This window comes from Leopardus geoffroyi, chromosome A2 (genome assembly GCF_018350155.1).
Source record: "Leopardus geoffroyi isolate Oge1 chromosome A2, O.geoffroyi_Oge1_pat1.0, whole genome shotgun sequence".
Taxonomy (NCBI): domain Eukaryota; kingdom Metazoa; phylum Chordata; class Mammalia; order Carnivora; family Felidae; genus Leopardus; species Leopardus geoffroyi.
Genome location: NC_059331.1, coordinates 162387135 through 162527780, shown reverse-complemented (window position 1 = coordinate 162527780; position 140646 = coordinate 162387135). Strand labels below are relative to the sequence as shown.

General features: G+C 49.4%; 4 protein-coding genes, 1 long non-coding RNA gene and 3 other non-coding genes across 13 annotated transcripts; 2 read left to right on the top strand and 6 right to left on the bottom strand.

The window, feature by feature from the left end:
• Positions 1-664: 664 nt before the first annotated feature.
• Positions 665-736, top strand: TRNAC-GCA. The gene has a single exon. It is a non-coding gene; the product is annotated as a tRNA-Cys (tRNA).
• A 7479-nt stretch (positions 737-8215) lies between these two features.
• On the bottom strand, positions 8216-8287 carry TRNAC-GCA. The gene has a single exon. It is a non-coding gene; the product is annotated as a tRNA-Cys (tRNA).
• Positions 8288-9816: 1529 nt separating this feature from the next.
• TRNAC-GCA lies at positions 9817-9888 on the bottom strand. The gene has a single exon. It is a non-coding gene; the product is annotated as a tRNA-Cys (tRNA).
• An 11858-nt stretch (positions 9889-21746) lies between these two features.
• Positions 21747-43989, bottom strand: ZNF783 (zinc finger protein 783). Of its 3 annotated transcripts, XM_045496061.1 has the most exons (8): positions 43496-43989; positions 42851-43036; positions 36109-36510; positions 35895-36021; positions 35602-35730; positions 27799-27927; positions 26680-26772; positions 21747-24877 (listed from the first exon to the last, which is right to left on the bottom strand). In XM_045496061.1, the coding sequence occupies exons 2-8, from the start codon at positions 42854-42856 to the stop codon at positions 24039-24041; spliced, it is 1725 nt and encodes a 574-aa protein (XP_045352017.1). In that variant the 5' UTR covers positions 42857-43036; positions 43496-43989; the 3' UTR covers positions 21747-24038. The 3 variants fall into 3 exon arrangements, with proteins under 3 accessions (XP_045352017.1, XP_045352015.1, XP_045352014.1); XM_045496059.1 differs by having other exon boundaries at positions 42851-43989; XM_045496058.1 differs by lacking the exons at positions 42851-43036; positions 43496-43989 and adding an exon at positions 40036-40233.
• Positions 43990-48225: 4236 nt separating this feature from the next.
• Positions 48226-64214, bottom strand: ZNF212 (zinc finger protein 212). Its single transcript, XM_045496062.1, has 5 exons — positions 64044-64214; positions 52599-52988; positions 52340-52466; positions 50414-50503; positions 48226-49650 (listed from the first exon to the last, which is right to left on the bottom strand). Exons 1-5 carry the CDS (start codon positions 64065-64067, stop codon positions 48794-48796), a joined length of 1488 nt encoding a protein of 495 aa, XP_045352018.1. The 5' UTR covers positions 64068-64214; the 3' UTR covers positions 48226-48793.
• Positions 64215-70890: 6676 nt separating this feature from the next.
• ZNF282 (zinc finger protein 282) lies at positions 70891-97035 on the bottom strand. 2 transcript variants are annotated; one of them, XM_045496053.1, is made up of 8 exons: positions 96726-97035; positions 94011-94430; positions 85065-85191; positions 84406-84525; positions 82439-82558; positions 81075-81188; positions 79482-79595; positions 70891-73320 (listed from the first exon to the last, which is right to left on the bottom strand). In XM_045496053.1, exons 1-8 carry the CDS (start codon positions 96888-96890, stop codon positions 72560-72562), a joined length of 1941 nt encoding a protein of 646 aa, XP_045352009.1. In that variant the 5' UTR covers positions 96891-97035; the 3' UTR covers positions 70891-72559. The 2 variants fall into 2 exon arrangements, with proteins under 2 accessions (XP_045352009.1, XP_045352010.1); XM_045496054.1 differs by lacking the exon at positions 79482-79595 and having other exon boundaries at positions 96726-97003.
• Positions 97036-97134: 99 nt separating this feature from the next.
• LOC123607073 lies at positions 97135-99507 on the top strand. The gene is made up of 3 exons (XR_006716635.1): positions 97135-97479; positions 97947-98088; positions 99335-99507. It is a non-coding gene; the product is annotated as an uncharacterized LOC123607073 (long non-coding RNA).
• Positions 99508-100071: 564 nt separating this feature from the next.
• Positions 100072-134813, bottom strand: ZNF398 (zinc finger protein 398). 3 transcript variants are annotated; one of them, XM_045496057.1, is made up of 6 exons: positions 134750-134813; positions 128591-128986; positions 120131-120257; positions 119469-119582; positions 109558-109671; positions 100072-108489 (listed from the first exon to the last, which is right to left on the bottom strand). In XM_045496057.1, the coding sequence occupies exons 3-6, from the start codon at positions 120162-120164 to the stop codon at positions 107336-107338; spliced, it is 1416 nt and encodes a 471-aa protein (XP_045352013.1). In that variant the 5' UTR covers positions 120165-120257; positions 128591-128986; positions 134750-134813; the 3' UTR covers positions 100072-107335. The 3 variants fall into 3 exon arrangements, with proteins under 3 accessions (XP_045352013.1, XP_045352011.1, XP_045352012.1); XM_045496055.1 differs by lacking the exon at positions 134750-134813 and adding an exon at positions 134003-134366; XM_045496056.1 differs by lacking the exon at positions 134750-134813 and adding an exon at positions 133386-133500.
• Positions 134814-140646: the final 5833 nt, after the last annotated feature.

The window sequence follows — 140646 nt, the reverse complement described above, 5'->3', positions numbered from 1 at the left end:
CGGACGCTCCTGGGACGGACTGTCGCTGCCCGGTGACACCGACAGGAGCCCCAGCGGGCAGAACACGGGCTTCTTCCTTCTCCCACCCTCCGGGGTCCCCCGAAGAGCCCTTCAGGGGAACAACCAGGAAGCCCCCTGGCAAAGGATAAGCGTGGTTTACAGAGTCCCGGAGGCCAGCATCGCAGAGCGGGGCCCAGAAAGGGGGACTTGGAACTGAGGGGCCATCATTTCCCCAATCATTTCTTCAGGCGGTTAAAAGGGTTGAATACGTGGAGATCCGAGGCCAGCAGAGGGGCCTGAGCCTGCGTCCGAGGGTAGAGCTCTGACCCCTTCTCCAGTCAGCGCGTCTTCTCCCTTTTTCAGGGTGTTCATGCTTGGCCAGCCACTGGGCATTTTGATTCTCGGTTTGCAGGTGCTCAGCACAAAACCCACAAGACGGATGTTCCGAGAGATCCTCCCGGCTGTCGGGGAATGCTGCCCAAGTTGCTGCCTTCGCCCGGGACGGAGTTGTGAGTGAAAGCTGCTGCTTCGCAGGCAGGGAGAGGAGTGAGCAATAAAGCAGGTCTGGCCACTCAGCCAACGTGCTGAGGAGGCACCCAGAGCCTAAGCCCTGGGTGTGGCTGTGGAGGCAAAGGGTGTTAATTGGGCCTCACTGGTATAGTGGGGGGGTATAGCTCAGGGGTAGAGCATTTGACTGCAGATCAAGAGGTCCCCAGTTCAAATCTGGGTGCCCCCTAGCGTTTTGGTCACCAGGGGTGGTAAAGAAGTTCCAATTTCCTCTCCTCTTGCCGAAGCTGGCTTCTGAGTTTTCCTGCAAAGGGTGCAGAAGCAGAGATCACACACACCCAAGCGGGCAGCTCTGCTCAGGTGATGTGTTTGTCCCCTCCTCCCATCTTCCCACACGCCCCTCAGCTGGTCCCCGCACTCTCCAGGGTGCACTTGGTCTCCTGGCTGAGGGCGAGGACTCTGTCCTTTGCAGGTAGCCAGAGGGAAATGTGAGATCACCCCTAAAAGGACAATATTTTGGCTGTTGTGTGATTTCTCAGCAGTTGCAGAGGAAGCCAGAAGACAGCACAATAACACATTCCGTATGTTGAGAGGGAATCACAGTCAGCTTTGAATTCTATTCCCAGCCAAACTATTCTTCAAGAACATACAAAAGCTGAGAGAGTTTCCTGCCAACAGACCCTCGCTAAGGCAAATTTTAAGTATCTACTTTAGAGAAAAGAAAAATGATCCCAGAATGGGAGGTCTAAGATATAAGAAGGAATGTTAAACAAAGAAATGATAAGATATGTAAATAAGTCTAAAAATCATTGACCATTTAAAGCAATACTAAGATCAGGGGCGCCTGGGTGGCTCAGTCGGTTAAGCGTCCGACTTCAGCTCAGGTCATGATCTCGCAGTTTGTGGGTTTGAGGCCCACCTCGGGCTCTGTGCTGACGGCCTGGAGTCTGCTTCGGATTCTGCGTTTCCCTCTCTCTCTGCCCCTCCCCCGCTTGTGCTCTGTCCCTCTGTCTCTCAGAAATGAATACATGTTAAAAAAAAAATTGTTCTTAAGAGTGATTTTGCCAAGCAAAAGGGGATAAAGAATGGAGGGTACATGCTACTCGTGTTGCTAACCATGCATTAATTCTAATAATTCATTTGTTGATTCTTTTAATTTCCTATGTATATACTCGTGTCATCTAAGTAGTTTGGAAGTTTTATTTCCCTTGTTCCAATCCTTACTTTTTGTTTTTCTACCTTTTCATGCTGACTAGGACCTCCAGTATAATGTCGAATAGGATGTTGATAGCAGATATCTTGACTCATTCTGATTTCAAATGAAAAGTTCTCAACATTTCACCATTAAGTACCTATTGCGAACTATACTTTTAATAAATGGTCTTTATCAAATTAAGGAATTTTCTATTTCTAGTTTAAAAGAATTCTTTTTATCATGGATTGATGTGAAATTTTATCAACCCTCCCCTTTGATCCATTGAGATAATCATACGATTTTCCTCTTTTAGTCTATTTACATAGTGAATTTCACTTATTGCTTTTTCTAAAATTAAACATACTTTGCATTTCCGATATAAATCCAACTTGGTCATGAAGTCCTACCCTTTTTATATATTTGTGAATTGGGTTAGATAATAATTTATTTAATTTCTTATACCTATATTTTATGAGATTGGTCTATGAATTTTTTACCATCCTCGTTGGGTTTTGGTATTAAGATTGTGCTAGTCTCACAAAAGGAGTTGTAGAATGTATCTACCTTTTCTAATCTCAGATTTTTATGTAAAAATAGTTATTGCTTATTTAAGTATAAAACTCGCCAGTAAAACCATCTCGTCTGAATTTTTTTACCAAAAGATTTCAAATAACAGTTTGAATAAAAGAACTATTTAAAAACTTAGATGACTGACTATTCAGTTTTTCTATTTTTTCTTGTGTCAGCTTTGTTAAGTTGTAGTATTTTTAAGTCCTTGATCAATTTCAACAAAGTCCTTGGACTTTGCAAAGTCCTTGGACTCTTAAGACATAATGCATGGGTTCAAATTCTGGCTTCTAACAAGAGGGGCCTTGGCGAAATTGATAAACTCTCTCAGCCTCAGTTTTGCCATATATAAAATGGGCATGATAATAGAAATGAGTACAATGATAGTGCCTAGTTTGTGGAGAGGTTACAAAAATTAGATAAATTAATAATCTTTAAAGTACATAAAATCATGCCTGCCTCACAGTAAGTTCTTTGTTTATGCTTATTAGATTTAAAAATTTTGTATATATTAATTTTTCATAGCGCTCATTAAAGTCTGCAGTTTTTCTTTTTTGATTTATAATATTGCTTTATCTTTTTCTGCTTTCTTCTTTTTCTTAACAGTTTCACCAGAGGTTAATCCATCTTTCCTTTTCAAAACCAACTTTAGCCTTGTTAATCCTGTCCACTGTGTGTTCGCTTTCTATTTCATTAATTTCTGTTCTTTTATTTCTTTCTCCTCTCATAGTGCTCTTTCATCCAGTTTTTTTTTGAACTTCTTGAGATGGATTCTTAGTGTATTTTTAATCTTCTTTTCCAGCATGTTGCTCAAAGCTATACGTATTTCTCTAAATGCCTATATAGCGTCCATCAATGGATGAATCAAGAAAATGTTACACATACACAGTGGAATATTATTCAGCCATTAGAAAGAAGGAAATCCTGCCATCTGGTGAAACTGGAGGGAATCGTACTAAGCAAAATAAGCCAGCCAAAAAAAAAAAAAAAAAAAAAAGGTAAGTACCGTATGGTATCACTTATATGTGGAATTTTTTAAAAAGTCAAACTCATAGAAACAGAGAGTAGATTGGTGGTTGCCAGGGGCTGAGGGATGGAGGAAATGGGGTGATGTTGGTCAAAGGGTAGAAACTCTCAGTTATAAGATAAATACGTTTCAGAGATCTAATGTACAGCATGGTGAATATAGTTAATAATACTGTACTGTATTCTTGAAAGTTGCTGAGAGTAGATCTTAAGCATCCTCTCTCTCTCTCTCTCTCTCTCTCACACACACAAACACACACACACACAAAGGTAACTATCTGAGGTGATGGGTGTGTTAATTCACTTGATTGTGGTAACCATTTCACAATCTATACGTAAATCGTATCATTACATTGTACACTTTAAATATATTACGATTCTGTTTGTCAATTATACCTCAATAAAGCTATGGGGGAAAGAAACTAAACAAAATTTTTAATTATTCATGATGTTTCTGCTCCCTTCTGTTCATTAATGAGAAAGGTATGTAAAAATTTTCCACTCAAATTCTAAATTTGTTTATTTCTCTTTGTTATTCTGTCAAGTTTTTGCCTTACATGTTTTGAAGCTGTGTTACTAGCAGCATAAAGATTAGGAATTCTTACATCTTCCTGTTAAATTCAGCCTTTGATTATTAATAACTGATCTTGTTGTCTCTAGTAACATTTCGTGCCTTTTTTTTTTTTTTTGTGTGTGTGTGCAAAAAGGTGATTTTATTAAAGCACGAAGACAGGACCTGTGGGCCAGAAAAGCTGCACTGGGGTTGTGCAGAGTGACTGCTTAGACACTATGGAGTTGGGGGAGGTAAAGTCAAGAGAAAGTTTCTAAAAGGGATTTCCATATGCTAAAGAGGATTTACAGATTACTGGAGGCCTAGCTATTGCCAAGCTAAGGTTGTTTTTCCCTCTAGCAAAGCATTATCATTAAGATAGTAGGGGGTTCCTGGAAATTGGGCTACTGATGAGATATTTGTAACCTGATGGAGACTATAAGTTTAACCACTTGTTTTCTGTCCTTTCCTTTGTCCTTGGGCAGCCAGGAGTGCCTGAGGAATATCACATATATCCCACCTGAGTGTGGGGGGGGGGGGGTCGTGCTAGCTTGTGATTGGCCCTCAGCTTCCCTTACGGTTCCTCATTATATTCCCCCTGAAAAATTTTGACCCTTAAATCTTTAAGGTTGTTGAAGGTGAAAGGTCCCATCTTCTGTCGCTTCTTCCTGCTGAGTAGGGGCATAGAGATGTCCCTACCTATGGATCCACATTGGTCAGTCAGGAAATGTACAGGGGAGTTACAAAAGGCAGAGGAAGCTGAATCCAACATGGACAGTAAAGTGGTACCTCTATGGAGAAAGGTCATCTGTCACTGAGAAGTCACTGTAGTGATGGAGTCGGGGACACCGTTGGGGAAATCTGAAGTGGGTGGTCCAAGCGGGTGCTCTTTGATCCTTGAAATCCAGGGTGGGAGCAATATTTCGTGTCTTAAAGTCTATTTTGTCTGCTTTCTTTTTGTTAATATTCTGCAGTCATGTATTTTTCATCCTGTTAGGTTTTAATCTTTCTGTAACCTTAGGTTGTAGTTGGTATCTTTTGTAAATAGAATATAGTTCGTCGGTTGCTTTAACCCCAATATGATAATCTTTGTCTTTTAACCTGGGGCACTAAACTTATTTACTTTTAATGTAATTGCTGATGTATTTGTATTCAAATCTACCTCCTTATTTTATGCTTTCAATTTATAGTGTTTATGTTTTTCTCCCTTCCTTTCTTTCTTTGTTTGACTGAGATTTTTATAATGCTATTATTTCCCCCTGGTAGTTTGAAAAATATAAATGATGTTTCTTCTCCATATGCATAGCTATTTCTCAAAGTATATGGCTAACCAATGGCTTTACCCTCTACACAGGTAATGCAAGCATCTTACAATACTTTTGACTCCATTTACTTTCCTCCCAACCTATATGCAGCTTTTGCCTTTTTCATTATTCCGTAAGTTGTGTCAACCTCATTATTGTTTTTTTTAATACAGTCAACGCTCACTTAGATGTATTCAGATATTTACTGTTTCTCTGCCTCTGTCTTCCTTCCTACATCCGTCCTTCCGTCCAAATCATCTCCCTGCTGCTTAGAATATACCGTTTAGAATTTCCTTTAGCACATGCAGACTGTGGATGAGTTCTTTCCGTTTTTATTTGTCTGAAATTGTCTTACCTTCGACTCATGAAGGATATTTTACCTGAGTACAGAATTTTATGTTAACAGTTATGGTATTTCAGTAGATGCAATTCCACTGCCTTCTGGTTTCCATCGTTGCTCTTGAAAACTCACTGTTGTCAGTCTCATTGGAACTCATTGAAAGTAATGGGTCTTCTTTTCATGATGTTTGTGAGTTTCTTGTCTCTGATTTTCTGCAATTTTACTGCAGTAACTCCTAAGCTGCAAAACTGTCTTAGCCTCTGTCTCCTCAAATATTCCATCTACTTCATTTTCTCTTCCAGGAGTCCATTTCAATGTACATGAGACTTTCTCATTGTATCCTCTAAATTTGTTACTCTCTATTCTGTGTTTGCTATGCTTTTCTCTCTGCATGCTTTCTAATGGACAGTTTTTCATTCCAATGTTCTAATTCATGATTTTCTCTTTGGCTGAAACTATTCACTGACAGTAACATGGACGTATTCATTGAGGTTTTTTGTTTTTAAGTTTATTTATTTATTTTGAGAGACAGAGAGAACCAGTGGGGAAGGGGCAGAGAGAGAGGGGGGACAGAGGATCCAAAGCCAGCTCTGTGCTGACAGCAGAAAGCCCACTTAAGGGCTCGAACTCACGAACCATGAGATCATGACCCGAGCTGAAGTCTAACACTTAAGCGACTGAGCCACCTAGGCACCCCCATTGAGATTTTAATTTTAGTTATTGATTTGTAGGTATAAAATTTCTATGTTCTCATTTCATATCCTCTTAGTTATTGCTTATGCTTTCCAGCTTCCTACTGAAATTTTCAACCTTGTCTCTTACCTTCTTGAAAACAGTAAGCATTATCTTTGTATAGTGTGTTTCTGGATGTTCTAATACAAAAGTTCCTGTGTTTAGTTCTGCGGCCTGTTCTTTCTATTGATTTTTATTGGTGGTTTTTGCCTCCTTGTGTACATAGTTATTCTTGACTGCCTACTGAACAATGTATTCAAAAATGTATTTGTAGGACTGATTTGAAGCCAGGTGGAGATGATAATATCCTTCCTTTGTTTTTTCAAGGTATTTGAGGGGGTCTAGCAGTCAGGATACCTTAAGATAATTTCAAGGCTTGAGTTTTCTGGGCCATTCGAATGACACAAAGACCAGCTACAAATTCTTGCAGGAGCTATTTTCATTCAGTTTACCTTCTAGGTGGGCCCAGACTTCTAGCCCCTGGTCCTGAGAGACTTCCAGAAGTTCACTTAGGCTCTCCCCTGCCTCTTCTGGACTGAGGCCCAAAGCAGCTTCTCACGTAGAGCTTCTCTTTCTGTTTCCCATTTGTTCTTTAAATTTTTTTTTAACATCTATTTATTTTTGACAGACAGAGCGAGACAGAGCAGGAGTGGGAGAGGGGCAGAGAGAGAGGAGGGACACAGACTCCAAAGCAGGCTCCAGGCTCTGAGCTGTCAGCACAGAGCCCGACGCAGGGCTCGAACTCACGAACGGCAAGACCGCGACCTGAGACGAAGTCCCACGCTTAATCAACCGAGCCACCCAGCTGCCCCATGTTTCGCATTTGTTCTGAATCTCCACCCATCTAACTGGTTAGCTATCTAACTAGTTAGTTCCTATCTAACCAGTGAGCTCTTTGAGGCTTTTTAAGTTTTTTAATTTATTTTGACAGAGAGAGAGAGAGAGAGCATACACGCATGTGTAGGGGAGGGGCAGGGAGGGAGAGAGAGAATCCCAAGCAGGCTCTGCACTGTCAGCACAGAGCCCGATGTGGGGCTCGGGCTCACAGACTGCACGATCATGACCTGAGCCGAAACCAAGAGTCAGACACTTAACCAGTTGAGCCACCCTGGCGTCCCAAAGCCCTTTGAGGCTTTTAATGAGCTGTTTTGCAATATTTCCCAGCTTCTTTATTTGTCCTCCTAGGAAAGATCACTTAAAATTACCTTTCCCTTTAAGGAACATGGAGATTGCTCTGCAAGACTCTTTTTTTAATTAATGTTTTTATTTTTTTATTTTTGAGACAGAGAGAGAGAGAGAGAGAGACAGAGTGTGAGCTGGGGGAGGGGCAGAGAGTGTGGGAGACACAGAATCCCAAGCAGACTCCAGGCTCCGAGCTGTCAGCCCAGAGCCCGACGTGGCGCTCGAACTCACGAACGGCGAGATCATGACCTGAGCCGAAGTCAGAGGCCTAACCGACAGAGCCACCAGGCGCCCCTCTGCAGGATTCTTCATGCCCATCCTGCGTTTTAAGGAGGGAGCAGGGAGGATGCAGTGGGTCTAAGGCTGTGGTGGAGACAGCACCTCTGAGAAATCCCCAGGGAGAGAACAGAGGCTCTGCTTTTGATATGTTCTCTCATTCGCACAGTCCCTCCCGGGGAGTAGGAAGATGTATGTCCATACTGAACACGTGGAGGCAGTAAGAACAAAGAGATCGCCTTCTCTCTGGAGATTATAACAAGGTCGAGAAAAATGAGACGTTAAGAGAAGGAAAGTGATGTCCCCCCGCAGGCCATGAAGGTCAAGAGTCCCCAGGTAGGTGGGAGCGGACGGGGCCAATTTCGTCAGCCTCTTCAGTCAAATGTGATCCCAGGAGGTATTGTCCGGATGATGCTCAGGGACGGATTCTTGGGGCTGGTCTTGGTGCAGATCCTAAATTCTCATCCCAAGACAGAGCATTAACTTAATGGAGGCAGAAATTCCAATACCTGCTTCAGTAATTTAAAAGGGAGGAGAGGGGGCACCCAGATTTGAACCGGGGACCTCTTGATCTGCAGTCAAATGCTCTACCCCTGAGCTATGCCCCCACCTGCCTATGGCTTCCCATCATCGCCTTTCCACCCAGGCACCGCACTCAGGATCTCTGCACGCCTGTGTTTTGCTCTCATCAGGATGAGTGTGGTTGTTTCTGGAAGCCTCACACTCATCCCAGGGAGAGCCTCCTACCGACTCCAAGCCTCGGGGAAGGTGCTCACTGTGTCACTCACTCATTCATTCACGGACAAAGAACTTTCTGGAGAACATGGACAAGGAGGAGCCCGCTACATGAAGTAGAGGAGGCCAAGGAGGAATAAGGCCAAGGGAGGAGTACGAACAAAGATTTTTGTTTTGTTTTTTAATTTTTTTTTTTAATGTTCATTCATTTTTTTTGAGAGAGAGACAGAGCCTGAGCAGGGGAGGGGCGGAGAGAGGGAGACAGCAGAATCGGAGGCAGGCTCCAGGCTCCGAGTTGTAAGTAGGTATAGAGCCCGACGCGGGGCTCGAACTCACGAACTGTGAGATCATGACCCGAGGCAAAGTTGGACGCTTCACTGACTGAGCCACCCAGGTGCCCCAAGAACAAAGAATTTTTTTAATAATTTTTTGTTTTTAGAAAGAGAGTGGGGGAGGGGCAGAGAGAGAGAGAGAGAGACAGACAGACAGACAGACAATCTTAGGCTCCATGCGGAGTGCAGAGCCTGATGCAGGGGTCCATCCCACAACCATGGGATCATGACCTGAGCCAAAATCAACAGTCGGACACTTAGGGCACGTAGGTGGCTCAGTCGGTTAAGAATCAGACTCCCGTGGGGCGCCTGGGTGGCTCAGTTGGTTGGGCGGCTGACTTCGGCTCAGGTCACGATCTCGTGGTCCGTGAGTTCGAGCCCCGCGTCGGGCTCTGGGCTGATGGCTCGGAGCCTGGAGTCTGCTTCCAATTCTGTGTCTCCCTCTCTCTCTGCCCCTCCCCCGTTCATGCTCTGTCTCTGTCTCAAAAATGAATAAAACGTTAAAAAAAAAAGAAATTAAAAAAAAAAAAAAGAATCAGACTCCCGATATCGCCTCAGGTCATGATCTCACAGTTCGTGGGTTCGAGCCCTGCATCGGGCTCTGTGCTGACAGCACGGAGCCTGCTTGGGATTCTCTCCCTCTCTCTCTCTCTCTCTCTCTCTGCCCTTCCCCCACTTGCTGTCCGTCTCTCCCTCTTTCCCTCTCTCTCAAAATAAATAAACATTAAAAAGAAAAAAGAGTGGGACACTCCACTGAGCCACCCAGCACCCCCAAAAATGTTTTTAAAGATTGGGTCAGGTGTATCTGCACATCAGTGAGGCTGGAGAACGAGGTCACAAGGAAGGTGTGCCGGGAAACGTTCTGGAAGTCTAGATTCCTGCTAATGCAGTGAGGGTGCTCCCGGACACCGTCTGTGGGGGACAGCCTGTGGCACAGCATGACCAGCCGTGCCCTCATGGAACCCTCACCGCCACCCTAGAGATGAGCACAGAACAGGACCCAGACACCAGGCGGCATGAGAACTGCTGGCCTCTTCTTTGAGGCTTCACGGCCAAAAGCGACCTCGGCAAGGGGGCACCCGGATTCGAACCGGGGACCTCTTGATCTGCAGTCAAATGCTCTGCCCCTGAGCTATACCCCCAGGCCTGCCTCGGAGCCTTAACTACACCTCTTGGACTGTGCAGTGGACTTGTCCCTGGACTGTGACAGCCAAGTTCCTGGCGGCGGGCAGCCTGCCCATGACAGCCCGGCTCTCCCTCTCGTCGCTCACTCCTGCGTTCACGTCTCCACACCGACTAACCAGCTCCCGCGTGCCAGGCTGGTCCTCCCTTCGCCTCCCCACTTCCTCTTCCTCCCTGAGCTGGGGCGCTGAGGCGAGGGGTCTCTGTCCGGGTAGAAAAGCAGGTCCGGGACAAGAAGCTGGTCCCGACGCCACCCCCCCGAGACGCAGAGGACCCCTTTCTCCCTTTCCACCATACGCTCACCCGCTCAGCCCCCGAAATACCGTGCGGGAATCTGGGGAACCAGCTCCCGCTTCCCGCTCAAGGAGGGGTGTCCTCTGGGATCGCTTGTGAGCCCCCGGGGCATGGAAAGCCACGGGTCCCAAGACCGGAGCAAAGGCAGGTCGCTCCGTGTGGGCAGCGAGAACGGGGAGGCGGCCAGGGGAGGGGGGGGACGGTCCTCTGATCTGAAAGGCTGGGCACTGGCGGGGGGACCCAGCCAAAGAAGGCTCTTCCCACCCTGCCCCCACCCACCCGAGTCCCTAGCAACCCCTCCCGGTGCCTTTCCCAAGGAGGAGTCGTCTTCCATAGTCTATGCCCCTCGCAGGGCTTTGGGGAAGTAGCCCTTTGGGGCAGAAATACTGAGGCAGGCCCCAGAGCCCCCGGGCTGCTGTGCGAAGTGACCGAGCACCCAAAGTGAGTCCACACGTTTGGTGCTCTCCCCCTGAGGCCGCCGGGACACGCCAAAATTGACCGCAGACCCCTTCCATCGGGGCCCCCGGCCCGTTGACCCAAGGGGGTGATATTTTTAGTTCCAACTGACTGTAGGGGAAGGAGGTGGCAACCTGAGGCGGACCAAGGGGGACCTGGTCCCTGGCTAGGCGTCCTGGGGCCTGCCCCCCGCCTCGACAGGGGGATGGGGCCCTAACCTGGATGGGCACCTTCCCAGGCCAGATGGCCAGCAGTGAGGCTGCTGGCTGGCTCCCGCTCCGCATGGGTCTCCCGCCCCTCGGACTCCCTTCCCACCCCTGTGACATCGGGTGCCACGCCAGCACCCTCTGGGAAGAAGGCTTGTTCGGACAGTTGCCCCAGAAGTGGCTCCAAGGGCAGAAAGAGCCAACGGTGTGCGCCCTGGGGCTGGCAGGACAGGGAGGCGGAAGGAGCTGGCGTGGGTGCAGGGGAGAGAGGCCTCTGGTTAGGCCTGGCCCCTCGGGAGGTGGCCAGAAAGACAGGCGCTATGAGGACAGTCGCGGCGGGGGCGCTGGGGAGAGGGAAGGGGCGGTTCTTTGACACTGTTTGAGTTAACTGTGCTTACTGAGAAGAAACCCCACGTAAACATGGCCAAAATGTCCAATTATTCAGGAGAGCAGGGCAGGTGGGTTCTAAGCAGGGCAGGGCCGTGCCGTTTTCAACCCGGTGACGCGAATTCTAACAGAACGGGGTCACGACAGCCGCGGGGAGAGATGACAGGACGGGGAGGCTCCCCGACCGGTTTGTGACACAAAACGTGCAAAAGGTGGTGCTCCTGCTGCATCGTGTTGAGGAAGAAACGGGCACTTTTTACACCGTCATCCCATGAAACAGAAATATTCGGGTTCTTACGTGGAAAATTTCATAAAGCGTTTCCTGATATGTGGTATTTCCAACCATTAAAGAAAACTGGCTTCTCTCTGAGATTGAGAGCCGGGGGTGTGGCTCTGAATTAGGCAAAACCTTTCTTTCTTTCTTTCTTTCTTTCTTTCTTTTTCTTATTTCTTTCTTTTTCTTTTAAAGATTTTATTTTTAAGGAATCTCTCCACCCAATATGGGGCTCGAACTCACAGCCCCGAGATCAAGAGTCGCACCCTCCACCGACTGAGCAAGTCAGGCGCCCCAAGTTAGGCAAAGTTTTCTTAGACATGACACCAAAAGCTCACTTGATAAACTGGAATTCATCAAAATCAAGCACTTTCGGTCTTTGAAAGACACTGTTAAGAGAGTGAAACGGCAAGTCACAGACCGGGAGGAAGTGTCTGGAAGCCGCGTATCTGACACAGAACTTGGGCCATTAAATACAGAGAACTTTCAAAACGGAGCCAGAAGTAAACAACCCAAATGAAAAAAACGGACAAAAGACCTGCACAGACACCTCACCAAAGAAGACGTACGATGGCAACGAGCACAGAAAAGTATCTTCCACATCATTGGTAATGAGGGAAATAAAAAAACCACAATGAGAGCAGGACGCGTGGGCGGCTCGGTCGGTGAAGCGGCCAACTCTCGATTTCGGCGCCGGTTATGATCTCACGGTTGGGAGACGGAGCCTCAAGTGAGGCTCTGCGCGGGGCGTGGGATTCTCTCTCTCCCTCCCCCTGCGCCCCCACCCCCACCCCCACGCCAGCTTGTGCTAAGAAACGACACCGACGACCACACAAGCCACAGTGAGATACGACTGCGTCACATTAGAACGCACATCAGGAAGACTGAAGACTGGCCATACCGAGTGTGGGTAGAGCCTGGGCCAGCCACCAACAGCAGTGGCTGAGTCGGTTGAGGGTCCGACTCTTGACTGGGCTTGGGTCACGATCCCAGGGTGGCCCGATCGAGCCCCGCCTCAGGCTCTGTGGCGAGCGTGGGGTCTGGGTGGGATCTTGCCTGCGCGGCCTCCGGGATGCTTCCTCACCGGCCCGGATGGCCCCGGCCTCGGCTCCTCTGCTCTCTGGTTGTGCATCCGTGGTGATGAGCCTCCCCCATCCCTGGTCCCTCAGTGCCTTGACCTCGGCTCCCCCGCGGCCGGAGGACACACAGCTGGGACCCACACGCAGAAGTTGGAACTCTGGAGGTCCCGTCCTCACTCACCTTCATCTCTAACCCTCCCCTGCACGGCGTCCGCCCTCCTCCCTGCGCCCTTCTCCTTCCCTCTCCCCCCACTGTTCAGCTCTTCCCAACTCCCTCCGGCCTCCTACCCAACACAGAGTCCATGCTTCGCCACCAGTCGGCTTCCCTGGTCTGCTGGGGTCCCAGGGAGGGTGGGACCGTGGGGACCAAGGCCGCTGTGAGCTCCAGGTTCTGGGGAGCCTGTACCAGCCGTGCTTTTTATTCTCCGTACAGGCCGATCTCATTTTCTTGCGCTCTGCTTTCTTGTGCTTCACAGATCCTGTCTTTTACAAATGGAAGGTTCAGGACCTCCGCGGAGGACGTCACTGCGGACGCGGTGGAAACGGCAAGAGAACTGGGATCAGAAGTGGAGCCTGAAGAGGGGACGGGGTCGCCGCCATCTCAGGATGATACCTGGACGGACGAGGAGGAGCAAAGAAAGCGGCTTCCTGAGGTGGCATCTCCTCCCGGTGGAGATGTGGCACGTGGCCACCTAAAGACCCTGTTTCCGGGCCTCCCCTGCAAGCAGATGCAGTGTGTGGCTGGTCATCAGTGCGATGTGACAGGCTCTGCGTCCACAGCTACGTGACACGGGACAATGGACTGCCCTGCGCCTTGGTCTCTTTATCTATAATGTGAGTAAACAAAAGGTTGTAATGAGGCTTCACCTGGTCGGTACCGATAAAATACATTGTAAGTACTAAATATGTGCTTATTATCTAAGAAGTAAATAGGGGCGCCCGGCTGGCTCAGTCGGTTGAGCGTCTGACTTCGGCTCAGGTCATGATCTCACGGTTCATGGGTTCGAGCCCCGCGTCTGGCTCTGTGCTGACAGCTCGGAGCCTGGAGCCTGCTTCCGATTCTGTGTCTCCCTCTCTCTCTGTCCCTCTCCCCCTCACGCTCTCTTTCTCTCAAAAATAAATAAACGTTAAAAAAAAATTAAAAAAAAAAAAAAAAAGAACTACCCTACAACCCAACTACCCTACGACCCAGCAATTGCACTACTAGGCATTTATCCACGAGATACAGGTGTGCTGTTTCTTTTTTTCAACGTTTATTTATTTTTGGGACAGAGAGAGACAGAGCATGAACGGGGGAAGGGCAGAGAGAGAGGGAGACACAGAATCGGAAACAGGCTCCAGGCTCCGAGCCATCAGCCCAGAGCCTGACGCGGGGCTCGAACTCACGGACCGCGAGATCGTGACCTGGCTGAAGTCGGACGCTTAACTGACTGCGCCACCCAGGCGCCCCAGGTGTGCTGTTTCGAAGGGACACAGGCACCCCCATGTTTCTAGCAGCACTATCGACAAGAGCCAAAGGGTGGAAAGAGCCCAAATGGCCATCGGTGGATGGATGGATAAAGGAGGTGTGGTCTATACATACGATGGAGTATTACTCGGCAATCAAAAAGAATGAAATCTTGCCATGTGCAACTACGAGGATGGCACTGGAGGGTCTTACGCTAAGTGAAATTAGTCAGAGAAAGACAAAAATCGTACGACTTCAGTCATATGCGGACCTTAAGAGACAAAACAGACGAGCGTAAGGGAAGGGAAACAAAAATAATAGAAAAACAGGGAGGGGGGCAAAACAGAAGAGACTCTTACATACGGAGAACAAGCAGGGTTAGTGGAGGGGTTGTGGGAGGGGGGATGGGCTAAACGGGGAAGGGGCTTTAAGGAATCTAGTCCTGAAATCATTGTTTCACTGTCGGCTAACTTGGATGTAAATTTTTCTCAAAAGTAAAACTAAAAGAAATTTTTTTTTTTCAGGCAATAAATCAACGTTGACCTTAAAGGGCAAGAACACCGCCCGCCTTCTTGCTTCCTTCTTACTGGCTACAGACACGGGAGTGAGCCGTCTTGAACCACGGCAACAAGCCACATCTGAGGAAGGATAGAGCAACGAACTGGAAGCAGCCTGGGCCTGTGACACCAAGAGCCTGTCCGGGGACAGCACCAGTCACCACTATCTTGTCTAAGTTGCTGTTTCATTACTTCGTTTTGTGTATTCAGCCCGTCACACAGCCTGCATGCCACAGTGGTGGGGAGCAAATGTCCCCGGAGGGCTAAGTGACCTCACCAAGGGCACCAGTCTCTGAGATCTCTAAGACCCAAGGTGGGCACAGCGAGTCATTCCTGCCCCTCCTTCCTGCCTCAGGCATCAGGGGAGGCTCACTTTTTGTCACATAAATGAGCGACTGGAGAACATTCCAGGCCACCGGTATCTAATGGCTATCCACGCCATGCAAGGCTGAGCCAGATTCTGTCCCTAGGACGACGAGGGCTCAGTGTGTCCCCTTCTGCGGTGCCACAGTCATGCTGGGGAGACGGCCAGCGGGGCCACCAGGCTGGCTACACGACGGACCGGGCCCCGGACACCAAGTTCCCACCGTGCGGCCAGCCCAGGCTCCCAGAGAGTGACGTGGATCAAAACGCGCCCCACCTTTTCCTGAAGGTTCTTAGGACATTTTGTTAAGTGAAAAGCTGCAGGTCGGTACCCACGGCACGGCCTCCCTGTCGTTTCAACTCTGGGTCTTTCCCCCGTTCCCACGCGTATGAAACTGCGTGAGAGAGGAGCCCGAAATGCCACACAGCAGAGTGACGGTGTGGGGGCCCTCGGGAGGGGTGCGGTGGGGAGGGCGGCCACCACAGAGAGCCTGTCAGCTTCACCTGCACCCTTTGCGTTTCTCCGTGAGAATGTTCTCTTGTGAGAAAACATCTGCCGAGTCAAAATGCAAACGCGTGCAAAGGGTAGAGGCTGGTAGTCTCCGTTCGAGATGGCCGACCCTGGTTCTCAAATGTGGACCTGCCCGGGGTTCCCTGAGGAACTTGTTGGAACCCTGACCCCACCCAGACGTACTGAACGAGAACCACATCTGCACTTTTCCTAGGACTCCAGAGGAAGAACCTGCCTGTGGAAGCGTCCAGTAAATAAAGAGGTCTCCGGCGCCCCCGTGTTCACAGCAGAGGGTACAAAAACAGCCCCAGAGGGCAAAGCCTGTCCTGGGGGCCAGGGAGGAAACAGAGCTCTCTCCTGTGGAGTCTGGAAAAGCTTACAGAGAGGGTGGAATGCAAGAAAGTAACTGTCAAAACGGCAGGGACTTCTCAGGCCGCAGGACCCAAGTGCCCCCGAGGACCTCATTCCCCCACCTCCCCAGTGCTCACTTGAGCCCAACTCAGGAGCAAACCCCAGCGCCCTGGCAGAGCTGGGGCCGGGGCCTCTGGCACAGGGGTACCTCCCTGCGAGCTGCCGCCGCCTGGAACCATGGCTCTCGCGGCCTAGGAACAGCCCAGTCCTCCCGCAACGGCACAGAGGCCCAGCCTGGCGGCCGCGGGAGCCCCACACCACCTCCCCAGGCTCCTGGGGTGGGAGCACTCACAGAGGCCAACGGAAAGCACGGCCTACCCGCTCTCCCACTCCCTGCTTCGTCCCGCTGCAGAGGGCCCAGGTACTAGGCTCCCCTTTCTCATCTTACAGGAGACTCAGCATCCTGCTCAGTCTCCGCCTTCTTCCAGCTCTGAGGTCAATGTGACTTCATTCGCCTCCTCAAAGAACCTGCTTCCAAAGTCAGCCTTTCTCCCCAGTAAAATATCTGAGTCTAGAAAGCAGGGAACAGGTGTCTTGGCATGCATGACCTTGGGGTTCAGAGAGAAGGGGCCTCCAGGGTACTATGCCCTGCTTCAACCAGAGCGCCCCGCCTTGCCCTGGGTTATATGTTCCCAGCTGTCATTCAAATCAAGGGTTCCTCACCCCACCCCTCCCAAAAAAAGGCTTTGAAAACTGCACATTGATCAGAGGAACTGTGGTCATCTGAGAGAGAAAGAAAACCGAGCTACTATTGGCTCATCATTCATTTAACTGCCCAAAGGGCCGTGCAGGGTCCCGGGGAGGGGGGCCAGGACACCTGGATGTGGCCCCACCAGTCGGCAGCTCACTGCACCCTCCTCTGTCTCTGTTTTTCCACATGGGGGGGGGGGCGTGGAGAGGGGACTCCCGATACCAGAATGCCCATACAGGTGAGGGTGGGGGCTGGGCCTGCACTCGTCTTGAGGGGACAGGCTGTGGGGGCTCTCACGCTGCTCTGCCTCCCCCTCCCCTGGGGTCCAGAGGCTTGGTGGTGGCACAGTCTAGGAGGGAGGAAAGGGGGCCTAGGCCGCATGAAGGCGGTGATGGGGCTCGCCTCCGCAGGCCCTGCAGGGAAAGGGTGCCCGCCGGAGGTTCGGAGTAGGGTCCACCCCCGTCAAGATGTGTGGAGGACAGCCCTGAGCTTGGGGCGCAGCAGAGCGCCGGTGCTCCCCAGGCAGGCAGTGCTCCTGACCAGGCCGGGAAGAAGGCTCTGGTCCCGCTGCTCCCACAGGGGACAAAGTGGAATCCAAGAAAGGCAGGGAGAACCCAAAGTCATCTGGTCCAGCCACCCAACTTGCCGGATGGGGAGACAGAGGCCCGGGACGGGGAGCGAGTCCCACGTGGAGGTCAGCTCTCGGTGCGTGTACCCTGCGGCACAGGCCTACTGAGGCCCTCCCTTCCACGCGCTCCCCTCAGCCGGAGGCCTCGCGGCACCCCGGGTCCACCTTCTGGAAGAGGAAAACCTGTGGCCAGGCAAAGGGAAGGAAGGCTCTGGGCCCCAGCCTCCCAAGGAGGAGAGGGGACAGAAAGCTAACTGCTGAGCCGCTCAAAGCAGTGGGAGGATTCAGGTGTGCAAGCTGAGACGGAAGGGGAGCGTGGAAGAGACAAAACCGGCCCAGCCGTGTCTCACACCGACGCGCGAGCGCCCGCGCACTGGCTCTTCGCCCACAGCCCGAAGAACTTCGCGTTCCAGGACTGAACCTCATTTTCTGGACTTGGGGCACCCCTGGAGAGCAGGTCCACAATAAACCCTTCGTGCAGCAGCTTCCTGAGAACTCACAGTGTGCAGCGAGGTGCACGTACAAATCAGGGGCGGCCTCCGCCCCCCAGAAACGAACAGGCTGGCAAGTCAATGTGTGGGCACGAGCTGCCCCTGGGGCCACGGGAAGGGCGGTGTGGCCAAGAGCAGTTGCCAACTCACGTTTAGTCTCCGTGAGACCTCGGGCAAGTCTTTGAACCTCCCTGCATCGCACTGCATTCTATTAAACCGAAAAAAAGGGGAATGAAGAATACCTGCTTCCTGCTTGAAGACAGCTGATCAGATGATCTCAAAGTGCTCTGGGTTCTCAAATCCAAGGGGCCCAATGGATTCAATAAAGGAATAAAGCCAAGGACTTTGGGCTTGGAAGCGCCCAGGCGCCAGCCTCTTCCCCAGGGAGCCCAGTGTCCCCTGGCTCCTTTCCGTGTGCTCGCAGGGCCCCTTCTGCTGTCTTCCAGGCTGCCTCACTCCTGCCCTGAGAGACACGCGGCCACATCTTCAGTAGTCAGGGACACCTGAAGTACAGGTCGCCCACGCCAACATGGGTTAGTGCCATTTTGGAGAACGGTTCAAACCAGCTCCAGGCTCCTCTCCCTACCCCCAGGCCAGAGGGCATCGCTGGCCAAACCACTGGGCAAATACCGTCTCGTCTCCATCGCATCTGCTTCAGGTAAGAGCAGGGCCCAGCGGCTGAAAGGATCCGGGACCCGCGCTCCTGGGTGCTCGTCCCCTCTCCTAGGGTCACACGGATCTTCTGTGATTCCCCTACCCGAGCCAGCCCTCGCCCTCAGAGACAAGCACAACCGTACCCCTCCCAACAAACCCTGCGCCGTCTGCCACGGCTGAGACGTCTCAGCTGTGTCACTTATCTTCTGAGGTTTTTCGAGCCCTTTCAAGTCAATTCGTGGCTGGCATTAAGAGCCAGGAGGTCAAGCATTGGCAGACATGGGGTTCCCCCCACTACGAGTCTGAGGACCCTGCTGAAGGCAAGCAAGCCCTCTCCACCGGCACCAAGTTCCTTGTCGCCCAGGGGGGCAGCCTCGGCACCCGGAAGTTCCCGTTTCTCAGCAGGTTCTCCGTGTTCTCCGGCCGCCTCTGCAGCAGCCCGTACTCCTGCGGCAGGGTCCCCAGCACGGCCCACTTGCCCTCCAGCTGGTTCCCGAACTCCGCGGCCGTCCTCTCGCAGTCCGCCAGCTTCTTCCCCGCCGTCTCTGTCTGCCTCTCCAAGCTTTGAAGCTGGCAGCCGTGGGACTCCATCCTCTCCACAATCTGAACGGCAGTCAAGACGGCCAGAAGGAAGATCTCTGCAGACTGGATCTGGGCCTCCGGTTGGAGGCCAGTCCCCATACGCCATTCCGGCAACTAGACACAAGGAGGTGGGTCAGCCACCACGAGAGAGGTACCAGAGCCATTCCCAGCTCCAGGAATGCCAGGGTCCTTTGGAACGGGGTTAACTTGTTCTGGGCGCCAGGAGACCTCACCGGTCAGACCCCCAAACAGCCCCGAGCTGGCCGACTTTCAGAGACAACAGACACCGGGCACTACAGAGCCCTCATGGGAAGAATCTTGAACCAAGACCCAGGGGCAATGGAAAATGAAATAACAAAGCACTACCATCATAAATGGACAGAGTGTAATGGATTCGAATCACGGCTCTGCCACATTAACAGTGACGTTAGCTTAGGTAATTACTTAACCAAACTTTTTTTCTTCATCTGGGAACACAGCCCAGCAGAAGCCAGGAAGTGAGTGAGACAGTCAGATCCAGAAAACTTCCCAGGGGACCAATGCACACTCAGAATGCTATTTCAGCCATCGAGTGTTCTAGAGCACACCACCCCATACTCAGAGGTAAGACTCTGTTGTTCTGGCTTTGGTATCTTTAAGGCCCTCCCACTCTGACATTCAGTGGCTTGTGACTTACTGACCTGTCTGGGACATTAGGTCCCTGTGACCCAGGTGCCTTGTTGACCAGCCCCAGAGCACCCTCCACTAGGAGACCAGGTCCTGGCTGCCAGGAAATAGAGCTAGAAAATGTTGAAAGCCAGCCCTTAAGAGTAGTTAGAACAAAGACATATTTCAAAAACACATCCTGCATGGGCATGGAATATTTATCATGTATTACGAGAAGGAATAAAATAAGAAATTCAGGAATGGCTCAGTAGAGATGGCCAAGGTATAACAGAAACATTCTTGGGGCTCCTGGTGGCTCAGTCGGTTAAGTATCCAACAACGGTTCAGGTCATGCTCTCACGGTTCGTGCGTTGGAGCCCCACGTCCAGCTGTATGCTGACCGCTCAGAGCCTGGAGCCCGCTTCAGATTCTGTGTCTCCCTCTCTCTCTGCCCCTTCCTGACTCATGCTCTGTCTCCCTCTCTCTCTCTTTCAAAAATGAATAAACATCTAAAAAATTTAAAAAAAAATTAAAAAAAAATTTTTTTAATGGAACTCTACAAACTTGACTCAGTACCTCTCCTGCCATCTGAATCCTGCAAGTTTTGGGGCAGTTGTGAGGATTCAGTGCACTAAAGGTGCAGAAAATCACTCAGCGCGCGTGACTTGCCTTGGCCCCTGTTCTATTACTGAAATAGACATAAAAGGCTGTGGGCCAACAATCAGAATGCGTTAGGAACCAAAGGCTGATTGGTCCAATTCTATGTGACTGAGGTTCCCCCACGACCTCCTCCAAAAAGCACTTAGCAAAATGTCCAACACGCACTAGGTACGGTCATCAGACATCAGTACTTCCTTTTCTCTTTCACAGCGTAATTGTTCTGTCTCTGAGTCTGGCCTCTGATCAGTACAAGGTGTAGCCTGGCGGGGGAAGATCCGGCCTTCGCACACTAAGGATGCACATTTTATATTCCTGTAATGCCCTGTCACAAACGTGACACCCAGGAATGTATCTAAAATCACTTCCAAGCTATTTCTGCCAGGGGAGGACACCCTACCGTCAGAGACAGAGAGAAATCTCATCTTGACACCTCTTGTCACACAGGCCAGGGACAGACTAAGAGGAATCCGAGCTGAAACACACAGAACCAAAATTCCTCTATAATGCAGACCCCCTCCCAGTAGCAGTAGGAAGGACTTCTCGCAGCATTTTGGAAAAGAGGGAGGAGGCACTCAAATGCATCCTCACTGAAGTCAGAGTTCAGGCCTGGCGTTTTATGGGATCCCGAGAATCAGGTGCAAGACTGTGCCACAGGAAAAAAGCGAGGGCCTAGACTGGCGTGAAAATAACCTCCCAAGACAACAGCAACTGGTCTCAGCATGGAAAAGGGGGTGACGATGGGGTGATGGTCTCTCTAAGGTGTCAGTGTTGGGGACGGGGTGGGTGGGCTGAAGGACAGGTCCAAAAGGAAAGCCCTGGAGGGTGTCTCCTGTGAGGACGTTCACGGTCCAACCGCCCAACACCCTGACCCACAGAGCTGGTCCACCAAACACCGGGGCTGGCTGGAACCTCGGAAATCTTGTGGCTACGTCCGTAGACTAGTAAACTGGGGCCAAGAAAGGAGAGGGTACTTCATCCTCGATCTCAGACAGCTCCCCTTGGCCGCTGCGGCCTCAAGCGTCCCGGTCGTCATCCCTCCCCTCGGGCTGAGTCTCCCCAATTCCAGGACATCCTCCGAGAGAGCCGTCCTTACCGGCCCCGGCCCCCCTGCCACGGGGAGGCGTGGAGATCTTGCGGCCCAGGACGGCGGCGTCGCGGCGGCCCTGGCCGTCGGCGCCACTAGCCCCGTACGGGACCCGCCCCGCGGCCCAGAGCCCGCTCTTCATTGGCCAGCCCAGAAAGCTCCGCCCCCGGCCTGCGCGGGCGGCCAGTCCCCGCGGGCTGGGAGCCCGTCCCCCACTGGCTGGCCCAGGAGGCCCCGCCCCCCGCGGCGGAAGCCCCGTCTACGCGGGTACCGCGGTCTCGTGCGCGAATGGAGGCCCAGGCTCGGCCCTTCGGGAACTGCTCGCCAGCCGGGCGGACAGACTGCGCCGTAGGGCCGACTCCCGGAAAGCAGGAAGCAGGTCATGCGCACGCACTCACTGAGTCCAACATATTTATTGAGCACCGATGAAGGCAAAGGGCCGCCACCGTCACAGTTCTGAAGGGCCTTTAAGCGCCAGGACCCCACCCTTCTTTGTTTACAAAGGAGGAAGCCGAGACCCAGAGCTAGGAGTGAGTCTAAGAGCCAAACCAAGTGCTAGTCTCCAGGACTCTGGAGCACCCCTCTGCTTCTGCACCACGCAGCATCCGTTGATTCATTTGGTGTAAAGAATGCTCCTTGAACACCGATTGAGTGCCAGGCAAACTCCCAAGGCCTTAGCTTTGGAAGAAGGGGGAGCCTGTGCCCTGCGATCACCCCGATCACCCGGGGTTCGCGCGACCACTGGAGTCCCAGTATTTACACAGGGCGTTTAGCATTAGAAAGGCCTAGGAACTCGGAGCCTTGAGGCATCCCCAGGAAACACCGGAGACCAGCTCTGAGCGCTAAGGGGCAGGCTCAGAGCAGCTACCTTTACACCATATCCTGTCAGAGCCCAGTCCTGACTGGTGAGGCCCCTGGAGAGGGTTGGGAGTGTCAGAGCAGAGAAGCAAGAATGCACAGTAGGGAAGGGTGGCACCCCTTCTTCCAAAGCCTAGGGGAGTGTGGCTGAGCTCGCACAGACTTGTTTACCCGTTCTTGCCCCAAAGGTTATGGCAATGTTCCCATCTGCCCCCAGCTCCGTTCATGATTTTGGGAGAGGCGTGAGGGCAGAGGGGGCCACAAGAAGTGGCCCAGCCAGGGACCCAGGCACCGGGAAGCAGGCCTGAATGCCGGCCATTTCACACAGTGCCAGAAAAATAAGACAACAGTCAAAACAGCTAAGGACCCATTACTCCAGTTTGAAAACCACCCAAACCAAGAGCTAGTCTCTAGGTAGCACCCACGGTGGTGTTACTTAAGAGGCACAAGATGCTAGCTGCCCTCGATGTTTCCAGGAGGCCTGACGCTGTTCCAACTTCCACGGCTTGAACCTCCTTGCTGTCGTTCCGCTGAAATACAAAGGGCTCCTAGGGGATGTAGCCGATGGGAATGTCTCACCTCACTCTGCACCCAAAGGACCTTCCACTCACTCCAGAAAATAAAGGTCCTTTCTGAGGGATTCTGGCTGGGGGGGGGGGGGGGGGGAAGGGCTGGAATGGGACAGAGAGGGGGCCCTGAACTTGCAGGATCAAACCACACTTCCCGTTTGCCCCACTGCCTCTAAATCTCTTATGACTCTGAAAACCCTAAGGTGAGGTAGGATGCGCTGGGGTCATTACCCCCTTTGACAAGTGAGGAACCTGAAATGGAAGTGGTTAAGAAAAATTCACCCGGATCTGGCCTTTCTCTGCTACCGGCCCCAAGTTCTTGGAAACAGACCCCTCTTTTAAGGTGGCAAGTCAGGCCCAGCAGCCCAGAAGTCCAGGCTGACTGGCCAGCCTCACCCACACCAGGATCTTCCTGGTGGGGAAGAGCCTCCTATGGCTGGGTCTGCATCCCTCCCCTCAAAGCAGCCACCCCCCTCCCAGCAAGGAGCGTGCATACCCATTAACACTGAGAGACTTGTTTCCCGCTCTCAACTAATAACCAAAATCAATCATGGATGTTGGAATACGGGGACTCACATACCTGGGAAGGCACCTGGTCTCTAGGGCAGCAGCCAAGGAATCCCTGTCAACACCCTGGCTGATGTGGAGAGCCCCCCTGCTGTCCCCACACGCAAGGTGGCAGGAGAATTCCTGCCCCTGGGGTTCCTGGTCCCCTTTGCAACCACACACAATACTTACAAAAGCATCAGAAAAGCTCCATAAGGAGGGGGGTTGGGGAAGATTTCAAATAACAAAAGTAGGAAATTCAAATTTCCAGTGCCCACCCTTCAAACTGTCCACTCTGCTGTGACCTCTGTGTACAATAACAAAACTGCAGGCCCTCGGTGTCTCCGTCGCTCCCTACCTGCAAGGGCCAGTCTCCAGTCCCCCCGCCCGCCTCCCGTACCTGCCAAAGGCTCTCACCGAAACTGGGCATCCTCTAAACCTTCGAGGATCCTTTCTAAGTCAGGAATGTAGAAAAGGCAGCAAAGAATGACAAACTTAGGAAATTCAGGCATCTGGCCACACACAGTCACCCAAAAGGCCACCGCTTCCCATCTGAATGAAAAACGAAAACAAACAAAAAACCTCTCCAAAGCTTCCCAGAATGAGGAACCGGCGTCAGGCACCAGGGGAAAGGCCTGAAGGCGGACAGCAGTCCCACTGGGGGTGCCCAGGAGAGCAGAGGGCCCCCCCCACCCCCACCCCAGGGCTCCTGCCGGGTCAGCCCTCCTCAGTGTGGCTGGGCCTGGGCCGGGGTGGACTCCCCGCGACGGCAGAGAGAGCGGGAAAGTGCGGGCCCGCCTGGCCCCGGGCGTGAGTCTGCATGTGGACAGACAGGTGGTGGTTGCGGTTGAAGGCCCGGCCACACTGAGGGCACTGGTAGGGCCGCTCGCCGGTGTGGATGCGCTGGTGGCGGAAGAGGTCGGACGGCCGGCGGAAGGCCTTGCCGCAGTAGGGGCAGGTGGGCCAGCCCTGACTGTCGCCCGTGTGCAGCCGCTGGTGCAGCAGCAGGCTCTTCCGCTGCTGGAAGAAGCGCAGGCACTCGCTGCAGTGATACACCTTGGTGGCCGCCGGCCTCCGTCCCATGAACGGACGGCCTGCCAGCGGGCGGCGCGCCCCGGGGTCGTCGGGGAGCCAGCGGATGACGGGGCCCGGCACCACCACCTCCCCCGGCTCCAGGGTGGAGTGGTCCTCCCCCCAGCCGGTGGGCGAGCTCCCCGGGGCCTCCCGGTGCTCCTCCTCCACGTGGCTCCGCTGGTGAATGGTCAGGTTGATCTTCAGGCGGAAACTCTGCCCGCAGTCGGGGCAGGGGAAGGTCCGCTCGCGGCGTCGAGGGAGGATGCGGGGTGGCTCCCCGGCGGCCCCTCCGGGCCGCGGGTCCCCCGCCCGCACCCGTGGCACCCCGGAGGCATGAAGCCGCCCAGGGCCCCCAGTCCTGCTCCTGGGCCTTTTGGGCATTCGACACACGGTCTGGCTCCGGGACTCCCCCAGGAAGAGCTGCTCAGGCGTCATCTCGTCCTCAGACTGTGCTTCTGTCTTGATGACCACGCCACCACCACCTGGACAGAGGAATCTCCACTGATTTCCAGTGAGCCACACTGGCCCCCACCCAGGCCACTCGACCCGGTGCTGCCTCCAGGCACATCTCTGGCCACATGTGCACCCATCCTGCACCTACTTGCACAGAGTCCTTTCTCCTCCACGAGCTCACAGCACAGATCGGGGACTCTGTTCGCTTGGCCCTAGCAAGCAGGCATTGCCTCCTAACATCATCCAGTCTGTTTACTGTCACGTAGCCCAGAGGCTCCGATGGCCCATCCTGGGAGGCCAAGCTAAAGGACATCAGGAGAGAGGAGACAGAGCCGCAAAACCAGGACCCGGGAGGTCAGACGGAATGGAAGACAATAGGTAGGCGGGGGCAGGGGAGACTGTGGACCCTGAGACACATTGGCCATGCAGGGTCCCCAAGAGTTCTGACAACTTTAGTTCCCATCTACGAAGGACAGTGAACCCTGGGGCAGCCAGACTAAGTAAGAAGCCTCAGGCCTGAAAGTGGTGGATGTCGTAGCCACACCCTGAGCTACTCATCGACGCAACAAATCTACACTGAGCAACCGCCACCTGCCTGCCGCCATGCTCTCTAGTGACAGGCAGGAGGCGCGAGGACCTGGGCTTCCTGGCTGGGCCTCAGTGTGGGTCACCCTGGACTCTGAGGCGGGACTGAGGCATAGGAACTGCCAGAACGGAGGAGAGAAGGGAGACCTGAAGCAGCACAGCGGTCGCAGCAACAGCCCTCAGGGGTCCCTGATGCTGGGAAGGAAGGTTCCGGCCACAAGCCCTGCTGGAACGCTGCATTCTTCGAAAGCCTTTACCTGCCGCTCCCTTCTGAGCTTCTCTGGAATCAGCCCCAACTACTGGCTTCTCTGACCTCCCCCAGCACCCAGGAGCTCAGCTGAGGCTCCAAAGCGGACAGCGAACCTTACCCTGGGCCCTTTAAGACGAAACCTTTAGCCCTTTCCGAGAAACGTCCGAGGTCTAGGACAAGAGGGATTTCTATTCTTGCTGAAGCATGAACTGAAACCACACCCCGGCAGACTGCAGTGAACCCTTAACTGCGGAACCTCCTGATGTCAGGACCTTGCAGCTCCCTGCCTGATGCAGCTTCCTGGTGACCCGCACAGATAATTCCTGACAGGACTTTATTTCTGTACTAGAAATGGCCCAACTGGGGGTCTCAGGCCCTATTCCCTGTGAAGGCCAAGGGTCCCAGATCTCTTGGTTTGAAGCCCATCCCCAGCTTGGACTCCCACCATGCCACCACCCCGAGGTGGGCCCAAATCTCACCTCTGCTCCCACCAAAGCAGGTACCAGGGTGGAACCAGGTGAGAACCGGATCCCTTTCTATTAGGGCAGAAAACCACCCCAAAGCCAGAAGGGGCAACAATTGCTCTCTTTTTTCCTGCTCATCAGGTTGTAAGCCTGGTTTTACGGACTCGAGGCCAGGGAACAAAATTTAAGTCACAGGCCACCACATACAAACTGGGAGACATTGGAAGCTGTGAGCCTGGACCACTTCCCAGGGCTGCTGGGAGGCCTTTCTGTCGCCAGACCGCAGACCGGGTGCACACAGCTTGTTTTCAAGCAGCACCTTCCACCAGGTCACATGTGATGGGGGGAAACCAGGACCTACGTGGTCTGGGTCGCCAGAGCCCCAGGGCACCAGTACCCGGGGATGAGGAAGGGACCCCTCAGGAGGAAGCCCCTCACCAGGTCCCACTTCGCCACCTCCCACCCCACTCCCAAGGGCCCCCAAGATCCTCCGAGGCTCTGCTGTGGCCACGGGGCCTCTCCCTTCACTCACCTGGCCCCCTGCTGGGCAGGCTGTCCCTGGGAGGGGAGGCTGGAGATTCCCCACCTGAAGATTCTTCCTCCTGTTTAACCGAGGCTGGTGGACCTGTGAGAGAGACTCCGTGAGGGCCTTTCCCAACAGCGGGCCCTTGATGGACAGCACAGGTATCTCTAAGCAGCCCCCAGACATGTTCGAACGCCTGCCAGGAAGAGGGGGCTCCAGGGCTCTGTCCGGAGGACTGCCCACGGCACGGCCTCTGCGTCAGAGGTGAGAGGAGGGCCGAGAAGGCCAAGGCCCCGGTTCCCGTCTGGGTCAATGCTGACAACTCCCTGTCACCCAGAGGGTGTGGGGAGGCCCCCGGAGCACAGTGCCAGGTCTGCAGGGGAACAAGGACAGTGAGAAGGTCCTCCCTCTCCTTACACACTGGCCGGGAAGGAGGGACTCGGGAGAGGGAGGGAGGGTCACCTCCAACCTCAGCGAGCTCATATTCACTGGGGGAGGGTCACAGAAATGACTGGAGAGAAGGTGACCCAGCCCGAAGAGTCAGGCCCCTGGAGGAGGAGGAGGAATGGGGGCGGGAGCTGGCGAAGCACGGTCTGGAGGCAGAGAACAAGGCTCTGGTATGCCACACGTTATGCTACATGCCTTCTGCGTGATACTCCATTTCTGGGAATGGATGGACAGAAATGTCCTTCAAACATAAGCAGGCAGAGATCACTGGAAGCGGGGACAGAAGGCACAGAGCCCCTCACGGGCTCCAGAAAGAGGACATCTACGGAGGAATGCCCATGCCAGGGCTGTTCCAGGCATATGACACAGGTTGCCCAGTTCGTGTGCCCCGCGTGCGAAGCCTGAGGAGGCCCAGCGCCTGCCCCCGTGTGCCCTTCCCCTCAGCCCAGCCAGGCCTTAGGGACGCACGCCTTTGCTCAGACCATCCTCTGCTGAAAATGCCCTCGGTTCCCAGCCAAAATCTACTCTTCCTCTAAGGCCTGCCTCAGGGGTCCCCTTTCCAGGCAGCCCGGTCCCCACCACCCCTCCCAGCCTCCAGCTTTAGCCCCCGTTCTCAGCACCGCCTGTCTGGGGCCGCCGTTGAGGTGGCGTCCGCACCGCTGCCCGGCGGCCCTCTCTCACCGGCGATGGTTCCGTCCAGGCTTCCCCTTGCTTCTGGGTCTTGCTCGTGCCTGGGGGCCCGCCCTTCTGTTGGCTCATCCTGGGCAGGGCCGACGGGGCTGAGGATGTGCTCTGGATGTGGAGGGAGGCCTGGAGAATGCAAATCAGGGATGCTAAGGACAACACAGGGATCCCCCAGGTGGCAGGAGCCTCTGAGGAACGGCTACCCGCAGTCACTGGGACCGGGGAGCGTCGGGTCAAACCCAGGTTATGATCATGCAGTGGGCTCCACTGACCATTAGTGGCTAAAAGAGAAGGAAAAGGGACAGCACAGTAACTCGTGCAATAGTCCCAGACAGGTCACGACACAGCAGGGCCAACGATCTGGCTTTTGGAGACTCCCAGCTCAGAAGGGTACTACAGTGGCTCCCAATCACAAGTCCTACACCAGGCTGATGTATAAGGATCCCCTTGGAAGCACCCCAAGATTCTCATCACCGTGACTTCTGGGTAGGCCTAGAAAGTATGCATTTTTAAATTTTTTTTTTTTAACGTTTTATTTATTTTTGAGACAGAGAGAGACAGAGCATGAATGGGGGAGGGTCAGAGAGAGGGAGACACAGAATCTGAAACAGGCTCCAGGCTCTGAGCTGTCAGCACAGAGCCCGACACGGGGCTCGAACTCACAGACCGTGAGATCATGACCTGAGCTGAAGCCGGCCGCCCAACCGACTGAGCCACCCAGGCGCCCCAAGTATGCATTTTTAAAAAAAGCTTCCGAGGGCAAAAGAGATGAACAAAGAATTTATGGAATAAGAAATTTAAATGGCCCACGAAAACATAAAAAGATATTCGACCACACTCATAATGAGAGAGGTACCATTAAAAACACACTGTTGTATGGGGCGCCTGGGTGGCTCAGTCGGTTGAGCTTCCAACCTTGGCTCAAGTCACGATCTCATGGTTTGTGAGTTCCAGCCCCGCTGGAACTGTGCTGACAGCTCAGAGCCTGGAGGCTGCTTCAGATTCTGTGTCTCCCTCTCCCCCCACTCACGCTGCAGAAAGAGGGGCACTTGGGTGGCTTAGTCAGGTGAGCATATGACTCTGGAATTCGGCTCAAGTCATGATCTCACAGTTCGTGAGTTCAGGCTCCATGTGGGGATCTGCACTGACACCATGGAGCCTGCTTGGGATTCTCTCTTTCCCTCTCTCTGCCCCTCCCAGGCTCACTTGTGCTCTCTCAAAATACATACATACATACATACAATAAACATTAAAAAAACCACTGCGTTAAGAAATTAAAGGCATACATAAATGTAAACATTTCATGTTCCTGGACGGGAAGACTTAATATTATGGCGTCAATACTACCAAACCGATCTATAGATTCAGCACAATCTCTATTAAAGCCTCCATGATATTTTTTACAGAAATAGAAAACCCCATCACTTCTCAGCCTTTTGGCTAAGATCAAGTGTAGAGAGAGAAAAACCCACCCTAAAATTCATATGGAGTCTCAAGGGACCCCCAAATAGCAACAATAATATTGAGAAGGAAGAACAAAGTTGAAAGACTTCTTGATTTCAAAACTTACTATGCAGCCTAAAGAAACAGAGAACCAAGACATAAACCTTCACATATCTGGTCAAAAGATATTTGAGAAGGGTCCCAAGACCACTCAACAGGGAAAGGACTTTTCAACAAATAGTGCTGGGAAAATCGCACATCCACACGCAAAAGAATAAAGTTGGATCCTTACCTAACTCCATATACAAAAATTAACTAAAAATGGATCAAAGACCTAAATATGAGACCTAAAACACAAAAGTCTTAGAAGAAAACATAGGACAAAAGCTTCAGGACATTGGATTTGGCAATGATTTCTTGGACAGGACACCAAACGCACAGGTAACAGAAGAAAAAAAGAGACAAACAAGACTTCCTGAAAACTTTTTAAATATGTGCATCAAAACATACTATCGAGTTAAGAGGCAATCCCCAGAACAGGAGAAAGTATTTGCAAATCACATATCTGACAAGATATGAATATCCAGAATACGTAGAGAGGTCCTAAAACTCAAAACAGATGGGGCACCTGGGTGGCTCAGTTGGCTGGGCATCCGACTTCAGCTCAGGTCATGATCTCACAGCTCATGAGTTCAAGCCCCACATCAGGCTCTCTGCCGTCAGCATAGAGCCCGCTTGGGATCCTCTGTCCCCTCTCTCTGTGCCCCTCACCAACTGATGTTCTCTCTCTCTCTCTCTCAAAATAAATGAATAAACTTAAAAAAAAACTTTAAAAAAATCTCAGTAACAGAAAAACAAACAACCTGACTCAAAAATGGGCAAAGGACTTGAATAGGCATTTCCCCAAAGAAGATATACGAATGGCCAACAGGCACATGAAAAGATGCCTGGAATCACCCATCATCAGGGAAATGATGGCCACTATCGAAAAGAAACAACAGAAAATAGTAACTTGGTAGGAACATGGAAAAACTGGAACCTTGGCACACTGTAGGTGAGTGTATGGTACAGTCACTATGGAAAACAGTGTGAGAGTCCTCAAAAAATTACAAATAGAATTACCATATGATCCAGCAATTCCATTTAGAAGTATACACCGAGGGGCGCCTGGGTGGCTCCGTCGGTTAAGTGTCCAGCTTCGGCTCAGGTCTGATCTCACGGTTTGTGGGTTCGAGACCCACGTCGCACTCTGTGCGGACAGCTCAGAGCCTGGAGCCTGCTTTGGATTCTGTGTCTCCCTCTCTCTCTGACCCTTTCCCGCTCACATTTTGTGTGTCTCTCTCAAAAATAGACATTAAAAAAAATTTCTTTTAGAAGTATACACCGCAAAGAACTGAAGGCAGAGTCTCTAAGAGGTATTTGTACGTGCACGATCGTAGCAGTGTTATTCGCAATAGCTAGAATATGGAAACAACCCAAGTGTCCATCGACGGGATGAATGGCTGAGCAAAATGTGGTACACACATACAACAGAATATTATTTAGACTTATAAAGGCAAGAAATTCTGACACAGGCTAAAACATGGGTGAACCTTAAGGACACCATGCTAAGTGAGATAAGCCAGTCACAAGAAGACAAATGCGGTATGATTCCACTGATACGAGCGACTCGGAGTAGACAAAATCATAGAGACAGAAAGTAGAACGGTGGCTGCCAGGGGCTAGGGGAGGGGGACAGAAGGAGGGAGTACTGTTTAACGGGTATAGTGTTTCAGTTTTACAGTTTACAGTTTTATAAGGTGAAGAGAGTTCTGGAGATGGGTGGAGGTGACGACTGCGTGCCATTATGAATGTATTTAATACCATCGAACAGCACACCCAAAAAAGGCAAAGATGGTAAATTTTATGTTATATGTATTTGACCACAATAAGAAAAAGAGAAAAGAAAACAGAAATGAAATACTGATACACAGTACAACACGGATGAACCCTGAAAACATTATGCTAAGGGGAATAAGCCAGAGTCAAAAGACCGCAGATTCTAAGATTCCTTTTATATGAAATGTCCAGGCAGGGCAAGTGTATCGTCAGAAACATGTGTCGTTGCTCAGAGCTGGGGGAGCTGGGAAAGCGTGGGGGGTGATAGCTGCAGGGTACAGGGTTTGTGTCTGAGGTGATGAAAGTTTTATAAAATTGACTGCCGTGTTTGCTGGTTGCGCGTCTCTATGAACATTCTAGAAACCAATGGACTGGACACTTTAAATGAGTGAGTTGCATGGGGAGTTCATTATATCTAATAAAGCTGTTATTTCAAAAAACAAAAAAAAAAAACTATACTGACATACTTCTTACCTATTAGGTAGACAAAAATTCTACAAGGTTGACCACATTCTCTGCTAGCGGGCCAGTGGGGAAGGAGGCTCTCTTCCACAACACTGAGGGAGATGCAAATGGTAAAGCCCCACGGAGGGGTATTTGGTGGTAACTTCTGGCAAATTTACATATGCCTTTACTTCCCCTGCAGCGCAGTTCCTAGGAATCTATCCCAAAGATACATTGGCAAAAATACGAACTGCCTTAGGCACAACATAGTCCCTTCGGCACGATTTCTATCAGTAAAACACTGGAAATACCCAGAGGTCCGCCAATGGGGACTGGGTAGACGGACTATGGTATATCACGCCACAGAACATTCCACATCCACAAAAGAAAGGAGAAAGATCTCTACCTACACGTGTGAAGCGATCTCCAAGGCAGACTGTGTAAGACAGGGATGTATCTCTGTGTTACTGATCTTTTCAAAAGGAAACACCAGAAGTACCAACAAGAAACTAATACAAATGGTTATCTGTAGGGACAAGGAGGGGACAACGATGGAAATAAGACTTCCCTGAATGTATCCTGTTAAACCAATTTGACTTTGCAAACATAACATGCCTTACATACTCAAATGGCTAAATCAAAAAGTAAAAAGAGCCATTTCTAAAAATCTAAAAATAAATAGAAGCAAATGAACTTAACTGTATATCAAGTTGATGACATAACCACATAGAGAAAATAATTATTGGGTCGCCTGGGTGGCTCAGTCGGTTAAGCGGCCGACTTGGCTCAGGTCATGATCTCGTGGTCCATGAGTTCGAGCCCCGCGTCGGGTTCTGTGCTGACAGCTCAGAGCCTGGAGCCTGTTTCGGATTCTGTGTCTCCCTCTCTCTCTGACCTTCCCCCATTCATGCTCTGTCTCTCTCTGTCTCAAAAATGAATAAACATTAAAAAAAAAAAAAAAAAGAAACAGAGAAAATAATTATTTCAAGGGACCTTAAAAGGCATTATTTTGTCTGTAGGTCCCGAATGGAATGCATTCAGAAGACCAAAAGAGCTATACAAAAATAAATAAATAAATAAATAAATAAATAAATAAATAAATCTCAGGCTTTAATCAAAAGTGTAATTGTTTAACATTCCCATGTAAAAGAAAAGTGACACACAAGTATAAGATCATAGAACATTAAATTTGAGTTAGAAATATCATTATGAACTCATGATTGTTTTTCTTTACAAAAATAGCCGTTTTCTCAAAAAAAAAAAACAAAACCACATATTTTCTGAAAAGGTTTAGAAGTAATACCAAAAATTAGCCACTACCAGCACTGATACTGTGGTCTCCAAATATCATTCATCACTGAAAGGGATTAAAACTCCATGGAGAAATTTGTATTCCAGGTCTGGGGTAGGAAATGATTCTAGAACATCTTGAATCTGAAAAGCCACTGAAGTCACACCAAAATGACCTACAGGCCAACGTAAGGGGGCTGCCGTGAGCTGAAGATGGGACAATTTAAGCACAAAAAATAATGACTGCGAAGGATTGGCACATATAACATATTCAACAGTCTATGAAGTCACAGTAACAAGAGCAACAACGACAATGATGATAATAACGTAAAAAGCTCAAGTATTGGTCACCTTTGCAGGTTTCTAAGGCAATAGCCCTTCATTCTGAAAAATGACGAAGGAAAAGAATTCAGCATCTCTCCTGCCTGTTCTGTACAGACTGCATTTCCGGGGAACTAAAAGAGTTGATTCAGGAAATTACTCTTTACAAAAGAATTTCAGCTATTCGGTGCATAAGGAGGACAGGATTTCACCATTTTGCAACCCCTAATGGAATAACAAATCCGGGCAATCATGTTCAGTGACTACTGATGTCATCAGGTGAGCTGGTGACGGGGAGCTTTGGAAGAGCAGGGGAAGGAAAGCACTGGAAAGCCAGGCGAGCGGAGCCTCTGTGCCTCCTGACGGGCAGCACCACCTCTGAAGTGATCCTGCCCGTAAGAGTCTGCCGGAATCCAAACAGGCCTCCCGATCTACCAGTTTATAGGAAATGCAAAAAAACGGAAGAACAATAAATGACACCAAATCCAGAATATGGGAAATAGTGGCATTTAAAAAGGTAAATGACGTGGCGCACCTGGGTGGCTCAGTCGGTTATGTGTTAAGTGCTCGACTCTTTTTTTTTTTTTTTTTAATGTTTATTTCTTTATGAGAAGAGAGCGCAGGAGCAGGGGGGAGGCTCGAACTCACAAACTGCAAGATCATGACCTGAGCCGGAGGTGGAAGCTTAACCGACTGTGCCACCCAGGTGGCCCAGTGAAGCGCCCCCGACTCTTGATTTCGGCTCAGGTCATGATTTCACGGTTCGGGAGGTCGAGCCCCGCGTCGGGCGCTGTGCTGACAGAGCCTGCTTGGGATTCCCTCTCCTCTCTCTGCCCCTTCCAGGCTCTCGTGCATGCGCGCTCTCACTCTTGAAATAAATAACTTTAAAAAAAACACAAAACTATTCAAAAGAGGGGCGCCTGGGTGGCGCAGTCGGTTAAGCGTCCGACTTCAGCCAGGTCACGATCTCGCGGTCCGGGAGTTCGAGTCCCGTGTCGGGCTCTGGGCTGATGGCTCAGAGCCTGGAGCCTGTTTCCGATTCTGTGTCTCCCTCTCTCTCTGCCCCTCCCCCGTTCATGCTCTGTCTCTCTCTGTCCCAAAAATAAATAAACGTTGAAAAAAAAATTAAAAAAAAAAAAAAAAAACTATTCAAAAGATAAACGACGTTAGAAGGTCAAACAAATAAATGACGTTAAAGAGGGAGAGGTGGGGCCGGTCCATCAACTGAAGAGCGGGAAGGAACAGAATGTGTAATATACACCCGCCCAGCTGGGCCCGGGGACAGTGCAGAGGTGGGTGAGCCTGGAAAACAAGCTCAGTGTAAGCAGGCCGACACAGAAGGTCACACCCAGCAGGATTCCACTGACAAGAAACGTCTAGAAGAGGCAAATGTACAGAGATGGAAAGCAGGTCAGCAGCCTGGCCTCGGGCTGGGGAGCAAGCAGAGGGAACCGCTAACAACTACAGGTTCGGCTTTGGCGGACAAGAAAGTTCTAAAAACAGACGGCGGTGATGGTCACAACCGTGAATGCAGTAGAAACACGGACTGCGTCGTCTACGAATGGTTTGGCAAGTTAGCTGTATCTCAGTAAAGCTGCTAAATGGCGGAGGAGGAGGTGTTCCCAGGCTGTTTTCCGGATTTTTTTATAAACCGAATACAACACGTGGACTTTGGTGGACTAGAAATAGAACCCGATGCCTATAGGAAATATTTTGGAGACAATCGGGGAAATCAGAACACGGACTTGGGAGGAGATCCTAATGTGCTGGGTGTGAGACAGTGGTATTTTGGTGTTTGTGTTCAGAGAAAGGAAAGAAAGAGACGGATGGAGCCAAGGTGGCAAACTCCCGATCGTTGCTGAATGTGCGTGACCGTCATTCGGGGGGTGCGCTTGCCCCTCTCTCGACTTTACTTTCTTCATTTTATTAAAAACAAAAACAAACAAACAAAAACAACCCTCCCAGAAGATTCTGACCTGCTAGAACCACGGTCCTACAGCGCGCCCGCTGGCCAGCTAGGGTCCCGCCCTGGCCGCCCCTCCGAGACGGCCGTCGCCACAAAGGGAAGCCGGTGCACCACAGGCCTCGCGGCCACCGCTTAGGTCGGGGAGCAGAGGTGGGAGGCCCGTGATGCACCGGTGCCAGGAGGGTCGCTGTCAGGAATAAGGCCCCACTGACACGATGCGCAGCACACGTGCGCTTTACTTTACGTCTGCCACGCAGTCCTCACAATAACCAACCACTGCCGGCCCCTGTGGCTCTAAGGCGAAAGCCCTCCCCACCCCCCGGCCTAGGACAGAGTGGGCCCCGCTTTGGGTAAAGGGGCCTGTGCTCCCTTCCTGGCCTCACAGCACATCTGGAAAGCCCGTCCGGAGAGCAGGGCTCCAATTCGGTGTGCCCACCCCCCACCCCGCCCCCACTCACCAGGGCTTGGCCTCCTGGGACGTGCTGCCTCTCTCTTACTCCCCTCCTCATGACCCCACAGGCTTTCAGGACAAGGCTCCTCTCCCCTCTCCATCTGGGTTAGGATGTCCGGTTTGGAGATAGCATAATCTGTGCACAGAATGGAAGGAGAGCTGGGTCAAGACTGGACACCCGCCACCCGGCTGCCCACAGAGATGGAGAGACACGGGGCAGAACAGAAGTCAAAGCGAAGACAGAGACTGCCCTGCCGGAGGCCAGTCTGTGAACACAGATCCCCACCTACGCAGCCTTACCCAGGGACACCAGCATCTCGTAGTTGCCCCGCATCACGTGCTTGTAGAGCTCCTTCTGCCACTCGTCCAGCTTGCCCCACTCCGGCTCGGAAAAATACACGGCCACGTCATCAAAGGTCACGGGCACCTGGAACCACAAGCACCACGTGCGCTCACCCGCACGCTTACGGGCACGGCCCCGTGCGCTGTCCCACCCCCAGTGCCCGAGGGATACCTTGGGGACCTCCCCCTTGCTGCCCGGGGGCAGCCGCAGGATCCAGAAGTTTCTGTTTCTCAGCAGGTTCTCCATGTTCTCCAGCCGCCTCTGCAGCAGCCCGTACTCCTGCAGCAGGGTCCCCAGCATGGCCCACTTGCCCTCCAGCTGGTTCCCGAACTCCACGGCCGTCTTCTCGCAGTCCGCCAGCTTCTTCTCGGCCGTCCCTGCCCGCCCCTCCAAGGTCAGCAAGCGGGCCAAGCAGGCATCCACTTTCTTCTCCAAGGCCTGGATGGCGGCCACCACCGTCCACAGTGTGATCTCCGTGGAGTACAGGTATGAGTTCTTCTCAGCAGCTGGCTGGGGTGACAGAGAAGGTGTCGAAGGGCTTTCGTCCCCTGTTTGCTTGTCCCTCTCTGGAGCCTGTCCACACGAGAAAGGGGAGATGGTATCACAACGACACGATCAGGGGCGCCTGGGTGGTTCAGTTGGTTGAGTGTCTAACTCTTGATTTCAGCTCAGGTCATGATCTCACAGTTCAGGGGATCCAGCCCCACATAGGGCTCTGCACTGACAGTGAGGCCCCTGCTTAGGATTCTCTCTCCCTCTCTCTCCCTCTGCCCTTCGCTCTGCACCTACAGGGGCACACATTTTCTCCCGCAAAATATATAAACATTAAAAAAATATATACAATCCAATGCCTCACAATAACACTTGCCCTGATAAGGCCCCGTCTGGGATCCTGAGGGCCAGCCAGGCATCCCAGTGTGGGATGGGAGGCAGGGACATCAGTTAGGACATCAGTTAGTGTAGCCTCAGGGACAGGAAACACCAGCTGGACCAAGGTGGTAGCAAGTGGGAAACCGGAGAAAAAACATGGCCAAAGGCATGGGTCTCAGGTGACTTCCGCCTTGGGTCTTAGTCTCCTCTACAAATGAAGGCACAGGCTTTAAAGCACAGAGGACACGAGGTTTGCAGTGAGAGAGCCTGGGTGCAACTGGCAACTCCGCCCACTGACTTTGGGCAAGGTTTTGACACATCTTTCAACTTCACTTCCGCATCTAGACAATGGAACAATAATAGTGCTCAGGTGGTAGGGTGCTGAGAATTAATGACACAATCTTTGTTGAAAGCACTTAGCACCGCATCATATACACAATACGCGCATGCGCCCTATGTTGATTCAGCTAAGATGATAATGATCAGGATGCTGACAATGATAATGGTTCTGGGCTCAGGGACACAGCATGAAACAGTTCTCATGGACTTTTTTCTCCCCCTCTTTCATTTCATCATCTTTCGACACCCTGGGGAAGAGCTTCTTTTTTATTTATTTATTTAGAAATTTGTTTTTATTTTATTTTTTTTTTATTTTTTTTTTTTTTAATTTTTTTTTTTTTCAACGTTTATTTATTTTTGGGACAGAGAGAGACAGAGCATGAACGGGGGAGGGGCAGAGAGAGAGGGAGACACAGAATCGGAAACAGGCTCCAGGCTCTGAGCCATCAGCCCAGAGCCCGACGCGGGGCTCGAACTCACGGACCGCGAGATCGTGACCTGGCTGAAGTCGGACGCTTAACCGACTGCGCCACCCAGGCGCCCCATAGAAATTTGTTTTTAATGTTTCTTTATTCTTGAGAGACAGAGACAGGGCACGAGTGGGGGAGGGGCAGAGAGAGGGAGACGCAGAATCCGAAGCAGGCTCCAGGCTCCGAACTGTCAGCACAGAGCCCGACGCGGGGCTCGAACTCACAGACCACGAGATCATGACCCGCACCGAAGCTGGACGCTCAGCCACCCAGGCGCCCCGGTGTGGAATCTGCTTCCGTTCTGTGCGCAGATTAGGTTATCTCTAAACCGGACATCCTAACCCAGATGGAGAGGGGACAGGAGCCTTGTCCTGAAAGCCCGTGGCGCCTTAGCTCAGCGCCTGGTGCACAAGCCTTTCTGGAGCACGTGCAATGGTCTGGTCCCGGTACATGGTGCTGAAAGCCTTGTTGGAAGGATGAACTGACCTCTTACTCCTCCAGTTCACTCCTCCTTCACGGCCAAACCACCGTCAAGTCCTATCCGTTTGACTTCCAAACTTAAACCCATCCTCTTTGCTCCCTCTCTCTCCCCTGCCATCACCCGGTCCACCCAGACAGCTGCTGCAATGCCAATTTCCCCTTCTCCTCCATACACTTTCCACAGAGTAGTCAGTAAGCATTAAAAAAACAGGCTAGACCATTTTAGCCCCCTGCTCAAAACTCTCCAACAGCTTCCCAGTGTACTTAGAACAGAATCTATGCTTCTCAGACCTCAGCCTGCCCCCCGACCTCACTTATTTACTACACTCCGGCCACCCCGGCCTCCTTGGATTCCTGGGACACATAACCCTCCTCCATGTCAGCTTTGGCTCTCCCTGCACCTCTCCGCGTCTGGCTTCCTCTCATCTTTAAGGCTCCAGCTCAAAGCCCCATGGAGACCTTCGCCGATTAACGCATCTAAAATACGCCGCGGTGGGTTCCTTCTTTCACAGCACTAATAACCCGTGATGATTCTACCCATCTATCTGTGTTATGGTTTGTTTCCCCCAGAACATGAGTTCCCGAGAGTGTGTTTGTGATTCCCAGTTGTATTTCCGGCTTCTAAAAGAGCGCCTCTCTCACCTCGGATGCTCAATTAATACCTAGTGAATGAATGAAGGACTACACAATGAAGCAACATTAATTAACAGTTACTGAACACCTGTCGTTGCAAAGGTGCAAGGTGGGAATGCAGAAAAAATGATGTGTGATGTGGCTCTTCCTTCGCCGGGTGAAAAATTCCGTACAGAAACCATCATGATAAACAACAGTGTATGATGGGCTAACAAGTGTTGGGGGCAACTCTGTCCTGTTTGGGCAATTTCTGGGGAATCTCAGGTACTGTATGATGGCAGAGGGAAAGGAGGGAGTGGGTAGGAATGGCCAGAAAAAGTTCTGAGGCAGTGGCCCTGGGCTGGGTGGGAGCTGGTGCTGTCACCAGTGTAGTCACAAAAATGCTTTGGGGGGGGGGCGCGGGTGAGGGGGGGTTGGTAACCACAGTACTGGCACCCTCATTCTCTCTCCCCTGCACTCAGGGAACCCTAAGGGAAGCACACACCAAACTCGTTAAAGAAGAGGGAGAGGAAGTTTCTCCTGTAAAAGGATCCACAAAAATCAAAGTTTCAAAAAGTTCACTGAGATGCGTTAATAGAAGCTATTTATTGAGCTCTGTTTGCAAGTGGTTTTCTGGTGCGTCAAAAATAGCCACAGGATTCTTTTCTCCGAATTGGGCATACTGCACATTATCGGCCAATATTCTAAAAGAATACAAGTAATCTAATCCAACAGGCTAATCGTAGAAAAAAAAAAAAAATCTACCTACAATTCCTCTCCTGAGCAGCATTCAATACCTGTCTCTCAGGTAAAAGTAGAACACTGGGTTCCTTCGAGGGGGCGTAATTCCAAAGTCCTGGCCGCGGCCTCGACTAGGTGAGTGACCTTGGGCGGGTCCCTTCCCTCAGACTCTGCGGCTGTCAGAACCACATGGTGCTGGGGGCTGGCGACCCTGTCCTCCGTGCGCGCCTCCGGGAAGACAATGGAGGGGGGGGGTGGAAACAGCCACTCGGTTCTAATGTGAGGCCTGTCATCTGAGGTGTTACTGGGTAGCCCGGCCTGTCCCCCGCCGTCGGGCCTCCCGGCCGGCGCCCGCCGCCCCGCCTGCCCGTTTGGGCCGCCCTGCCGGTCGGCCCGAAAGCCCGGCCCGGACGCCAGACGGGGTCGGGGGGGCGGACCGAGCGGGCGCGGGCGCAGGCCCGGGCGGAGGCGGCGGGCCAGGAGGCCGCGCCGCGGGGCCGCCCCACGCCGGCCGGGCCGAGACCCTCGCGGGCCCTCGCGGCGGCGGCCCCGGCCCGTCTGGGCGTCTGCGCGCCTGGGCGCTTACCCGGGCGGGCGCCGCTTCGGCCATGGCTGCTCGCGTCCCTCTCTCGGCGGCTCTCCTCGGCCTGGCCTGTCGGGCCTGGCGCAGCGCGCAGGCGGCGGCGGAGGCGGAGCGGAGCCGCCCAGCCTCGGAGCTCCTGCCGGGCGGCCGCGAGCTGCGTCCGAGCCACGTGCCCCGCCGGCCCTTTAAACAAGAGCTGTGCTCGCGGCCGGGCCCGAGGGTGCGCACAGCGCCCCCTGCAGCCCGAAGGACCGCACGCCCGCGGCCCGCGGCCTTCCGCGCGCCCACCCGGGGGAGGGCGGCCGCCCGCCCTGGCCTGGGCCGCGGGAGTGGACGCGGGCGGCGGACCTGCCGCGGACCCCTCCAGCCCGGCTTCGGCGGGAGGGGGAGCGACCCGCGGACCCCGTGCAGGAGCAGCTTGGTGGACCCAGCCCTGGCCCCTAACCCCTCTAGGACGCTGGGGCCCCAGCGTCCCTCTTGGGAGAATCGGATCAGGTTACTAACGAAACAAGCTTTCAGGACACTAAGAAAATGTGGGAGTTTCCCTTTGTGTGGGGGAGGAAGGGCCGTCCTCAGCGGGGAATCTGAAGTGTATGCAGATTTACCATTTTAACACTTCTAATGGACCCAAAGTGACTATTAGTTTGGGTATACACATTTTGCCCAGCGGTGGGGTAGGGTGGGACAGATAACTACTTGTTTAGTTTTCCAGAGCAAATAGAAGGCCCTCAGGAAAAAATTATTTCATTTAAAGAAAGAAAAGAAAAGAAAAGAAAAGAAAAGAAAAGAAAAGAAAAGAAAAGAAAGAAAAGAAAGGCAAAAAGCTCTCCCTCCCTTACCCAACACCCCCCCCCCCCCCCCCCCCCCCCCCGGAATCCTGGGTCTCCTCCTCCTTCCCTGGGGCCTGCTTCCCCAGCAGACACTCCGTCAGTTCAGGCACGCTTTGCAGAGCTCTCTGGAGCCTTCTGTGCCACACCCAGTCTTCACTTGCCCATCAGCCACCAACTGGGGATCTTCCGTAGCTTTGGCTCCCGACTGGGTGTGCAGCAAGAGTAAATCGAACGCGAATTCAGGCCCTGACACATCTTGAGTAAACCACTCAATCCGGGACCCATTTTCCTCATCTAGTTAACCACTGAATATAAAGTAAAATGTGCTTATGCAGTTAAAGTTTTATTTTCTATCTTTTCTGCATTTCCCATTCATCCTAGTTTTTGTTCAAGTCAGAAAACAGTTCCCACTAGAAATTACTCTGCAGTTTTCTTTCTTTTTTTAGTATTTCCTGTTTTTGGAGGGAGGAAAGAAAATTATTTGCCCATATATTTGATCCAAGCAAAAGTGTGGTCAACTGACCTACAATAAAGAAACTGACTTTCTCCAAGTAAGGTGCACCCCTAGAATTTGGGGCAAGGTTAGGAAGCATTATTTTATTTTTATTTTTTTAGGAAGTGTTTTTTTTTTTTTTTTTTAATGTTTCTTTATTTTGAGAGAGCACAAGCAGCGGAGGGACAGAGAGAGAGAGAGAGAGAGAGAGAGAATCTGAAGCAGGCTCCAGGCTCCCATCTGTCAGTACAGAACCCAATGGGGGGCTCAAACCGCTAAACTGTGAGATCCTGACCTGAGCCGAAATCAAGAGTCGGACGCTTAACCGACTGAGCAACGCAGGTGCTACAGGAAGTGTCATTTTAATAAAAAAAATCAAGTCAATATATGGCCTCATTCATTGTGGAGATCCTTGTTGAGATAACCCAGCCTAAGAATTTGCAAATGTGTGCTGAAAAACATTAAGAGCATCCTTAGCATCTCATCAGGGGTTGGTCGGACAAATGTATTAAGGATTATAAGATCCTGGTAAGCTGTGGTCTTATAAAATAAGAATTAATGTCCAATGCAAACAGAAAGAGTCTGGAAGATGAGTTGGAGAAGAAGAAAACATTAGTATTTAACAAGCTCTGTTCAGGGAAGAATGCTCTAATTTTTGACAGCCGTCTTAGATTCTTAGAAAGTTTCTGGAAGTCCGTGGTAGCCAGCCTTCAGTGTGCATCATGTTCCCCTGGTGCGCTTGTTAAGACACAGACTGCTGGGCACCTGTCTCGGAGTGTCCAAGTCTGAGGCTGGTGGGGGTGGGGGTGACCAGAATCTGTTTTTTTTTTTTTTTTTTTTTTTTAGCATTTATTTTTGAGACAGAGAGAGACAGAGCATGAACGGGGGAGGGTGAGAGAGAGAGGGAGACACAGAATCTGAAACAGGCTCCAGGCTCTGAGCGGTCTACACAGAGCCCGATGCGGGGCTCGAACTCACAGACCGCGAGATCATGACCTGAGCCGAAGTCGGCCGTTCAACTGACTGAGCCACCCGGGCGCCCCCAGAATCTGTTTTTCTAACTAGCTCCCCGGTGATGGTGATTCTACTGATGTGGTGATCATACTGTGAGAACCACTGCCCTGTTTATCAGGTTCCCACAGCTGCCTCCCATTCCCATGCTCGGATTTTATAAATACATTAAACAAAAAACACAAAAACTTTACACCACGATGTGGTTTATTGGGCAGACCAGCCTGGTGTAGCTTTTTTGTATGTATGTATGTATGTATGTATGTATGTATGTATGTATTTACTTACTTACTTATTTATTTAGGGAAAGGAAGAGAGAGAATCCCAAGCAGGCTCCGTGCTGTCAGCATAGAGCCCAATGTGGGGCTCAAACCCATGAACCAGGAGATCATGACCTGAGCTGAAATCAAGAGTCTGACTCTTGATTAACCAACTGAGCCACCCAGGAACCCCTTTGTGCAGCTCTAATAGAAGTTACAATTACCTGCATCCTTAATTATTCATGTTTCTGGTGAGTTTGCTCTTTTTTGGATCAGATCTCCTGGGCCTGAATACCTCTCGGTGAGCTGACAACATCGGATTTCCAAAATGGCGGCGCAGACCCTGGAGGAACAGGGGTGACTCTGCCAAGGTGTAGGTCACTCTGAATCAGTGTATCCTCAGGCCTCTCCTGCAGAAGGTGGTATCGTCAGAGATTGAGGCCCACCACACCACCACCTAGGGTCACTCAGCTTGGGGTCAAGATACTCAAGTGCGAGTGCCCTATCGGCACATTATGAGCCAAGGGATAGGCACAGCTCAGAAAAAGAATTCCTGTGCCCCCCTCCACACACACCCTATTTCCAAGCTTGTAACTTAGATTAGGAAATGGGCCCATGCAGAATTATAAAGCATTAGGAAGGGAAGTATTAGCAGAGGGAGACCAGAAGTATAACCACGCCTCTCCCCCCCCCCCCCACCCTTCTCCTGGGAGCCTAGTGTAGACAATACTGAGCTCCCTATCCCGGGAATACCCATTATACAGAATCGTTCAACAACCGTGGTGAGCATGTAAGTGCAAAGCCCTGGTACTCAGAGCTGTAGAGTCTGGTCCCTGTCTTCAAAACGCATCACATCTTGTTGACTCTACCTTAGCGATCTCGTCCAATATCCTTGTCCGTCACTCTCTTCCCATCGCGGCTGTACCGTCAGGTCTTCATTGGCTCTTGTTGGCCTCAGAAACCTTCTAACATATCCCCTTACCCCAACCAAAAAAAGAAAGAATACAAAAAAACCCACCCCACCCCACATGATGTAACTCTCATTACATTAATATTCCCAAATCACAGCTAGAATCAGTTCACCATTTTGCTCAAACTCTGAGCTCTCCATTACTAACTCAAAATCCAAACCCCTGAGGCTGACTGCAACCTATCTTTCCAACCACATCCCCGACTATTCCTCTTCTCACATCCCACCCTCCAGCCAAATCTTATGAATTGGTGTTTCTTTGTACATGCCCTATAATGTCTCTTTTGCTTATGTTGCTTCACCGAGAATGTCCTTCTTCCCATCCTTTTTTTTTAAGTTTACTTACTTATTTTGATAGAGCGAGTGGGGAAGGGCACAGAGAGAGAGAGAGAGAGAGAGAGAGAGAATTCCAAGCAGGCTCCACACTGTCAGCGCAGAGCCGGACACGGGGCTTGAACTCATGAACTGTGAGAGATCATGACCTGAGCTGAAACCAAGAGTTGGATGCTCAACCAACTAAGCCACCCAGGCACCCCATCCTTCTTCCCATCCTTAAAGGTCCAGTCCAAAAGTCCTGTCTTATGGCGCCTGGGTGGCTCAGTCGGCTAAGTGTCTGACTTTGGCTCAGGTCATGATCTTGTGGTTCGTGAGTTCGAGTCCCACGCTGGGTTCTGTGCTGACAGTGTGGAGCCTGGAGCCTCCTTCAGATTGTCTCCCTCTCTCTCTGCCCCTTCTCCGCTTGCACTCTTGTCTCTCTCTCTCTCTCAAAAATAAACACACATTGGGGCGCCTGGGTGGCGCAGTCGGTTAAGCGTCCGACTTCAGCCAGGTCACGATCCCGCGGTCCGTGAGTTCGAGCCCCGCGTCAGGCTCTGGGCTGATGGCTCAGAGCCTGGAGCCTGTTTCCGATTCTGTGTCTCCTTCTCTCTCTGCCCCTCCCCGGTCATGCTCTGTCTCTCTCTGTCCCCCCCAAAAAAAAAATAAAAATAAACGTTGAAAAAAAAATAAACACACACTAAAAAAAAAATTCACCTCTCATAGAGCCTTCCCCAACCCCCACAACTAAATGTAATTGTTCTCTGAATTCTTTAAGTAGGCTTCGCACCCAGTGCAGGGCCCAATTCAGGACCTGAACTCACAACCCGAAGATCAAGCCCTGAGCCAAGACCAAGAATCGGGTGCTTAACCGACTTAAGAATTCTCTGAATTCTAACAGACCTTCAGCCTCACTTGGGACATTTAATTTTACCTTGTATTAGATTCCCTTAACAGCCTGTAAACCCCAAGAGCAAGATCTCTGTCTGATTTAACCGTCCACATCCTCTGCAGACCTTGCACCCGGAGGCTACTCAGATACTTGTGAGCGGACACACTCGCAGGTGGAATGGAATCTTGCACCAGTCTGGGAAAGGGTTATGCAAACACGCAGCACAAGGAGGAGACAGATTTCGATAGAATATAAACTCGACTAGGGCAAAGATCTGTTTTGTACACTTAAATATCCCAAGTATTTAAAAGTGCCTCGGGGCGCCTGGGTGGCTCAGTGGGTTGAGCGTCTGACTTCCAGCTGTTCGTCGGGCACTGTGCTGACAGCTCGGAGCCTGGAGCCTGCTTCGGATTCTCTGCCTCCCTCTCTCTCTGCCCCTTGTCCACTCACATCATCTCTCTCTCTGTCTCAAAGATAAACATCAAAAAAAAGTAATAAATTTAAAAAAATAAATAAAAATAAAGGTGCCTAGATGACAGGTGTGATATACATTTGTTGAATAAAAGAAACACATGAGGGAAGCGTTCACACAAGGGGGCTTATAAACTGAGCAGCGAGGGACGCCTGGGTGGCTCAGTCGGTGGAGCGTCCGACTTCGGCTCAGGTCATGTTCTCCCGGTTCGTGGTTCCAGCCCCACGTCGGGCTCTGTGCTGACAGCCCGGGGCCTGGAGCCTGCTTTGGATTCTGTGTCTCCCTCTCGCGCTGTCTCACTCTTTCTCAAAAATAAACATTAAAAAAAAAAAATTTTTAACTGAGCAGCGAAAAATAAATAGTATTTGGTTCACAAAGAAGGGAATTCCTGGAAAATGGAAGGCACAGCTTATTCACTAAGTGGCAGGCAGCCCAATGTGGCAGCAGCAAGGATACTTTAGAGAGTGAAAGGGGAAGAAACTCGGAGCAGGTTAGGTTTTAGGCGGTCAAAGTGTAAGTTCTATACTAAAAAGCCGGCTCTTTGTCTTGGAGGAAAGCCCTTCTCCAATTCGTGTGCCAGGACAATGACTCTGGTAGCATAAAGGATGTGGTGAAGGGCAGGAGAGCAGTTAGGCTACCGGACAGTTTAGGTGGGCAACAACCGGGACCCTCATCTGTAGGAAAGGAAGGAGAGAAGACAGGACAGATGAGAGTCACTAATGTTCGCAATTTAGTTCCTTCTTGTCGATTTAAAATTTTCTAACTTGATCATCCTTGTCCTTCCGACAGCTCCATTTCCCGTTTCCCTCCCGGCACCTAGCAGAGCCGGCAAAAGGTTGGTATTTTGTATCACACTCAAGAAGGCACCGCAGACACAGATGCAGACACAGACCTGGAGATCTTGTTAAAACCTGCAGACTCGGCTTCGGTGGGTCTGAGTCTGCATTTCTACAAAGCTCCCCTGCCATGCCGATGCCGCTGGTGCAGAACCCACGCTTTGGGTAACAAAGACTCAGAACCCAGCCTGGACCCGAGGTGCTTGGTTACGGTCAACCAGAAGCACCCATGGTCAAGTGTATGGGCTCTGAGGCAAGATGGCCCGGGTTGCCAGCAACCTCCGCCGGTCACTTCATCTCGCAGAATGCGAGATGTGAAACGGGGTATAATCGTACCCCCCAAGAGGCTGGTGTGAGGGCTGAGTTCACTTTTAAAAGAGTGCCTCACACATGAGGGCTCAGCAATTATCAGCCATTATTACAGTAGTCCAAAGGCCTGATAAATTGTTCTCCTGCCTCAGGGAAAACTTAAACACTGCCAGAGAACCAGAATCCTATCCTGTCCTTTGTTTTTCTCCCCACAATGCCAAAGACTGGTCACATTAAGACACTCCATTGGCAGGTAAGGATATTCAAGGATGGGATTTAGGGGAATCCAGGATGCAAAAAAGCTTGGGGGCAGGAGCCTATAGAAGGAACCTGGAGTAGCTCCAGAGGTTTTCCTACATATAACGAAGCCCGACACCTCAGCTGAACACGGCGCCTGCGTTCCCTTCATGTTCAATTTCTACACCAAGCCAGTCCCATACCTTACAGCGACCTGCGTTTATTTTTATCTATTTCTTTATTCCTTTTTATCCCCACGTCCCTCTCACCGCTCCCATAGGCAACTGTAATGCCTTTAAGGTGTCACTTTTGGTTTCCAGGTGTTCTTACAAAATGTTTTGTGTACGTGCATTTCATATAAATGGTATTGTCATAGATCTCGTCCAGTTCCTTACATTTTCCCACTCGGCACTGCATGTTTAAGATCAACCACCAGTGTGGCCACATGCATATCCAAGCTGACATTCCTGCTACCCAGTACCCCCTGAGATCACACCCTACCTGCCCTCTCTTCCTTCCATCTCCCAACAACCAACACCCAGACTGTGTGCGGCCCTCGATCACAAACAAGGTCCCACGAACATCCTCGTACATGCCCTCTTCTCGTCTGTCCTAAACTGAAGTAAAAATGCAGGTCAGGCTGTGACTTTATGCCTCTGTCACTGCTCCAGGTCAGCCACCTCTTCCATATTATGTTTGTCTGGAGAGAGGGAGGAAGAGAGAGAGAGACAGAGACAGAGACACAGAGAGAGCAGGGGAAGGGCAGAGAGAAGAGAGAGGGAGGCAGAATCTCAAGCGAGGCTTGAACTCACGATCCATGAGACCACGGCCTGAGATGAAGAGTCGGACGCTTGGCTGAGCCACCCAGGCGCCCCTCCATCTCGGTATTCTTGACAAAGGGAGAAAAATATCCAACGCGAGCATTTTTTTTTTTTTTTTTTTTTGCTAGTAGCAAGTTTTATTCTAGGCAACTGCAAATCATCAAAGGGGACACTCACATAGGACCCAGAAGCCCACTCCCATCTCCCCAGACAACAGTGAGGCAAGCATTCAACACTCCTGAGAAGCATTTCTGCGCTTTTTCTCCGCCGTCTCTGGAACAGTCAATCCCAGAACTAATTTGGAACATGTGTAATCTGCACAATCTCAACAACTGGTGTAGTAAGAACAAACTCCAACACCCACCGGAACAAGTCAGACAACCATAAGGAACGAAGGAGTCTTCTACCCTGGGCGGCTGCAGAACCCAGTGAGGACCAGGTGGGAAGAGGAAGACTACGGTGAGAGACCGGGGTTCCCGAGCAGTGAGCGCCTGGCTCCATGAGGGACTCTGTTCTCAGCAGGGGCTTTGGGGGGTCTACTCCTACCGCTCTCCTCCTCTGGCTGCTCTGGCTTCAGGTAGCCCCTTGTGAGACTGCCAAGGACCCCCACGACAGGGAGCCCAGCACTCTGCCCCCTGATCTCTGGCCTAACTAAGTGTGGGTGGGCTAGAAGAGCCCCATAAACAAATCCCTCCTAGAGGGTAGGCCCAGTCCCCATGTTAGGAACAACCTCTACAATGCTGGAAATTTAGAAAACAAGGTCAGACTGCATTTTTTTTTAAATCAACTAAAATCTAATTCCAAAAAAGTTTCTTCAGAACAGAGTAAGCAGTCATTTAAATTATGTCCTCTACTTGTTATTAACAAAGAGACTACAAAAGAAGAAGAAAGAGAGGGTTATATGCTTCCCAGAACACTTTCGCCCACCTGCTCGCTCCACTGACCTGACCCAACCTCCCGGGAAGACCTGAGATGCTGGGACAGGCCCTAGAAGCAGCCACCGGTCCCTGCAGGGTCAGAGGGCCAACCCCAGCCCACGAGTATCCGCCCGGATGAGAAAACCAGAGACGTGAAGGTGCCCGAGACAGCAAGCTCCACAGCAGGGTAGAGACGGCAGGGAGAGGCGCGGCCCCCGACTCCTCCTCCTCCACAGTTTTCAGCACAGTGTCTGGGCTCGGCCTGGTGCTTGGCCAAGGGAAGGCAAATCAACGCGACTCCCCTCAGGAAGAAGTCAGTCCCTGACTCTGCACGGTGTCTCTTCAGGGGGACCGATGCCAGCCCCTTCGCCCCCCAGACAGACGAGGGGCCGGCACCCTTAAAGCAGGCCGTTGGGCCTTCCCGGCTGCAGGGTCAGCCCGCCCCGCTCCCGCTGGTGGATCTTCTGGTGCTGCAGAAGGTGCTGCTTCTGGACAAAGCTCTTCTCACACTCTGAGCAGCTGTAGGGCCGCTCGCCCGTGTGGATGCGCTGGTGCCGCACCAGATCAGACGGGTGGCTGAAGCTCTTGCCACAGTAACCACAGAGGAGGGAACTCCGGCTTTTCCTCCAAGGGATGTGGCCGGGCAGGGCAACCAGGCTGTTGGGCGAGAACCTCTCCTGGACAGAGTGGCCAGCACTGGGCCCGTCCTGCAGGTGGCAGCGCTGGTGGATTACCAGGCTCACCCTGCAGCTGAAGCTCCGCATGCACACGTCACACTGATGCAGCTTTGCCCTCTTGGACTGGGGCTTAAGTCGTGGCCTGGGTCTCAGGCTCTCCTCTGGCTCCGAGGCCACGCCCGACTCAGAGTGGGTGTGCAGATGCGCGGCTAGCTGCTGCTTATAGCGGAAGCTGACCTCGCACTCGGAGCATTCATAAGGGCCAGAAGCATCCCTTTTCAGCTTTGCGCCCTGGCCACACTGCTGTTCCAGCTGTACCTGCCTACTAGGCTCCTGCTTCGGGGGGCAGCCCAGAGTGCCGCCACTGCCAGAGTCTCTACTGCCCTCGATGGGATCCTCCAGATTAGTGTCTCCAGGGCCTGGATCCAAGAAGACAGAACTACCCTGACCACCCCAGAGTTCAGTATGTTCTGGGCTCAGGAAAGCGTGCTCTTCTGCAATGCCTGAGAATTCTCCAGGAAGATCCGCAGAGCCTTCCTGAGTATACTGTATCTCCTGCTTGATCATAACCCCTTCTGCTGCCAAGAGAAAGAAGATCAACAAAAAAGATCACATTCTAGCACGTTCGGTTTCTTCAAAACTAAACAAACATCCGTGAATTTCAAAAGGGCTCAAATCAAAGCATCCCAGGATCAAGGGAATTAGGATAATTTGGAGGAGAAGGAGACTGGGTTCTAAGACCTGAAAAACTAAACCTATATTCATGAAGAAAAATCTGAATACTGTTTTTCTAGAACAGTGTTATAAATGATAGTTCTCTAAGGTTGTCCACAAATTTGTATTCAATTTCTATGAAAAATGACAAAATACACTATAAAAACTGTACTAATTCAAGAGTGTTAAAATAATGTGAATGATTAAAAAAACAACCCTTAAACCTAAAGCTTCAATATTCACGTATCCAGCACCAATCTTCCTGCACATTCCCCCCAAATTACCTGGCTTATAAATGCTCTGCCTGCCTCTCACCCAGATCTGACCAACTCCTAAGATCTGACCAACCCTATCTTCAATCTTCAGTGGCTTTTAACTAGAACTATTATGTACACTACTCTTACAGTAGAGCGGGCATGAGGTAGGATATGGTCACGAAACGCAAGACCTTCACAGCGGTAAGGAGTTAAGACTCCTTAGCAGGTGAACTAATGAAAATCATCAAGGAATCTAAAAGAAGTAATACCAGATGAGGTTGCTGACAATGTTTGGCAGTTTAGCAGTAGGAAAGCTCATTACAGGCTGCAGGGAGTAGGGAGAGGGATGGAATATTCTGGTTCCACTCACCTGGGTGGACATCACCAGGGCCTTCCTCCTCCAAGTCACCCAGCATCCCTGTACCCAACTCCGCTTCTTCTTCTGGCGGGCCAAGAACCTCTGGGTTGGAATAGGCACAGTGTGAGCCCAGGAGAGAGCAAAAGCTCACTGGGCACTGGTCAGTTGCCAACGAACAAGGTGACCACTGCCAGAGGGTTGATATTAAAGGCTGAAAAGATTAAAGGGCTACCGTTCTTGCCACTTTCCCCTGGCAGTTGGGGACAACTGGAAAATTAGAGACGATTAGAAAGATCTATTCAGTTTGCTGCTGCCTTCCACGCTCCTTCATGCGTTACCATGGCTCAAGTATTCAGCCTCTGGAGCCCGCTCCCCTTCCCCCAGCACCACCCTGCCCTCACTTGTACAGGGTTTCAAGTGCTGCCTCCTTTCAGGGTATCTAATTTCAACCATGCTGACATACTGCAAGGTAAGGCAGGCACCATTATCCCCAGCTAGGACAGCCGAGGAACCTACCACTAGAACACATAACAGCCGAGGTCAAGCAGTCCCTTCTCTGGCCCATTTGCTACTTCCCTCTCTGCTCCAGTCATGCTGGCTTTTTTTTTTTTTAATGTTTATTTTTGAGAGAGAGAGAGAGTGCAAGTGGGGGAGGGATAGAGACGGAGAAAGACAGCATCTGAAGCGGGCCCTGGGAGAAAAGCAGAGAGTCCGATGCAAGGCTAAAACTCACGAACCATGAGATCATGACTCGAGCCGAAGTTGGATACTTACAGACTAAGCCACCAAGGCGCCCCACACACTGGTCTTTCTGACATTCCTCCATGGAACTCAGTTGTTTTTTTTTTTTTAATGTTTATTTATTTTTGAGAGAGAGAGAGAGAGAGAGAGAGAGAAAGAGCCCTAGTGGGGGAGGGGCAGAGAAAGAGGGAGACACTCATACAACATTCTTTTCTTTTTTTTTTTTAAATGTTTATTTTTGAGAGAGAGAGCTGGGGGTGGGGGCGGGTAGAGCAGAGAGAGGGAGGAAGACAGAGGATCCAAAGCGGGCTCTGGGCTGACAGCAGAGAGCCGGATGTGGGGTTCCAACTCCCCAGCTGTGAGATCATGACCTGAGGCGAAGTTGGACGCGTAACAGACTGAGCCACCCAGGGGCCCCCATGGACTTCAGTTTTAAAAGATTTTGTTTACCAAAATCTACTTACTAAGTAAAAGCTAGTCTTTTATATATAAAAATATACATCTATTAAGCAGCACTTATAATTAACACAAAATAGACATTGAGCTCACAGTGATTGGATGTAAGTCCAGCCAAATGCCAAGAAAATGTTTTGGTTAGCCTGTGCTGCCTGCCTCATCTTAGGTAACAAAGGATTTCTTGTCAAACAGTTTAAGTTTTTTTTTTTTTTTTTTCAACGTTTTTTTATTTATTTTTGGGACAGAGAGAGACAGAGCATGAACGGGGGAGGGGCAGAGAGAGAAGAAGACACAGAATCGGAAACAGGCTCCAGGCTCTGAGCCATCAGCCCAGAGCCTGACGCGGGGCTCGAACTCCCGGACCGCGAGATCGTGACCTGGCTGAAGTCGGACGCTTAACCAACTGCGCCACCCAGGCGCCCCAAAACAGTTTAAGTTTTAAAAACAGCATAAGGAGCCCTGGCCACACTACACTATAATGCATATGACATCTTATCTACTAGTAAATATTGTCAGGAACGGACTACGTGACCGCAGAGAAGAAATACACAATATGCAACACCAAGACCTTTCTAAAAGTCTTCGAGAACTGAGGACCTGGAGATTCCCATTTCTCGACCTGGCCCAGATCGACAGAGGAGCCAAAGCCGACTAGAATCACAGGTGTGGTCTGAGTCACAAGCTACTTGGCCAGGGATGTAAGACGCTGAAAGAGAATTCCAGGGAGAAACTGCTACTTACTCAGAGAGACCAGGGCCTCGTAGTTGCTCTTCATCACATTTCTGTAAAGCTCCTTCTGCCAGTCCTCCAGATTCTCCCACTCCTGCTCCGAAAAGCACCCTCCATCGTTTTCAAGTGACCTGGGCACCTGAAATCACAAACACTGCGCAGTGAGCGCCTCCAGCCACGGCTACGAAGGAAAAGCCAGCAAGTCAGAATCTTAAAGAATAAAAGGCAGGACTCCCCATCTAGCCTAATTCTTAATCCCCAAGGGGACTACCTTGGGGGCCTCCCCCTTGCTGTCCGGAGGCAGCCTCAGCACCCAGAAGTTCCTGTTTCTCAGCAGGTTCTCCATGTTCTCCAGCCGCCTCTGCAGCAGCCCGTACTCCTGCAGCAGGGTCCCCAGCACGGCCCACTTGCCCTCCAGCTGGTTCCCGAACTCCGCGGCCGTCTTCTCGCAGTCCGCCAGCTTCTTCTCGGCGGTGCCCGTCCGCCCCTCCAGGCTCTGTATCCGGGCGGCCTGGGCATCCACCTTCTTCTCCACGGCCTGAAGGGCGGCCACCACGGTCCACAGTGAGATCTCTGTGGTTTGCAAATAGGAGCTTTTCTCTGTCTCTTGTGGGGGCAACATGGAAGGAGTCAAAGGTGTGGAGCGGCGTTTCCTCCTGTGCTGAAGAATCAGACACAGGGTCAGTGTCGTTTCCAAACATCACGTAAAGGAAACAATGGGTCCAGTGGGTCCAAGAGTGTTTAGAGCTACCTAGTTTCTACTTTTGTTTTTTTATTTTTTTATTTTTTTTTTTTTCAACGTTTATTTATTTTTGGGACAGAGACAGACAGAGCATGAACGGGGGAGGGGCAGAGAGAGAGGGAGACACAGAATCGGAAACAGGCTCCAGGCTCCGAGCCATCAGCCCAGAGCCGACGCGGGGCTCGAACTCACGGACCGCGAGATCGTGACCTGGCTGAAGTCGGACGCTTAACCGACTGCGCCACCCAGGCGCCCCTCTACTTTTGTTTTTTTAAAGCATGCTCTTTTACATTCTGATACTGCAAATGATACATGTACGTTGTAATAAGGAAATACTGAAAAGTAGAAGGAAAAAAATTATGTAAAATACCACCATCCAGAAGTAAGCTGTTAGAATTTTGGTGTATTTCTGTAAGGTTTTTTTTTTTTAATGTTTGTTTATTTATTTTTGGGAGAGAGAGAGAAGAGAGAGAGAGAGAGAGTGAGCATGAGCAGGGGAGGGTAGAGAGGAAGACACAGAATCCGAAGCAGGGGGGTGAGATCATGACCTGAGCCAAAGTCAGATGCTCAACCGACTGAGCCACCCAGGTGCCCCTGTAAGGTTTTTGTTAATCTTTTAACTTATCTATTTTTCCACAAAGTTGAAATTATATTGTACATAATATTTTGTTACCTGTTTTTCACTCTTAGCATATTCTCTAAGACCAACAAAGACACAAATCCCCAGTAGGACCTACAGGACTCAACTCCTTTATCTTCGTGCCCAAGCGGTTAGCACAGTAACACCTCCTAAATCCTTCATATATGTTCACTGACGTGACGTGATGAAGTCTACTGACATTTGCCTTACGCTTCTCGTTTTTATGATCTGTCCCCAACAGGAGGAAAATCACTACAGCTGAAGCTCGACATGACTGAAACCAACATCTGGGAAGTCTTCCCACCACTCCCTCTTATCCCCCCTCCCCCCCCCCCATTGGACCACTGCAAGTGATCTCAGTCCGAAACCCCCAGAGGCTCATGTTCTTTTATATGGCATACACTTTGTTCAAGGCTGCTTCTCCATCCACTGAGACCAAGACACTGAGAGGAAGTATCTTTGGAAGAACAGCTGGGGCCAGGACTTAGGGTCTGGAGAAACAGGGGCCAAAATGCAACCGACGGGCCCCAAACTCAAAACATACGCTTGGCAGTGACCTACTCCAGTTACTCAACTCAGTTCATTATGGAACATGTGGGTTAAAAGCTGAACTATCGCCCCTAAAAAAGATTTAAATGAAAGTTTAACCTAAAAGATCGATACAAATGAAACAAAACAAAATCCTAGGCTTTTGGACAGACTCATTTCATCACATGTTCTGCTTTTCACTTTCACTCGCTCCTCTCCAGCTTCGTGGAGCCCCCTCTTGCCTTTCTGCCGCCAGCTTTCTGCAGCTTGCTGAGCACTTCAGGCAGACGGGCAGGTGGGTCAGGATCTGAGCAAAGGAGTAATTCCTCTCCTCTTGTACATAACAAAAGGCTGAAAAGAGTGGTTAAATCAAGCTGCTACTTCTGTTTGCAACGATCTATTGAGATGGAAACAATTCAAATGTCTCCGGACCAGGTGAATCAATAAACAAACTAGGGTCCATACTTATGTTACGGGTTGAATTTTGTTTCCCCAAACAGATATGTAGAAGTCCCAACCACCCGTATCTCAGAATGTGATCTTATCTGTGTAACTATTTTTTTTTTTAAAGATTTTATTATTTTAAGTAATCTCTACACCTAACATGGGGCTCGAACTCAAACAGCGAGATCAAGAGTCTCATGCTCCATCAACCGAGCCATCCAGGTGCCCTGGAATGTGATCTTATCTTGGGATAAGAATATTTACAGAGATAATCAAGTTACATGAGGTCATTAGGTGGGCTCTAATCAAATATGATTTGGCGTCCTTATGAAAGGGGAAATTTGGGCAGAGACAGACGTGCACTTAGGGGAGACGATGTGAAGACACACACAGGGAGAAGACAACCACAAGACGGTGGAGGCAGAGGTCAGAGTTCTATTGCCACAAGCCAAGAAAATGCCTGGGGCACCAGAAGCAATGAGAGAAGCCTGGAATATCCGATTCTCCAATTCGGTGGACGCCCTGATTTCAGACTTCCAGCCCCCAGAACTGTGAAGACGATACACCTCTGGTGTTTAAGCCCCCCAACTTGCAGTACTTTGTTACAGCAGCCCTAGGGAACTAATATACCATACGATAGAATACTAATACATTATTACTATATTAATAATTAACGTATTAATCATACATTAGCAATAAAAAGGAACAAACTACTGACATATGTAACAACATGGATGGATCTCAAAATCATTATGCTAAGTGAAAAAGGCCAGACACAAAATGCCACCCACTCTATTCCATTTACATGACATTCAGGAAAGGCAAAATGACAGAGACAGAAAACAGATGAGTGGTAGCCAGGGGCTGGGGCGGGGGTGGGGGGTAAGGGGGTTGGAGGGAAGAAGGAGAGTGAATGCAAAGGAACACTTTCTGGGATGATGGAAATATTCTATATTTTGGTAACATGATGATAGCTACACATTTGTCAAAACTCACTGAACTGTATGCCTGAAGAGCGAATTTTACCAGATGTAAATTGTATCTCAGTAAGCACGACTTAGAACGCCAAGAGAGAAGATGTTAGCTGCCATGAAAGACGCCATAAACAAAGTCTAAAAAAACAGACAGGGAGAGAATATATGTAAACAGGGTATGAACTGGAAGGAAAAGATAACAACCCCAAAATAAAACTGCAAAGTAAGCAATTGTGAGCGCAGAAACGCAAGTGGTCAAGAAGCAGTCAGGAGTGCAAATATAACCAAGTAAAACTGCATTTCACCCACCAGGCTGACAAACTTGAAAGAGAGGGATAAGGAGCTACATTCAGAGCTGACTAGGATATAAAACTGGCACTTTCATAACACTCCCAGAAGGAATGAAAACTACTACAAACTTCAGGGAAGAATATCTCATGAAAGTCATTAAAAACCCTCTCACCTAGCAATCCCATTTACCAGAATCCATCTTACAAAAATAAATGGCATTATTTACTGACATCCACACAGAGATTACTGGTAACATCCTTTGGAATAGTCAAAGCCTGGAAATAATCCAGATGTCTGTTCATGGTTAAATAAATTATGGCACAGCCAAACAGGACCTTTAAAAATAATGAGTTAGGGGCGCCTGGGTGGCTCAGTCGGTTGAGCTTCCAACTCCGGCTCAGGTCATAATCTCGCAGTTGACAGGTTCAAGCCCCAAGTCAGGCTCTGTTCAACAGCTCGGAGCCTGAAGCCTGCTTCAGATTCTGTCTCCCTCTCTCTCTCTGCCCCTCCCCCACTCATGCTCTGTACCAAAAATAAACATTGAAAAAAAATTTTTTTAAATAATGAGTTAGATCTATGAGTATGGTTCAGTAGAGTTTTCACCATACACTGCTGGTTAAAAATCCAACTTTTAGGGAAAGAGACTTATTTTAATGTTTATTTTTGAAAGAGAGTGCAAGCAGGGGAGGGGCAGAGAGAGGAGGGACAGAGGATCTGAAGTGGGCTCTGTGCTGAGAGCTGAGAGTTCAATGCAGGGCTCAAACCCAGGAACCACAAGATCATGACCTGAACCTGAGTCAGAAGCTCAACCCACTGAGCCACACAGGCTCCCCGGGAAATATATTTATTATGATCCCACTTTCCTAAAGAAGAGAAAATATACAAGTATATGTTTGCTTCAGCACACAGGGAGGTCTGAAAGATACTCAATAAACTGTTAACACCACTTACCTTCAAGGAGATGAGTGGGAGGGATTTTAACCTTTCCTTGTCAACTATCGTTTGACTTCGACAATAAACATGTATTTTTTTGTAATTTATTTTTTACAGAACTTCCATATTTAAGAGTATTCCTGATGGCAGTGAAAAATACAGTAAGTACACTTATTGGGGCGCCTGGGTGGCTGTCAGTTAGGCATCTGACTTCGGCTCAGGTCATGATCTTGTGGTTCATGAGTTCCAGCCCCATGTCAGGCTGTGCTGACAGCTCAGACCCTGGAACCACTTCGGATTCTGTGTCTCCCTCTCTGTCCGTCTCTTCCCCCTCTCACACTCTCTCTCTCTCTCTCTCTCGAAAATATGCATTAAAAACAAACCAACCAACCAACCAACCAGTACTCGTATGTTGCCCATACTTCTGGATATTCCAGGGCAGTCCTGCTCGAGTGTTCTATTATACTGAGATCAAGTCTCATACAATGGGACTGCAGCTATGGGCTGAAACCCGTCACCATTAAGCATAAGACACAGTCCTTGCTAAGGAACATGCAATCTGCTTGACTGAAGTACAAAATAATGAAATAACATCCTAAAGTGGTATTTGATTAAGGTGGACTAAATAGTATTTAAGGTCACTTCCAACGCTGAGATACCATGATTTTTAAATACTGAATAGTTTAAATAAACTACTTAATGCATAAGATCTTATACATCTTATGTAGTGGCAACAAATCACGTAACTACCACTCAGTTACAGATATATAGCCTCTGAAGTCCTCGGTATGACTCTCTCAAGTACTATCCTGATTTTGATTTTTCACTATTTTCTGTTCCATGTTTTCACCAAATGTTTGTTTCCAAAACAATGTATGCTCTTTAGTTTTACATATTTTAGGACTTTACACAAATAGAATCCTTATTTCACAACTCCTAAGAATATCCTGTTGTTGCAGATGGCTGTAATTAATTCATTTTCACTTCTATATAACAATGTGCCGATACCACGATTTACTTTTCCGTCCCATTACTGACGTGTCCTCCACCTTTGTCATCACAAACAGTGCTGCAATGAACCAGACTGTGCATGGCTCCTAACAGACACAGCCCAGTTTCCTGAGGGTATAGTCCTAGGAAGGGAATTGTCGGCTAATAGGGTAAACATCTTGAACTTCAGTAAATATGCCAAATGTTTTATACAGTGGTTGTCTCAATTGCACTCCTATCAATAGTATGTGCATACTCTAGATGTTCCCCAATTATGTGTTACTGTCAGACTAGTATTTTGTCCTAATAGGTCTGAATTGACATGTCCTCATGGTTTCCATCTCCATTCTCCTTGATTACTAAGGGTAAGCATATTTTAAATGTTTAATGGCCATTCAAATTTCTTCAGTGAACTACTCGCTCAGTCTTTTATCCATTTATCTTTTGGGTTATCTGACTTCCTTACCATCTCAGAATTTCTCTGAAAATTCTGGAAACTAATCTTTATCCATGCTATATGTGTTGCAAATATTGTCTCCTTATTTGTGCATGTAAAAAGTTTCCTTTACTGGGGCGCCTGGGTGGCTCAGTTGGTTAAGCGTCCAACTTTGGCTCAGGTCGTGATCTCACGGTTCATGAGTTTGAGCCCCACATCAGGCTCACTGCTGTCGGCACAGAGCCTGCTTCGAATCCTGTGTCCTCATCTCTCTGCCCCTCTCTTGCTTGCGCTCTCTCAAAAATAATATTAAAAAAAAAAATACCGTATTGCAAAAAACAATGCTAACCATCACCTGAACTTTTAGCAAGTCATAATTACCAGGCACAGAACTTCACAACAAACATAATAATAATGAAAAACTTCAAAATATTGTGAGAATTACCAAATTGTGACCCAGAGACACGAAGTCAGGAAATGGTATTGGAAAAATGGCACTGAGAGACTTGACATAGGGTTGCCACAAACCTTCAATTCGTAAAAAAACAAAGTATCTGCAAAGTGCAACAAAGCAAAGCTCAATTAATTGAGGTATGCCTGTTAATTGATATTATATATTGACAGATATATGGCTAAAAAAATCTCTATCTGTGCTGTCCGACAGCCACTAGAAGCACATAGCTATCTAAATCTAAATTAACAGAAACTCAATTAAAAATTCAGTTCCTCAGCCATACTAGTTACATTTCAAGTGCTTAATAGCCATATATATGTGTATGACTATATGAACAGTGACTATATTTAACAGTGCAAAACAGAGTATTTCCATAATCTCAGAAAGTTCTATTGGATGTGCCACGCCTTACTAATTTTTTCTCTGCTTGATAAAAATTAAAGTTTTGTTAGTCTTCTACTATGCTAGTGAATTTTCCTTGTAGTTCTGTCAGCTTTTGTTTTACATATTTTGAGGCTATGTAATTAGATACAAAATATTAGAAATGTCATATCAAGCTGGTAAATTGAGTCTTAACCATTATAAAAGTAGTAGTACCCCTGTAGCTCTAGGAATATTAATATAGTTGAGCTAATTTTCTTTTGATTAATATTAGCTTGGTATGTTTTCTTTTTTTTTTTTTTTTTATGTTTATTTACTCTTTTTTTTTTTTAATTTTTTTTTTTCAACGTTTATTTATTTTTGGGACAGAGAGAGACACAGCATGAACGGGGGAGGGGCAGAGAGAGAGGGAGACACAGAATTGGAAACAGGCTCCAGGCTCTGAGCCATCAGCCCAGAGCCCGACGCAGGGCTCGAACTCACGGACCGCGAGATCGTGACCTGGCTGAAGTCGGACGCTTAACCGACTGCGCCACCCAGGCGCCCCATGTTTATTTACTCTTGAGAGAGAGAGAGACAGAGCATGAGTGAGGTAGGGGCAGAGGGAGAGGGAGACACAGAATCTGAAGCAGGCTCCAGGCTCTGAGCTGAAGATCCGTGAGATCATGACCCGAGCCAAAGTCAGATGCATAACTGACTAAGCCACCCAGGCATCCCTCAAATTCTTTTATGTTCAACCATTCCTGTAATTTTATCTTTTAGTTGTATCTCTTATAAACTATATAGTGGGATTTTTTTTTCTCATCCTGACAAATATTGCCTTTTAACTAGAACATTTTGTCCATTTACATTTATTGTAACTGTTGATCTATTTTTATTGATTTTTACCTTGTACTGTTTCTCTTCTCTTTTCATTGTCTTTGTTTTCTTGTAGATGATTTTTTTTCCTTATCCTATTATTCTCCCTTCTAACTTGCAGGTTTTACAGGCACGTTCTAGTCTTTTAGCAAATATCTTAGATATTACAGGAAGCATACTTATAAAGGCTTTTGAATAACTGAATTCTGATCTCTAAGTTTACATCAATGCTTCCATGTATTTTAATTTGCCTTTGTTTTTAACCTCACAAAAGATTGTTTTATTTAGTCAATATTTGTTTAGATTTACCCATTTACATGGATCATCATACTTTCTTACATTTTCAGACTTTGCATTTGGGAAGATTTTCCTTTTACCTGAAGTATACCCTTTATAATTTCCTTTACTGAGAATGTATTGGTAGTAACATGGCAGTTTTGTCTGAAAATACTTTTCTATTTTAATTTTAAGAGAGAGAGAGAGAGAGAGAGAGAGAGAATTCCAAGCAGGCTCCATGCTCAGTGTGAAGTCCAATGCATGGCTCAATCCCACCTTGAGATCATGACCTGAGGCAAAATCAAGAGTTGGACGCTCAACTGACTGAGCCACCCAGTCGCCCCCATCGGAAAATTTTTTTTTTTTTTTTTAATTTTTTTTTTCAACGTTTTATTTATTTTTGGGACAGAGAGAGACACAGCATGAACGGGGGAGGGGCAGAGAGAGAGGGAGACACAGAATCGGAAACAGGCTCCAGGCTCCAGGCTCCGAGCCATCAGCCCAGAGCCTGACGCGGGGCTCGAACTCACAGACCGCGAGATCGTGACCTGGCTGAAGTCGGACGCTTAACCGACTGCGCCACCCAGGCGCCCCCGGAAAATATTTTTTTTACCCTTGTCTTTAAAAGATTTTTACGGAGTATAAAAATCTGGGATCACAGCTATTTTCTTCCAGTTTACTAACATCATTCTAGTTTGTCTGGCTTCCATTGTTGCTGTTGAGAAGCCGGACCCCATGACTCTAGTGACACTTCATTTGAAGGTAATCTCTTTTCTCTAGCTGCTTTTAAGAATTCTGTCTAGTATTCTCTACTTTCACTATTATGTGTCTAGGTAGAGATTTTTTTGTTTATCCTGATTGGGATCCACTGGGTTTCTAACGTATTTATTAATGTTTGCATTGGTCCTAAATAGCCTCAGTCATTAGCTATTTATCAAATATAGCTTCCAGTGCAGAGTGTTAAGTGTGCATGCGCCTTCCTTCTGGAATTTCAGTTTTTTTTTTTTTTTTTTTTTTAACGTACTTTGAGAGAGAAAGCACAAAAGATATAAAAGATGTGCAAGAGGGGCGCCTGGGTGGCTCAGTCGGTTAAGCGTCCAACTTCAGCTCAGGTCATGATCTCACAGTCCGAGAGTTCAGACCCCGCGTTGGGCTCTGTGCTGACAGCTCAGAGCCTGGAGCTTGCTTCAGATTCTGTATCTCCCTCTCTCTCTGCCCCTCCCCTGCTCATGCTCTGTCTCTCTCTGTCTCAAAAATAAATAAAAAGTTTAAAAAAAAAAAAAAAAGATGTGCAAGAGAGTGGAGGAGGGGCAGAGAGAGGGGAGGGACATAGAATCCTAAGCTGGCTCTGAGCTGATGGCAGAGAGCCTGATGTGGGGCTAGAACTCACAAACCCTGAGATCATGACCTGAAGTCAGACGCTTAACTGACTAAGCCACCCAGGCACCCCTTAATATGTTTTTCTTATGTAATTTCAATATCCAGAATCTTTGAAGGTCTACTTTTGTCCATTATTTTTACTGCCTTTTCCTTGTAGTTTTCATTGCTTGTTTGGTAGTGGGGTGTTTTTTCTTTAACTCAATTTTCCTATAATTTTATATAGGGGAATTATTTGAAGTCTGAGTCAAATGCAGATTCCTCCAGAGAAGATCTGTGTTTTATTTCTGATACACAGCAGTACTTTAAACTACATTCTTGGGAGGTGGGGTGGGGTGGAATGCCTGGTTGGCTCAGTCAGTAGAGCATGCAACTCCTGATCTCAGGGTAGTTGAGTTCAAGCCCCACACTGGGCATGGAGTCTACTTAAAATAATAACTAAGTAAATATAAACTACATTTTTGGCTTGAGGTTTCTTAGACCATCCAGGTAGCATGAATTCAGGCAATAAACCCATATCAGAGTCACCGTAAATTCTCAAGGGACATCTTGCATCTATCTCCCAGCACCAAGGTTTCACACAATTTTCTGTGTAATACTGGGAGTTAAGAGCTTACGTTCAGTTCATGCTGAATGCTGCCCTTTGAAGTCTCCACTTTAAGGATTTGGGGCAGGAAGCTTCTTAGACACACACACACACCCGCCCCTTAAGTTTTGTCTCCTGGTTTTCAGGTCCTTTGGGACCATAAACACCAAAGATGAATGTTTAGCAAATGCCCTCCAAGTTGGCCTCAGAACTCATCTTTGGGCTTCAAGTATTCTTTATTAACTTACATTTCAGATATATTTAAGTGGTGTCCCCCCACACACACACACCACCCCCCCATTGTTTCTAGCTGTCTTCATCAGGGTGCCTACTTGGTCAGTGTCAAAGGAAATGTCCGGAATCCTCATCTGAAGCGGTAATATCTAAGAACAGACGAAACGATTTAAATACATTCTACAATGACAGATCTTTAAGTTATTTAAAGGGCGGTATGGGATTTTGGTGGATCTTTTAAGGCTCTTTTGACAAGGTCTGTTGGTGACACGCACGGAACGGTGCCCTGACACTGACGAGTCAGAAAGAAGTACTCTGGAGGTTAGTAACTTGTCGTCCTGCCCCACTTTAGTACCAATTTGGTCTTGAGGAAAAGCCAAGTCTTTGACTACAACAGCTGAGATGAAAAGGGTCAGAGGAAGCAAATATTATAAACATTTGTGTCTCTGCAATTCAACTGTAACTTCTTGAAAGCAAACACTGCCTTCTCCGAGTCTTCCAGTCCTTTCCCTCTTCCAATCCTTTCCCTCCTAGTTCTTACCCACCTTCTACAAGAATCAAAAAGGAGCAAGTTTAACCTGCTCATGGTAAACTTTTCACCACAGGCTCTCCTTAGCTCCCAATTCTCACAAAGATCTCACATCATCCCGAAAGTGTTTCTAGACCCAGAAATGCTTCGTCAAAAACTAATTTAATTCCCTCTGTCCTTTCCAGAGCAAACCTCCTTGTGTTACCAAATTAACCACTAGTAAGAAAATGTCAGAGCTAGAAGGCTCCTCTGAGATCATCTAGGAAACCAGTCCTAAACTCTCCATCTCTAGCCAAAGAAAGGGAGGCCCAGGGTGTAAACACAGTTGCCTAAAATCAGTCAAATGGGTATTTGAGAGCTGAGTTCCCCAGTTTCCCGACTCCGTAACCGGGATTTTCTTCACCCCCAAGCTCCGTGTCTTGACATCCCCTGAATGGGGACGAATGGGGGCGAATGGGGACCGGGGAAAGGGAGAGAGATCCGAGAGCTTCACAGGCAAAAGCAGCAACTACACTGTGGGGTAATACCTGTCCCCAAAGGGAGGAAGCCCGGCCTGATTTCACCCTGTGGCTGCGACCCAAGTACAGAAGTCTGCAGCAGGAGAGAGTGACAGAAAGAACGAGCAAAACACACCAAGCTGAGAACATGCGGGGAGGCCGTGAGTCCTGGGGTCCCGGGGCACCACGCGCGCTCGCTGGCAGAGATGGCGACCCGGGGTTTCCAAAGCGCGCCACCTCTCCAGCCTGGAAGCGCATGACGAAAAAGTGTGGGGACGGTCGCAAATCCAAGAACACGAAACAAGCCTCGGAGAAGTTTCTCGGCGACGGTGCGTGGCGCTGGGGCTCCGGCCCGACGCGGAAGGAGCCGGAGAGGGGGGAGGGCAGAGCCCGGGGGTCGCGGGAGGAGGTCGGCGTTCGCCAGCAGCAGCCCGGGAGCCCCCCGGACCCCCAGCCCCACCGGAGTCCGGACCTCGAAGCCCCGCCCCGGCCAGCAGCTCCGCCATCCCGAACGCGCCCGCCAGTCGGTGCCAGGAGGACCCTTACCCGAGTAGGCTCCGACTCCGCCATGGCTGCCAGTCGCCCCTCAACACCCGGGCCCCGCCTGATAACCCTCGGGCTGCGTGCCGGTCCCCTGGGCGCTCCCTGCCCCTCCTCGAAGCCGCCACCAGTGCCGTGTTGATACAAGGTGCATTGTGGGAGTTCGGCCCTCCGGCGCCAAGAGCTGCTCCCGCCGCTCGTCCTCACCGCGCGGGGTTTCTAGGGCGCCTCCGTGCGGCCGGAGGGTGAACAGCAGCTCGGCCCTTGGGCCCAGACTGTGCGACCTTAGAAGGGCTCTGTCCCTCCAAGTCAAGGGTAGGTTCAGAATTTAAGGCGAACGCGGGCCTCTTCTACGTGCCGAGCGCTGGGCCAGGTGCTTTGAGGGATATAAAAATGTATACAAATCAGACTTTGCTCTGAGGGAAGAGTATGTAATTTCGTCGGGGAAAAGAGATACGGTCCCAAATGGCAAGTGGTTTTATTCCATTAGTTCATCTGTCATTTGATTTTCTAGAAACTAGAAATACACTTTCCACATCAACAGTGTGGGGTCAAGGTGCCCAGGCCAACTCACTGTATCCTATTAACTATGGTAATCACATGCCATGGAAAATCCAAGATGGCCCTGATTTCAAGTGTTTAATCCAGTCCACATGTTACTGTTAGTTGAGGTCTTTGGAATTTTGATTTGGAAAGCACGACTGCATTTCCATTTGATCACCCGATACAAAACACTAGTGCAACCATACTGGCCTAATTTGTACCACATTGTCTCTATAGAGACAGGCAATGGACTTCCACTTTGAATTATAGGCCTGAGGCTCTTCCCCAGAAAACTAAACTCTTAAGATCAACAGAAAATTATGTTCACACGTAACTGGCTCCTTCTTAGCATGCAGGGCTCAGTTCAGACTTTACCTCCTTAGAGAGACATTCTCGGTCCACCCTGCCCATAGCCCATCCCAACACACAATCTTGATACTCTGATCAAATTTTTTCGCAGCATTATCACTACCTGAAGTAACTTCATCTTGTCATTGGTTTACATGGTAATTATGTCTCTCACTAAAATGTCCCTCCACAGTACATGCCATTTCTTGCACACCGATGTGCTCATAAAGATCTCTGGGTTACTGAATGGTGAATCAGAGAATAGAAATAGATAAACTCACCTCCAAGACAAGGTAGGATATCCATGCTAACCAGATCAACAGGGTGGTCAAGCCGAGGAAACTAGTCAGCCGTTGACATACGTCTGGGCTCTGACCTCCTTTCTCAGACCAACAAAAACTTAGACCCAGAAAAAAAATGGATCATGGTTGTGGAGACAGACATGTCAGGACATAGGATACTGGGGTCACCAAGCGGTTCAGTTCTAGAACTCTCTATTTTGCTGCTGTGTTCACCGGGCAGTCTGATGAGGCAGGTTCCCATGTAGCCACTGGGCAACCACATGCAGGGAAGGCTGACACAAATTAGTATCTTTCCACTGGGAATACAAACACCACACCTGAGGGTTGTTCACGGCATTAAAAGGAATAACGTGTGTAAGTAAAGTGTTGATATAGCTGAATGCCTGGTCTATAGCAAGCATTCAGTAACAGGTGATTTCTCACCTGTTTGGTACATTTGTGCTTTGGCGGGGTCCAAGCTTAGAGCTGCAATGAATTCACCAAGGTTAATGGTACCTTCTCTGGTCTCCTAGAAGCTTCCTATTTGTCCTTTCCCAATGACACTCACATCTTGACACAGGCCTTTAAATAAACGTTTAAATAAGGCTCATAATTGTTCTCATTGGTGGCAGTGGTACCAAAGGAACCAAGAAAATATACTTAGTATATTCACCTCTATGTCTGAAAATATACTTAGTATATTCATCTCTCTTAGTATACTCATCTCTACGTCTGTAAAATATGAATGTAATATGCAGAGCTGAAGGTGACCTTAGACATTATCTCACCCACCCCCTCATTTCTAGTGACAGAAAAAAGTATCCTTTGAATCACCTATAATACAAATTGAGATAATGTTTCAGAAATGTCTTGTTCTTTAAATTTTCTATCATGCTTATGATTTATAGCCTACATATTAACATATATATGTGCGTATATGCCCTTTTTTTTTTTTTTTTTTTTTTACTCAAGAAAGGTTATAGACCGTGGCTTTATTCCACTTAGTTGAGACCCTTTCTATTCTGCTCCCCTTACTATCCTACAAGTCTCTAGATGGCAGAGACAATGTCTTGTGTGCCCCTTCTCGCTCATAAACACCCTCCTGGGGAGCACGCTAGGCTTCCAGGTCAGGGAGAATTCTAGAATGAATACATCTTGGTTCCAACTGCATGCCACCCTCTGGCCCCCATATATGTGTGTACGGACACAGCGGACAGTTAACACACACACATGTGCACACACACACACACACACACACACACAGTGTGTCCACATGTAGTGGACATCTGTTAACTTTGTCAGTCTAGCACTTTTCCCTTCTTCTTCTGGGCATAGACGCACCTTCTTCTCTTTGGGGACGGCTCCTCCCTAGGCTCCAGCCATGTGTACTTGGAAATGGTAGTGCCATCCTGTTGCAGGACAATCCCAGGCTGCTGACAGTGATTGCTGAAGCACCTGACTCAAGTCCAATCATAGCACCCTAGCCTCCTGGCCACAGTGATTGAGCCAAGGGTGGCCATATGACCTAAGCTGGAGCAGTCAGAGTTCTTCCCTGGGGTCTTTCTAACTGGAGCTGAGAGGACAGGTTATTTTCCTCTCTGGTGAAGTTATAAATATATGAGTCAGGAACAGTCTTGTCCCCCATTTTGGGGGGTAAGTGGTTTGAAAGAATGATCCCAACACATAGAAAAGATTAGAGACGAGAGATACATTTTTGTCTACGTGCAGGATTCGTTGTTCAACTGTACCTTTGAGTGTGTGAATGATTCCAGCTTCCTTCCAGAAATGTCCCCTTTCTCCATAGTCGACTAGTCTGCTTCAGGTAGAGGAACTGAATGACTGGGTGACAAGGAGTTGTGTTTTGTCTGTTTTTTTTTTTTTTTAAAGCATATCCTTTTACCCATTTTGAATTTATTAATGTAAAATCTATTCAAAACCCCATAAATGGATTAAAACCTGGTGCCGAATCCCTCTTAGGGAGCAAACAGCATTTTGTTTTGCAAAAGAGTTTTACTGGTCATTTTAATTGTGGGAAAATAGGCCTCAGGAAATGGCTTGGAAGGCAGAAGGTAAGGAAAGGTAGAACTAAATTGCTATCTCTTGGGGCGCCTAAGAGGCTCAGTCGGTTGGGCCACTGACTCTTGATTTCGGCTCAGGTCATGATCTCACGGTTCATGGGGTTGAGGTCCGAGTGGGGCTCTGTGCTGATGGTGTAGAGCCTACTTGGGATTCTCTCCTCTGTCTCTGTCCCTCCCCCACTCGCTCACACGCTCTCTCAAAATAAGTAAACATTAAAAAACCAAAAAACTAAATTGCTCTCAAAGGGGGGAGGGGGTGCGGTGCCCAGGTGGCTCTGTCGGCTAAGCATCTGACTCTTGATTTTGGCTCAGGTCATGATCGAGCCCCGTGTCGGGCTCCATGCTGTCAACAGGGAGCCTGCTTAGGATTCTTTCTCTCTCTCTCTCTCAAAATAAATACATAAAATTAAAAATAAAAACCTAAATTGCTCTCCTTAATCAATTAGGATTTGGGGAATTCCTTGGATACTCCGGGAAGGGGTGAGGGGCCTCACAAAGGAGGAGGAGAGCTACTTCTCCGAGAGGCAGGTGACACAAGACCAAGAGTGGGAGATATTGAATTCCGAGAAATTGCTGATGGTGAAAATTGTTCAAGGTCTTTTAAGAACAGAGATAGTGGATATTTTAGGTCTAAATTTTGGGCCATATGCTGTGCTAGGCTGAGATGAGACCCTCTCTGTAACCACCAAAGTATAAAAGTCTACTAAACATAAGATCTTATCTGGGGAAGGAGCTGCCTGGGCTAACGCAGAACTGAGAGGAGACAGCAGCATGAAGGCAGACATACTTGAACTTGAGAATCCAGGAAGCGTGGGCTAATGAAGAAAAAGGAAATTTTCCTCAGTCCCACATCCTTGAGATGTGGGGCAGGGGCTGCTGGTTTTGACATCGTTTGTAGGATGGGGACTTAAGCTATTTTATAGTTAGAGGATATTGACCCCCTAGGGATGGAAGTTGGGGGGATGCTCGGGTAACCAACACTGGCTCTCACTTCCATTCTTGGAATGGAAGTGAGCTCCCTTGAAGCTTGAATGGGATACTAATCAAAGATAGTTTTCTTTTATAACAGGAGAGAATAAACCTAGAGAAATCACTACAGTCAGGGATGAGGTGGGTTTAAAACACACCCAGGGGTAGCGGGGTGGTTTGGTTGGTTGAGTGTCCGACTTTGGCTTAGGTCATGATCTCACGGTTTCTGAGTTTGAGCCCCACATTGGACTCGGTGCCCTCAGCACAGAGCCTGCTTTGGATCCTTTGTCCCCCTCTCTCACATTCTCTCTCAAAAGTAAATATGAAAATAATAAAATACACCTAAAGAAGTTTGAGTAGAGCCTCTTGACCTTTAGGACAGTCATCACACTAGAAGATTCTTATAGAAGGCGGCTTATGGAAGCCTCACAGGGTGGAGTGGGCAGGGAGATGGAGATCCTCACACCCAAGATCCCTCTTCCCAAGAATTACTTTTAGAGGGGCACCCGGCTGGCTCAGTCGGTTAGGTGTTAGACTTCAGGACTTCCGCTCAGGTCATGCTCTCATGAGCTTGAGCCCCGTGTTGGGTTTGTGCTGACAGCTCAGAGCCTGGAGCTGCTTCAGATTCTGTGTCTCCCCCTCTGCTCCTCCCCTGCTCGCTCTCAAAAATAAACATATTTTTTTTTTTTTTTTTACTTTTAGAGATATCCCTCCACAGTGGCTCCCTAAGTTGGTGGCAGATGGAGAGCCAGTCACGGCCTCCCCCAAATGGTGCCGTCAGGGCCCCAGGCTGATAAGATGCTTTTATTACACGTTTTCCTGACGATAACCACCAGAGATCAATACCCTAAAATACAAGCATAGGCTGGTTCATCTTGACCCTGGGGTGAAGTTTCCTCTTTCACCTTACTTTCCAACAACACCCAATATCCTGATATCAGAGTCAGTTATGGTGCCCAGATCGTTGCTGGTAAGAGAACCGTCCCCTTGTGTGTTTTCTCATTTTCAGTGGGGTCTAGCTTAAACTTGCTATCTCAAGAGTCCCATTTCCACCCTCTCTGACCTCTCAGAGCTATACACTCTGGGCTTCTAAAGAGTTCTAAAGATTTTGGGGGCGCCTGAGTGGCTCGGTTGAGTGTCTGGCTTTGGCTCAGGTCATGATCTCACAGCTCGTGGGTTCGAGCCCCGCGTCAGCACAGAGCCTGGAGCCTGCTTCTGCGTCTCCCTCCCTCTCTCTCTGCCCTCTCCCGCTCATGCTGTCTCTGTCTCTCAAAAATAAACATTAAAAAAATAGGTATTTTTTTCAAAGTAGTCCCTACACCCAACGTGGGGCTCAAACTCATGACTCGGAGGTCAAGAGTCACGTGCTCTGCTGACTGAACCAGCCCGGCACCCCTGGGCTTCCCAAGAATTCTAACGGTCCTATGAACAATCTGTGGCCCAGTAGACCCCAGGCTAATTGACAGCCTGTCTACGGAATAGTCTTGGCATTCAAGGTCCTCCCATGGCCTGGCCTTGACTCACCTTGAAACTGCATCACTGACCAGCTCTTCATCTCCCAGGTATGGCCAGGCCAGACTGCTGTTTTGTGATCCCAATTCATGCCTCCCTGCCGCCTTTCATCCTTCCCCCACATGGCCTCCCACCTCGCCTCCCCCTGCCCCATCCAACTCATCCTGCAAGCGGTGACTTCTCCAGTTCTGGAAGGAGACAGAAGCTCTTAGCCGTGGATTATCTCTTAACAGGGAGTCTGGTAGGAAAGAGTTTTACTCTTGTGTCTTTTTTCTTTTTTTAACCATTTAAAGTTTTACTGCATGCATTAATTTTTAAATTAAAATAGTTAATTTTAATTAACACATTGTCAGAAGGAAAATAAAAATCCACCTTCAAAGCAGGACCCCTGACCTTTGTCCTGCTTCAGTAAGTGGACTCCAGGGTCCACACTGAGGTCCCCTGCTGCCTGGGAGAGGTCCACACTGAGTGTCACCACCTTTGATCAGCTCCTGGGGTGGAGCTCACTCTAGGACATGCCCGAGGCCGGTGCCAGATGCTGGGGTGTCTCGTGGTGTAGCCGAGGGGCACTTGATGCAGTGGCGTCCACCAGACCAGGACGCAGGAACCAGACAGCCCTGGTCCCCCCCTCACTGGCTCAGTCACTAAACCTCTTTGGGAATCAGCTCCTTGAGGTTAAAATAAAGGGAGGGACTCCGGCTATGCGTTCAGGTGTTTCAAACCCATGTCTCAACAGTGACTTCTCCCCCTTCTTCACACTCTCAACAGCCAAAAAAAAAAAAAAAAGAAAGAAAAAAAAAGAAAAGAAAAGAAAAAAGAAAAAGAAAAAGTTGGTCTTATTCTCCATGATTTAGATTCTGAAAATATTGATTTCCTGCATATACTCTTACAAGCAGAATACTGCCTCCTCCCAAAAGGAAAACACTGGACTAGAAGGTTCCCTTCTGCTCTACCAAAACTCCATGGAATCTGTTTAACTTCTCATTTCAACTCCTCTTCTTAAGATTTGCCTTCTTCAGAAAGCAGAAGGAAAAAAGAAAATCGCAGTCGGGCTCCGGTTCCTCGAGGCTTTACCGTAGGAAGCCATGCTGCAGAGCCCTCTGGCCTTGTGAAAATGCAGTCTGCAATCTGGACACCTTTTATTTAATTTCAAGAACTCCCCTTGCCTGGCGGAAAGGGGTCTGAGCAAAGCAGCGCAGCGCAGATGAGGGGAGGGTGGAAGCGGGACACTCGCAAACTGGTGCCGGCTGGGCTGCCCCGACTGGGACAGAAGCAGGAGCGACGGGAGGGGCAGAACAAGTCATTCTTGACGCAAACAAGGGTCTTGGGGCGCGCCACCCCATCCCAGTGCCTGGTCATGCAAGATGCAGAAATGGAGACCGTGGCCCCTCAGGACCACGGAGCAGATGCACCAACCGAAGGGAGTCCTTTGGGCGCCTCCCGAGGCGCCTGCAGGGTCTGGGGCAGAGTAGGGTATGCTGTCCACGAGCATGGTCAGATAACAGATAGCACCGGTTGGGAGGCTCAGGGCAGGAGACCGAGGCTCTCAGACTCTAGCACCCGCTTGCCCGGCCCTCCCGGGAAGAGACTCACTTCCTTGATCGCTGCTCCTGCGGCCACAGCCTCTCCCTCACCCCTTCGCCCTGGGAATAAATCAACTGGAATAAATCAACAAAGTGAGGTCTGACCCAGGGCACCGGCTGCCTCTGGAGGGCCGGGTCACTACTGTGCAGTAAAAAGACGCACCGGATTGAAGGACCGGGGGTGGGAAGAACGGGCTGGGGGCAGGGGACCTACTGCCCAGGAGCGCCTACACAGGAAGAGCCTTTCTGGGAGGCACCAGCCAGGGCATCGCGGAGCTGCTTGGTTCCCCGCCTCGGGGTAACCCGGGGAGTTGGCCCCCCGCTGCTTCTGATTTCTGGTGGGTCAGGGGAAGGAGGCAGGAGAGAGACTGAGAGAGGCCAGGCCAGAATAGTCTCTCAGACGCGGGAGGTAGGCAGTGTGTGTGGTGGGGGACACTGCTCTGGGGCCCAGGAGCCCTGCCACTCTTCTTGCGGGGTCCTGGGTAAGCCATCCATCTGGGGTCTCTCTTCTCTCAGTTGCCAAGTGGGGACGATCCTACCCCATCCACCTCAGAGGGACAGGCTAAGGGTAAAAACGGCTGACGGATAGAAAACACGTTTAAAAAAGTACAAAGCGCTATTGGAACGCGAGGCAGTGCTGTCAAAAGACACGTTACCCCTTAGCCCATCCCTCATTTCACCGACACACTTTGGCTAACCTACTCGGCATCTCTTAACCTTAGGACCTCATTTCTTTCGCTCAGAAGGCTTCTGAGACTCTCTAGTTGCTTCCCCTGATCACAGTCTGTGACCCCCGTGGCCAATGGGGCGCGCCAGGTGTCTGAGGGGAGTGCCCGAAGACTGTCGCCTCCTCACTGTCCCTCTGGCACCTTCCCTTGGGGAAGACGCTCAGCTGGCCCCTTGGTCCACCCTATGAGATGAGCTGGCCGTCCGTTCAGGCCGGACAGGTCTAGGGGCCCCCTGCCCAACCCCCCCTTCCCCCCCCCTCCCCCGAGGACCCTGGCTGGAGTGCAATTCCTCTTCCCAATTTCCAGCGGGCGGCAGGTGGAGGGAGGGAAGGCGCGCCGAGAACCACGAACCACGGGCAGGATCGGGTTGGGGCGGGGGGGGGGGGGTGGTTAGTGTTCCGGACGCACCCCCAGCCCGGGGCCGCTCCCCCGCCCTTGCTCCTGCCGCCGGGCCCTCCCCTCCCCCAGCCCAGCCCAGCCCTAGTCGTGCTCTGGTGGCGCCTGGAGAGGCCGAGGGGCGCCGAGCCCCGGGCCGCCACTGTGCACGCGCAGGTGGTCCTTGAGCGACTCCTTGTAGCGGAAGCTCTTGCCGCACTCGCCGCACGTGTAGGGCCGCTCGCCCGTGTGGATGCGCTGGTGCTTGAGCAGGTTCTGCTTGCGGATGAAGCTCTTGCCGCAGAGCGCGCACTGGAACGGCCGCTCGCCCGTGTGCAGCCGCTGGTGGTTCTGCAGGTGCTCCTTGCGGCTGTAGGTCTTCTCGCACTCGGAGCACTTGTAGGGCCGCTCGCCGCGGTGCGTCATCTGGTGGCGGATGAGGCCCGAGTGGCAGTTGAAGCTCTTCTCGCACTCGGCGCACTCGTACGGCCGCTCCTTGGTGTGGCTGCGGTGGTGGATGATGAGGCTCTTGCGCACCCCGAAACTCTTGCCGCACTCGGGGCACGAGTAGGGCTTGCTGCGCGCGCCGTGCAGGAGCAGGCTCCGCCGCAGCCCGCCCGGGCAGCAGCTGCCGCAGCCGCCGCCGCCGCCCCCGGACCCCCCGCCCGCGCCCCCGCCGCCCCCCTGCGCCCCGCCCGCGCCCCGCTCCCCGGCCAGCGCGGGGAAGCCGTCGTCCGGCGGCCCGCCGCCCGCCCCCGTCTCGGCCGCCGGGAGCACCGCCAGGCTCGGCGGAGCCGGCTGCGGCTGCGGCTGCTGCGGCTGCTGCGGGGCGGGGGGCGGGTTCTTCACCAGCAGCAGGCTGTCACCTGCAGAGGAGGACACACGGAGAAGTGACATGCTGATGGCGCTCTGTCCGGGGATCCCCCTCCCGCCCCCCCGCACACCCTCCCTGAGAGGGGCCCAGGCCCTTAACGGATTTCCTCTGCGGCTATCTGGGCCTCAGCTTCTCCGAAAAAATGAGGGGACTGAGCAAGGGCAGGGGACATGTTCCCTATGGTTCCGGGGCTCCTTGATCCTCTGACATGCCCAAAGCCACCCGCTGGCTGGAGAGCACCAGAAGCAGGTCCAGCAGGTGGCACTCAGTTAGGAGAGGAAACACCTGCAGAAAGCAGGGGCAGGGATGGGGGGTGGGGGTGGGGGGCTGGGCTATGCGGAAGTCACGTTGGAAGGCCGAATTGCCAGGAAATAAGAAAACAACCGCATTCTGATGTTTGATGCTAATTTATCTAAGGAGAATCTCTGGACCAGAGGGAAAGAATTTACCAGAACTTATCCAAGGCGAAAGCCTGTCTGGGGGCCTACAGAAATGGAATGCAGGGAGTGGGGACCAGAACCACACGGCGATTTTCAGTCGTGTTTCTTTCAAGCCACTGGCCTACAGACTTGAACAGCAGCACAGTGCCCGGACCACTGGGCCCAGCCTGCCGTCTCTATCCCCATCAAAACTGACCAGACAACGGGGGGGGGGGGGGGGGGGGGGGGGCGGCGTGTAGGGAGGGGGTTCAGTCAGTTAAGCCTCCAACTCTCGATTTTGGCTCAGGTCATGATCTCGTGGTTTGTGAGTTCAAGCCCCGCATCCGGCTCTACGCTGATAGTGTGGAGCCTGCTTGGGATTCTCTGTCTCCCTCTCTCTCTGCCCCTCCTCCAAGCATTCTCTCTCTCTCTCAAAAATAAATAAATAAACTTAAAAACAAAAAACAAAAAACAAAAAACTGACGAGGTAGAGAGCCAACTCCATAGGACACTGGCCAGGGGCCAAAGCCTCAGTAACTCTCCCGGTCTCGATCCAGGGTGCCAGGCCTTCAATCCTGTAGGACTGATCGTGGGCTGTGGCCTCCATCGCAGCTGCACCACGGGCCTTGTTTCTCCCTCCACCCAACCTGCTTCTCTCACCCCTTCATTCCCAAGGGGACCCCAAGGAACCACACGCACATAAGCCTCCATTTCAGGGCCTGTTTCCCAGGAAACCCAATTTGAAACAGTCCTAATTTCTACTCTGATAATTCTTCCAACTCGGTGTGCGCATCAATCCACTGCTCTCACCTTCCCATCATGCACCCGCTCCCCTCTGCCCTCCCTTGCTGACCCAGCTTAGTTCCCGTGGTCAGCACCGGGGTCACTGGGCCACGAAACACCCTTTATGCCTCTGCTCTGCTTGCCTGGGGAACCCCAACACAGGAACCATGCTTGAGCAGCTGAAGACGGCTGGCAAAAACTGCACAGATCTCAAAAGGGGCCCCCACCCAGCCTGTCACCCTACTCTACTTCTCAGCGTGCCCTGATTTATGGGGCATACATCCCACCTCTTCCAGCCGCCAGCCTGAGCCTGAGAACTGTTGTTCCCGCCCTCACTGGCCAGTAATGAATTCAGACTTAGGCACGTGACCTCGTTCTGGCCGATGACACGTGAGGAGGAGGCTTCTGGGTGCTTCCTCACTCCTTCGAGTGTAGGAAAAGAGATGGCCTTTCCTTTCCCTCTGGTCTGGATGTGACTGCTTTGGAAGAGCTGTGCCCATCTTGCTCCAGCCATTCCAAGGAGGCTGAACAAAGAGCTGGAAAGGACCCGGGTCCCGGATAACGTAGCTTCATCCTTGAATCAACCTGAGGCTGAACCTCAACTGCCTCTTAGTTACGTAGTGGCATAAATGTCTTCATTGTTGAGGGCAGTTTCAATCAGGGGTCTAAAGCAGTGGAGAACAGCCTACTAGGCACGGTGGTCCAGTATCTCCCAATTTAAGAGAACATTCTCCCCGGACCCCATGTGCTCCCAGGCTCCGCTACCCCATCTCACCTCATCTTTGGTCCTTTTCATACCAATGTTCTTGAAGAGTTATCTACCCTTGCTTTTACTGATCTCTTTCAAACTCTCCCCGCTGAAACAACTTTTTCAAGGTCATCAACAACCTCCAAGTTGCCCAGTCCAATGGCCTCTTCGCAGTCCTGCATATTCAGGCCCTCGTTGTGTTTGTGGTTAACCCTCCCTCCCTTGACAGTCTCTTCTCTTAGCCTCTGGATTTCCTCCAGGCTCACACCTCGTGCCTCTTTAATTCTTTGTCTACGCTCTCCCTAGATCTCTTAGAGTCCCCAGCCTTAAAATAACCTATGTATAATAATTTAGCAGGCCTTTGTCCCTGGTCCCTAGGAGGTAGCCTCTAAATCCTTGGAATTTCCAGGGTGAAAGGAGCGTCTTTCTTATTCAAGGTAGGCTCTGGTGTTATGCTAATGAGGCAATTTGTGGTGAGTGCCTAGATAGTGGAAGCCAAAAAATGATGACTCAGGATCTGGGCTGCCTATGCCAGTAAGACCGTCCCCACGCCTGGAGAGAGGGGACAGGCTGGAGAACGACCTCAACCTCACCTCCAGTGGTTCAGTCAATCAGAAGTATGCAAAGAAACTCCAGTAAAAATTCTAGACGCAGAAGCTTCAGTGAGCTTCTCTAATAGGCAATACATACTGTGTATTGTCACACATCACTGTGCTGGGACGGTGACACTCCTGATCCCACAGGGAGTAGACAACATAAGCTTCCATAAGCTTCAATGTTTAGGACCCTTCCAGAACTGGTCCTGTGGATCTCTCCTTTTGCTCTAATAAAACTAACTATGAGTATAGATGCCTTCCTGAGTTCTGTGAGTTGTTCTAGTGAACTGAACCCCAGGGGCTGATGGGAAGCCCTGGATTTGTACCCAGATGGTCACAAGTGAGTGGGTTGGGGACCCTCAAATTTGCAGCTGGTGTCTGAAGTCAGAGCAGTCTCGTGGAGGAGGGCACTTCACCTGGGAAGTCTGGTCTAATTCCAGGGAGCTGCTGTCAGAAGTCATTGCCACCTACAACCCCGGGGGAATCTAACCCCGAGTTCTCCCTTGAACTTCAGACTCCTGTGTTCATCTGCCTACTTGGAGGCCATCTCAGATCTTACAGGCCCAAAGTAGAGCACTTGATTTACACAGTGAACCGGCTCTGTCCCAGGACTCACCATTCCAGGAAACAGAATTTTGGTTCAGGTCCTGATTTCACGGTTTGTGAGTTCGAGCCCCGCATCGGGTTCTACGCTGACCCCATGGAGCCTGCCTGATTCTCTCTGTCCCCCCCTCAACCCCCATCCCTCCCCTTCTCTCTCTCTCAAAAATAAATAAAAATAAATGAACATTAAAAAAAAAAAAAAAAAAAAAAGGAAACCAGATCATGTCACTAACCTGTTTCTTCCCCAGGGAGGCCTTTCCTGACTTAACCCCCCCGGCCCCCACCCCACCTGCCTGCTTTCCCCCTGAGTCATCACCTCAGAGCCCAGACTGCCCCTGACTTTATCTGGTGTGCTCATGAACTTGCTTGTCCCCCATCACCTTCCCACATAAGGAGCGACCCAGGCTCTTTTTCCCTGCTGTTCCTAAGTACTTGTAATACTGCATACCACAGAGTAGGCACTGAGGAAATCTTTCTTAAATAACAGAAACTGAAAAAGGCGGGGACCAGTGCTTTAACCCAAGGCAGCGAACAACGTGGGAATTTCAGGAGCGGGCCTTCAAATCGCATTTTGTAGGTGTTGGCATCTGCGTAGGGGAGTCTGGCTCTAGGCTCCTGACCCCACTCGCTCCAGAAGCATCTGGTAGCCACGGGACTCCAAAGTCCTCCTCAGACTTCCTGCTTCGATGGAGCCTCACGCACATTCCCTTCCCTTTGGCTGAATTAGATTTTTCTTCCTGTCTTACACTAGCTATCATATATAATTGAGAAATCCCTTTTACTACAATGTAGTGTCCAATCAGGCCGAAGTCTGACTTTGGGTCAAAGAGGACACCAGGTCTTTCTTGCACACCCCGGGGCAGGGGGAAGGAGGCTGGCAGAGACGGGCATCCTAGGGTTCTGTGTTTTACTCTAATTCCACTACCCTCTCCAGTCCCAAACCCTCTCCAGAAGACGTGATCCCACGTCCCACCAAAAGGCCATCCTGTTGTCCTTGAGAAAGGACGTGTACTCTTTAAACCTCAGCGATACCACAGGTGAGATACTAATTTCAAGACGAACAGGTGGAAGGCGGGCTCCCCCTTCGGGAGAAAGTCAGGAAGCTCTGATAAGAGGCTCTGGTGACTGGGCCGGTGGGAGCATTTCCCGACACTCCTGTCTCCCAAACGCCGGGCATTGCCTCCCAAATGCCAAGGTTCGAAGGCCTCCCAGAGAGAAAACAGCACGAGGCAAATCGTTCTGTGACTCAGCATATCCAAACCGAGTAGGTAAAATGGTCTGCTCACTTGCAAAGCTTTGCAGTCTCTGTATAGACTCCCCTCGATCATTCCCACGGCCACATAAGGTCTCCAGGAAAAGGCTCCTCCAGGCCCACGCACCCCCAGGCAACTTGGAGAAATCAAGTGGTCGTGCTGAGGGACAAAGGTTTGGGCAGAATTCTTGACATGGGATTTGATGAACTAGCACCTACGCCTTCGAGGCCAGAAACGGCCTGAGCACCGTCAAGAAGGAAGTGGAAAACTGCGGTCACTTCTTCGTGGCCTCAGTCAGTCCCCTGGCTTGCCCGGTCTCACCCCAGCCCAGCAGCAGGTCGGAAGAGGACCACTTTAAATTCTATTTTCAACAAGGGCACACGCGGCTCCTCTCCGGCTCCCTGACCAGTCCTCCAGCCCCAGCCAACTCTTCCATACTGGACTCAACTGGTCTCACGGAGAGCGGGATCCACTTGCCTGGGTTTTAAAGGGCCTTCCCGATCAGAAATAATCTATGTGCTCGGCTCTTCCCCCGATTCTAGGCTCTTGGAGGGTTTCTGGAGTATGGACAGGGAGCATACTGACTGGAAGACACTAAGTCAGCCATCTCGAGGGCAAGGACATAGTGCTAAGTCTGGCAAGGAACGCCAGCCAGACGCTAAGGGTGTTAAGTGATCCGCGAACATATGCCTAAGGTCACTGGCCAATAAGTGAAACTTCAAAAAAGACCCAGGAGACCCAAGTCATGTGAGACGTTTGGTCCCTTACCTACTGGGGGGAAAAAAAAAATCCCCTCTGCCTGTTGGAGCTTTAGTATCTTTACCAGCTACTTTGGGAGGTCAGCTCAGGGCTGGCTTGGGACTACGGCCAGCGTCTTCTAATTACGTGAGCCACCTGGTGTCATCCACTCCTGCTCAGGCGCCAGTGGCTCGGCTCTCTCCCAGCCCCCTCTCCTTTCCCTGCTGTTACGAGCTGAACTACAGCCCCCCAAAAAGATGTGGAAATCCAAACCCCAGGCACTGCAGAAAGTGACCTTATTTGGAAACAGGCTCCTTCCAGACGTAATTAGTTAAGATGAGGTCATACTGGAGTAGCGTGGGCCCTGACGCCGTCTGACTTATGTCTTTAAAGGAAGACGGCCAGGAGAGGACACCGACACGCAGGGAGAACACCACGCGAGGGTAAAGGCAGAGGTGGAGCCATGCATCTGCAAGCCCAAGGAATGCTAAACGCTGCCACAAACACCAGAAGCTAGGAGGTTTTCAGAAAGGGCATGACCCTGCCGACCCCTTGATTTCACACTTCTGGCCTCCAGAACGGAGAGACAATACCTTTCTGTTGTTCTAAGCCACCCCGTTTGTGGTGACTCGTTAAGACAGCACTAGGAGGGGCGCTCAGTGGGTTGAGCGGCCGGCTTCGGCTCAGGTCATGATCTCACAGTTTGTGGGTTCGAGCCCCACGCTGGGCTCTGTGCTGACACTTCAGAGCCTGGAGCCTGCTGTGGATTCTGTCTGCCTCTCTCTGCTCCTCCCCCACTCGTGCTCTGTGTGTGTCTCTCTCTCTCTCAAAAATAAACACACGTTAAAAAAAAAGAAGACGACAGCACGAGGACACAAACATGCCTGCCGTCTTCCAAGAGGAAAGGAGACAGCGCTTTGATACAGAACATCACCCTGTCAGGGGGTAGGCCGAGGCAAGCAACCAGCCCTGTGGACGACATACCCAGGGGCCCCAGGGGACGCGTTACTCACTGGGGCCGGAGTCTAATCCGAGCTCTCCTTCCATGGAGTCACGTGGGCCCCACGGGTATGGCTGCTCCTCCTGTTTGATCCACGACAGAATGTCATGTGCTGAGATCAGAGACTCTGTTCGTGGAAAGAAGGCAGCCTGAGATTCTGTTCATTCCCACTGAGCAGCCCATCAAGGGTTAGAAAACCCTCACATGCAAGGCCCGCTGCCCCGGCTCACAGGGCACGTGGCAGGGGGGCATCTTTGTCTCATTTCCTGGCCTCCTCACCCTCCCAAGCGCCCTCACGGATGGGATCTCGCTTGTGCTCGAGACATTGAGCGGGCCACGGAGGAGGAGGCTTCGCCCAAAGTCTGTGCAGCTGCAGAACCCAGAGGAGAACCTGCATCTTCCAATCTGGCCACTGAGCCCCAGAGCAGCCTGCGGGTCCACAAGAGGCCAGAGGGAGGTCTGGTGTCTGACGGCCCATGGGACCGGGGTACGAGTAATAGGACTTAAGAACCAGCAATGGCAGGGGCGCATGGGTGGCTCAGCTGGTTAAGCGTCGGACTTCAGCTCAGGTCATGATCTCGCGGTTCCCGGGTTTGAGACCCACATTGGGCTCTCTGCTATCGGCATGGAGCCTGCTTTGGATCCTCTGTGCTCCCTCTCTCTGTCTCTGTCTCTCTCTCTCAAAAATAAATAAACATTAAACAAAAAAAATTTTTTAAGTTCTAAAGTTGAAACAAGGAATGCTAGCTTTTTTTTTTTTTTAATTTTTCTAATGTTTATTGTATTTTTGAGAGAGAGGGAGAGAGAGAGAACAAGCAGGGGAGGGGCAGAGAGAAGGAGACACAAAATCCAAAGCAGGCTCCAGGCTCCGAGCTATCAGCACAGAGCCTGATGCGGGGCTTGAACTCACGAACCGTAAGATCATGACCTGAGCCGAAGTCAGATGCTCAACTGAGCCACCCAGGCGCCCCAGGAATGCTAGCTTTTATGTCTGATCTTGTCTTCCTGGTGTGTGGGGTCAGTTGAGACCCTGGGGTCATCGCTACCAAATATGAGGGCACGGGACTTCTCCAGCTCTACAAGCACACGTGAAAACACATACACGCATGCGCGCACGCGCGCACACACACACACACACACACACACACACACACACACACGCAGGTCCCAGACAGGTGCAACTTCACTGTTATGTATGCGTGGACCGTACCCAGAAGTTTCTCAGAAGAGATTTAACTAGCATCCACTCATAAAAAATTCCAAAAAACGTAAATTACTTTCATTCTGTCACAGAAATATACACCAGTTCTAAAAGTCTTTCTGGTTATATTTATTGCTCAAAAATTGTCATTGCTGAAATAACTGTCACGTCAGTTACGTTGATGCAATAAACTGTCAATGTAATGATTCTTTTAGAAAAGCCCTCTGTACTTTACGAATGGTTAGATTCCAAAATCTGTACGAAGTTGCTAGCTGAGGGACACGCTGTATTCTATCCCCTGAGCCTTTCACTGGCCTTTAACCAAAAGTGATCAGACTGACTTCCCAGCAGTTACAAAACTCAGAGTCTCCGTGTCCTTGACATTCATCCTGGTATCTTGCTCACCTGAATTGGGGTCCGTTGGAATATCTCTCTCTGCCAGATCCTGCTGATCCCATACGCACGGGTGCTCCTCCTGTTTAATCCGGGACAAGAGGTCCTGGGCGGAGGCTGGTGAGTCTGTGGGGATACAGCAACAAAGGCCTCAGGGGACACGAGGGGGCCTGCAAGTCTGTGCTCTGAGTAAATCTCTCATTTCCTGCAACGATCTCTTTTCCCTAAAATTCAGGCATAATTGAATCACACTAATTAATTAAAGGTTTAAGTCAGCTTGTCCCCGTTTAATGGAGCTTTTGTGGCAGATGAGTGGATACTGTGGGGGGAGCATCATTACCGGTGACTTCGAGAGAGAGTCTTTCTGTGTTTCGGGAACTTCAGTCGTTAGAGTAAGAGTCACATTTGAGCCCAAAGCTCCACCGTGGCCAGAGGTATTCCTCGCGAGGGGATTTTCCAGGAAAATGAGGCCTTCCATGAGCCTTTTAGATTCACCATTTTATTGGGATTTTTCTAAGATGTATGCTCTCTCTTCTGCAGTCTGCTCAACCTCATTTACTCTTTCTTGCCTTCTTACCTCTCAAAGCTCTCTTTGAAGATACTAATACTGTGATGCCGTCTGGGAGCATGCCTGATGGAAAGGGAACAGGCTTTCCCCCACTCAGATGATGTGATCCCTTACCTGTGGGCGTGAGGCTCTGACTAAGTGGGGGCTGAGGTTTGTGGAACTCTAACCTCTGGATAAGTAATGAGCTATAGTATGTTACGAGATCCTGTGATGGGTAATTTTGTGACAGCTAGGCCATGGAACCCACATAGCTGGCCAGACGTCATTCTAGATGTTTCTGTAAATGTATTTTTTTTTCAGAGATTGGTATTTAAATCAGGAACCCTTGAGTCAAATGGACTGCCTTCCACAACGTGGGTGGGCCTCATGCCAACAGCTGAAGGCTTTCATAGAAAAAGACCGAGCACCCCCAAAGGAAGAGGGGATCCGGCCAGCAGACTGGACACGGCAGCCTCCACAATCATTGAAGCCAAGTCCTTAAAATCAATCAGTCTGTCTCTCTCTCTCCACACCCGGACACACACCCACACTCACCTTGTGGGTTCTCGGGAATAGTTAAAACAGTTGAAAACTGATACAAAAAAGACAAGAAACAGGACAAGCTAAGCCCGGATGTGCGGCAGATTGCCAGAGCCATGTTCGTGCCCCTTCAGGAAACCCTGTCTCTCTGCCCGCCCGAGGTCCAACTTCTCCATTGCCAGCTCTGGCCTCTGGCCTGGCACACACAATGGACAATGCTGGGGGCCGTCAGACCATGCCGGGCCCTTCCTCTCCCTCCCTGGCTCGGGCAGCTCCTGGACTCACTCACCAGTAATGGACTCCGTGGGGATGGCTCTTTCCTCCAGGCCCCGCTGGCCCCGGACACATAGGGCTTCCTCCCGCTTTACCTGAGAGGACGAATCCTGTGCAGGCACCAGGGGCTCCGCTCCTGAGGAGAGGGAATCATGTCATTTTGGTGTCCTTTCTGAACAACATCACCCGGATGTTCTTGGGGTCAGGAGCACGGCTGACGGCACTCGTGAGGGAAGGACACGGGGGCTTCGGGTTCCTGGTGGGCAACTGCAGGGGACCCCGAGAAGCAGAAGGGCCTGGGAGCAGAGAAACAGTCAGTATTCAGGACAAAGGGGTAGGCCTGGCCACAAGATGAGGTGTAATAAGGCCGGGAGAGAGTTCCAGAAACAGCCCAGGCTGGGTTCGGTGCTAATCAGGACCAGGTCAGAAGTTTGACCTCCGTGTAGGAGTTACTGATTTTCACTTTTCACCCCAGTCAGAAAGAGGCGGCCAGATACACACACACACACACACACACACACACACACACACACACACACACACCAGGTCCTTCTGATGTTCCATGGCGTGATGTACCAGCCCCGGCAGCAGGCGGCTTGAGTGGAGGGGGACAGATTAGATGAGGGACTGGGTTCAACACTGCCCGCAGCCCAGCAGGCGAGTCACCCAACCTCTCTCTCGGCCTGCTCGTTCCCCCCACAATGTGGGCATAGCAATCACGGCTTTAGCTCCCGCACAGGGATGGATGAGAACTCGGGGAGACTGCTGATGTACCGGACTGAAACGTGAACGGCTGCAGTGCCGGACGGCAGGGAAAGGGCCGCTCGGATGAACTGTCCAGAGACAGAGACTTGATCAGTGGTGGCCGGTGGCTGGGGGCCGGGGACTTGGCGGGGGAAGTAGGAGTGACTGCTCATGGGTCCGGGGTCTCCCGTGAGGAAAATGTTCTGGAACTTGACAGTGGTGACGGTCACACAGCTGTGTGAACCACTGAATTACACACTTTATAAGAGTGACTTTAGGGGCGCCTGGGCGGCTCAGTCGGTTGAGCGTCTGACTTCGGCTCAGGTCATGATCTCGCAGTTAGTGAGTTCGAGCCCTGCGTCGGGCTCTGTGCTGCCAGCTCAGAGCCTGGAGCCTCATTTGGATTCTGTGTCTCTGTCTCTCTCTGTCCCTCCCCTGCTCACACTCTGTCTCTCTCTCTCTGTCTCTCTCTCTCTCTCAAAAATAAATAAACTTAAAAAAAAATTAAATAAATACATACATAAAAGAGTGACTTTATGGCACATGAATTACATCTCAATGAAGAGAACAGACTGGCAAGGAGGGGTCGCTACCTTCTAAGGGAGCTTCCTTCAAAAGGACAGAGTTCAGGGGCGCCTGGGCGGCTTAGTCAGTTAAGCGTCCGACTTCGGCTCAGGTCACGGTCTCATGGCTGAGTTCGAGTCCCGAGTTGGGCTCTGTGCTATCAGTGTTGAGCCTGCTTCAGATCCTCTGTCCCTACGCCCCCTCCCCTACTCATAATGTCAGGAACTAGATCTCCTGGGGACCACACATCCCCTCTTGAGTAAGGAAGGCAGTGAGGAAGGCGTGAAGTGTGAATCTGCCTGTGGTGAGGCCCCAGCAAAACCCTGTATCCGTGCGGGCTCCCCATCTGCCCCAGGGCTAGGCCCGGCTGCTCCCAGGTCTCCAGCCTCTCCCTGCAGGCGGAGGTCAGGCCTGGGAGGCTGCGAGCCTGCTCCTCTCTTCTCTCTGCCCAGCTCACCTGGGCCTCCACAGCTGCCTGGCTCTGACCCAACAGACAAGCTCGGTGCTCCTTGGGCCCAGAAGCCTCTTCCTGTAAGTGACTGCCATTATTTCGGTGGTGGCAGAACCGGCCCCAAGAACGACTCAAGGGAAGCCCGTCTTGAACTCAAGCAAGGATGGTGAGGCTTCTCTCCTGCCCTGACCTTGGCCCGGGGCGTTTTTTTCAGCTGCCATCACCTGTGTCTGGATCCATTAGGATTTCTCGCTCTTCTGGGTCACGCTGCTCCCACACGCAAGGCTCTTCCCTGGGCTCCGCCTGGGATGGCGCATCCGGCTTGGGCACTGCGCCCTCCGCGTCTAGAATGAGTTGGAAGGGAAGGAAGGACACAGCGAAGTTGACCAATGGATCCTGATCAAGGGCGCTGGCAGAAGTCTCCCTCACCCCAGATGCCCTCCCCACCAGAGGGCCCCTCGAGGCGGTGGCCATCACATATACGAGCTAATCTCTTATGAGGAACCTTGAGAACCAGTGAACGGATTCCCAGGTTCTGGTGTAGAAACAGCTGGACTCTGAAAGCCAGCAGCAGACAGACCGTGGCTCGTCCAAGGCTATTGGGATGAGGCGTGTAGTCAGGTGCCAGTGATGCGGTTTGGCTACATTCCAGAACAAAGCAGCCCCGAGCTGAGTGCTATAGTGGCAGTTCCTGTAACTGGGCTTTCAACCATCGTGTTGTTAGAATCATTCTATCTTTAGGGCATTATAAGCACAGAGTTTCTTGCATTTCCCTGAGGGATAAACACGAACACCTTGCCCGGGTGGAGTGAACGCGGGTTGGGAAGCGTTTCACTGCCCTCTCCACACGCTGCCTGCCCCAGAGGAGGGAGGGCGCTCTTACCCAGGGACACCAGGGTTTTGTAGTTCTCCTTGACAAGGTTGTTGTAAAGCTCCTTCTGCCACTCGTCCAAGTTCTTCCACTCATCCTCAGAGAAGTAGACAGCGATGTCGACAAATGTCACCGGAACCTGGGCCGACAAGAGTCACAGTCTGGCACCTGCTTGCTTGTCCCCACAGACTCCCCTCCAGGGGCCACAGGGACCCTTTCACCCCAGAGCCTGGCCTTCAATCTCCACGGCTCCTTGTCCCCCAGATCCCAGCCCAGTCCACCTCAGTGGGGACAGTCCACTCCACTCCCGATCTTCTTATGCTTCCAGAACAGGATGGTCAACATGCCATCGCCCCGCCCCCTTTTTTTAACGCACTTAACCATATCCTTTGTAAGTTCGCTTTCAGGTAAACTGGGGACCTGAAGGCAGAGCTGAAATCCACATGCTGCTTTTGGCATTCCAGGTGTCAGAGGTGTGGAAGGTTCTCAGAGGGGGGGGTCCCTGTCCCCAAACCTGTATTTCCAGTCAGGTTCGCTCGAGGTACACACTTATGTTTTTGTCACCAAAACACGTAAATCTAAGGGCGTGTGCTAAAGCTGCAAGACCTTGACCTCGATGGTTCAACGCTAGATCCCAAGCATCTGGAGGCACCTGCTTTGGAGCCAGTAACTGTGTGTTGAATATGTCGAACGGCTGTTGCCAGTACCGGGCAGCTAAGTCCACTGCAGCCTGGCTCCCCCATCGCCGGTGTGGCTCCCTAGTGATTCCACCCAGTCTAGTCTGTTCTCCAGGACTCCTATTTCGGTATGACAAGGGTCCTTGTCTCTACTCCCCTCAGACACTCACCGGCATGGCCCAGCCTCGCACCGAATCTTTCAAAATGATTTCGCCTCATGACTTTATTATCTGAGCTTCCCCTCCGGGACACACGGCCTTGTCGCCATCGCTCGCACCCTGGCCTCCCACCCTCCATTCTCCCTGGCCCTAACTGGAGCGGGTCAGGCTTCGAACCTGCACACACGTGTGGCCAAGGCAAGCCCCTGCGGCACCTCTGGACACATTAGATAAGGACAGCCCTCGGGGCGCCTGGCCCACTGGCGTCCAGCTCGGTGAGTGGGCAGTACCTTTACATGAATTAGAAATGTCTAGGGGCACCTGGGTGGCTCAGTCTTTGGCTCAGGTCATGATCTCACAGCTCGTGAGTTCAAGCCCTGCATCGGGCTCTGTGCTGACAGCTCAGAGCCCAGAGCCTGCTTCGGATTCTGTGTCTCCCTCTCTCTCTGCCCCTTCCCTGCTCATGCTGTCTCTGTCTCTCTCTCTCAAAAATAAATAAACAGTAAAAAAAATTAAAAAAAAGAAGAGGAAGAAGAAGAAGAAATATCTAGGGGCCCCTGGGTGGCTCAGTCAGTTAAGCATCCGACTCTTGGTTTCAGCTCAGGTCACAATTTCACGGTTCGTGGGATCAACCCTCACATCAGGCTCTGCAGCAACAGTACAGAGCCTGCTTGGGATTCTCTCTCTCTGCCTCTCCCCCACTGGTGCACGCTCTCTCTCTCTATCTCTCTCTGTCTCAAATAAATAAACTTAAAAAAAAAAAACTTTCATTAAAAAAAAAAGAAAAAAAGAGGGTACCTAGGTGGCTCAGTCGGTTAAGCGTCCAACTTCGGCTCACGTCATGATCTTGTGGTTCATGAGTTCAAGCCTTGAGTCAGGTTCTGTGCTGACAGCTCAGAGCCCAGAACCTGCTTCAGATTCTGTGTCTCCCTCTCTCTCTGCCCCTTCCCTGCTCATGCTCTGTCTCTCTCTCTCAAAAATAAATAAACACTAAAAAACTAAAAAAAAATAAAAAAAAAGAAGAAGAAGAAGAAACGTCTAGGGGCCCCTGGGTGGCTCAGTCAGTTAAGCATCTGACTCTTGGTTTTGGCTCAGGTCACAATTTCACAGTTCGTGGGATGAAGTCCCCACATAATGCTCTGCAGCGACAGTACAGAGCCTGCTTAGGATTCTCTCTCTCTGCCTCTCCCCCGTTGGTGCTGTCTCTCTCTCTCTCTCTCAAATAAATAAACTTAAAAAAAAAAAAAAAAAACTTTCATTAAAAAAAAAGAAAAAAAGAGAGGACTTAGGTGGCTCAGTCGGTTAAGAGTCCAACTTCGGCTCCGGTCATGATCTTGCAGTTCACAAGTTCAAGCCTCATGTCGGGTTCTGTGCCTACAGCTCAGATCCTGGACCCTGCTTCAGATTCTGTGTCTCCCTCTCTCTGTGCCCCTTCCCCACTCATGCACTCTCTCTCTCTCTCTCAAAAAAACAAAAACAAAAACAAAAACACCAGACCCGCTGGTGCCCAGCTCAGTGAGTGGGCAGAGGCTTTATATAAATTAAAAATGTCTTGGGGGTACCTGGGTGCCTCAGCTGGTGAAGTGTTTGTCTTCTGCTCCACTCATAATCTCACGGTTCATGGGTTCACGCCCCTTGTTGGGCTCCATGCTGACAGTGCAGAGTCTGCTTGGGATTCTCTTTCTCTTTCCCTCTTTCTCTCTGCCCCTCTCCCACTCTCACACATGATGCCCTCTCTCTCTCTCTCAAAATAAACAAATAAACATTAAAAAAAAAAAAAAATGACAGAGGGGCGCCTGGGTGGCTCAGTCGGTTGAGCGGCCAGCTTCGGCTCAGGTCATGATCTCATGGTCCGTGAGTTCGAGCCCCGCGTCAGGCTCTGTGCTGACAGCTCAGAGCCTGGAGCCTGTTTCAGATTCTGTGTCTCCCTCTCTCTGACCCTCCCCCGTTCATGCTCTGTCTCTCTCTGTCTCAAAAATAAACGTTAAAAAAAAAAAAGTTAAAAAAAAAAAACCCACAGAATTGTCTGCTCTCACATCAGGTGCTCATAACCTCACGGGCATCCTGCACACCTATATGCCACCCGCTGAGTGATAGCTCACGCATCACCCATCTCTAGAGACAGAACAGAATTCCTAATTTCCTGGATCTTCCACCAGACTTCGGCAAATCCCCAATCTGGGAAAACCGACACAGACCACTTTCCGCATTTGAATTTCCTGCTGCTAGACAAAAGTCACGAAATTCTGCAGGTGACACCCACCATACATTCGTGCCACTTGTCCCAAGGCTGCTTTGGAAGCCTCTCGTTGATCTTGTTGACATCTGCTGCGCTCCCTGAGAGGCGTCTTTCAAACTCTTCCCTCCTCCCAACCCTCCCCTACCCCATCGGTCCCAGATTCTGATCACAGGTAGCTGCTGGCAAGCTCCCCTTCTTGGCCCGTCTCACCAAGCCAACCCTTCTGCTAACGTGCCCCTCATTTCTCCTCCATCTCCTGCCCGGGAAACTCAACCCAAACAATCTTTTCTCTCTGACATCCCAGGCTCTCCCGTGTGGGTCACCCAACCTAAGATGAACCCAACTCTGCCGCGTCAAGAGACCCTACCCTCCCTCTTCGCTTGAAACACACCTGGCACTTTCTTCTCCACAACCCATGCCTCCTTTAACCCTTTACAACCCGGCTATGAACCCCTCACACTCCGAAACCACACCCTGGATGGTCATCAGTGGCCTCTTGTTAACCCTCACCCTTTCAGACCTCTTTGAAAGGGCAGATCGCCTTTCTGGAATGTTCTCCTTGTTGGTTTCCACAACTCTGCTTCCTCCGGCCCACCACAGCTTACTGCTTCCTCTTCCTCCCCCAACCCCAAGGCTCTGCCCTTCCCCTTCCCTGTTCCTTCGCTTTTTCTTCGGCAAATTCATCCCCTGCACCACCTCAGTGGTTACCTCTTTGCACATCTTCGGCTTTCCTTGTTGCCTTCAGAGTTCAGATTTCCACAGCCCTCTGACTGGCTCCATTCAGTCGCCTTTTAGGTACCTCAAACTACACGTATCCAAAACCAAGTTCATTCTCTTTTCCAACAGGCCGACTCCTCGGCCTCACTTCATCATTTCTATGAAGAGTCACAATTCTGGAATCATATTCTCGTGGTCGGAAATAGACATCCCTTCATAAAAACTTCCCTGGGCCAGGATACAGCAGACAATCTGAGACATGGCTGGAGACTGCAGGGAGCCTACAGTCTGGCTAGACAGAAAAACCATCCGTGAATTACCTGTCAGCCAATTAACAGACACAATAGAACCCAAAAGGCACAGGGGATCTGAGAGACAACAGCCTTCCTTGGATCTGACAAAGCGGATGCATTTAGCATGGCCAAGAGTACACGATGAATTCTAACTATTACTAGCAACGTTCATTAACTTTCTCATGGTGCTTTACAGGCGTAGGTTTTACAACAGGCCCACGCATTCTTTGACCGTCCCTTCCAAAAGCACAGCCCAATTCTCCTCCCCCTGAGTGTGGGCAGAAGATTCAGTGACCCACTTCTAACAAACAAATTAAGCAGCGATGTGTACGATTTCTGAGCCCAGGTCATAAAAGACATTACGGCCCCGCGCCGGTCTCTCTCTGGGGTCACTCAGTCTTGGGGGACAGCTGCCATGTCGTGAGGACACAACAGGCGTGTTGGGAGGTCCACATGGTGGGGAACCTCCTGCCATCAGCCAAGTGAGTGGGCCATACTGGAGACAGGGTCTCCAGCCTCGGCCGAGCCTTCAGGTGACCATAAACTGGATTATGACTTCATGCGACTCTGAGCCAGAACCACTCAGCCAGAACTCCCTAAATTCCTAACCCACAGAAAGCACAAGATGGTAAATATGCTAAGTTTTGGAGTAATCTGTTACACAGCCACAGATAACTAACACACAGCGAGCTACACAGTGTTGTCCCATCAACAAAATCAATGAATCCTCACAATTCATGCGACACACGTATCATCATTTTCATTTCCCATGAGAATACTGAAACTCAGAAGGACCAGCTGGGCATTGACTTACAGAATCATTTACTTCTCCTTCACTTCTTTCAAAAGAGGGACTGAGGAGGCTCCGCGACAACCAAAAACAGACTTCAGCAGGTGTAGGAAGACAGTACGTGGCAAAAGCCGAGATTCACACCCTAGTCCTCTGATCCCAGACCCCATACCCATCCCATCGTTCTGCGAGGGCATATGTCAACTTGGAACGCCTAACGCCCGATCTGATGCACAGAACACACAAAGGTGCCACCGGAGGCCACGGAGCCGGGTTAAAGCATGCGGCACGGACAAGGGGAAAGGGCAGTGTGTGAAGAGATGCCGGTTGGGCCAGATAAGCAGTGTGCCAAACCACACTGAGAAGGAGCGTCTGTGGCTGCAGCGGGAGGGGGTATTCGCGGGAGGAACCAAACCACTCTTACAACTCAGTTCTAGGAGCCTGCAATAAATTGCCGTCACGCCACTCTGCTGGCAAAGTCACTGCCTTGGTTGCCTCAGCAGATATGGAGACAGAGGAGACCCAATCCCTTATTTGGAGGTGGGAGCTCTCCAGCTGGACAGAGTCACTCGGCAAATACTTTTGGAATACTGACTAAAGTCAGGTACAGCTATAGGCAAGGAGACACAGCAGTGAACCATGCAGAAATGACATTCCGGTCAGAGAAAACCATCCAAGGGGACAAAAAAAAAAAAAAGGAAGTACATACTTACGGTGCCCAATGGCACAGAGCAGGGACAGGGAAAAGAGCATGTAGGGATGGGGGGGCGTGGTTTTCTTGTTTCGGGGGAGAGGCATGGAAGGGCAGACCCCCGGATGGATGGGAGCAATGGGAGGGGGCCAGGTAGGTACTCAGGGAGGGAGCTTGCTAGTGGAGGAAAGTCCCTGAGGTGAGACTGCGTGGCTGGGAAGGAGTGGACAGGAAAGGCGGAGGGGAGAGGAGGTCAGAAAGGTGCAGCTGGAGAGAGGGCTCCTGATGGAACAGGGGCTTTTATGTTGCACGAGGGGGAAGCCATTTGGGGGTTTTAAGCAGAAGTAACTGATTTTTTTTTTTTAAATGTCTATTTTTGAGAGAGAGAGAACATGTGCAATTGAGGGAGGGGCAGAGAGAGAGAGAGAGAGAGAGGGAGGGAGACACAAAATCTGAAGCAGGCTCCAGGCTCTGAGCTGTCAGCACGGAGCCCTACTCATGGCTCGAACTCACGGACCTCGAGATCATGACCTGAGGCAAAGTCAGAGGCTTAAATCAGCCACCCAGGTGCCACTAACTGGTTTATATTTTTGAAGGATCGCTCTGGCTGCTCTGCTGAGAACAGACTGTACAGGGTGAGGGACGAGGATGGAGACCAGGCAGGAGACCATGGCGACGGAGGTTCCCACCAGATGATGGTGGGAGCAGTGGAGATGGAAAGCAGAGATTAGACCATGGATAGTATTTTGAAGAAGAGTCAGGCAGACAGCATTTCCCAATCTATTGGAAGGAGGGTTGAGAAAGAAAGGAAGCAAACGTGACCCCAAGGTTTTTGGCTTGAACACCTGGAAGGGTAGAGTCGTCTTCCGTGGAGACGAGGATGATTCGGTTAGAACAGGTTTCAGGCGGAAGATGCGAGTTCAGTTTGGTCCTGTTAAATCTAAGATACTAATTGAATACCACTGGATTAGCAGGTAGACATGTGAATCTAGCATTTAAGAAGGAAGTCTGGGCAAGAGACAGAGAGAGAGTGTGGGAGGGGGAGACTGCATTCGGGAGCCGACAGCACACAGGCTGCATTCAGAACTCCGAGATGAAATGAAATCATGAGGGAGGGAGCGTAGATAATGAGTCAAAGGTCAACACCCAGCTCCGGACCTCTCCAAACAGAAGAGGTCGGGGAGTGGAGGTGAACCAGTGCGGAAGACTGAGCAGGAGCCACAGGTAGATAGGAGCAGAATCAAGAGAGGTGACTTGGGAGCCATGTGAAAAGGTGTTTCAAGGAGGGGGTGGCTTCCTGTATGCGTTGCCACCTTCGGGGCAGAAAGGACAAAGACAGAACTGACTGTGGACATCATGAAGGCTTTGGCAAGACGAACAGGATGGAGAGGTGACAGCAAAAGCCTGGTGGGCAGAGGTTCCAGGGAGAATGATCCAATTACCAAGGTACTGGGATACTGAGAATAGAGGAACACGTTCAACAAGACCATGAAGGACGCAGAGGCAGAATCCAGACAGTCAGAAACTTGGGAGGACACACGGCCTACTTTCTTCTACACTTTTCTTTTTTTTTTTTTTTTAATGTTTATTTATTTTGAGAGAGAGAGAGAGAGAGAGAGAGAGAGCTGGGGAGGTACAAAGAGAGAGGGAGGCAGAAGATCCAAAGCAGGCTCTGTGCTATCAGCGCACAGGGGATCATGGGGCTCAAACTCACGAACCACAAGATCATGACCTGAGCCGAAGTCAGATGCTTAACCAACTGAGCCACCCAGGTGCCCCTCTACAGACACTTCTCATGGAAAAATGAAAGAGACGAAGGAGGAACTGACAGATTTTAAAAGACTTAAAAAAAAATAGCACCTTCTTAAGTTGTGATCCAAACAAATTAATAGAAAACAAATTATAACATGTTTGGAAGACCAGAAAATGTGAACACTGACTGGATGTCTGAGTGGGCTGAGGCTTTTGTGGTGGTAGCAATATTGAGACATCATTTCAGAAAAAGACTCTACTTTTTAGAGCTATACACTGAAATATTTACAAAAAAAAAAAAAAAAAAAAAAAAAAAAAGACTGATATCTGAGACTGGCTTCAAAATAAAATGGGAGGGGATGTGGGTAGGGATTTAGAGGACACGGGCCAAGGGCTGACAGCCATTGAAACTGGACAAAGGACGGGCACCTGGGTGGCTCAGTTGGTTAAGGGTCCAACCGCAGGTCAGGTCATGATCTCATGGCTCGTGAGTTTGAGCCCCGTGCTGGGCTCTGTGCTGACAACTCAGAGCCTGGAGCCTGTTTTGGATTCTGTGTCTCCCTCTCTCTCTGCCCCTCCCCCACTCACGCTCTGTCCCCCCCCCCCCCCTTCAAGGATAAACATTAAAAAAAAAAAATTAAAAAAAAAACCAAAACTGGATGACGGGCACAGGACAGTTCATCACACTATTCTATCTACTTGTGTGTATATCTGAATTTTCTATAATAAAAAGATGAAAAAGGGGAGGGAGAGAAGGAACTGGAGACAGCAAATACTGATGACTCGGTTAAGGAATTCTGCTCTAATGAGGAGCAGAGAAATGAGGCACGGACTGGAGGGAGAGGCAGGGTCTAGGGACGGTTTCATGACAGAGACAGGCAATGTTCGAAGATGTCTAGAGCAACCAGTAGAGGGGGGAGTGGACGACCCAGAGGAGAAAGGGGGAGAAGGCCAGAGTGAGCCCCGGGGTCGGTGAAGGGTGGGCCAGTAAGACCGCAGGAACAGGGAAGGCAGCAGACCCGAGGCAGCATCGGATGAACGTGGTGGCTTCACGTGCATCTCTTTTGGGGACTCCCATTTTCTCAGTGGACCAGAAGGCTGGGTCATCGATCGACCGTGCTATGTTGAGGATCCAGAGGGACAGTGGGAGAGCGAATGGAAGGGGGAGATGGAGCGTGAATTCTGAGCTGCAAGAGGGGCCCACAGAGGGGATGGTCACAACTTCCTAGCAATTCCAGTTAGCATGGTTTGGGGTGTGTCTCAGCCACGCTCGGATAAGTTCTTCCAAAGATAACCAATGACTCATGGTCCTCTGTAGGTGCCAAGGGGAAACCCCAAGCAGTGAAGAGCTGCAGGAGTCTGCAGACACCCAGGTACCTTGGGGGTATTGGGAAAGGTGACGGGAAAGGCCAACAGAGAGAAGCAGCACACAGATTCCGTGGGCAATGGGTAGAGGGCAGCCTCACGGAGCTAGAAAATTCAAGACTAGGTTATTTAAGCGGAGGCAGGCTTTAAGAGAAACTGAAATCCCACATGGGGGAGCCAGAGAGTTTCATGGGCAGGACTGGCAATTTGAAATCAAGAGTTGTTCACATGTGCGGGTCCTCGCTTCCATCTCTGCCCGAGCGGACCGCTACGTACCTTGGGGACCTCCCCCTTGCTGCCTGGCGGCAGCCTCAGCACCCAGAAGTTCCTGTTTCTCAGCAGGTTCTCCATGTTCTCCAGCCGCCTCTGCAGCAGCCCGTACTCCTGCAGCAGGGTCCCCAGCACGGCCCACTTGCTCTCCATGTGATTCCCGAACTCCACGGCCGTCTTCTCACAGTCCGCCAGCTTCTTCTCGGCGGTGCCCGTCCGCCCCTCCAGATTTAGCAGCTGGCTGGCCTGGGCATCCACCTTCCTCTCCACGGCCTGAATGGCGGCCACCACGGTCCAGAGCGAGATCTCTGCTGTGGGCAACTGGGGCTCTCTCATCATGCGGTCAGGGAAGACGGGTGCCCTATCTGGGAAGGGCGGGAACTGAAAAGGCATCGGTCGCCGGGCATCCATGTCCCATTCTTGAGCCTGTGTGTGGAGCGAGAAAGTGACAGCCTGGGATGAGACCCTATGTGAGTGGGGAGTGGGGCCTGACAACAGGAAACAACGAATCAAATGCCTCAGATTCTCGCCCTTCCGCCATGCCCCCACCCTCCAGGCCACGGTGTTCGTTAATGTCCCCAGTGACAGCTCAAGCAGCCCAGCCAACCTTCCCATTTCCTGCCATGGTCACTGGTTCACCTACCTCGACCCTTGGCAGGTCAAGGCTGTGGACAACCCCCCCCCCCCTCGCCTACAATGTCACATATCGCTTTCACAGAACAGCCGCTTTCCTCAGGGGCTAGACTTAGTGATGAACTCTCTCTCTGGAGTTGCCTAGTGCTTTCTGTTTCAGAGTAAGAATTTTCTTGTAAGTCATCTGACCCTAATCTTCCCAGCCATCTCTAAGCAGGTTGGGGCAAGAATGATTATCTCTGCCTTCGAGATGATGGAACTGAGGCACGGGGAAGTGGTGGTCATTCTACGGCACCCGGTTTCACCGCCAAATGGGGCAGCTCTAGGTGCCACAGGAACAAAAACACAGTTGAGGAAAGTGCCACCATACCCAGCAGGGCTGTGACCCAAGGAGCCACCAGAGAGCCCCAGTGAGTGAGCTGAAGGGCAGCCTTTTTTCCATACACAACTATTTATTCATATTTTCTAAAATGAAAATAGGCTTGCCAGAAAACATTCACTGACGAGGGGAGAAGAGGACGTGCCTAAGAGGAAGAGGAGACTTCCCAGTCCTGTCCTTGCTTCCTGGAGGAGGGGCACCCCAGGGTGCAGCTCTGCCCCCAGAAGGTGAGGCCCCCTGGGTACAAGTTGGGAGCTAAACCCTGTGACCAAGAGGGGGTGGTCACAGTTCATTGGTGACCTGGGAACCAGCCCCCTACCATAGCAGCAACCAGGGCTTAATAATGGACAACAGCAGGGATGATAGCCAATTCTCCTTACGTGTGCGATGGGAGGAGGTATCGTTTTCCTTTCTCCCTGTTGCTGCTGAAGAGGCCCTCAGGCTGGGCAACGTGGTGGCCTGCTGCTTAGGGGTGACCCGGGCAGGCTAGGGACAGGCATGCCAACTGCCCTAACTCTAAGCAGCTGTGACCGTCACAGAGGAACACCCCACAGCTTCCAGGGAATCGCTCGGTGACCTGGGATAAAGGGGAACAGGGCCCTGAATGCCAGGCCCTGCAGAAGAAAGAGGCGATGTTTCCATCAAAGCCATCCATCTGAGCAGATTTAGGCTTGACTCCTCCGGGCCCATAGGAGGAGACAAGGGCCGACAGCGGAAGCTCAGAGCGTCCCCAGGCCCAATTTGCTTTTGGAAGGTTTGGAGACCTAAGGCTGAAAAATGATCCAACACAACGTTGCAGCTCCCGGCTAACTTGTCAGAACCCGGTCGAGAAGCAGGCCAGGAACAGAGGGGGCTTCTGGGGGATCCGCCCAGGGTCGGTTCCCACACTCTCCGGGGGCGGGCGGGGAGACCCGTCCAGGTCTCCATGGGCACCACCTCCTCGCCTTTTACACAGTACACAGCTCCCAAGCACTGGCTATCAAACTCCTCTGCAAACTGAGATCCTCACGGAGCTTTAAAGAACTGACTGGTGTCTCCTCTCAACCTTAGAGACGCTGATTTCATGGGTTGGGGCCAAGTTGGGCGTCAGGAGTCTTAAAAGCTGCTCGGGTGACTCTAACGTGCAGCCAAGTTTGCCAACGGCTGAAAAGAAGGCAAAGTCACCTCTCGACGGCCCCTCTCCTCCGTCACACCCGGTGCAAGGGAAAAGCGAATGACTCGTTAGACTTGGTGCAAGATGGCAATACAACATCCAAAAATATCTTTTTGTCAAAGTGGCTACGGTGTAAACCTGTTGGGGTACGCAGGTGCGTACACGCCCGGGGCCGGGACACGAGTGCGGCGGGCCGAGCGCTCGGCCGCCGGGCGCGAGGGTGAGCCGCGGTCACGGCTCCGCCAGGTCTCGGCCCCCTTCCCCGCGGGGCCTCCTCCGGGCGCCCGCACCCCGTGCACGCGGCCTCGGGGCCTGCTGCTCGGCGGCGCGCGCGGGCCGGGCCTGCTCGGGCGCCGGGGCCGGCCGCGGGACTCGGGGCCGGGCCTGCTCGGAGCCGCCGCGCCCCGCCTGCCGCGCGAGTCCGCCCGGGCCCCGGGCCCACCGGGGCCTCCGATTCCGCGCCCGCACGCCGAGGGCCCCCGGGCGCCCGCAGCCCCGCGCCCCGCCCCCACGGCCAGGCGGCGCGGCCATGGCGCTGGGCGGGGGCTGCACCCACCTGCATGGGCGGCATTCCCTCGGCCATTTCCCCGCGCAGCGCCGGCTCCTGGTGGCAGACCTCCTCCGGGGGCAGAGCCTGGGCCCAGCTCCAGCTCCCGCTGTCCAGCCCCAGGCCCTGGATGCCCAGCTGCTGAGGCTGCGGCCGTGTTGACACAAACTGCATCCTGGGAGTGCTGTTCCCCGCTCGGGCCGGCCAGGGAGAAGAAGAACGTTTTCCAGGCGCCTTCCCCCTCGCCGGGGCCGGACAGCTCCATCTACAGCCCGTAGGAGCAAACAGTCCCCTTCGGCGGCGCTCCCCGCCCCTGCGCCGCCAGCTCGCCAGCCAATGGCCTCCGAGCTCCTGCCCGCCCGCGGGGACCGGCGGGGGCCACTTCGGGGCCTGGGCCACGCCCACCGCCGCCCCCCAGGTGGCCCTGGGTGGATATGCTCGTTGGATCCCTGCGTGCGGGATGCCTGGCCCCAGAGTCCCAAACAATGCCGGGTCCCGATTTCTGTTAATGCTGCAAATATGTATTGGGCATCCCCAAGGGAAATGGTGTCTGACCCTACTGAAAAATTTGCAAGAGTAACTGCCTGCGGACTGTACCTTCTGGCCTTTCCCCTTCCCTCGTTCCTTCACGGGCTTTACCTCCCACTCTCCCTCTTCCCAATCCAAATTTACCGCGACCAATTCCAGGCCTTTGCATTGGTCTGGATGACAGAGAAGTGATCTGGGCCAACGTGTCAGAAGAGGGCCGAACTCTTCCTCCCAGGTAAGGTGCACCGTATTTTAATAGCAGCCTCTTCCAAAACCTTTAAATATAGGTCAACATCACTTTGAAACGTCAAGCTAAATCAGAGGAGGAACCAGGGGGAGGCCCTGGTAGGCTGATGGAGGTTAGGGTGAGGGGGAAATTCACTCATTCATTCCACAAATATTTACTGAGCAGCTTCTATGTGCCCGGTACTGCTTAGGCAGAGGGTGGGCTTTGCAGTTGGATATACCTGAGTTTAAGTTCCAAAATCACCACTCGCTAGCTGTGACCGTGAGCAGTTTTAACTTCTGACCTTCCCCTCAGTCTCTTCCTATAGAAATGAAGCAAAGGTCTACTCCACAGCTGTAAAATCAAATGAGACGAGAACAGTGCTTAGCACATAATAGGCACCCAACTAAGGTAGTTACCCCCCAAAGATGTCTTACAATTATCCTTAAAATTGTATCTACTTTGTCTTTTTAAAGGACTGGTTCTTCTCTTCTAAAGACCAAGATCTCCGAAGCTACTTACTGCCCTGTGTAGAGGCAGGCCTACCACAGAATCACCCCAGACTGGTACCCTGTGGTCCTATTGCACTTAGTAAAATAAAGGGCATTGTCGGCCCAGGTGAGACCTGTGCTTACAGCATCATATTCCGATGAATAATTATCAAGTGGTTTCTCTGTTAGACACCCTTTCCAGATACAGAACGAGTATCTTGTGGACAGTCGTATCCTCAAGGAGCTTACAGGCTAGTGAAGGTTCTATTCCCTGCATGATAAGCTCAAAGCTACTGAACTCAAACAGAATTTAAATGTACAGCTTTCACTGTACCAGCATTATTCTAGAACCACCATGCCTGGTGACCACAGGCCACAAAAACCAGTGGTAGCTACAGCTGGGTGGGAGGGAGGGAAGGGGAGGCAGGGCGGGGTGGGGGAGAATGGATCAGGGACACCTCCCAAAAGGAAAACAAGAAGGGCCCGAGGAAGGGGCTGCTGGAGCAGCACTGCCCACAGACCCTCTGATGGGTACTCCAGTGACCGATGGCCTGATGGGGCTGAGGGCTGTGCTAGGAAGGCGGGGAGATCTCATACTGGGAGGGCTGTCTGGTCATTAGACCTGTTTCTCTGAGTCACTGGGTAACCAAGAGGCAGTTTAAATTATTGAGGGGCAGAGTAAGCAGCTGGACAATGTGGATTATAAAATGTCAAGTATCGTTGTTAATAAACAGCTCTTGTGAGGGAAGGAGACCCAGGCTGTGGACCCTCTGTCTCTCTGGTGGGAACTGCTTTTCATCTCCTCACTAGAAGTTCCATAACTACTGCTCTGGCCAGGGCGTTTGAAGTGATAGATGCTGAACCAGAGGATGTGGGAGAGGCCAAAGGAGAGGGCATTCATAAATGCCAGAACATTTATGTGTGGTGATGGGTCATTTTACACACCAACTTGGTCGGGCCCAAGAATGGCCGGATGGTTGGTAAAACATTATTTCTGGGTGTGCCTAGGAGGGTGTTTCCAGAAAAAAATTAGCATTTGAATTGGTAGACTGATTATGGAGAAGATGCCCTCATCCAAGTCATTGAGGGCCTGAATAAAACAAAGAGGCAGGGGAAGGGCAGATTAACTCCTTCCTTGAGCTGCGACATCTATCTCCTCCCGCCCTTGGACATCACCTCTCTGGGTTCTTAGGCCTCTGGACTCAGAATGAATTGCACAGCTGGCCTTCCTGGTATTCCAGCTTGCAAGTGGCAGATCATAGGACTTCGGGACCTCCGTAAATGCATGAGCTAATTCCTAGAATGTATCTCCATATACCCTTTTAGTTCTTTTTCTCCGGAGAATCCCAACACGTGTGTCTATCACTTCCTAGGTATTCCTGCTGCCCCCATGCGCTCCACACCCCTTCAACAACCACAAGCTTTATTTGAAGGGAACCTCCAGATTCACTCAGCGAAGCCAACACGGTAACCGGATTTGCACTCCTATCTCGGTTGTCTCCCCACGCCTAATTTACCAAGCAGGCTTAGGGCCTACAGTGTAACCCACGGGAAGGAGAACAGAGCAGCGGCAGGTCCCCTCACCCGCTGGCGTGTCTGTGGTGACAACTTCCTGTCTTCACGTTAGGCTCTAGTGCTGCCAACCTCCAAGGAAGGGTAACCTGTGGGTGTCAAAGTCGCCGATATCCAGGGGGCGCCTGGGTGGCGCAGTCGGTTAAGCGTCCGACTTCAGCCAGGTCACGATCTCGCGGTCCGGGAGTTCGAGCCCCGCGTCAGGCTCTGGGCTGATGGCTCAGAGCCTGGAGCCTGTTTCCGATTCTGTGTCTCCCTCTCTCTCTGCCCCTCCCCCATTCATGCTCTGTCTCTCTCTGTCCCAAAAATAAATAAACGTTGAAAAAAAAAAAAAAAAGTCGCTGATATCCTAAGTGTGACTAAAAATCAGGCAGGGCTTATGGAGGGGCGGGCCCTGCGGGGCGAGGTGATAAAGCTCCGGCTACTTAAAGAGGCAGAGTGCTGATGGGAGGGTCACAGCAAAATGTTTTGTATTCTAGAGTTTTAAGGTCAGTTTGCTCTCGCTAATGAGTTTCCAACATACTTGCCCTTTCAGACCCACCTTTGCCAACGTTTTTATTCAAACTTCAGTGTGTGCGTGCATGCACACACACATTCCCTCTTTCTCACTAACTTCTGAGAATTCCTGCTTTGCAGAAAGTTTAGAGAAAATACTACTTTTTCCCTCCTGAGTTTATTCTTAGCCTACTTCAAGTAGGCATTTCGTCACCTTCTTTACAAGTCTTGGCACAGCAGATGAGTGAAGTTCCCTGGCTCTTCTTCAGTTCTTAATGACTACGGTACTTTGCTCAGTGTCAATAAATATGTGATTGCTTGGGTGCCTGAGTTAGCTACTCAACAGTTCTACTGCGACAGGTGTCCAGGGCTTAGAAACTCTGTGCATGCAGAAGACAGGTTTTGTGTTGGTAAATTGACAATCGCAGTATGTTCTCTTGAATCCTCCCGACGGGCGTCACTTCAACTTTTAAGTGTGGATTTGATTACTAAAAATGGTCAAAATTCATTCCAAATGAAGTCCAGTGCTCCTACAGAGTTAATACTGGTTTTCCTAAATGCGACAAATAAGGTGTGAAACCCCGTATTATTGTTAAAGCCGAGCCGGTAAGGACATCACCAAGATCCCTTTTCATTCTTCATCAAACTGCTAGTGTCACAATGCGAGTCAGGGTACACTGCAGGCACCAGAACGGATCCCATCTGGGCTCATCCGGTATGCTGACAGTGTGTCACACACCCGGTCTCTCTGGCCAGAGCCCGCAGTGGGCGCAGCAGAGAGAATGCGGCTTTTCCCGCGGCCTCTAGAGGTCCTACCGACTGCGATCAGTCAGAACTTTTTCAACCACCATGCCCATGGCCTTACTTCCTACGAAATTAGGACGGCCCGTTGTGGATTCAGTGACCCTTTATGAATCTCCGATCCACAGCTCCCTGCTCCAGTAAAGCAGGCTAACTGCTCATCTCCAGTCCAAGAATTCACTTTCTTGTTCTAGGATCTTCTAAACTTGCAGGCACATTAGAATCGCGGGGGGGGGGGGGGGGGGGGGGACTTAAAAAAAAAAACAAAACACCCAGGCTCCACCCCAGGCAAATTAGACCATGCCAGGGTGGGCCCTGGCACAAATTTATTTTTTAAGGTCCCCGGCTTCGTCTCACGTTCAGCCGAGATCAAAACAGTGTGCCTGTCTCCGCCTTACAGGATCACCCTGTGGCAATGAGCATCCCGAATTAGTACTTATTGGCTAATAAACATGGGACTGATTGAACTATTCTTGTCCATTGTTTTTATCCTGCTGTTTACTCAGTGAGCTTGGCTTGTAGATATTGTTTCCCTTACACAATTTTTTTACAACTTCAATTCAACGCCAAGAACTGCTGTATGTAGACTGCTTTCTGTACTTCCTTGATTTTGAATTCAGCCTGTTTAGCCCGGTCTCTCCAGTAATGTGCCCGCCTTTCTAATTTGTTACAATTCCTCATATACATCAAACTGGTTATCTGGCATAAGTTGCTGGTAGAAGTGAACGCATTATATAGATAGGTCTGACACTTTCTGCATCAAGCTTTGTTTTCAGTCTCTGCTCACACATACTGTTCTTCCCACTGCTTCCCAAATTGCCGTCTCGGGCCAGCTTCTCCCCAGCACAGGCAGGCAGACTGGAAGCGAAGAAACAACCGCTGCCTGGCCTTGAACGAAAAGATGCACCAACAACATCCAGGAAATTGTTTAACTGGTCAACAAGTAATTCTGCCTCGATGTCAACACTTTCTTAGGCCTGCAGTATGTTTCAAAGTGCTTTCAAAGACCTTTCCTCATTTGAGTGACCTATGTAAAGTTAGTAAAGTGGGCATTATCCTCATACTAGGAATGAGAAAAACAAAATGAGATTCAAACTCTGGCCTCCTGACTTCCTTTCCAAGAACTTTTTCATTACGATAAGCCTTATTCTTATAAAAGCATTATAGATGCTGGACATAAAGTATTTTACATTACAAACACGGGGAGGAAGAACCACTTTCCAAAAAGAACCACTGAATGGCCCCAGCACCCTAGATCCATCATTGTTATTTTGGTATGCCTTCTTTTTGTTTTCCTGTGCTTTAAGTAAAACGCAGTCGAATGTGTACTGTGTATTTAAAACAAAATGTTATAGTTTTGCTGGAATTTTGTCAGTTTGTATGGCTTTGGAGTAATTATAATACGGTTAGGAGTCTAAGAATGCACACCTCTCCAAGGTGTTTATTCTACTGTGTCAGATGCAATCTCTCAACAGGGCAGAATCTGGGGAGAAACCAGACAAGGAAAACAGGACCCAGATGTAAAATGTTTAAATTCCACGATTTTGGAGTTGGAAGAACCATCGTGTTCTGTCTGCATATTAGAATTAGGAAGATGAGACCTACAAATTAAGTGCTTGCTCCCTATCAAGTAAACAGTGTTCAGCTAGGCCAGAATCCCGTTTTTAACTCCTGCTCAGGTGGTCTTTCCACTGGATGATTATGCACTGAACACCCACGTCCCTATCAGCACGTGGCCCGTGAGGGATACGAAACAGGATATGGCCCGTGTTCTTGGTTATTAGCTCACTTTTTAGACCAGTTTCAAGATTTTACAGTAAATAATGGCTTTGCTATTAAAGCCATATAGCTCAATGAGACTTTATCAAATATTTCAAATGTACCTGGCAGTTTTGAGAGCACTGCAGCACACTGCTTCTGAGGCTTCTCTGATTGGGCCGTATCTCTCTGCCTCCTTTAGTGGTTGATTGGCTCTAGGGGTGAAATACTTTTTTGTTTTGAAGAGGCAACGTGACCTAGCTGACAGAAGTCATTGTGTATGCGTATATATAGGATCATGGCCAGAGTTACACATTTGAAAAGAAACTAGAGTGGGGCCAGAAAGGGAGGAGTTAACACCTTAGAAGGTAAGAGATTGCTCATGTTGCAAGATACATAAATAGTACCTTCTAGTTCCCTTATGATGGGGACAATAAGCTCTGGTCTATTAAAGTCCTAATGAAGTAGACGTTTTTAAACAGAGACTGTCCCCTGTCCTGGTGGTGCCAGAAATACAACCCTGTGCCACCGTTTGCCCATTCCCAGGCCCACAGACCCTGGCGCAGGAAGCACAGGACGTTTCCTCCCGACCACAGCTGACCGAACCAAGATGAGCGTGCAACCCAAGGGCAGCCAGTCCAAGGGTTGGCTGGAAACCTGTGTGACCTGGTGTAGAAAGGGGAGCTGGGCCACATCGCAGGCTTTAGAATCTGAAGAAAAAAAAGAATCAGAGCCACGTGGGGTCAAGGTACACAGAAACCTGTGGGAACCAGGAGGTACAGGAAAGACAGAATACAAGAACAGGTTAAACAGAAGCAAAAGATGGCGGTCAAAAAGCTGAGACATCAGGCAATTAAGTGCTTCTGTAGAGCAGCCCAGACTTAGGATCGTCTCTCCAGTCGGTCCCGTAACCTTTCTGGACAGTTCCCGTACTGACCCCTGTGTTGGCAGGCTCTGAGCTAAGCACTTCACATGGGCTTCCTTTTCCTGTAAGCCCCAAACCCTCTTGAGACCTAGATGTCATTCCATTTTACAGATAAGGAAACTAGGCTCATGATGGTTACATAGCATATGTTATGATATTTCTGATGATGCTAGGACTTGAATACAGGTCTGACTCAGAGTCTGTGCCCATTAAGCTCTACTAATCCACGTGTGTCCTTCAGTTAAGGCGCTGTGCACTTCCCCCTCCCCCTCCTCCCCTCCCTGCCAGTTTGACCTAACTTGAGGTTCTTTTGCTTAAAGAACCTGGTACTTCCCTACTCAAAGGAGGTCCTATGTATAGACCCTGTGAGTTTGTAGAGTTAACGGAACAGGGTCAAAGCATCCACCAAACACACAGAAGAAACCTATCTGATGATAACAGAGTTCCTCATCTATAAGAGCCATTTGGGGAGAGACTTGCTTTGACTCATTGCTATTGAGCAGCCCTCAGACAGCTTTTTGTTGCCTAAGAAGCTTCGATATGGGGTGGAAGGTGCGGGGGAAGGACCAGGGCGTTCTGACTCTCCTCGGAGAAAACCTGAGCAGAAACTGGGTTCTCCATCCCATTTGTTATGAATAAAGGAACCTGGGTCCTTTATCATCAACAAAGTTTTTGCGGACTGAGACAGTGAACGTTTGTTATTCCCCAGTAAGCAGCCATCCGATCTCATCCTGGTTGAGATGGGCGTGGTCACCCAAGTCTTTCCAAAACGCTCCAAAAAGCAGCCCAGCAGTGTCCCACTGGAACCTTGCAGTCTTAGTTACGTAAAGCACTGCGCTAGCCAGAGCCCAGCTACCGTGTTTCCAATATTAAATATCCAGCAGAAAGGACCAGAGTCTTCTTTCACTTTCTAGACAAGCAATCAACTTCCATTTATTTTCACACCTGTGGCTGAAACAGAGGCTCATCTAATGGTGACGATGAAAAACTTGGCAAGCAAAGAGTGAATCTGGTTAGAGTCAGTATCTGGATCTACTCCAAGGGGATATGCCTATTTGTACGTGACAGACCTCTTAGCCCAGGGGCAGACTGACGGAGAGCACATTTCTGGGTTCTCGTCTTTCCTATCTTGCCTGGTCATGACAACCAATCCTCAGCTACTTCAACTGCAGTTAAATGGTCTCTCTCAAGAGCCCTCGATGGACCAAGTTTCTCCACACTCTGAAACCTTTCTGTTGGACTTAAGTTTTCCACCGATACATTTATGCATCCGCTCAGGAATCTTAAGCAAACAAACTCTAGAGCTGGCCCGGAGTTCTACCTGTTAGAGGATCGGTGCAGGGAAAGGAGACCAGAATGCACAATCGAAAACCCCTGGTGTGTATGGGGCTGAGGATTAGAACACGGACTTCCATCTTTCTGGCATGGCCCTGCCCATTCCCTGTCATTCAGCTTCATGGCTATTGCCATGGCATTTGAACCACCTCATTGATATTTGAACCGTGTTCAACTTCTTGCCAGAGTGTGGGTCCCTGCTGACTACAGTTCCTTGCAGAAAAGACTGTGTGATGTATATGTAGCATTTTAACCCACAGGTCTCTCTCATTAACAAGCTCTGTACCCTCGTTAAATCTTTGAGTAGAGAGTTTCTGACGTTATCTAGACCAGCACCACACCTAATGTAGGAATCCCTTTCTAGCACACCCAGGCAAATATTCAAATCCTTCCAGAAAAGGGAACTCACCACCTAAAGGTAGTGCTTTGATTCTTGTCTCCTTTAATGAGGAGACAAGGTTCAAACCAGAGCTGGATCTCACACCAAGTTCCTAGTAGGTCACCAGTGAAGCTGGAACCCTGGCTTTGGGAGCCCCAGAGCCCCTACATTTACCTATAGTATTGGTCTAGATTCTAACTAGAAAGCACTAATCCCAATATGCTGGGGTTCTTTTCATCAGTTGTCCTGGTTTGTTCTACACTGGATTTTCTCATTGCCTTCAGACTATAAGTTATGGCAGGGAATCGGGTCTCACACTCATTCTTAGGTCTCCCATGATCCCTGGTATTGTGAATGCCACAGAGCAGATGTTTCATAAATGCAATTGTCCTCTAAGGGCAGCATGTTCAGACAGAGCCTTCCCAGGAGCAAAGCTAGCCAGGGCAAAACCTTTTTCCTAGTGTGTTTATGCATAGCTAGGCTGGGTGAAGGCTGGGCTAGATGATAAGGGAAAAATGGGTGCCTCCCTTATCATTTCATCAAGAAACTGTCCTAAGTACTTGCAGACCTTGTTTCCAGGCATCTGAGAAAGATTCAGGGGAAACAAGAGAGGGTAGGAATCAACAGCATTACAGCCCAAGACTTAGGGCAGTCTCTCCCACCTCAGGCTCCCAGCCGGAATAAAACAAATCGAGTTCGGTCAAGTTTCAACAAGAACATCTCTGCTTGGATTTGGGGGGGTCTTATTTGGCTTTGCCTGGAGAGAAGCCAGAGTTAAAGATAGAATTTTGGCAGAAGAAATGAACCACGAGTTTTGTTAATTTCTTTGTTAATTTCACTTTTTTTCCTTCCACCAGCCTCATCATTTTGCAGATGAAAATTTGCAGTCTGTACAGGGAAAGGGACTTATGTCCCACTGCAAAGCCACTTAGTAGCAGGACCACACTCCGATGCCCTCCTCTGATTGAATGATCTTGAGCACATGGGAGCCAAGGTCCCTAAAAGCAGAACAGGCAAGAAGGGGCTGTCCTTGTCTGTACTGGTGCTTAGTGCTCAGGGACCCACAAAGCCCTTCAGTCTGCCCACTGCCAATGGGGAGAGCCGGAAGGGGCGCGCAGACACTGATAACTCAAGAAAGCTGCAGGAGAGCACCATCATCTCACTACTGAGGAAAGGAAAGCTGAGAGCCACGGGCACTTTCTGAAACTCCGTAACGCTTCTGGAAAGCGCCGTGATCTTTTCTGCTGATGACTGTCAAGAAGATGAGACAGCAGGAACGGAAAAACCAGCTTATTAGCTTGGAAATAAGGAAAATCTGACATAAATTTTTATGTCATGGTTCAGGCACAAATTTCAGGCTGTTCTGTCATTTCTCTGGGCTCTCTAGATTTTAAAGCTGGGCCTAAGGACACTGCTCCCGCTTTTTTAACGAGGACCTCCACAAAGGCTCCTAGCAGTTTAAATGCCAAAAAGAGCCTGAACTCTTCAAATCAAACTATTCAAAGTTAGGAACTGTTCTCCTTAAGAAGCTTTTAAAGTCAGGCTTCTTGCTTCCCCGATATTAAACAAAACGTATTAGAAGAATTAATCTAGGAAACCTAGGAAGGCAGTCTTGAATTCTCATCTCGGGAGAGGCAGTACATCAGCACAGGAGCAGATTTTAGCTGGTATCAGGAAGGGGCATACGCGACCCAGGCTCCAGCACTCCCTCCTAACAACCATCTCACCATCAAGGAATTAACCAGAGGTTCAGTGAGACATTCTCATGCCACAGGACGGGCTTCGAACTTTGGAGGCTCTTCCTACCTAGAGCCACAATCATTATTACCTTACGACCCTGTGATGGATTACCAGAGGACAAATCTTGCTCCCTAACCTCTCTGCAACATTCGTATATAACATTCTTATACAACTTCTGCTTAGGTAATACTTTCGAAACGATCGGGATGCTGGGTCCCTTTCCAGGTCTTTCTGGGTTTCAAAGTGTGGTGTTCTTGTAATGTTGTCAAGTTCCAAATTCCGGCGTGTGTGTAGTCAAATGTGTAAGATCCCAAACTCACGGACGTGCCACACGGCGATCACTGCGGAGGGACGCGAAAGGAGCGAGATTTACAAAACTCCCCCTCCGCTCCCTTCCCCGTACCACTGACTGGTCTCTAGACCTTCGGTGTTAACGCCCAGGCCAGAAGTCTCGAGCCCAGTTAGGAGCGGCCCCGGGGGGTCGGGCGGCTGTCCAGAGGGGTCGCTGTCGCCCGCACAGCCCCCGCTGTGGCCCGAGCGCAGGTGGTCCTTGAGCGTCTGCTTGTAGCGGAAGCTCCGGCCGCAGTAGGCGCAGGGGTAGGGCCGCTCGCCCGTGTGGATGCGCTGGTGCTTCATGAGGTGGTGCTTGCGGATGAAGCTCTTGCCGCAGTGGGCGCAGCTGAAGGGCCGCTCGCCCGTGTGCAGCCGCCGGTGGTTCAGCAGGTGCTCCTTGCGCATGAAGCTCTTGCTGCAGTCAGTGCACGGGTAAGGGCGCTCGCCCGTGTGGATCATCTGGTGGCGAATCAGGGCCGAATGGCCATTGAAGTCAATGCCGCACTGGGGGCAGGAGAAAGGCCGCTCCTGCGCGTGCCCCCGCTGGTGCAGCAGGAGGCTGATTTTCAGGCTGAAGCTCCGGCCGCACTGCGCGCAGCGGAAGGGCCTCTCGCTCGCGTGCGCTCGCCGGTGGCTGGTGAGCCGGGCCTGGTCCGCGAAGCGCTTGGGGCAGTCGGGACAGGGGAAGGGGCGCTCGGTGCTGTTATGGACCCGGAGGTGGTAGGTGAGTCTTGACGGGTGAGTGAAAGTTCTGGCGCAGTGCGGGCAGGTGGGGGGCGTGTCACTGGCGTGGGGCTGGGAGCTGCTGCTGAGGTCGGCCTGCTGGGGAAAGTGCTTAGGGCACTGGGCACAGGACAGGGGGTGCTCACCTGTGTGGCTACACTGGTGGGTCAGCAACATGTCTTGGCTGAGGCTCTTGCCACAGTGGTGGCATGAAAATACCTGTTCCCCGGCCGGAGGCGGCAGGGGGTAGCTGCCCAACTGCGTGAAAGTCACTTGTCCCTCAGAGGCTTCGGCCAGGTCGGCGGCTGGACGTCCAAAAGGTGCCATGGACGCAGACGGCTGGCTTTTGAAAGCCACATCGGAAAAAGTGTCCTTCGCTGCCGGTGGTGGAGAAGAGAAGGTGACGGGAACCTCGGGGCACAGGGAGGCTCGGGCAAGGCCTTCAGCTTTGATGACAAGCTCCTCATCTGAAAGAAAGGACTCAGGGTCACCCCTGTCAACAGCCGTCTGATGGCAACTCCCGGTACAAGGCCTAAAAATGACACATTCATCTACTCTTACTTCTCTTCGGTCGGCCAGATAAATGCTTCATGACTATTAGCTCTCTTTACCTGAAAATCCAGTCCACGTTTCTGGCTCTGAATCTTTGCTCATTCTGCCCTCCCTTTTGTAGCCTCCATCCGTCTCTTCCCATCTTCCCAAATCACACCCGACCATGTCACGCCAATCTTGCAAGGCCCAATTCCGGCTTCACAACTGGCTAGAGGCCGCAACTAAGCACCTAAACGAAAACTAATGGATCTTCTCCAAACTCCTGATTTCTCTTATAGAAGTCATCCACCCCACTCACCCTGGAGACTTAACAGTGGGCATGCCCAGTCCTGGGGCGGGGGGAGGTGTCCGATATAAATATCTGGAAGAGCACCAACTGGTATTTTTTATTTGTTTCCTAGAGTCTAATGGAACACAGGGCATAAAGATATTTAAAACAGGCTGCATCAAGTCATATATATGAATGGGTTCCTTCTGACCTTGGGATTCTCTTCTACAATTCAGATGGCAAAATATAGATGGTGCTAAATCTCTGGGAAGGAAGCTATTTGCTGCTTCTGCCATCACTTTGTCCCACGGGAGAGCTTTGTCAACACTTGCGCCTCTCCAAGGACATTCTTGTCTCTATGGCTCATCTCCTCCCCCTGTTTTTGTTCTATCCTTTCTACACAATCCTCAGATGGTCTTCGGTCTTTCCTCATCCTCCTACTTTTGGTCCATCCTGTGGGCACTTATCTTTCTCCCTCTAACAAATCGACTTTGTCTTTACACTTAAAAGGGTGTGTTTTCACACGTAAAATTCATCTTACTTTGATTTCATTATTTCTAACCTACTTGAGTGTGTCCTTTTCCCCCTTTCCCCAGTCTTCTTCCCCGTCCTTGCCTCCACAACACCCCCTCCCCCGCCCCCCACCTGCCGCTTCCTCAGTCAGTCCTGGCCTGAGCAGAATCTGGACGGGGGCATGTCCCGAGTCCTCACTCACCGGCATAGGCACCCTTGTGCGGGTCGCTCTCCTTAGCCTCCTGTGGGGCCCCAACCTGGGGTTCTTCCTCTTGTTTGATCCAAGACAGAATATCTGATGTTGAAATGCCAGGCTCTATTTGTGGGGAAAAGAGAATGGCCTTCAGGGCTTGACTCCAAAAGTGAAAATGATCGGGTTGGCTTGCTGAACACTATGTTTTGCCCAAATATTTATCTCCAACTGGAAAACCAAAACTAAACCAGCCTTTGAAAAAAAGGCATACATCTAGAGAACCTGATTTATGTATTTTTACATGGTATACTGAAACCCATTTTCTTTCTTTTTATTTATTTAGTAAACTTTCACTCGTGGCCCCAAGATCAAGAGTCAAATGCTCTGTCGACTGACCCAGCCAAGCATCCCTTGATTCACTATTTTCATTTTTTTTTCAACACAGTATGAGTGCCCTAGGCACACCCACATTTCTAGAATACTTTTTAAGTTTATTTATTTTGAGAGAGAGGGCAAGTGAGGAGGGGGGAGAGAGAGAGAGAGAGAGAGAGAGAGAATCCCAAGCATGCTCCACACTGCCAGCGGGGAGCCCGACACAGGGCTCAAACCCACACACTGTGAGATAGTCATGACCTGAGCCAAAACCAAGGTTGCCCACTTAACCGACTGAGCTACCCAGGTGTCCCTCACTACTTTCATTTTAAAACAAATCAGAGTTTTTACCTTGGAGAGGACACCCTGACATAATCTAGAATCAGTAGTGCTTTCATTTTGTTAGCACTCTTACTTCCAAAATGTTTTCACCTCTCACAGCTTTTTAATGAAATAATAAAGCAGGGAATATTTTCTCCATTTCAGTAGAGAGGGCCCCCAGAGGTTAAATAAATTGCCAGTAAGGAAGTATGTATGGTGAAATGCCATATTATCAAAGGTCTGCTTTAAAATGTAGCAGGAAAAAGGCAGAAGAAACAAGATTGACCAACAAGTTTTTCTTAGATGTTAATTAAAAAACAAATACATTCCCAGAATTACAAACTTAGGCCTATTTAAACACAGATCTGACTCTTCAGAAACATACTTTTCAGGTTCTCAGTTCTAGGCTCTAAAAGATCATAGTACTTTAAAAAATTAAAAAAAAAAATTTTTTTTTAATGTCTATTTATTTTTGAGAGAGAGAGAGCAAGCAGGGGAAGGACAGAGAGAGGGAGACACAGACTCTGAAGCAGGCTCCAGGATCTGAGCTCTGAACTGTCAGCACAGAGCCCGATGCAGGGCTTGAACCCACGAACCACGAGATCATGACCTGAGCCAAAGTCAGATGCTTAATCGACTGAGCCACCCAAGCGCCCCAAGATCATATTACTTTTGCCTATTAAATGATACAGCTCATTGTTCCCTGAACCCCCAGGAGAGGGAAGAATAGTATTTCCAAGTCCCTCAGGCCTAGTGGATTCTTCTGGAAAGAAAAAAAGAACAGCCTCCCAACGCTTTGCACATAACATGCCTCATTTGGTCAGTACAGAAACAGCTGTGCTTGCTATTTGAGCCAAGGCCTATATGGCCTTTTTTGGCCTAAAAGGACAAGCTGGCAAGCTGAGAAGGCACAGAGAGCAAATTCAAACTATACTATTTCTCAAAAAAGCCCTGTAGGTAGGTTCTGGTTTTATTTGTAGCAAGTGAGCAGAACTCACTGTTCTGCCCAGTGCCTTTAAAGTCAGTTAGAGTCCACTGAAATTTGGTGTGCCTACAGCAGAAATATGAGGTGGACAAGACTAAGGCCCCAAAGACTCTCAGGTTATGCAGCAAGACCAGGAAAATACAGGTTCTAGTGCGCACAGCAGGTTGCCTTTCCAACTTCCTGCTTTAAACTACAGGCTGAAATGTACTAAACATAGTCCAACCATATCTTTTTTTCTTCCAGATTTTATACCCACACACATATATGGAAAAGAGCAGGAGGGGACAGACTAGGTGTAACGAAGAGGGTCCTTTTCAGACATCCAGAGGATGAACTATTCATCAAAACTACGAGACTTTTAAAACAGTGCTTTAGAAACCCCTACATGTGATTCAAGTGGTTTTGACTTTTTTTTTTTTTGCGGGGGGCGGGGGGGGGGGTTGTAATACATTCGATGAGTTTCAATCCATTGCTCAAATTGTGCCTTCTCTGGCCAGTGGGAGCCTCTTCAGAGCGGCTCCATGTCTTTTCATATCATCAGACATCTAGTTTCTTCCATTCCTGGCATGACAGACTATCCCAGGTTCATCCTGGACATTTCCTGTTCCACGCACACAATCACTGATCTGAGAAACAGAATTTAGAGACCGCAATCTGGATGACGAGGATGCCAACAGTTAACAGGTTGTTGTTACTTCTCCTTTCAATGGACACAGCTATTGAAATACATACCTTTTAGAAAAAATGTCATGAGTTTACGTTCATATTCATGATTCATATATAAGATTACACGGCTTTCATTAAAGCCTTTCATTTTATACTTGTATCTTTTCTCCCTTACCTTGAAAATTTTGGTTCCTAATGACATTAATATAATCTTTGCTTTATCTGAAGACGTGTGTCAAAATAATAGCAACGTTATAAACAAAAATATGAACTCGATTTGAGATTATTTTGTGACTCTTTTATATATCCTCTAGGGATATATAGTTAAAATATTACGTTTTATTTATTAAAAAACTTTTTTTTAATGTTTATTTATTTTTGAGAGGTAGAGACAGCACATGAGTGAGGGAGGGGCAGAGAGAGAGGGAAACAGAATCCGAAGCAGGCTCCAGACTCTGAGCTGTCAGCACAGAGCCCAATGCAGGGCTCAAACCCACGAAACACCAGATCATGACCTGAGCCGAAGTCGTATGCTTAACCAACTGAGCCACCCAGGCACCTCAAATATTATGTTTTAAAGCCATTTGAAAGAAATCTATTTTATGTATTTATGTCACACATGAATTATATAGTTTAATTATTTCAGCCTATGCTTGATTTTTAAATTCTAATTGTTTTTTTTTAATTATATAAAATAATTACGAGGTAGTGCGCTTGGGTGGCTCAGTCAGTTAAGCATCCAACTTCGGCTCCGGTCATGATCTCAGTGTGTGAGTTTGAGCCCTGCGTCAGACTCTGTGCCGACAGCTCAGAGCCTGGAGCCTGCTTTCAATTTGGTATCTCTCTCTCTCTCTCTGCCCCTCCCCTGCTCACGCTCTCTCTCTCAAAAATAAAGATAAAACATAAATTAATGTACAGAGATCTTTCTCATTCCTTTCTAGAGCTGTACTAGGTAGCTATACCATTGTTTATTCAAGAGTCCCCTACTGATGGGTATTTGGATTCTGTCCAATCTTTTGTCAGCAGCTAACCATAAAAGTTATGGAAGGGTAAAAAAACAACCCAGTTCTCCACTTTATTAAAACCCACTGGCGCCTGGGTGGCTCAGTTGGTTAAGCGTCCGACTTCGGCTCAGTCATGATCTCACAGTCCATGAGTTTGAGCCCCGCACCGGGCTCTGTGCTGACAGCTCAGAGCCTGGAGCCTGCTTCGGATTCTGTGTCTCCCTCTCTCTCTGCCCCTCCCCTGCTCATGCTCTGTCTCTGTCTCAAAAATAAATAAAAACATTAAAAAAAAAAAAAAAACCCACTGGCTAAGTATATCTTCACTGAACTTGGGAAATTGTAGGAAGCCAACCTTTCCTGTGGAATAATGATGCTAAAAGTTCCTGTGGTCATTTAGCTAGATCAGTACAACTAACGACATACTGATTTTGTTAAATAATTCGGTCTCGGCACTCCAGTCACAGAATGCAAAGAATACTGTGGTATGTCCTATGCTGGAGTGGGAGTGGTGGGAGTGTAGCCGGAGAACCTTTTGGACCAGAAATGAAAGGAGCAGAACATGAATACTGTGATGGCCTGAGACAGAAACCTGCATGGTGACAGTATGGCAGCTGCCGGCCGGGCCACCACAACTTTCAGAGCACATTCCTCACAGGCCTGCGGAGTCCCAACGGTGGATACTTACAGAAACATAAAATGAAAGTCAAATCGTAGGTTCGTGCAAGCAGCAGGCTTTGGAAAAGTCAGAGAATAGAGAAAACCTGAATAGCAATGAGGAGGAAGTCAAAAAATGCTGAGGTTCTAGGTCTGAGAGGCAGTTAAAAATAGAAAAGCTGATCACAAGAAAATATAAAAATTTAAAGTCTACACCAGTTAAATATTATTTTAACTATGAGGAAATTGGAGTGTGAGTGTGTGAGTGTGTGTGTGTGTGTGTGTGTGTCTGTGTGTGTGTGTGTGTGTGTGTGTCTGTGTGAAACAGGTAAGGGCCCATGCCGTCTAAAAAGGAGCTGGAACCTTGAGATTTTGGGATATATATACAAAGGTATTATAAACTGAGTTACAAATGGTACAGAGATCTGACTTTTTAAGGAGACAACGAACAATACTTGATACATGAAACAACCATTGGTAAAAATATAAAAATTTTCTTTTAAAACTTTTGTGAGGGGCGCCTGGATGGCTCAGTCGGTTAAGCGTCCAACTTCGGCTCAGGTCACTATCTTGCAGCTTGTGAGTTCGCGCCCTGCGTCAGGCTCTGTGCTGACAGCTGGGAGCTGGGAGCTGGGAACCTGGAGCCTGCTTCGGATTCTGTGTCTCCTTCTCCCTCTGCCCCTTCCCCTTTTGCACTCCGTCATCTCTCTCTCAAAAATAAATAAACATTAAAAATTTTTTAAAAACTTTTTGTGAAACAGGTGTGGAATGGAAACGTTGCCAGGTGAATGTGTTTAAGTATTTGTGTGAGTTAAAACCTCAGAGTTTTATCATTCCCAGGATGATTCTTGTTTTCAAACAGGATAAAGCAAAATCTAAGGGGTATCATACTGGGATGTGCCTTAATCACTGAGTTTGTATAGGAAACGATGGCCTCACTGGACTAGGGTCAACAGGCATCGACAGGGGCTAATGGCAATGCACCTGAAACCATGACCAAGGAGATCTCCCCAGAAGTGTAAGACTTAGAAACGAATTTGTTTTACTTTTGGGTCATTTTAGAATCATTGCTTGAGTTCATGGCTTCTGAACTAGAAGAAGGACAAAGATAATGGACTTTCAGTAACTATTCCATTGGAACTTCTTGGGTAGTTTTTCTCCAAAGAATTGCAAAAACTTGGGAGTTCAATATTCAAACCGTTAGTGACCAAATAATGGCCATGCCCCCCACCCCCCCCACACACACATCTGACCTGCACTTGGCCCTAATAATAGAGTTAAAGAAGAATTTCAGAAAATCTCAAGATTATATTTTTCTGTATTCTCCCATTCACCACTCTTCTCTACTGATTGTATGGAATTTTATCCAACACATCAATAGGTATCCATGACCATTCCCTAGGGAGGTATAACAATTTCTCTTTCCCTTCATCGGATTCAGATGATGGTGATAGGGACAGAATGTAACATTAATTCCAAGATATTTGGCCATAAAAAGGAAGGGGACTCGCATGGTACCATTACTATCCTCAAATCCATTCTAGCTACATATTCTTATTATAACGCACAGTTCTTTCTAAAGCTCTAAAATGTAATACAACAATACGTTATGGGCTTTATTTTATGAGAAATATGGATAAAATCCAAATTATTTCAGAAGATTAAGGTTTCTAGAAGTCCATCAATTATTCCACTATAAATACACTGACAATAATAAATTATACAGTGTGTTAAAGTTGATTAAAAAAATTTGTTTAGGGGTGCCTGGGTGGCTCAGATGGTTAAGCATCTGACTTCGGTTCAGGTCATGATCTCACAGTTCATGAGTTAGAGCCCTGCGTCGGGTTCTGTGCTGCAGCTCGGAGCCTGGAGCCTGCTTTGGATTCTGTGTCTCCCTCTCTCTCTGCTCCTCCCTCATTCATGCTCTCTGTCTCTCAAAAATAAGTAAAAGTTTAAATTTTTTTTTTTCAACGTTTATTTATTTTTGGGACAGAGAGAGACAGAGCATGAACGGGGGAGGGGCAGAGAGAGAGGGAGACACAGAATCGGAAACAGGCTCCAGGCTCTGAGCCATCAGCCCAGAGCCTGACGCGGGGCTCGAACTCACGGACCGCGAGATCGTGACCTGGCTGAAGTCGGACGCTTAACCGACTGCGCCACCCAGGCGCCCCCAAAATAAGTTTAAAAAAGTTTATTTTTAAGAAAGAGAGAGACAGAGTGCAAGCGGGGGGAGGGGCAGAGAGAGAAAGAGAGTGAAAGAGAAAGAGGGAGACACAGAACCCGATGCAGGGCTCGAACTCACAAACTGAGATCAAACTGTGGCAAAGTTGGATGCTTAACCAACTGAGCCACCCAGGCACACCTAAACTTGATTTTTAAAAATATGATGTTGCTTTATGGAAGAAAAGCTGCTTGCACAAAAGTAAAAAAAGCAAACAAAACAAAAATGATTAGTGTTTCCATTAGAACAAGATGAAAATAGGATTTAAATGGTTAGAACTCTAAGGGAAGAGGGGTGCCTGGCTGGCTTAGTCTGTAGAGTATGCAACTCTTGATCTCAGGGTCATGAGACCAAAGGATTGTGAGTTCAAGCCCCATGTTGGGTGTAGAGATTACTTTAAAACAACAACAACAACAACAAAACCTAAATGGACAATAATCTATCAAAAAGATATTTTATTAGTTATGTCACTAAAGTGGCCTAGAATGAGTACCTCTGCCTAGTATTTGTATGCACCCTAATAACCAGTTTATTCCCCACTGAAAGGAATCGGGATTTTGTGTGTGTGTTAGGAGCAGAAAACTCTGCTGGGCCTGTGTTAAGGCAACAGCCTGAGCCTGCCTGTCGTCAGAAACGCCTGTTGCAAGGTTTACGTACCTACACCAATTGGAAACTTCCCCCAAATGTTAGGAGGGCTTCGCCTGGCCTAGTTGTTTGTGCAGTGGAGGTTATGCTGAACGTTTCTTTTCCTTCTGGGAGTCCAGAACTTTGGAATATGCAAGGCAGAGGATGCCTATGTGACCAGCTCGCAGTGAAACCCTTGGATGCTAAGTCTCTAAGTTTCTTTGGGAGACAACATGCTGTGCATGTTGTCACAACTCCCTGCTGGAGGAACCGCATGTGTCCTGTGAGACTCTACTGAGAGAGGACTCTGGAAGGTTCCCCTGGTTCCCTCCAGACTTTGCCCTGGGCACCCTTTATCTTTCCTGGCTTTGCTTTGTATCCTTTTGCTGTAATAAACCTCAGCCCTAAGCATGACATTATGCTGAATCCTGCGTGTCCTCCTAGTGAAGGACCGAACCTGGGGGTGGCCTTGGGGACCCCCCAGAATAGACTGGAGCATATATTTTTTTAAGAAAACAAGTACTGAGGCAGTACTGGAAAGACACGGGAAACCATTTAAAAATCATCTCACTTGCCAAGTTGACAATTTCAGCAACCAAAGAAAATAAGCTTAAATGAATGAAAAGGCATGAATATATGATTAAATCTATAAGCGGGGAAATATAAAGGATTCTAAAGTAGAGACACATCTGAGGGGGTTTTAAAAATGCTATATATTGATCTGCCCAAATAATATGAAGCCTGTCCTCAAGTTCTAGTAAGTACCTAGGTTGATAATCACCAATGTAAGCTAAAACTGTACGGAATCAAACCAGAGCATTAAAGAAATTCAATGCTTACACTGTTTGTTAATTTTCCGTAAACACGTATTAATACATTTGGTTGACCACCCACAAATGGAGCCTTAAAAACCATGATAAGGGGCGCCTGGGTGGCTCAGTCGGTTAAGCATCCGACTGCAGCTCAGGTCATGATCTCATGGTTCGTGAGTTTGAGCCTCGCGTCGGGCTCTGTACTGACAGCTCGGAGCCTGGAGCCTGCTTCGGATTCTGTGTCTCCCTCTTTCTGATCCTTCCCTACTTGCGCTCTCTCTCTCTCTCTCAAAAATAAACAAACATTAAAAAAAAAAAAAAAAGCCATGGTAAAAATAGACAAAATGGCAACTAAATGAAATTTTCACATATTATTATAAAACCAAATTATTTACACCTTTTCCATTCATCCTCAAAAATAAGATGACACACTGATTTATACTGGTTGAAAACTACGTTAGATAGCCAATAACATCAACTACGGCATAATTTCCAATAATTTCTGTAATCGAGTCACCCATCTTTGTGATATGATTTTAGATTCATTACTTAGATCCATGATATGAAGGTTCATCAAATTCAACCTGTTTGATTGCTTAATACCACCACCCACAGAGACTGTAGAGTAACATAATGTGTGGCAGATATATACATTCTTCAAAATTCAGAGACTGTTGGGGTGCATGGGTGGCTCAGTCAGTTAAATGTCCAACTCTTGATTTCAGATCAGGTCATGATCTCAGTTTGGGAGATAAAGCCCCACGCTGGGCTCAGTGCTGACAGCGTGGAGCCTGCTTGAGATTCTCTCTCCCTCTCTCTCTCCGCCCCTTCGCCTGTTCACATACTCTCTCAAAATAAAGAAACAGACATTTAAAAATAAAAAACTCAGGGCGCCTGGGTGGCTCAGTCGGTTAAGCGTCCAACTCTTGGTTTCGGCTTAGGTCATGATCTCATGGTTCGTGGGTTCAAGCACCGTGTTGGGCTCTGAACTGTCAGTGTGGAGCCTGCTTAAGATTCTATCTTTCTCTTTCTCTGCCCCTCCCCTGCTCTTCTTCGTACTCTCTCTCTCTCAAAATAAATAAACTTAAAAAAATATATTGAACTCTAGGCTAATGATATTCATACTGAACTACATATGGGGAATTTTTTTTTTTTTAAGAAGGAGAGAGAGAGAACTCAAGCAGGGGAGAGGGGCAGAGGGAGGAAGGAAGAAAAGGAGGACAGGGAGGGAGGGGGGGGAGAGAGGGAGAGAATGAATGAATCTTAAGCAGACTTCACACTGAGTGTGGGGTCAATCCCACAACCCTGGGATCATGATCTGAGCCGCAATCAAGTGTTGGGCACCAAGCCAACTGAGATGACCCAGGCGCCCCTCTGGGGAAATGTACTGATGTGTGTATTGAACTGGAAATACACTGAAAATAGGATGGATTGATAGGGATGCAGAGATGGATAAATACGTGTAAACTGTTAGTGACAGAATCTAGGTGGTAGGTATCTAGGTGTTCACTGTAAAATTATTTCAACTTTTCTATTTAGAAATTTTCATAATGAAACGCTAGAAAAAAAATAGTGCCTGGGAGAGGGGGTGGGTTCCAAGAAAAGTTCATCTAATAGAGTGGTCTGAAGGATGAACTTTCTGTGAGCTTTCTGTCCAACAAAGGACGAAATGGTGAGCTTTTTCTGACCGCAGAGGTGGGACTTGAGACAAACACTACAACTGTACTTGGCTGAGCAGTCTTTGCACACAACAGCAGGCAGCTGCCAACCAAATAAAGTAGGGAGGGCTCATTAATGACAGCTGGCTCCCAAACCAGGTGAAGTTCACTTTGCCCAGGTGGCCATCATTGGGCTCCGCCGGTTAAGTGCATCTCCGAGGGACCCTGCGGATGCCCACCGCCCCCCATCATTTCTGACCCGCCCGGTGTATATTCACTGAAGCCACTTCCCTCCAGGAAAGCATTACCGCTTCCCCTGCCATCTAAGGATGTTAATTTTTACCGGACAATTAGGTGTGGGAACCAGTCAGGGAACACCATGAATAGCCCTCAGAGGTGCGGTAGTCGTGGGGACAGGCCACGGACCGGCAATCTCTAATACTCCCTCCTATTTAAGTGTCTGAGGGTCAGGCGTTACTCACGGTCTAGCTGATTGAGATTGGAGAGGCTCTAGAAGCCCCAAGCCCTGCTTACTTAGTTCTGAGCCATCATCTCTGACCAGGAAGGGGAGACAAGGACGGGATCATCTCCTCTCCTACTTACCTTCACTGGGGTCTGTGGGAATCTCACTCTCCTCTGGTCCTGCCTGCTCCTCTGTGTTATGCTCTCCTTCTGGCTGAATCTGAGATAAGACATCAGGTTGATTCATGGCATAATCTAGGAGAGGAAGAAGGGAAAGGAGGTAAGACAAAGAGCTCAATGAGGATGACAACTAATTGCCATTAAGGCTGAATTGTAGGCTTTGAGGTCCACAGTCCCAGGGAACTTGTTTCAGATTCTAGAGCGCTCCTCCCCTTCCATTCCCCTCCTGTACGGATGACATCTCTTGGGAACGCACACGAGAGGAGAGGTGATGGGAAAGGCATGTGTGCTACTTTAGCACTGCCCACCTGCTACTTTCACTGAGGAAGAGGGACAGTTGCCTCAAGGGGGAGAACAAGGCCCTTTCAAAGTGAAGAACACCTATGGAAACCACTGCAACTGGGAGACCCCTAACCCTGAGCTTCATTCTCCATCCAATGAACTGGCAGGAGAGATTATGATTTCCTACTTGGGAAGGGTGAACTGGAAATCTCTGGCTTGCACCTAGAATCTGAAATGTGTGGGGACAGAGGGAAAATGAGGACCACTGGAGGGAAAGGGACTGCTCTAAGCCCCCGTGGAGCTGGGGTCCCCTCATTCAAAAGGCGCCAACTTAGCCTCACCCATGGAGATAAGAGACTCGTAGTTGCCCTTCATGATATTCTTGTAAAGCTCTTTTTGCCATTCTTCTAATTTTTCCCACTCTGGAGTGGAAAAGTAGATGGAGATATCATCAAATGTCACAGGCACCTGAAATTATAATCATATTGGAGTTAGTCCCTCCCACTGCAATTCAGTCATTTAGCCAATCTTACTAAGTGCCTACTTGTCACACAAAGACTGTGTGGGATGCAGGAGGGAGACAGGAAAAACAGGGCACAGACCCGACCTCTAGGAGTTGAAGATGTTTTCAAGGAGAAAGGCAATAAACCTTAGAGCGACGAGTTTTGGGAGGTTGGAGCACATGACTTGTAAACAGTCCCTCACGGAGAGAGGCACAGATGCAAAGCAGTATATAATTCACACAATACAACATGTTCTGAATACCCACTACGTACAAGCTTTATCCTAAGTGCCAAGATTACAAAAATACGGTTTCTGCCCAAAATAAGCATATGGTCACATTCAAATTGAAGACATGGACCAGAAATTTTGGATATCGAGCTATAATAGGGCTGGGATGAGTCCAGAAGAGATGGGGCTCTGGTGGGTTATTAAAAGGCCTAATGGGAACAGGAAAAACATGTAAGCATGGAAAACTGGAGATTACTTTCAGAGGACAATGATGAAGCCTGCCGAGTTGGGAGCTCGGGCTTCATGTAGGGAATGGTCATACGCAGAACAGAATCCCCCCACCCTCTGGCAAAGTTTCGTCCAAAGCCAGGCACTTTTCCTAGGTAAAAACTGGAAGGTTCTTCTGTAATGAAGTATAAGAGTTGCCTGGGGCATTTAAGGTACCTAGTACAGGCACTATCGCCTCATCCTGGCATCTAGCTGATCATAAGGCTAGCTCACCCTCCTGTCACTGGACAGCTTCCTATAGTTAAATTCTGAAATACAAGCTAAGCACTAAGTGTCAATGCCCATTTAGCAAAGTCGGCCACTTGAACAAGAAAGACTAAAATAAGGGAGGAAAATGTGGAAGGAAACAAATACCCAGGCAACAGAATTTAAAAAACAAAAACAAACCACCACCACCTCCTAACTAGTATTCCCACAAAGATTTGAGAGATATTACACCACCCATAAAATAAAAACAGGATACTATGGAAAAAGGAATATCAGAGAACAAGAAACATTTCTGGTATCTACTACTACTACTACTACACACACACACACACACACACACATTTTTTCCCCAAAATTAAAAAATTCAATGAAAACCATACGTATTTTCATAAACTTAACATACTCATTAAGAGTCAAAGGTCTATGCAATACTATGAGGCAACTGGGTTTATTTTCTAATTGCTTCATTTTCCAACTAGAAATTTTGTTCTTTAGGGGCTAGAACTTTAAATTACTTACTTTACACTTGCTCAGCACCTAAAGCCAGGGTGAGGGCAAGTGTAGATGACATAATTGTATCTAATGTCACTACACAAAAGATTTGTGATACCTTACAACAAAAACACATGACAAAATAATGATTAAAAAAAAAGGATCAGGATGGGATTCTGGTTCAAGGCTATGAATCTTCCTTCCCTCCCTGAGTTCTACTGAAATGACAGTAAATAAGATCAGCAGGGACTAAATCTTTTTTTCTTTTAATGTTTTTTTATTTTTGAGGAGGGGAGGGGCAGAGAGAGAGGGAGACAGAGAATCCAAAGCAGGCTCCTCACTGGGAGCGCAGAGCCCAATGCAGGGCTTGATCTCATGAACCACGAGATCATGACCTAAGCTGAAGTCAGACACTTAACTGAGCCACCTAGATGCCCCATAAATCTAAAGCAGTGCCAAGAATAAGGAGAAGCCATCACTAGACCAGAGTTTTTGATGAGTTTCGCACCGAGACCCAAACGATGGGCATGCGCTGGGGTCCAGGGTGTGGGAGGAAGCCGCAGCTCCGCTACTCCGCGAAGGACAGACTGCAGTTGAAGAATCCAGAGAATTCCAAGCTCAAAGCCGGCAGAGACAATGAATGAGTGGGAAGAAAAGTGATTATGGGTTGCAGTTTGAAGGTCTATCTTGGGACTAGCAGGGACCCCTCCACTGCCCTGGCAGAGGGAGGAAGCGGCAGCGTTTACCCCAGAGCTGAAACGGCAGACATCACCTCTAAGGACATCTAACAGCCCAGCCCGCCTGGAGACAGCATGCACTTCCAGAGGGCATGTGATGACACAGAGTACCACTTCCCTCCTGGTCTCTGGGTGGTCCCTGCACCCCGTACTTGTTCCTCACCAGGGCACCTCAAAGCAAAGCCCAACTATGTCTAGCATCAACGGAGGCAGCTCTCTGCTGTAAAGGAAAGATCTTTTGGTTAAACAGACTCACACGGTGGCCGAGGAGACATGCCAGCTTCCTGTCATTAACCTATTAATCAACTGAGCCTGTCACTTATGGATACACAACCTAGGTTTACTCAATATTAAAAAAAATGATGCTGTGAGGATACACAAACACTACAAACGATCCTAGAAGAAAAAACAATGAACAGGGGCATCTGGGTGGCTCAGTCGGTTAAGCATCCGACTTCGGCTCACGTCATGATCTCACAGTCCGTGAGTTTGAGCCCCGCGTCGGGCTCTGTGCTGACAGCTCAGAGCCTGGAGCCTGCTTCAGACTGTGTCTCCCTCTCTCTGACCCTCTCCCATTCATTCTCTGTTTTTCTCTGTCTCAAAAATAAACAAACATGAAAAAAAAAAACAAAAAAACAATGAACAAATCAAACAAGCCTCTAATACATATTCCCAGAGACATGTGAATATCACATCCATTTAAATAAATTCAGGTTGCTTCAAAAAAAGGAGATAGAAATAACTATTCTTGAAAATTAAATATGTAATTTTTTTTAATGTTTATTTATTTTTGAGAGAGAGAGAGAGAGACAGAGCATGAGTGGGGGAGGAGCAGAGAGAGAGAGGGAGACACAGAATCCAAAGCAGGGTCCAGGCTCCAAGCTGTCAGCACAGAGCCCGACACGGGGCTCGAACCCAAGAACCATGAAATCATGACCTGTGCTGAAGCCGGTCACTCAACCAACTGAGCCACACCCAGGCGCCCCTAAATATGTAATTTTTAAAATAAAAATGAGAAAGTCTGGAAAGGAAGGTGATGAAACTCTAAAAAGGTGAACAAGGGGCTCCTGGGTGGCTCAGTCAGTTAAGCATCTGACTCTTGATTTCAGCTCAGGTCAGGATCTCATGGATCGTGGGTTTGATCCCAGTATCAGGTTCTGCACTGACAATGCAGAGCCTGCTTGGGATTCTCTCTCTCCCCCTCCCCCCACTTGCACATGCGTGCGCTCTAAATAAATAAATAAATAAATAAATAAATAAATAAATAAATAAATAAATAAGGGGCGCCTGGGTGGCTCAGTCAGTTGGGCGTCTGATTTCAGCTCAGGTCATGATCTTGCAGTTTGTGAGTTCGAGCCCCGCGTCAGGCTCTGTGCTGACAGCTCAGAGCCTGGAGCCTGTTTCAGATTCTGTGTCTCCTCTTCTCTCTGCCCCTTCCATGCTTGTGCTCTGTCTCTGTCTCTCAATAACAAATAAACGTCAAAATAAACGTCAAACATTTTTAATAAATAAACAAAAGCGAATGTTGATTATGACCTGAGCTAAAGTCGGTTGGGCGACCGGCTTCAGCACAGGTCACAATCTCATGACTCGTGGCTTCAAGCCCCGCGTCGGGTTCTGTGCTGACAGCTCAGAGCCTGGAGCTTGCTTCAGATTCTGTGTCTCACTCTCTCCCTGCCTCTCCCCCACTCACGCGCTCTCTCTGTCTCAAAGGTAAATAAACATAGGTGAATAGGGGGTGCTTGGGTGGCTCAGTCGCTTAAGTGTCTGATTTCAGCTCGGGTCATGATCTCACAGTTCATGAGTTTGAGCCCTGTCGGGCTCTGTGCTGACAGCTCAGAACCTGGAGCCTGCTTCAGATTCTGTGTCTCCCTCTTTCCCTGCCCCTTCCCCGCTCACGCCCTTTCTCTCTCTCAAAAATAAACATAAAAAAATTCTTTTGAGGGGCACCTGGGTGGCGCAGTCGGTTAAGCGTCCGACTTCAGCCAGGTCACGATCTCGCGGTCCGCGAGTTCGAGCCCCGCGTCAGGCTCTGGGCTGATGGCTCAGAGCCTGGAGCCTGTTTCCGATTCTGTGTCTCCCTCTCTCTCTGCCCCTCCCCCGTTCATGCTCTGTCTCTCTCTGTCCCAAAAATAAATAAACGTTGAAAAAAAAAAAAATTAAAAAAAAAATTCTTTTGAAATAAAAAAAAGAAAAAGGTGAATAATAGGAAGGGAAAGTTAGAGACAAAGATCACAACCCACCATGAGTCAGATGGTAGTTCCAGAAAAAACAGGAGAAATGGGGATGAAATATTCTAAAAATAGGATTATGGGAGAAAAGTTTCCAGAGCCGAACAAGACACCCATCTTCCGAATGAAAGAGAACACCAAGTGTGTGACACAAATGTTAAAAGACCTACACGAAGACACACCCTCAACACGTTTTAGAAAAACAAGTACAAAAAAAAAAAAAACAAAACAAGTACAAATGGGAAGATTCTAGAGAACAGATTTCTTGTAAACGGATTTGGTGTTCATTTGGAATTAATGCTTAAATATTAATTTGGAATTGACTTGGTATTAAGGTTTATCATCAATGGCATTCGATGTTATGAGACAAAGGACCGATGCCTTTAAAATTCGGAGAGAAGTGGAGTATTCAGCCTTAAAAAGGAAATGCTGATACAACATGGGTGAACCTGGAAGATGTTGTGCTGAGTGAAATAAGCCAGTCACGGAAGGACAAACAGTGTATGGTCTCATTTATATGAGGGACTCAGAAGAGTCAAATTCACAGAGACAGAAAGCAGAATGGTGGGCGCCAGGGGCCGGGGCAGAGGGGCTGGGGGATTAGCGTTTAATGGAGACAGAGTTTCAGTTTGGGAAGTTCTGGAGATGGATGGTGTTGTAGTCGCACAGTGATGTGAATGTACTGAGTACCACTAAACTGGGCATTTAAACGTGGCGAAAATGGTACATTTTAGGTTGTGCACATTTTACCACAGTTTAAAATTGAAAGTAAGAAGAAAACTGAGGGAAGATTATTCTGAACTTGGCACTCAGAAGTAAGGACAGGGTCACCTGGCGGCAGGGGTGGGGAAGGGGTTCAGTCAGTAAGTGTCCGACTCTTGATTTTGGCTCAGGTCATGATCTCATGGTTCATGAGTTTGAGCCCTGAGTCAGGCTCTGTGCTGATAGCGAGAAGACTGCTTGGGATTCTCTCTCCTTCTGCCCTTCCCCAGCTCTCTCTCTCTCTCTCAAAAAGAAATAAACAAACATAAAAATAAAGACAGAATAAGAAGAGTATTTTCAACAAAGCAAAGACGCAAATTTTACTTCCATATTTAAAGCTAATAAATCTCTAATATGTTCTAACTTCATGAAGATATCTTAAAGAAATATCACATTATCTTCTATATGATTTTGGAGTTTAAGACGGAGAGTTTAAACGTTATCCATTTATCTAGGTAAGACAATGGGTACACACTTTAACTTACCTTTTCTACTAATCTTAAGGCAATACTAAGTATAAATTATCCCAAAGAACTCCTGGAGGGGCTCCAGACACACAAGTAAAACACACTGGGGGGGCGCCTGGGTGGCGCAGTCGGTTAAGCGTCCGACTTCAGCCAGGTCACGATCTCGCGGTCCGTGAGTTCGAGCCCCGCGTCGGGCTCTGGGCTGATGGCTCAGAGCCTGGAGCCTGTTTCCGATTCTGTGTCTCCCTCTCTCTTTGCCCCTCCCCCATTCATGCTCTGTCTCTCTCTGTCCCAAAAATAAATAAACGTTGAAAAAAAAAAAATTAAAAAAAAAAAAACACACTGGGGAAGGTTCTCTATCAGATGCTGACTCTGATATCCCTCCCTGCAAACCTGGAAAGAGGCATCGGTCATCATTCTCTCCCTTTTTTCCCTTCCCACTCACTCTTCAACCTGCCCTTCCCAGACTTCTATGCCCCGCGTCTTAGCAAGGTCTCCGGCAAGGTCTGTGTTGCCAAATCATACTCTGTCTGCATCTTTCTAGATCTCTCAGTGACATGCAATCCAAATGACAGCTTTCTCCTTGAATGCTTTTCCTCCTCGTCCTGTGATGCCACATACACTCCTATCTTGTTTCCATCTCGCTGGCCACTCCTTTTGGTCTCCTTTGCCAGCTCTGCCTGCCCCTGGAGCATGGTCCTTGGACTCTTCTCCCTGCTTCGCCATGCTTTCTCCTGAGGCAATCACCTCCAGTCTCAGGACTTTCAACAGGGTCTGTGCACCCATGACTGCCAAATATTACTCCTCTCTGAGCCGCGGGGACCACTTAACATCTCTCCTGACTGTATCACGGGCACCTCAAACCTAATACTGCCAAGAGAGAGCTCCTAATTCCTTCCCATTCCTCAAGATAGTCCCCATCTCAGTAAATGTCACCACCATCCATCGGGTTCTTGGAGCCAAAAGCCTAACAGTCAGTAAACCTAAGGTGGTTAAGAGCATATGCTCTGGAGCCAGCTGGGTTGCAATACTACTCTATTACTTATATTTAGTAACTAAATGATCTTGGGCAAGTTAGGGTTCCTATGAAAATAACCAAAGCACTTAGAACAAGTTCTATGTAAATTATCACACACTAAATTTAAAATTATCGTTGTTCTTCATTCTTCATTACCAAATTCCCATCCGTGACTTCTACCCAGCATCTCTGCCAAAAGTCCGGAATCTGCCCACTATCTGTCTCCACCACGGCTACCCTCACCCAAGCCACTCTCATCCCTCCCCACTATTGCAGCTGCTTCTTGTTTTCTCCCTGCTTCTATTCCTACCAACCTGATCCGTCTCCTACGGAGCAGCCAAAGTGATTTGTTCAAAATATCAACCAGATAGAACTCTGCTTAAAACCCTCAATTTCTTTCCATTATACCCAAGATAAAACCAATTCCTGGGGCGCCTGGGTGGCGCAGTCGGTTAAGCGTCCGACTTCAGCCAGGTCACGATCTCGCGGTCGGTGAGTTCGAGCCCCGCGTCAGGCTCTGGGCTGATGGCTCAGAGCCTGGAGCCTGTTTCCGATTCTGTGTCTCCCTCTCTCTCTGCCCCTCCCCCGTTCATGCTCTGTCTCTCTCTGTCCCAAAAATAAATAAACGTTGAAAAAAAAAAATTAAAAAAAAAAAAAAAAAAAAAAAAAAACCAATTCCTTACCTTGGTCTCAGACCCCTACATCAGTGATTCACAGCCCCGGTTGCACATTAGACCCCACCACGGAGATGTTAAGATTTGTGTTTTAGCCTCATCCAGGACCCACTAAATCAGAATCTCTAGGTGTGATGCCCACCAAAATGGAAAAAGCCCTCGGATGATTCCTATGTACAGTCAGTGCTGAAAAACACTGCCCTAAATAACGTGACCTCATCCATTTCTCTAGGCACAGGCCTGTTTTCACCGCATACCAGCTAATGGGTTTCCCCTTGCCTTCAGTGTTCCACGTTTGTTTGTCTTCAGGACTTTGCACGGGGCATCGTCATCGCCTAGAAAGTTCTTCCTCAGATCTTCTCACAGCTGCGTCCTTCCTGTCATTCAGTCTCAGCCTAAATATTAGCACCTTTATGAGAGGTGCTCTGAAAACCCACCAAAAACTAAATCACCGAATAGCACTTTTTTAATCTACTCGCACCTAAATGGATTTATTTTCTTGTCTGTTTATATCTTCTGTCTTTCTCCACTAAAATTTAAGCTCCAGGGAAGCTTACATGAATTGTTCAGTGCTGTGCCTCCAGGATATAGATATTCAGTAGACAGTATGTGCTCAGGAAAACCAGATGCCTTGAGGCTGTGCTCCATAGATTAAGAATGAAGGTTATTTTCTTCTGGTGTATGAGCCACTCCCTCCAGAAGGGCCGGGCCCTAGCCCCACAACATACTTCCGTAAAGGGTACTAAAGGGCAGGATCATGCCAATCCTAGGCCTACGGAGAGCCCCAAACCATCTGCTCGCCAGCTCTTCCCCCATACTCCTCTCTTCACCAGAATTACCAACAAATTCATAAGGGCTGATTGAAATGATATTTAATTTAGCTTCCGCACCAACAACGAAGCAGACAGGTTAACAAAGACAAAAGAGACTCGGAGATAAAGGGCAGGAGAAAGCTGAAGAGAAAAACAAAATCTATCTGCCAGGTAGCCAACTCTGAATTGGAAAGAGGTTTCTAATCTTCAGTCGGACACTTCAATTCAAATCACAGCTAAATTGAACGTGAAATGTTTCCCAAATAGATGAACAAAACCCACCTTAATTGCTCCTTTAGCCTGACTGGCCAACAGGATCCCTTACTCCTAGTCTATGGACTAGTGGTACCACTTCCCACCCAGAAGGGGCGAGGGAATTACCTTTGGGATATCCCCTTTGATCCCCGGCGGCAGTCGCAGGATCCAGAAGTTTCGGTTTCTCAGCAGGTTCTCCAAGTTCTCCAGCCGCCTCTGCAGCAGCCCGTACTCCTGCAGCAGGGTCCCCAGCACGGCCCACTTGCCCTCCAGCTGGTTCCCGAGATCAGCCACTGTCTTTTCACAGCTGGCCAGCTTCTTCTCCGCCGTCCCCGTCCGTCCTTCCAGGTGCAGGAGGCGCCGGCTGTGGACCTCCACCTTTCTCTCAATGGCCTGCACGGCTGCCACCACGGTCCACAGGGAGATGGCTGCCGTCTGCAGGTGGGCCTCGTTTGCTGCCGGGGGCGTGGGAAGAGGAAGGGGCTGCAGGGAGGTAAGGCATTCAGAGTCCCATTCAGAAGTCTGTATGCGGTGGAGAGAGGAGACAAGACACTGAGTGTTGGAAGGAACCCTAAGCCAAACTAAAATCAAAGAAGGACTGGTTAGCTGGTTAACCAGCTGTGATTCATCTAAATACAGTTTTAGCACTGCCTGCAAAAGCTTCATCTTTATGGTGCTCGTCAGCAGCAAAAGCCAAGAGGACTGCTTTGGCGGTTCAGGGATGAATGAAGTCAGACAGTGAGGGACACTGGATTCAGAACCAGCCTGGCCTATCCCCCGGGGTGTTACGCTGTAGAGCCAATTGTCCAGAGGCTCGGGTTGCTGCTGCATCCTCTATTTCTGGAAAAGGCCTACGTGCACCAGATCTTTCTAGGTTCCTCTGAACTCACTGCCCTCTGATAAATCCTTTATTGATTTATGCTCCAGCCCTGTCCACCACCCTGCTTACGAACCTCAACCGTACCATTCTGTAATACTTTAAAAAGCTGAGAGTATTGAGTATGGAGAAAACATATTTTCAAATATTTGATGGTTCTAAAACGTTAGGCAGAACAGACTTTTTTCAATTAAAATTTTTTTAAATGTTTTAAATGTTTATTCATTTTTGAGAGAGAGAGAGAGAGAGAGAGACAGAGACAGAGAGACAGAGTGCAGGAGGGGCAGGGGCAGAGAGAGAAGGAGACACAGAATCTGAAGCAGTTCCAAGCTCTGAGCTGTCAGCACAGAGTCCAATGCAGGGCTCGAACCCCCAAACCTGCAAGATCATGACCTGAGCCAAAGTCGGATGCTTAACCGACTGAGCCACCCGGGAGCCCCCTTAATTAAAATTTTTTTTTTCCACGTTTTTATTTATTTTTGGGACAGAGAGAGACAGAGCACGAACGGGGGAGGGGCAGAGAGAGAGGGAGACACAGAATCGGAAACAGGCTCCAGGCTCTGAGCCATCAGCCCAGAGCCTGACGCGGGGCTCGAACTCACGGACCGCGAGATCGTGACCTGGCTGAAGTCGGACGCTTAACCGACTGCGCCATCCAGGCGCCCCAATTAAAATTTTTTTTTAACGTTTATTTATTTTTTTATTTAAAAAAATTTTTTTTAACATTTATTTATTTTTGAGACATGGAGAGACAGAGCATGAACGGGGGAGGGTCAGAGAGAGAGGGAGACACAGAATCCAAAACAGGCTCCAGGCTCTGACCAGTCAGCACAGAGCCCGACGCGGGGCTCGAACTCACGGACCACGAGATCATGACCTGAGCCAAAGTCAGATGCTTAAAGGACTGAGCCACCCAGGCGCCCCAACGTTTATTTATTTTTGAGAGAGAGGGTGCATGTGCAAGAGAGCAGGGAGGGGGGGCAAAGAGAGAGGGGGTCAGAGGATCTGAATCTTCGCTGAGAGCAGAGCAGCAGAGAGCCCAATGTAGGGCTTGAACTCACGAGCCGTGAGATCATGACCTGAGCTGAAGTCGGACACTTAACTGACTAAGCCACCCAGGTGCCCCCAGAACATTATCATTTTTTATTTAATGTTTAATATTTTATATATCATATTGCATTTATTCCAAAGGGCAGAACTAGAACCAACATGGAATTTTCAGGCAGGCAAACTCTGTCCTACATAAATAATTTTTTAAACTAGATCTTTCCAAGAAAATACCAGGCTGTCCCATCACTGAAAATGCTGTGAAATAAAATGTATATTAAAAAAAAGAAATTCCAGGGAACCTAGGTGGGTCAGTCTGTTGAGTGTCCAGCTCTCGCTTTTGTCTCAGGTCATGATCCCAGGGTCATGAGACACAGCCCCCGCTGAGCGTGGAGCCTGCTTAAGATTTTCTCTCTCATCATCCGACTTCAGCTCAGGTCATGATCTTGCGGTTCTTGGGTTCGATCCCTACACCGGGCTCACTGCTGTCAGTGCAGATCCTGCTTCAGATCCTCTGTTCTCCTCTCTGCCCCTCCCCCACTTGTGCTCTATCAAAAATAAATAAAACATTAAAATATTTTCTCTCTCTCTGCCCCTCTCCCCAGCTCATGGTCTCTCTCTCTCTCTCTCTCTCTCTCTCTCCAAAATTAAAGAAAGAAAGAAAGGAAGGAAGGTCCTACAACATAGGGGAGACTGGAGCAGAATGACCTCCACAAAGCCTTGAGACTCTATGAATTTGACAACCCGCTCCCTGGCCACAACCTCCCATCTCTCCAGCTCACCCACCACCTGCTCTGCAATCCCACTAAGCCCCTGCCCAAGCCATTTGCTCCTGGCTTCCCAGCCCGTTACAGGCTTTGTTTCCTTCCTCGGTGCATCATTTCAACCACCTTCAACCCCTTTCTGTCTTTCTGCCTCACCTGCTCCAGCTCTGAATCAGTCTAACTGTTCCTTCTCTGTTCCTGTAAGCAAGCTGGTAAACCCTACTAAAGGAAGTCACAAGACAGGGAAAACTGGTGTCACCCCACACCAGTGGTCTCTAAGCTCAGCAGGAACTCAACATTGTCTGGTGCCCCCTACGCTTTTCTTCCCATTCCATATAGTAGCCACTGCAACCCCCCCGCACACCCCTTAAACTTTTAGTACAACGCTTCTCAAACTAACGTGCCCGAGAATCATCTGCAGATCTTGTTAAAAGGCAGACTTTGACGGTTGAGCGTCCAACTCTTGATTTCAGCTCAGGTCATGAGATCGGCCCCGCATCTGGCCCAGCACTGACAGTGTGGAGCCTGCTTAGGATTCTCTCTCTCCATCTCTCCGCCCCTCCCCAACTCGTGCTTGCTCGCTTGCACGCGCGAGTTCTCTCTCTACAATAAATAAACTAAGAAATAAAAATGCAGACTTTGATTCAGCAGGCCTGGGAGGCAAATTGAGATTCTGCATTTTTACCAAGCTGCCGGGTGATGCTGATGCTGGTGGTGCAGAGAGCACACGTGGGGCAATGAGACCCTTGTCCACTGCAGGCCCCCTCAACCTCAGGGGACAACATGGCCTCCTACTTTGAGAAGAAAGAGTAATTAGCCTGCAACTCTCTCAACTTTCTCCTATTACACTGGCTTCTCACTTCAAACTCATCAGTAGCTTCATCCATGCTTTCTTCCTTCCTTCCCACAGGAAAAGGTTGCAGGCATCCTATTTAAAACTAATCTCTCCACTTACGCTCTGAATGCCAACGCTTTCCACACTTTTAGGGACATTGTTCTTTTCTCTTTTTTATGGTCAGTAGTTCAATGTCTCCTAATTCTTCTCGGTAAAGGCAGACCCGCACCATTCAAAATGGGAACCGCATGTGGCTATTAGCACTTGAAATGTGGGTATTGTGACTGGGACGTGCTGGAAGTTTAAAATACACACCAGATTCTGCAGACTTAGTATGAGGGGGGAAAATGGAAAACTTCATTAGTAAGTTGTTAATATTGGGAGCACCTGGGGTGGCTCAGTGGGTTGAGCATCTGACGCCTGGTTTTGGCTCAGGTGACGATCTCAGGGTGCTGAGATTCAGGTCTGCCTCTGGCTCAGGCTGTGCACTGAGCATGGAGCCTGCTTGGGATTCTCCCTCTACCTCTCTCCCCCTCCCCCTCCCCCGACTAGTGTGTGCTCTAAAATTCTAAAATTCTTTTTTTTTTTTGTTTTTAAGTTTATTTGAGAGACAGTGCACGTGGGGGAGGGGCAGAGGGAGAGAGAAAATCTTAAGCAGGCTCCATGCAGCCAGTGCAGAGCCCAAGAGTCAGATGGGGGGGGGGGGGGGGGGGGCTGAACTCACAAAACCAGGCGATCATGACCTGAGCCAAAACCAGCAGTCAGATCCTTAATCGACTGAGCCACCCGGGCGTCCCCTGCCCCCCACAAAAAACATTCTCAATATTGGTTACACACTGAAATATTCCGTATGCTTTGGATTAAATAAAATATATTAAAATTAAATTCATCTATTTGCACTTTTTAAATGCCAGTACTAGAAAATGTAAAGGTACCTATGTAGTTTCCACTTTATTTCTATTAAATAGGGTTGGCATTGAGGCTTGATCATCTTTACCCTGGTAAAAAAAAAAAAAAAAAAAGGAAAAAGGAAAACAGATCCAAGGGCAGACACTGCGTTCCTCTCTACCCTACTCCCCACCCCATTGCTACCTGCTCCCTCTTTTCCTCCTCACTTTCCAGGCACTCCATTGCCCATTCTGTTTCCTGACTCACTAAAACGGCTCTCCTTGGGGCGACCAAAGGCTTCCTGGCTGACAAAATGCACGGCGTCCGTTTCAGTCCTATGCTACTGGGCCGGTCCCTGCTCCTTCTACGTGGCTCTTGTGCGCAGGGACTACGTTGGTCACCTCCGCGGCCCTAGCAACTGGGAGAGGGCCTGGCTCGCTGCCGGCCTGCGGGAAATAGCCGCGGGACGAATAAACACGCATAAGGCTATCTGGTCCACGGAACCCGCACCAGTCGTTCAGCAGCACAGACGGAGGGCCTAGAGTGGCGCGCGTTGTCATCTACCGGGCGCTGGGGACCCCGGCGCTCACGCAGTCCTTCGTCCCGCCCGGGGGCTACCGTCCGCGCCGCATCCGCGGCCGCGCGGGGCTCAGGCGGACGGCCCCGAACGTGATTCTGTGCGGACGGCTGCCGGAGCCGGAGAACGCTGATGGAAACACCCAACCAAGCTTCCTGCCCGCCGCGCGTCTGGCGGGCAGTGGCGGGGCTGACACCGAGCGGGAGGAGCCCCTCTTCACTCATTCCTCTTTCATTAGCGGAAGACGCGCTCTCGGCTCTAAACGTCCGAATGGGAAGGAGGAGCCCCGGGCCTCGCACCCGAGGCGCCGGGACCGCACGATGGGGGAGGGGGCGCCGCCGTCCCGGGCCGGAGTTCGGCGTCGGTGTCCTCACTCGGCGCCTCAGGCCCTTCCCCGCCGGCGGGACCCCGGGAGCGCCCTTGCGCCGGGGCCCCGCGCCTGACAGGCCGGGCGACCCGACCTCCTCCCCTCCCGCGGGTCCGCGGCGCCGAGCTCTAGGCGCCCAGACCGTCCCGGGCTCGCAGCGCTCGGCGCGCGGGCCGCTCTTACCGGAGCCGGGGCCGCCTCGGCCATGGCCCTGCGCTGTCCGGCCCGGGCCGGAGTCGTCGTCGTCGTCGCCGCTGCTGTCGCCGCCGCCGCCGCCGAGCGCGCGGCCCCACGCAGGCCGGCTCCGGGTCTCTCCGCAGGCGGCGCCCGCCCGGCTCTGCCTTCCCTGCCCGGACTCGCGCGGCTGCTCGGGGCGCCGGGACGCAGCGGAGGCACGGCGGCCGGCCGGTGAAGCTTAGGAGGCGGGCAGGCTCAGCGGCGCTCGGCCCGCAGCGGCCCCTCAGCTGGCGCTTTGTGGCCACCGAGCGCACCCTGGAAACGGCTCCGGCCTAGACGCGCCGCAGGCCCGCGCCGCCCGCCCGCCGCCGCAGCGCGCCCCCTGCCGGCCCCGGCGGCCACTTCCGCCCCGGCGGTGGAGGTGCGGCGCCCGAGGCTTCTGGTTTCTCGCTTACGCCCAGAGGCTGTATCTATCAGAGAGGAGCTTAGGACCCAGCCCCAACCCAGGGCCCGTTCCCGGGAGCGCCTTTCTTCCTGAGGGCCCGGTTGGCGGGCACCGCACGACGGGAGGCGCACCGGCGGGAAGACAGCCCAGTTTGGAAAGGTGGCGATCGGCGGAGTGCGAGAGCCAGACCGGCCGGAGCGAGCCGGTGCGTTACGACGAGTGACCGAGAGACACAAATCTGCGACGAAGAGACGTCCGTCATTTGCAGACATAGCACTTGTGGCTGCTAACAAGGTGAAGCGGCTTACGTCTCTTGTGGCCTGTGTTAGGACCAAAAGTGAAGTCTACAGTCTCGGATTATTGAGGTTGCGATTTGCTGCGTCTCTGCTGATGAACAGGAGAGAGCCGAGTGTTACTATGGAGGTCGTGGGTGTTACAGTTAAGACAACCACACAATCCTGAGTTTCTAGCACAGCCCTCAGTTCAAACATGCTCGACGTGAATGAAAATCCTCCCGAGCCTGTATTTCAACAAATGAATCAAGTCAATGCCCGTAACGGTCAAAGTAACACTAAATCACAAAAGTATGAGAACCATCCCGTTGGGGCACCTGCTCTTGAGCATACAAACTATCTTTAGACTGGAGCTATACCTGAAAATCTATTTTGGTCAAGTGGTGAATGTTTGGTAGTTAAAAATTAAAAATTGCTATTCTCTAAATGAGAATGTCGCCATAACAGAGTGAGCTTTTAAAAAAGAAAAAAAAAATACGAACTTCCCTGGAAACTCAGTTTTTATGGTTTTATTATTAAAAGCGTAGCAGTTAAAATGTTAAAGTTTGGCTTTGTAAGGCAAGAACAGTAACTTCTCAGCCCTGGCGACTGCTGGATCCTTATGGCCAATAAACAGGCTCATTTGCATCACCAAATAAAATACTTTCAACTGAGCTTCAAGGAATAGCAAGGCTACATCTGCCAGTATAATATGGTAATATTGCCACCAATTTATGTGTTTCTTCCTCTAAGAGGAACTGATTACGGTAAAGACTTTGTTCCTTTTTAATTGTTGGCCTTGATAATTTCTTGGGCAATGACAGCATTCCATTGAAGCAATTTCACTGACTAAAGTTTTGTGCACTTTCAAGAAAAGGCATGATACTTTCAGAAGCAGGTTTTAAGATGGTTGTACTCATGTATTTAGATTCTAAGTTGTAATATTTTTGTCTGTTCTTGGCACTATACACGGTGACCAGAAATAAATTTGTCCTTAAAGTTTGGATCTAGAAATGTGACAATGGAGCGATTTAATTACCTTTCAAGTTAAGAAAATAATCAAAGTTCCGTCTGTAGCTTATCTTGTATGCACACCAATTTCAGCATCTTCCCTGGAGTAGAATCAAAGGAAGATCTTTTCAGCAGGAATCATGCAGGAAATACTTACACTCTTAAGGCACATCAATTTATGCATCAAGTTCCAACAAGCAAACTGCTTTCTATGTAATTAACCATTGGTTATTAGTAAGTCTTGCTATGTTGGTAATGTTCTTTGGGAATTACAGAATTAAGGCCTTATTCATTACCTTTGAAAAGCATAATAGCTGTTATTCCACCTTGTTTAAATATCTCGTATATGAACTGACAATCTCACAATCTCTTGTATATCATATAATTTGTTACTGGCTGAAGAAAAATTATGGAAGTGGTCTACAGTCTTTCTGCTTGCAGCCAGTCATTTTTTGTTACATCTTTTTAAGCTATGACCATTTTATGAAGATAAAACTGAAGGGTGTAAACAAATTACAGTGTGTTTGTGTTCATAGCCTTTTACCGTATGTGTCCTGTAGTCAATGATAATTTCATGCATTGGTCTGTATGATTTTATATTTCATAAATATTTCCCAAAGTCAGATCCACTGTGTGAGACACAAGAATCTTTCACCAAGTAAAGAAAGTGGAAACATGGTTGACTTAATCTTTAATCCTCTTTGTTGTCAAATCTAAAAATTAAGGTTGATTCTTCCAACCTTGTGTCCAAAGGTCACACCATATACTTTGGGAGCATATTTAACATTCTCATTAGCCTTTTTGTGTATAACAAAATATAAATCCAGCAACAGTTTTTAGGAATGTTTTCTAAAATAAATCAATATTTACAATCCATAGCTTCAGCAAATCTCAAAAATCCTTTCTCTTCAAATGCAGAAACGGTTATTACTCTATTGCAATTGTTTCTACAAGCTTTAAAAAGCATTAGCCTTCACAGATCCCAAACCATGAGGTATTATCTTATTAAAACCATTCTTGAATAGTTCGTTATTTAGAGAGAACGAATGTATTCTGGGTGTCTCATTTTATCTAAAAATTCTTTTTTTTTCATTCTGTCTTTATACTTTTAATCATGACGCAAAGATGATTTATCATGGGCACCTGGGTGGCTCAGTTGGTTAAGCATCCAACTCTTGATTTCAGCTCAGGTCATGATCTCATGGTTAGTGAGTTCCAGCTCCATGTTGGGCCCCGGGCTGTCAGCATGGAGGCTGCTTGGGACTTTGTCTCTCCCCCAACCCCTGCCCCTCCTGAGCGGTGCTCTCTCTCTCACACAAAATAAATAAACTTAAAAAAAAAAAAAAAAGGTGATTTATCATACATCTGTTGTATATGAGTTTTTGTCTTCGTGAAATTTTGAGGTAGCCATGTTGACATTCTGCTTTTCATTATTTTTTTTTTAGTGTTTGTTTATTTATTTTTGAGAGAGAGAGAACACAGTTGGGGAGGGTCAAAGAGAGACAGGGAGAGAGAGAGAATTCCAAGCAGGCAGAGCCCACCTCAGGGCTCCATTTCAGGAACAGTGAGATCCTGACCTGAGCCAAAATCAAGAGTTAGACACTTAACAACTGAGCCACCCAGGCATCGCCCTCCACCGACATTCTGTTTTTAATTTATCCTCCTAATATGTGAAAAATTACCAAATAGGGCTTTTTGAGATTCACAGACTAAATGGAATTAAGTAAGCAGACATTAGTTTCTACGTATTGTTTATAAAGTATTTTTATTTTATTTTATTTTATTATCTCTTTTTAAGTAAGCTGTGTGCCTATCGTAGGGCTTGAACTCACGACCCAGATATCAAGAGTTGTGTGCTCTACCTACCAAGCCAGCCAGGAGCCCTTCTACAGATTTTATTTAGTGTTATGAATGCCACTGCACCAAAGAATTCCACAGTAATTAGAATTATGATATAATCTAATCTATTATTTTGCCCTGTGTTCATATTTATATTTTTATAAACATCTGTAGGCTCAAAAAAGATAACAGTGTTCTTTCTAAAGTTATCTGGGCAGGAACGCCTGGGCCTGGGTAGCTCAGTCGGTTAAAAGTCCGCCTTCAGCTCAGGTCATGATCTCACAGTTTGTGGGCTCGAGCCCCTCATTGGGCTCTGCGTTGACAGTGCAGAGCCTGCTTAGGATTCTCTGTCTACCTCTCTCTCTGTCCCTCCCCCTCCTCTCAAAATAAACATTTTTAAAAAATCTTTTTCATGTTTATTTTTGAGAGAGAGAGACACAACGTGAGCAGAGGAGGAGTAGAAAGAGAGGGAGACACAGAATCTGCAGCAGGCTTCAGGCTCCCAGCTGTCAGCACAGAGCCCGACGCGGGGCTGGAACTCACAAACCGCGAGATCATGACCTGAGCCGAAGTCGGAGGTTTAACCAACTGAGCCACCCAGGCACCCCAAAATAAACATTTTTTAAAAATCCAATCATATGTACTTCAACTGACTGTTAGCAGTACAACATATAAAGGACATCACCAAATTTAGCTTTCTAAGTTACCAAGAATTTAGAATACCTTAACTTGAAAGTAGATATCCAGATATTAACAATAAATACAAGTGACATGCCATATTCATGCTGCTGAAGATCGAAGCACCAATGGGACATGATAGAAATCTACCCAATTGTACGGTCATGACTCAAGTACAGGTCTAAGAACACCAGCAATGACACTGAGCAAGTATTCAGCTATTCCACCTTGCAATGGCCAAGCCCGGATGGCAGAATTTGGTCAAGCTCTGAGTCCAAAACCAAAGGTCAGCACGCCCCTGGTACAAGTGCACGTAGCTCTCGTCTAGGCACACGTGAAAGATCGGGCAACTGTGCCGTGATCAGATTCCTGGAGTTGTAGACGAAAATTTCCGTAATTCCACCCACAAGAGATACAAACACGAAATGCTTGTACTACAGTAGCTGTAGTATTTCTGTGTTTCAGGGAGTTTCAGGGAAGGCTTCCTGGAGCAGGTGACCTGATAGCTGAGTCTTGAAGGAAAAACAGAAGTTACCAGATGTCCTGAGAAGGGAACACAGTCATTCCAGCAATGCAAAGTCCTGGAGGTGTGCTCAGCAAGGGATGTCCAGAGAACTCCAAATGGGGCAGTCCTGCTAGATGTTAAAATGTGGAATCGTGGGGAGGAGAGCGCAGACGCACGTGATGAGAGAGGCTTGCAAGCTGTGAACTCACAGAAGCGACGAAAGAGGATGGAAAGAATTAAAAACGGCAATTACCAAACAGGCAGTAAACTAACATTGAGGGGTGCCTGGGTGGCTCAGTCGGTTAAGAGCCAGACTCTTGATTTTGGCTCAGGTCATGATCTCATGGTTTGTGAATTCGAGTCCTGCGTTGGGCTCTGCACTGACAGCATGGAGCCTGCTTGGGATTCTCTCTCTCTCTCTCTCTCTCTCTCTCTCTCTCTCTCTCTGCTCCTATCTCTCTCTCTCGCTCTCTCTCTCAAAATAAACTTTTCAAAAAGGGATATTTTAAAAAAACCTATCTGTAAAAACAAAAAACTAACATTGAACTGGTGATTCGTATTTATTGGGCACTTTAGACAATCATCTAATTGAATCCTTACATCAACCACATGAGGTAGATGTTGCCGTTTTTACACCTCAGTTTATGTGAAATTTTACGTGTCTCTACACGTGTTGTGACACCTTTTATCCCGGACAAGTTTTTCCAGGATATTTGTCTGGCAAATAATCTGTGAAACAGAGGTAGTGTCTTCCTCTGGGGGAGAAGGCATATTTGTTTCTTCATTAGGATAATAAAGATACTGTCTTCCCCCAGGTCAGAATTTGCACATGTAGGAGAAGCTGGGTGGCTCAGGCAGTTGGGCATCCAACTTCAACTCAGGTCATGATCTCACGGTTCGTGGGTTTGAGCCTCACGTTGGGCTTTATGCTGATCAGATTCTCTGTTTTCCTCTCTCCCCTCCCCTGCTGGTGTGCTCTCTCTGTCTCTCAAAACTAAATAAACACTTAAAAATTTAAAAATTAAAATAAAAATAAAGAAGTTGCACATGTATGCTAGCATCACCCTTATAAGATTAGGATAGAACTGCCAGGTGAAATACAGGATGCCCAGTTAAATTTGAATTTCAGATAAACAACAAGTGTGGACTGTGCGATACTTACACTAAAAATTATTTGCTGTTTATCTGAAATTCAAATTTAATGGACATCTGTATTTTTACTTGCTAACTCTGGCAACTCTACGTTGAGAATTTCCTAAACTTGCTGTCCCCCTGCTGTGACACAGAACCACACTGTGTACAGCAGCCACCTGAGCCACCTGAGTTGTCCGTATGGGCAAACTGATGGGAACGTGAAGCTTATGCTCCCTGCTGCTCTGTGAGTAATGAAGTCCCTCGTCTCTGACCCAGGCGTCTCCTGTCTTCTCCACTGTCTCTGGAAACTATAGCAGGCTAACTTGTGAATTTACAAATCGGATAAACCCCAGAACCAACAGTTCCTTACTTGACAACAATCCCCTATGGAGAAACACTGAGGTTATTTCTAATCTAATTAGAGAATATTACTAATGTAAGCAATGCTGTCCCAAATATCCTGGAACATACTTCTCTGTGCATAGGTATAATAATGTCTGTTGGAAACTTTGCTGGAAGTGGAAATGTTTGTTAGGTCAAAAGGTATGTATACATAAAATGTTGAAGTATATCAACAAGTTGTAGAGGTCATATCCATAAAGGTATATATCCATGAGGTATAAGAGTATCTGTTTCACTCCCCACGTGAATCCACTGTATCCTGAACTTTTTTGATCTCTGCCAACCTGATGAGTAAAAAGTGAGATCTCATATAGTATTACTTGTATTTATTTCTCTTATTATGAGTAAAGCTGAACATCATCAA

Excerpts from the sequence above, each read along its gene's own strand:
- ZNF282 (XM_045496053.1), bottom strand. The coding sequence starts at position 96,890 with ATGCAGTTTGTGTCAACACGGCCGCAGCCTCAGCAGCTGGGCATCCAG. Across the intron at positions 84,526-85,064 it reads CAAAACCCTGGTGTCCCTGG|ACGCGGAGGGCGCAGTGCCC; the intron begins GTAAGAGCGCCC and ends AACTCATTCTAG. Across the intron at positions 73,321-79,481 it reads CGGATTAGACTCCGGCCCCA|GTGACAGCCTGCTGCTGGTG; the intron begins GTGAGTAACGCG and ends CCTCCTCTGCAG.
- ZNF783 (XM_045496058.1), bottom strand. The coding sequence starts at position 40,059 with ATGGCCGAAGCGGCGCCCGCCCGG. Across the intron at positions 27,928-35,601 it reads TCCCAGGAGGCCAAGCCCTG|GCCTCCCTCCACATCCAGAG; the intron begins GTGAGTGGGGGC and ends TGCATTCTCCAG. Across the intron at positions 24,878-26,679 it reads CCTGCCCAGCAGGGGGCCAG|GTGGTGGTGGCGTGGTCATC; the intron begins GTGAGTGAAGGG and ends TCCTCTGTCCAG.
- ZNF212 (XM_045496062.1), bottom strand. The coding sequence starts at position 64,067 with ATGGCGGAGTCGGAGCCTACTCGG. Across the intron at positions 52,467-52,598 it reads GCAAGGGGGAGGCCCCCAAG|GTGCCCAGGTCACTTGAAAA; the intron begins GTAGTCCCCTTG and ends TTGTGATTTCAG. Across the intron at positions 49,651-50,413 it reads CCCTGGTGATGTCCACCCAG|CAGAAGGGGTTATGATCAAG; the intron begins GTGAGTGGAACC and ends TTCTCTTGGCAG.
- ZNF398 (XM_045496055.1), bottom strand. The coding sequence starts at position 134,026 with ATGGCCGAGGCGGCCCCGGCTCCG. Across the intron at positions 120,258-128,590 it reads TCAAAGGGGATATCCCAAAG|GTGCCTGTGACATTTGATGA; the intron begins GTAATTCCCTCG and ends TTATAATTTCAG. Across the intron at positions 108,490-109,557 it reads GCACAAGGGTGCCTATGCCG|ATGAGGAGCTTGTCATCAAA; the intron begins GTGAGTGAGGAC and ends CCTTTCTTTCAG.